Source organism: Macaca mulatta, chromosome 16 (assembly GCF_049350105.2).
Source record: "Macaca mulatta isolate MMU2019108-1 chromosome 16, T2T-MMU8v2.0, whole genome shotgun sequence".
Lineage (NCBI taxonomy): Eukaryota > Metazoa > Chordata > Mammalia > Primates > Cercopithecidae > Macaca > Macaca mulatta.
In genome coordinates this window covers 59,849,260-59,987,618 of record NC_133421.1, presented here as the reverse complement: position 1 = coordinate 59,987,618, position 138,359 = coordinate 59,849,260, and the positions used below count along the sequence as shown (strand labels likewise).

The 138,359-nt window shown below is 53.7% G+C and overlaps 4 protein-coding genes and 3 long non-coding RNA genes across 24 annotated transcripts; 4 read left to right on the top strand and 3 right to left on the bottom strand.

The window, feature by feature from the left end:
- The first annotated feature begins 11,400 nt into the window (after positions 1-11,400).
- LOC114672997 (uncharacterized) lies at positions 11,401-13,811 on the top strand. The gene is made up of 3 exons (XR_013406547.1): positions 11,401-11,565; positions 12,256-12,494; positions 13,265-13,811. It is a non-coding gene; the product is annotated as an uncharacterized LOC114672997 (long non-coding RNA).
- A 16,647-nt stretch (positions 13,812-30,458) lies between these two features.
- ITGA3 (integrin subunit alpha 3) lies at positions 30,459-65,835 on the top strand. Of its 6 annotated transcripts, XM_077971220.1 has the most exons (27): positions 30,459-31,930; positions 32,716-32,871; positions 39,273-39,400; positions 39,721-39,800; positions 43,242-43,491; positions 45,766-45,852; positions 46,249-46,456; positions 46,929-47,125; positions 48,836-48,924; positions 49,064-49,200; positions 49,368-49,454; positions 50,380-50,447; positions 50,520-50,656; positions 51,241-51,390; positions 51,495-51,592; positions 51,886-52,033; positions 52,291-52,359; positions 52,955-53,034; positions 53,116-53,193; positions 53,738-53,840; positions 53,990-54,172; positions 54,360-54,482; positions 55,189-55,302; positions 56,229-56,327; positions 63,137-63,262; positions 63,618-63,759; positions 64,497-65,835. In XM_077971220.1, exons 2-26 carry the CDS (start codon positions 32,864-32,866, stop codon positions 63,726-63,728), a joined length of 2,958 nt encoding a protein of 985 aa, XP_077827346.1. In that variant the 5' UTR covers positions 30,459-31,930; positions 32,716-32,863; the 3' UTR covers positions 63,729-63,759; positions 64,497-65,835. The 6 variants fall into 6 exon arrangements, 4 of the variants coding, with proteins under 4 accessions (XP_077827346.1, XP_077827345.1, XP_014974812.1 ...); XM_077971219.1 differs by lacking the exon at positions 63,618-63,759; XR_013406546.1 differs by lacking the exon at positions 32,716-32,871 and having other exon boundaries at positions 30,460-31,930; positions 63,137-63,315; positions 63,572-63,759.
- LOC144335602 (uncharacterized) lies at positions 32,881-37,015 on the top strand. The gene is made up of 2 exons (XR_013406549.1): positions 32,881-34,562; positions 36,458-37,015. It is a non-coding gene; the product is annotated as an uncharacterized LOC144335602 (long non-coding RNA).
- A 1,412-nt stretch (positions 65,836-67,247) lies between the features above and the next one.
- Positions 67,248-71,397, bottom strand: LOC144335601 (uncharacterized). Its single transcript, XR_013406548.1, has 2 exons — positions 71,026-71,397; positions 67,248-69,883 (listed from the first exon to the last, which is right to left on the bottom strand). It is a non-coding gene; the product is annotated as an uncharacterized LOC144335601 (long non-coding RNA).
- PDK2 (pyruvate dehydrogenase kinase 2) lies at positions 69,998-85,983 on the top strand. 9 transcript variants are annotated; one of them, XM_028836382.2, is made up of 12 exons: positions 69,998-70,159; positions 71,373-71,527; positions 72,664-72,805; positions 80,293-80,364; positions 80,807-80,991; positions 81,721-81,810; positions 82,003-82,080; positions 83,090-83,166; positions 83,253-83,351; positions 83,545-83,652; positions 84,217-84,330; positions 84,890-85,983. In XM_028836382.2, the coding sequence occupies exons 3-12, from the start codon at positions 72,738-72,740 to the stop codon at positions 85,028-85,030; spliced, it is 1,032 nt and encodes a 343-aa protein (XP_028692215.1). In that variant the 5' UTR covers positions 69,998-70,159; positions 71,373-71,527; positions 72,664-72,737; the 3' UTR covers positions 85,031-85,983. The 9 variants fall into 9 exon arrangements, with proteins under 9 accessions (XP_028692215.1, XP_014974811.1, XP_077827353.1 ...); XM_015119325.3 differs by lacking the exons at positions 69,998-70,159; positions 71,373-71,527 and adding an exon at positions 70,616-70,815; XM_077971227.1 differs by lacking the exons at positions 69,998-70,159; positions 71,373-71,527 and adding an exon at positions 70,616-70,815 and having other exon boundaries at positions 72,664-72,849; positions 80,266-80,364.
- A 249-nt stretch (positions 85,984-86,232) lies between these two features.
- Positions 86,233-104,420, bottom strand: SAMD14 (sterile alpha motif domain containing 14). 4 transcript variants are annotated; one of them, XM_028836378.2, is made up of 10 exons: positions 103,769-104,420; positions 99,818-99,872; positions 93,065-93,231; positions 92,125-92,611; positions 90,916-91,003; positions 90,743-90,817; positions 90,478-90,637; positions 89,096-89,215; positions 88,833-88,988; positions 86,233-87,952 (listed from the first exon to the last, which is right to left on the bottom strand). In XM_028836378.2, the coding sequence occupies exons 2-10, from the start codon at positions 99,858-99,860 to the stop codon at positions 87,797-87,799; spliced, it is 1,452 nt and encodes a 483-aa protein (XP_028692211.2). In that variant the 5' UTR covers positions 99,861-99,872; positions 103,769-104,420; the 3' UTR covers positions 86,233-87,796. The 4 variants fall into 4 exon arrangements, with proteins under 4 accessions (XP_028692211.2, XP_014974809.2, XP_077827348.1 ...); XM_015119323.3 differs by having other exon boundaries at positions 92,323-92,611; XM_077971222.1 differs by lacking the exon at positions 99,818-99,872 and having other exon boundaries at positions 103,769-104,405.
- A 3,526-nt stretch (positions 104,421-107,946) lies between these two features.
- PPP1R9B (protein phosphatase 1 regulatory subunit 9B) lies at positions 107,947-126,080 on the bottom strand. Of its 2 annotated transcripts, XM_077971221.1 has the most exons (11): positions 125,850-126,080; positions 123,916-124,890; positions 119,883-120,015; positions 118,385-118,505; positions 116,032-116,136; positions 114,868-115,003; positions 114,203-114,355; positions 114,037-114,090; positions 110,198-110,427; positions 109,778-109,874; positions 107,947-109,608 (listed from the first exon to the last, which is right to left on the bottom strand). In XM_077971221.1, exons 1-11 carry the CDS (start codon positions 126,063-126,065, stop codon positions 109,555-109,557), a joined length of 2,274 nt encoding a protein of 757 aa, XP_077827347.1. In that variant the 5' UTR covers positions 126,066-126,080; the 3' UTR covers positions 107,947-109,554. The 2 variants fall into 2 exon arrangements, with proteins under 2 accessions (XP_077827347.1, XP_014974807.1); XM_015119321.3 differs by having other exon boundaries at positions 123,916-125,862.
- Positions 126,081-138,359: the final 12,279 nt, after the last annotated feature.

Sequence of the window (138,359 nt, the reverse complement as noted above, 5' to 3'; positions counted from 1 at the left end):
AAGCCAGATAGAAATTATTTTAGACTTTGCAGGCCCTGTGATCTCTGTCTGAATAAGAAAGCAGCCATAAACAGTACATAAATACAATTTTGTTTACAAAAACTGGATTTAACTCATGGTTTGTAGTTTGCTGACCTTTGAGCTACAGGAATGAACTTCCTGCAGCACTTGGGAATAGCTTCTGCCCCCCACCTTCCTCCCCAGTGAGACCTGCTCCTGCTTTCTGTCCCCTTCTCAGCCTAGCCCCCATGGCCCTTCCTCCCACTCTCCAATCTTACTTTCTGCCCATCCTCCACCCCCCATTCCCAGAGCACTGTCTTTGTCGTGTCTCCCTTTTCAGACTCAGAGCTCCTTGTGGACAAGAATTTAGCTGCTTTTCCCTGACCTCCTCCAGCCCAGCCACCTGGATTCTCCATCACTCCCACACTCACATGATGACCAGCCCTATGGACAAGGCAATGACAGGCAGATATTTACTATGAATAGCACTTCCTCAGCTGAACAGTTGGAAAGCACATTTTTCTGCATGTTTTCATTCTTTTGTCAGCCCCTGTCTCTTCTGCCTTTCTCTGGGTTCCCTGAGGCCTTTCCCCTTGAGATTCAGCCCTTCTGGTTCCTTCCCTGGCTAATGCATGGGGAATCTATGTACAGCCTTGGTTCCCAGGAAGATGGCGGGCTTGTCAGACTTAGTTGCTGTGATGAACTCTCTCTCTCTATATCTATATCTATATCTATATCTATATCTATCTCTCTCTCTATATATATATATATATATAGAGAGAGAGAGAGAGCCTAGCCCCCATGGCCCTTCCTCCCACCCTCCAATCTTACTTCCTGCCCACCCTCCATATATATATATACACATATATATACACACACACACACACACATATATATATATATATATATATATATATATATATAGAGAGAGAGAGAGAGAGAGAGAATATATACATATATATAGGCAAATAAGGCAGCATGGCTGGGAGGCAGGAGGAGGAACAAGGTGACCCCGGGATCCACCTTGGTGGTGGCAGCCCAGGCTTCTGCTGTATGGGGACCCGTGATGCTGGCCCTGACCATGGCTGCAGTTAGCGCAGCTGCCACCAGGTGGCAGGCATGCCCATTTCTAAAGGACGGGCTGCTGGAACTCGGATAACTCGTTGGTTGATGGATTTGTTTATCCATCCATCATTTATTTATTAAATCGTTTTTGATTCCCCCAAGCATTTTTGACTCGTATGTGCCAGCAGGCATTGTGCTAAGTGTGAGGAGGAACCAAAATTGGCCCAGAAGAGGTGGCTGTTGTGGGCACTTCACAGGGCCCTCTCCCTGCTCAGCAGCACCGCGGGAGTGCCCTGACCAGAGTGGACCATGGCGACCAGGTGCCTGAGGGTCAGGCCTGCAGCTGGCGGGGCCTACTGCCTGGATCGGACCCCACGGCAGCCACTCGGGCTGGCACCCCCTGCCCTCCGTTCTGCGGCGGAGCCAGCGGGCAGTGGGCCCTGAGAGAGGTTTGGCTGGCCTCCCGTGCTGGGCTCAGGCCGCCCGCAGTGGGGCTCAGGTGCAGCCGCACAGTGGTCCCTGGGGCTGAGGTTTTCTCCATCTCTGTTCTTCCTCCAACCAGGCTCAACCTCAAACCACGAGTCCACCCCTCTGCCCCCCTTTCTCCCTTCCCTCTGCTCTGTTCTTTTTTTTTTTTTTTTTTTTTTGAGACAGAGTCTCGCTCTGTCGCCCAGGCTGGAGTGCAGTGGCGCGATCTCGGCTCACTGCAAGCTCCGCCTCCTGGGTTTACGCCATTCTCCTGCCTCAGCCTCCTGAGTAGCTGGGACTACAGGCGCCCGCCACCGCGCCCGGCTAATTTTTTTTGTATTTTTAGTAGAGACGGGGTTTCACCGTGGTCTCGATTTCCTGACCTTGTGATCCGCCCGTCTCGGCCTCCCAAAGTGCTGGGATTACAGGCGTGAGCCACCGCGCCCGGCCCCCTCTGCTCTGTTCTGCAGCGTTTCTCAGACGTGTACATCTCCAGGGCAGAAAGTGAATCCTTGGAACAGGACTGGGTCCCGGGGCCTCAGGGTCACCTTCTGCTTTCCTTAAGCCTTGCTGCTGCCCCTCCCCTGCTTCCGGCTGTGGGGCCAGCGTTCAGCCAGAAGCATCCAGTCTTGGCTGTTGGCTCTGTCCCCACATGACGCATAGCCCCACGAGGGCAGGGACCTCAGCTGATTCACTGTTGAAGCCCCAGGACCTTGCACAGTGCCTGCCACAGAGCAAGCCTCAACAAAGGTGGGCTGCATCACTCAAGGAACGGGAGCGAATGCAGCTGGGCAAAGAGGAGGGCCATAAGCGTCTATGGGAGGGCGGGCAGGCGTGGATGCTGCAGGACACATCAGAGCGTGCCCACGCGCCCTGAGACTGCCCTGCATTGAATTGGAGGAGCTCCTGGACCCACTGCAGTGAGGACCATAGGAGCCCCAGTTTGCTACATGGGACTCTACATCCAGCAGGGGTGGAGTCATTTTTGGGGGCCCCCAGAGGACTTCCTTGGCCAGCAGCTGCAGTGCCCAGTCCTCCAGGAGAATGCCAACTGCCACTCTGTATTGCTTCCCTCCTCCCCTTTCCTGCTGCCCCAGCTTCCCTGGCAACTGGGAACACTGCCCCCCACCCCAACTACCAACCCAGGCCCCGTGCCTTCTGACTCACAGCAGCTCAGCAGGAAAGCATCTGGTCATGCCCACAACCCTGGCATCTGGCCCACATGAGTGGCACCCCTCCCCAGGACCTTCCACACAGTTTCTATATTAGGGTAATGTCATTGAAATCTCTCCCACCCCGCCCCCAAGAAACCCCCTGTGATGCGTGGGGATGGCATAGCGCCCCGCCGCACGCCGCGCCAGGTGGAGTGGGAGTTCTGATCCTACCGGCTCATCACATTCCGCACATTCCCAGTGGGCAGGGTGGGGGAGGGGCTGGCCAGGCAGGAAGAATGCCGCTTGCCTCTGACATCCTGTGTCTGCGTTTGCTTCATCCCCACCCTCCCCGCCTGGGCTCAGCTCCCCTTCATGTGCCTCCTGGGCCCTCACACCTTGGACCCCCTGTCTAGCTCCCGCCTCTCTGGACTGTCTTCCCTTTTCTGACCTGTCCTTCTTCTCCATTTTCTCCTCCCTCGCTCAGCCCTCTCCTCTCTGTCATCCTGGAGTCTGTGGTGAGAAGTGGGGAGACCAGGCCAGCTTCTACACACAAGGCCACTCTCCCTGTCCTAGACAGCCAAGCACTCTGGGTTTGGTATGGCCGCAGCTCTGCGCCATCTCCTTATGCATCCAGGACTTGCCCTCTCTGGCCATGGGCTCCCAGGGTCCCAGTCCTGATCTCTAAGCTCCGCCCAAGGACCTTAGTGGGGATGGAGCAAACCCCGATGGTCTAGGTCCCCATGCTGCCCTGGGGAGATTTCTCCCTAAATCCCCCTGCCAAACGGCGCAGGACTAGATTTGAGGGTCATCTGCTCACCTGCCTCCCACCCACCTGGACCCTGCTCTTGCTGGAGGAGGGGCTGCCTACCTACCTTCTTTACACACTTCTGTGGGCATTGGGTCCAGTACCTGGACAAAGTTGTCCCATTCCTGAAATACCCACATGCCCCTCCCTCTGCCCTCCAGTCACCTCCCGGCTTCTGACCACAGTGCAGTGGCCGAAGTGGAGCTGGGCTCCAGGAACCTTGAGTTCCAGTTCTGGCTCTGCCACTTACTTGCTGTGGGACCTAAACTAGTCACCACCCTGCTGTGAGCCTCAACGCTTGGGGGAATGACAGGAATATACCGGTAGCCTCATGCTCCAGAGCCAAAGGGGACACCCAGCAGCCCCAGACCAGACAGATGTTCTGACCAGGTTTTGATGGAGGACATAGAGGGAGTCGCCAGAGAAGTGGTCCCCTTTTGGAGACAACTCTGTTTTGTTTATTTCTTTTCTTTGTCTTTCTTTTTTTTTTAGACTGAGTCTCACTCTGTCACCCAGGCTGGAGGTAGTGGCGCAATCTTGGCTCACTGCAACCTCTGCCTCCCAGATTCAAGCGATTCTCCTGCCTCAGCCTCCCGAGTAGCTGGGATTACAGGCACCTGCCACCATGCCCAGCTAGATTTTTGCATTTTTAGTAGAGGCAGGGTTTCACTATGTTGGCCAGGCTGGTCTAGAACTCCTGACCTCATGATCTGCCCGCCTTGGCCTCCCAAAGTGCTGGGATTACAGGCGTGAGCCACCACCCCTGGCCTGTTTATTTCTATACTTATTTTTAAGAGATGGAGTCCCGCTCTGTCACCCAGGCTGGAATGCAGTGGTGCCATCATAGCTGACTGTAGCCCTGAACTACTGGGCTCAAGTGATCCTCCCACCTCGGCCTCCCAAAGTGTGCTGGGATAACAGGCAGGGTCCAGCTTCTGCTTTGCTTTTTTTTTTTGAGATGGAGTGTCGCTCTGTTGCCCAGGTTGGAGTGCAGTGATGCAATCTCGGCTCACTGCAACCTCTGCCTCCCGGGCTTAAGTGATTCTTGTGCCTCAGACTCTGGAGTAGCTGGGACTACAAGTGTACCACGATGCCCGGCTAATTTTTGTATTTTTAGTAGAAACGGGTATTTGCAATGTTGGCCAGGATGGTCTCGAACTCCTGGCCTCAAGTGATTTGCTGTTCTTGGCCTCACAAAGTGTTGGGATTACAGGAGTGAGCCACCATGCCTGGCCCTATTTTGCTTTTTAATTGAGCAAGGAGCAGGCCACTCCCAGGGGTTCCCCAACCTCAAACCAGTGCTCCCTACCCCAGCCCCTCAGACTCTTCTCTTATCAGCAAGGTATATCTGAAAAAGTAGTACTATGAAGAGTATCTGAAATACACACACACACTCCATCAGGTTGAGTGGTGAAATACTCAAAGCTTTCTACTATGATGAGGAGGCAGCTGAGGAGCCCACTCTTACCACTCCATCCAGCACTGCACTACAAGGGAGGCCTCAGGCAGGGGAATAAGGCATTGTAAGAATTGTAAAGGGAGAAAGAGAACTGCCAATATTTAGATGACATAATGGTCCATAGACAAAATCCCTCAAAATATACAGACAAGCTATTAGAATAAATAAGTAAATTGAGTAAGCTCACTAGATACAAAAATCAGTATAAAAAATCGAATGTTGCTGGGGTAGGCAAAGATTTCTTTTCTTTTCTTTTTTTTTCCTTTAAATAGAGATGAGGTCTCACTATGTTGCCTGGGCTGGCCTCGGACTCCTGGGCTTAGGCAATCCTCCTGCCTCAGCCTCCTGAATAACAAGATTTCCTAAACAGGACACGGAAAATACTAACCATAAAGGAAAAAACTTGATAAATTTTTCTCCATTGAAATTAGAATTACTAAGCCGGATGTGGTAGCCCACTTCTGTGGTCCCAGTTAGTAGAGAGGCTGAGGCAGGAGGATCCCTTGAGCCTAAGAGTTTGAGTACAGCCTGGGCAACATAGTGAGATCCTATCTCTAAAAGTGAAAAAAAAAAAAAAAAAGGAACCAATCAAATGTTTTTCTACCAATGTACAATTAGGGAAAGGAATTAAAAGGACAACATCGTTTATACACCATAAAAATATCAAATACCTAAAAATAAATCTAACCCAAACAGTGAAAGCTCCCTCACTACACAGAAAACTTCAAAACATCTTTGATAAATACTTTAAAATATCTAGGCCAGGCGTGGTGGCTCATGCCTGTAATCCTAACACTTTGGGAGGCGGAGGCAGGCAGATCACTTGAGCCCAGGAGTTCAAGACCAGCCTGTGCAACAGAGCGAAACCCCATCTCTACAAAAAATACAAAAATTCATCTGGTGTGGTGGCGTGTACCTGTAAGAGGCTGAGGTGGGAGGATCACTTGAGCTCGGGAGGTAGAGGCTGCAGTGAGCCATGATTGTGCCACTACAGTCCAGCCTGGGTGACAGAGTAAGAACTTGCCTCAAAAAATAAAAAAAAATTAAAGATAATCTAAATTAATGTTCACGGATTGGAAGCCTCCACCTTGTAAATCCTCCCCAAATCAATCTATAGATTCAATGCAATTCCAATCAAAATCCTAGCAGGAGTGTGTGTGTGTGTGTGTATGCACGCATGTAGAAATTGATACGCTGATTCTAAAATTTGTATGGAAATGGAAAGGACCAAGAATAGCCAAGACATTCTTCAAGAAGAGCACAGCTTTGAGACTTCCAGTACTAGATATTAAGACAACGTGGTATTAGTGCAAGGACAGAATAGAGAGCCTTGAAGTGAATCCACTCAGATGTGGTGATTTGATTTCTGACAAAGGTGATACTGCTCAGCTATACTGGGGAAAGGGCAGTCTTTTCAATAAATGGTGCTGGGCAATTGGATATTCATGTGGAAAAAAAGGTATACTGATCCCTATGTCACATCATACACAAACATAAAATTCTAGATGGAATATAGATCTAAATATAAAAGGTAAAGCCACTAGAAAAAAACAGAATATCTTCATGACCTTGGGTAGGCAAAGTTTTTTTGTTGTTGTTGTTTGTTTGTTTGTTTTTTGAGACAGGGTCTTGCTCTCTCACCCAGGCTGGAGTGCAGTAGTATGATCCTAGCTCGCTGCAGCATCAACCTCCCGGGCTCAAGCAATCCTTCCACCTCCACCTCAGCCTCCTGAGTAGCTGAGACTATAGGCACATGCCACCACATCCGGCTAATTTTTGTATTTTTTTGTAGAGACTGGATTTCACCACATTGCTCAGGCTGTCTCGAACTCCTGGGCTCAAGCGATCCTCCTGCCTCAGCCTCCTGGGTAACTAAATTTCCTAAACAGGGCACAAAAAGTTCTAGCCATAAAGAAAAAAAAAAACTTGATAAATTATATTCCATGAAATTAAGAACTTCTAAGCCAGGCACTGTGGTGTGTGCCTATAGTCCCAGCGACTCGGGAGATTGAGGCAGGAGGATTACCCGAGGCCAGGAGTTCAAGCTGCAGTGAGCTACGATTGTGCCACAGCACTTCAGCCTGGGTGAGAGAACAAGATCCTATCTTTATAATCAAAATAAAATAAAATTAGAACTTCTGTTGATTAAAAGTCACCATTAAGAAAGTGAAAAGGGGCTGGGCATGGTGGCTGACTCGTGTAATCCCAGCACTTTGGGAGGCCAAGGCAGGTAGATCACCTGAGGTCAGGAGTTCGAGACCAGCCTGACCAACATGGTGAAACCCCGTCTCTACTAAAAATACAAAATTAGCCGGGCGTGGTGGCGCGTGCCTGTAATCCCAGCTACTTGGGAGGCTGAGGCAGGACCTCCCTGAACCTGGGAGGTTGCAGTTGACTGAGATCAAGCCATTGCACTCCAGCCTGGGCAACAAGAGCGAAACTCTGTCTCAAAAAATAAATAAAAAGAAAGTGAAAAGGAAAGCTGCAGAGTTGCAGAAGAAATTTGCACCACAAAAGGCTTGTATCCAGAGCATATAAAGGACATTAACAGACCAATAGGAAAGAGAGAGATAACTCAATAGAAATGGGCAGGCAACATGAACAAGCCTGCCACAATAAGGCTTTCCAAATGCCCTGTAATCATATGGAAAGATGCTCAATATCGTAAGTCACTAGGGCAATGCAAAAGCTGCAACGAGCTAAAATGAAAAAGACTGACTTCTGAAGATTGGCAGGGGTGTGCAGCAAATAGGGCTCTTGTACCAGCCAGCAGGAGTGTGGGTTGGCACAACCGCTTTGGAAAACTTTATGATAGTATCAACTAAAGCTGAGCATACACAGCCTCTATGACCAGCAATTCCATATCTGGGCATGTATCCAACAGAAAAGTATTCATTGTGCCCCAAAAAACATGCACAAGAATGTTCACCACAGCACTACTGTCAACAGTCCTAAACTGAAAAAATCCAGATGTCCATCAGCAGTCGACTGAATAAATAAATGGCGGTGTATTCATACGAGGGTGTCCAGCAATGCAAAGAAACAAACTGTAACTACAAGAAACAAGATGGGCGAATGTCATAGGCTTAATGTTGAGCAAGAACCGCCAGACACAAAAGAACACATATTCTATGATTCTGCTGATCAAAAGTTCAAAAACCAGCAAAACGCACATATGGTGGTAGAAGTCAAGATGATTGCTACCTTCTAGGAAGGAAGAAATTGGGAGGAGATTCAAGAGGGCTTGGGGGATACTGGAAATATTAAATTTCCCAACCTGGATTCTGGTTACATAGGTGTGTCCATTTGGTGAAAATTCATCCACTTTTCTGTCTATGTGTTACACTTCAATAAAACATTTCCATTAAAATAAAATAAAATGGTGGCCCAGAGAGACTCATGAACTTACCCAGAGTCACGCAGTTCTTACACAGGAAGTTAAAAGTCTTAAGTTCTTATTCCTTCTTTGTTCTTCACTCTGTAAGGTCCTGGGCAAGTGACCTTCTCTTTCTGGGGTTCACTTTCCCCAACTGTGTGGAATAGAAAACACACATACACACACACACACACACACACGTTATTGCAAAAGCTGGCAGGAGAACTAGGAAATACCTTGCTGGGCTCTCTTGGGATGTGAAACAGAGAGAGAGAAAGAGAAAGGATCTAGCTAATAGCCTGGGAGAACTCTGGGTTTCAGAAGACCACTCAGGAGAGAATTCCTGAGGATAGATGTGGAGAGAGAGAGAGAGAGAGAGAGAGAGACAGACAGACAGACGGAGATAGAGACAGAGAGAGACTGAAAACCAAGAAAATAAGGTGGTTGGCAACCAGAGGGAGGTGGAAACATGGGCTTGGGAGCTGGATATTCAGTGATGGGTGGAAAAGTAGCCCCTTCCTCCTCCATCACCCCCATCCCTCAGGAATGATCCCCCACCCTTGCTGTCTTGGGTGAAGAGTATTTAGGGAGGAATTAAAGGGAAGGGGGGCTGCATTCCACACCTGGGCTGACACAGTTCAGAGTGAATAGCCCGCAGGTGAGAGGCAGAGGGCAGTGGGAGTACAGCAAGGACAGGTCAGGGAGGCCAGGGTGAGGGTGACACTCACACCACTCGAGCGCGTGTTCCTTTTTTTTGAGCCAGACTCTCACTCTGTCACCGAGGTTGGAGTGCAGTGGCGCGATCTCAGCTCACTGCAACCTCCACCTCCCTTGTTCAAGCGATTCTTCTGCCTCAGCCTCCCGAGTAGCTGGGACTACAGCCACCCGTCATCATGCCCGGCTAATTTTTGTGTTGTTAGTAGAGACGAGGTTTCGTCATGTTGGCCAGGCTAATCTCGAACTCCTGACCTCAAACTCCTGACCTCAAGTGATCCGCCTGCCTCGGCCTCCCAAAATGCTGGGATTCCCACTGCGCCTGGCACGAGTGTATCTTCTAAACATGGGAGTGGAAGGAGAGCCTGGAGGTTTGGAGGACTCAGGTGTCCAGGTGGCGGAGCCTTGGTTTTCACATAAAAGCAGCAGGGGAAATTAGATGTGGTTTAGGGCCAACCCAGCCTAGTGAACTTTCTCCAAGCCCCTGCCCACACTCACTCAGGGCTGCAGAAGGTCAGCCCCGCTGGCCAGACATGAACACAGACTCTTGGAGAATGTCGGAGGCCAAAGGCCAAAGTGGCTAGAAAAGGCGATGGCGATTCTCCTCACTGACATCTGGAGGCTTGAAGGAGAGCTCTCCCCACCCCACCCATTCCCCACCCAGACCTGTCCTTGGAGGGAAGGATTCTGACCCCCAAAGAGGCAAGGGATTCCACGCAGGTCCCAGTCCCCAAGGAAGAATAATCTGGCCCTGAGCAGCCAGGAACTAGTGGCCTGCTGATTGCAACACATCAAGGAGCAACTGATACTGAAGGCCAGGGAGGTGACGGGGGAGAAAGAGGTTTACCCATAATATCATCTGCCTCTCACCGTTTGGAGGCTGCAAAGATTCTAAAGGCTTTGATTGGGCTGGGCCTCACCTGTGACTGAGCTGTCGCCAGCATGACCACAGTCCACTAGCAGGAAAACCACTTTAGTGCCTGTACAGCATAGATGAGGCCTGGAGAGGCTTCACCACATACCCAAAGCTGCACAGTTGGAAGGTCATGGACTGCAGGGAGAAGAGGCCAGCACCCTGGGGGAGCTGGCAGGAATGCCAGGAGCTGCTTTGCTCCTGGTGTTGAAGGAGGCTCCAGGCTGGGGGATGAACAGTGGTGAACATAGCCCCCAAGAGAGATGGGAGACTGCTTTGATGAAACCCTCCTCATCAAGGCTTATCTCCAAATGCCACCTCCTCCAGCCAGCCTTCTCAGATGTCCTCATCAAAGAGGCTGTCTCCTTCCTCATCCTCATCCCCACCCCCCCAGCACACAGACCATACCAAGTCCTGTCTCCCAGCCTGAGTGGGGCCCTGCCCTGCCTGTCTCCCCCGAGCACTGACTGGCATCTGAGTAGCAGGGGTGGATGGGCTCCACTGACTGTCCTCCTCAGGGAGCCTCACATGGACTTTGAGCAGGGTAGCTGCTCACCAGCACTTAGCCCAACCAGAGAAGAGCTCCAGGCACCTCTGCCCAGCCCCAAGCTCTCCTTGGGAAAGCTGAATGACAGGTGAGGTCCAGCCCAACCCAAGGCTTCAGAATCTCTGCAGCCTCTAAACGGTGAGAGGCAAATGAGATCGTGTGGGTAAACTTTTCTCCCCGCTCATCTCCCTGGCCCGCAGTATTGGCTCCCCAGCCTGCTGCCTCCTAGAAGACTTCCTGAGGGAGGGAAAGAGGGTGGCAGAGACCAGGAGCCAGCGAGAGACAGAGGATCTTCCGGAAGCTGGGAGGGGAAAAGGAAAACTTGGGGCTGGGCAGGGGTGTTTGGCTCTCCCATGATGGCCACACTGCCCTCCAAAGCCCTGATGCCAGGGTGGACCTGCCCTCGCTGCCCCGGCTCAAGACTTGCAAAAGGTGTGGAGGGACCAGCCAGTTGCCCCATCCTGGATGGGTAGGAATAGGGGACCCCCCTCTGCCTCGCAGTTCCCACCCTCCCCTGTGGTCCAGTCCCAGCCTGGAAAGTCCTGTCCAGGGGAGGAGAGGTGGTGAGTGAGTAGGGGTCCTGTCCTTTACAACAGCCTTTTGCCCCCAAGGGGCCTAGAGTCTCTCAGGCTGACAGCCCCTTCTGGGCTGGCCGGGAGGCAGAATGAGGGCTCCCCAGGGGGCAGATGAGACAGCGTCCCTCATTGTCCTCAGGGGCTGTATGGGGCAAGGGAGCAGGTGTTTACTGACTTAGGAGAGGCTTGGTTGAAATCCAGGTTTATCTGCTTAAACCACGTCGAGGGGGAGAGGGAGGCTGTTTGTTCCTATGTTTCCACCCCAAACCTCCCAGGGCAGGGCAGGGCAGGGCAGGCAAGGGAGGGCCTGGGCTCTTGACACTCCAAGGACGTCAGTCGCTGCTTCACCCGGCCGGGTTTCCTTCCTCCCACCAAACCTCTTTTGAGTGAGTGGCACCTGGATTCCTGTCCCAGCCTGTCTGTGCAGACATGAGAGATGAAGAGAGAAGGGGACAGAGAGACAGAGGGAGACAGGAACAGGAGGAGGAGGTGGGTCATGGAGGCAGCTCCGGTGAAGCAGGGGAGAAGACTCCAAGAGGGACTTGGGCAGGGTCCTGGGAGCGGGGCCCGGCTGCCCAGCTTGGGAGGGGCAACACAGGGCTGATTGTCCGGGGCCGCCGCAGCCTCCCCAAACCCTCCAGTAGTTTGGGTGTGGGATGTGGCTGTGTGCCCTGGGAGGTGGCCGGTGGGCCCAGGGCAGTGTCCCCACTCCTGTCAAGCTCCTTGAGTATTTTTTCCTGTCAGCTCTGCCTCTAGGGACCGCTTCCCGCCCAGGATGTAAGGCAGGCAGCAGCTTGTCTGACCCAGCCTGGGCCTGGGGGAGCCCCCATTCTTGGTGGCCGGATAATCTGAACCAGGGAGACAAGAGAGACTGCTCCCCGCCCCTCACTTCTCTACCTCTCCTTGGAGAGCCATAAGCATCTGGGGTGCAGCCAGATTCCTGCCAGGCGGGTGGGCTGGGGGAGGGATTGCGGCAGGCAGCGGGCTACTGTTCTCCTGCACCCCCTCCCAGGCTCTGGCCTCCTCTGGCCGCCCCTCCCTGTGTCCAAGGCCTGCTCGCCTGACTGAGACGTGAGTAATGGACACAGCACAGGGCCTGACCCAAGGGCTTTGGCTGCAGGCCCAGCACTAGGAACACTATAAATATTTGGGGGAATTAATGATGCTCCTTCTCCCCAGCCAACTCTCTCCTGCAACCCAGAAGGCTTATGGGAGGAGGCCACAGTGTCCATCCCTCTGCCTCCAAGCTGAGACAGCATCAAGGATATAGGGGTCCAGACTGCTGGGTCCTTGACTGGGTTTGGCCACAGACAGGAGAACCATCTTTGTAATGCAGCTGCACCATCTCAGCCATCCCCCTGGCCTCCAGGCCGGCCAGCATCTCCTCCAGCCTGGAGACCCCAAGCCTTCTCTCTCAGGTACAGAATCCCCTGTTAATGGATGTTCTTTCTGAAATCCAGTCTCTGCCCTTCCAGGATCCCCTTCCATGGCTCTGGGATGGCAATCAATGGGTCTGCCCTTTGGGTAGTTAACAGTGCTCCTCACCTGCTCTGCTGCACTCCCTCCTGGACAGCTTCTGCCTGCTGTCACCCTGTCCAAGGGCCCAACCCCGGTGGATACCCCTAAACTCCTTGGGGTCCCCTTCCCTGCCTTAGTAGAAGCCTGGAGCGGGCATGGCCTCTCTACCTTTCCTGACATTTCCCCCTCTTCTGTGGCCTCAGATCGAGACAAGGATGTCATTTGAAAGCAATCTCTGAACACTTACCATACCAGGCAGCTAGGAGTTTTGAGGTCATCTCAGGGCGCTCCCTGTCCCCACTCCTAGGGCCCTGAGAGAGGCTGTGGGTGCGGGGCTGTACCAGGCTGGGCTGTGGAGCAGGAAAGCTGGAAGAAGGCAGCTGTATGTGCTTTTCCAATCTTACTCCCTTGTCCAGAACTCAATTTCTAATCTCATTTCATGAGACTCCTTTGACCTACTTCCTTGGATAATATTGAGCAAATTATTGAACTCCTCTAAGGCTCAGTTTCCTCATCTGTCTAATGGGGAAATGAGGGTTTTTTTGAGCATCAGATAAGATATGCATGCAAAGCACTTAGCACAAGGTAGAATATGTAGTAAGTACTCAACAAATGGTGACCAGTATGACTAAGACTTTTAAGACTTAAAGGCCAATTTTCCTTCTCTGAGTTCCCTCAGCTCCAACCTCCAGGTGTGTTTCTCATGGCCTGGGAGAAAGAGAGCTGTTCTGGAAGAAGACACCTTGAAACGGGACAAGACACTCTGCTCCAGCCTGACTAGCCCTGATCGGGCCAACCTGCTTCACCCACTGTTGCCCCCACTGCCAGGATTATCATAGGCCCCCAGATCCGGCGCCCTCCTCCCACACCTACCAGCCTGATAAGGCTGGTGCCTATCCCACTTCCAGGAAGAGGGACATAAACACAGCTGGGGTGGACGAGGGCCCCCAGCATCCTCTCCGGAAGCAATGGCCACCAGGGGCTCCAGGATGCATCAGGGAGAATCTGGGAATTCCTAGGACTCAGGTCAGGGAGTGCAGGGAGAGGAGAAGCTCCCCTTCCTAGAGCTGAAGAGAGAAGTGGCAGGGTCGTCTCCTCTGAACACTGTGTTTGGATCCCTACCACCCCCGCCTCCACACCTGGTGGATGTGATGTGGTGTCTCATTATGGTTTGAATTGCGTTTCCTTGATGACTAATGATATTGAGCATCTTTTTGTATGTCTATTGGCCATTTGTATATCTTCTTCTTCTTTAGATAAATGTCTATTCAGATCCTTTTTAACCACCTCACTGGCACGAAGCCACTAGGCTGTCCTCCCACTTTCATGTCCCCACCACAGCCTGGCTTCCCTCTAGGTGCTTCCCTCTATCAGGGCCTTTTCCTGCTTGAACCTTCAATGGCTCACCACTGCTTGCAGCCAAAAAGTGTGAAAAGTGACCGGGTGCAGTGGCTCAAGCCTGTAATCCCAGCACTTTGGGAGGCTAAGGTGGGCGGATCACAAGGTCAGGAGATGGAGACCATCCTGGCTCACATGGTGAAACCCCGTCTCTGCTAAAAATACAAAAAAATTAGCCAGGCGTGGTGGCGGGCGCCTGTAGTCCCAGCTACTCAGGAGGCTGAAGTAGGAGAATAGCGTGAACCTAGGAGGCGGAGCTTGTGGTGAGCCGAGATTGCGCCACTGCACTCCAGCCTGGACGACAGAGCAAGACTCTGTCTCAAAAACAAAACAAAACAAAGAAGTGTGAAAAGCGTTTTGTGAGAGGTTAAAAGAGGTTCTTCTGAAGATGATTCCATGGTTAAACCATGGTCAGAGTTTTGGAAAACGATACACACTCTAACCCACTCCAGGACTTTGCCGATGCATATTAGCATATAAAAGGCTCAGAGAAGTCCCAAAGCAAACAATCCTCTCTTTTTTTCTTGTTTAGAGACAGGGTCTCGCTATGTTGCTAAGATGACGCTGGATTCAAACTCCTGGTCTCAAGGGATCCTCCTGCCTCAGCCTCCTGAGCAGCTGGGACTACAGGCACGGGTCACCACACCTAGCAACAATCTTCTCCTTAACCCAGCATTTCCCAGACTGGTCTGATGATAGATTCACACCCCCTACTTGTATTTATTTTTTACAGTTTTATGGAAATATAATTCACATGTCATACAACTCATTCATTTAAAGTGTACAGTTTGGCCAGCCATGGTGGCCCACACCTGTAAGCCTAGCATTTTGAGAGGCCAAGGCAGGAGGATCGCTTGAGACCAGGAGTTGGAGACCAGCTTGGGCAAAATAATCAGATGCCATCTCTACCAAAAACAGGTATTTAATTTTATTTTAAGTACATGTGCAAGTTTGTTACACAGGTAAACACGTGCCATGGTGGTTTGCTGCACCCGTCACCTAAGTATTAAGCCCTGCATTAGCTATTTTTCCTGATGCTCTCCCTCCCCTCACCCTGTCTCCTGCCAAGCCCCAGTGTTTTCTCCCTCCATGTGTCCATGTGTTCTCATTGTTCATCTCCCGCTTATGAGCAAGAACATGTTTGGTTTCCTGTTCCTGCATTAGTTTGCTGAGGATAATGACTTCCAGCTCCATTCATGTCCCTGCAAAGGACATGATCTCATTCCTTTTCATGGCTGCATAGTATTCCATGGTGTATATGCACCACATTTTCTTTATCCAGTCTATCACTGATGGGCATCTGGGTTGGTTCCATGTCTGCTATTGTGAATAGTGCTGCAGTGAACATACGTGTGCATGTATCTTTATAATATAATGATTTATATTCCTTTGGGTATATACCCAGTAATGGGATTACTAGGTCAAATGGTATTTCTGGTTCTAGGTCTTTGAGGAATCGCCATACTGTCTTCCACAATGGTTGAAGTAATTTACATTCCCACCAACAGTGTAAAAGCATTCCTATCTCTCTGGGGCCTCACCAGCATCTGTTGTTCCTGACTTAATAATTGCCATTCTGACTGGCATGAGATAGTATCTTGCTGTGGTTTTGCTTTGTATCTCTCTAATGCCAGTGGTAAGGTTTTTTTTGTTTTTTGTTTTTTGTTTTTTTTTTTTTCTTGAGACGGAGTTTCGTTCTTGTTGCCCAGGCTGGAGTGCAATGGTGTGATCTCGGCTCACCTCAACCTCTGCCTCCCCGCAACCTCCGCCTCCCAGGTTCAAGCGATTCTCCTGACTCAGCCTCTGGAGTAGCTGGGATTACAGGCATGCACCACCATGCCCAGCTAATTTTGTATTTTTAGTAGAGACGGGGTTTCTCCATGTTGGTCAGGCTGGTCTCGAACTCCCTACCTCAGGTGATCCACCTGCCTCGGCCTCCCGAAGTGCTGGGATTACAGGCATGAACCATGGCGCCCAGCCAATTTAATGGTTTTTAGAATATTCACAGATATGTGCAACTATCATTACAATCAATTTTAGAACATTTTCATTACCCTGAAAAGAAACCCTACATACTTTAGTTATCACCCTCAAATCACCACCCTTCTTTCTCTGCTCTCAACCCTAGGCAACTACTAACCTGCTTTCTGTCTCTGTATTTGCCTGTTCTGAATAGTTTATGTAAATGAGGCCATACTATATGTGGCCTTTTGGACCTGGCTTCTCAAACCCAGGATCATGTTTTCAAGATTCATTCATATTGTAGCACGTGTCAATACGCTACAATATGTGTCAGCACTTCATTCCTTACAGCCAAATAATAGTCCATTGTGTGACTGTGCCACATGCTGTTTACCCATGCACCAGTGGATGGGTACTTAGATTGTTTCCACTTGGGGGCTATTATAAATAATGTTGCTGTGGACATTCATGTACAGGATTTTTGTTTGTTTGTTTTTTGAGATGCAGTCTCACTCTATGACCCAGGCTGGAGTGCAGTGGCACAATCTCAGTTCACGGTAATTTTCGCCTCCTGGGTTCCGGGTTCAAGTCATTCTCCTGCCTCAGCCTCCTGAATAGCTGGAATTACAGGTGTGTGCCCAGCTAATTTTTGTATTTTTAGTAGAGATGGGACAGGGCCAGGCTGGTCTCGAACTCCTGATCTCAGGTGATCCGCCTGCCTTGGCCTCCCAAAATGCTGGGATTATAGGTGTGAGCCACCACACCTGGCCCTCAGGTACAGGTTTTTCTGTGAACACATGTTTTCATTTTTCATGTGTATATACCTATGAGTGAAATTGCTGGGTCACATGGCAACTCTATGTTTAACCATTTCAGGAAATGCCAGACTATGTTTTGAATCAATTGCACCATTCTACCTTTCCCCCAGCACCGCTGAGGGCTCCAATTTCTCCACATCTTCACTAACACTTTTTTTTCTTTTTCTTTTTCTTTTTTTTTTTTTTTCTGAGATGGAGTCTCGTTCTGTCACCCAGGCTGGAGTGCAGTGGCACGATATTGGCTCACTGCAACCTCCGCTTCCTGGTGTAAGTAATTCTTCTACCTCAGCCTTCCGAGTAGCTGGGACTACAGGCATGAGCCACCACATCTGGCTAATTTTTGTATTTTTAGTGGAGACGAGGTTTTGCCATGTTGGCCAGGCTGGTCTCGAACTACTGGCCCCAGGTGATTCGCCCACCTCAGCCTCCCTAATTGCTGGGATTACAGGCATGAGCCACTGCACCTGGCCATTGCTAACACCTTTTATCTAACTTTTTGCTTCTAGTCGTCCTTGTGAGTATGAGGTTGTATCTTATCATGGTTTTGTCTTGCATTTCCCTGATGGCTAATGGTATTGAGCATTTTTTTAGTGTGCTTATCGGCCATTTCTATATCTTCTCTGGAGAAAGGTCAGTCTATTCAGATCCTTTACCCATTTTTAAATTGGGTCGTCTTTTTACTACTGAGTTATAGGAGTTCTTTATTTTGATAGAGGTCAGTTTATCTATTTTTTTCCTTTGTTGCTTTTACTTTTGGTGTTATATTTAAGAAACCATTGCCAAATCCAAGATCACAAAGATTTACTCCAGTGTTTTCTTCTAAGAATTTTATAGGTTTAGGGCCCAGGGCAGTGGCTCATGCCTGTAATCTCAGCACTTTGGGAGGCCAAGGTGGGCAGATCACTTGAGGTCAGTAGTTCAAGACCTGCCTGGCCAACTTGGGGAAACCCCGTCTCTACTAAAAATACAAAAATTAGCTGAGTATGTTGGTACACGCCTGTAATCCAAGCTATTCAGGAGGCTGAGGCACGAGAATCGCATGAACCTGGGAGATGGAGGTTGTGGTGAGCCGAGATGGTGCCACTGCACTCCAGACTGGGCAACAGAGAGAGATTGCATCTCAAAAAGAAAAAAAAAACTTTATAGATTTAGCACTTATATTTAGGCTATATTAAAACATAGGCTTCCGTTTTGAGTTAATTTTTGTATATGGCCTGAGGTAAGGTAACTTCATTCTTTTGCTTGTTGATATCCTCCTAGTATCGTTACAAAACATCCCATAGCATCTTATGGGACTCTGGTGCTCCAGGAAACACTAACTGGAAAATGTTGATGAGGTCCAAGTTTCTTAGTCTGGCACAAGGCATCTCCCCATCTGCCCCCAACTTGTCTTTTCCCAATTTCTCCAGGCTGGTCTCTTGCTATTCTCCAGATTTGCACTGGGCTTTCCTGTCTCTGTGCCTTGGTGTGTGCTGTTCTGTAGGTCACCCCCACCCCATGCACACATCTTTGCCTGCAGAAATTCATTCATCCTCCAAGGAAAAATAATAGCTAACATTTATTGAGTGTTTGACATGTACCTGACATTTTTTCTAAGAACATTATTTGTGTTACCTCATTTAATTCTTGCAGTGACTCTATGAAGCATATACTCCTATTGTACCCGTTTTACAGATGAGGAAATCAGTGCTCAAGGTGGTCAGGTAACTTGCCCATGGTTATGCAGTTATCAAGTGATGGGGGAAGAATTTGAACCCAAGCAATCTGACTTGAGAGTCCCTGCTTTTAACAAATCATTACTCTCCTATCAGTCTTTGCTTATCCCTGCAACTCTGTCCACCACTTTATTTGTACTAAAGTATGTTTACTGAGCTTCACCCTGTATTTCACTGAAATAACAAGTTAGTGAGTGAGTAAAAGAATGAATAGAACTGGATTCTCAGAGTTGGAAGGGACCCAAGTAGTGGTATGCATTCCAGCATAACCACCCGACTTGATGGATGGGGAGGTCTCTGCAACTCTCCAGGGTCACAAGGTAGGGACAGAGGCCACATCAGGACCCAAGTCTCTGCCCCTCCTGCCAGGCAGTGTTGACACCATGCTGGCTGCGCCTCCATGCCGCACATTACTTGAGTATCTCCTTGAGACTCCAATCTGAACTCAGTCCGAAGCAAACAGGACAAGACCCCTGGGACTCTGCCCTGTCTCCCTCCTCCAGGGAAGGGGGGTTAGGCCTGGCAGAGCTGCTCCTGGGCTTCAAGACCCTCCTGGTTCCTCCCCCATGCAGGGCCATCCCTGGGGTCTCAACCTAGCTTTCTCTGTTTCCTTGGAGGGAGCATCGGGAATGAAAGGTGGCAGGCAGCCAGGGGCACAGGGTGGGGCGGGAGGAAGGGCCCCAGGTCCGGTTCATTTCCTGGCACCGTTGTTTGCTGCATGCCCCTGGCTTCTGGTGGCTGTTTCCACCACGCCCACAGCGTTCCTCCCTGGCTGAGTGGGCAGCTGGCCTGGGCTGGAATCTCCCACATCCTCGGCCTCCGTTGTCTCTCCGCTGGGACCGCTCTCGGAGCCCAGCAGATCTAGGGGAGAATTCTGCTCCTCACGCTGCACATGACCTTGGGCATGCCACTTTGCCCGTCTGGGCCTTTGTTTCCTCTTCTGGAAAAGGGGAAAATGTGACTGATCTCACAGGCTTGTCATGAAGAATCAAGGATAATATACATGAAGGGCTGGCACAGTGAGATTCTTAATAAAAACGACTATCCCTTTTTCTCTGCCTACCTCTCCCCATTTCCCCCAGTCTTCCAGGATGCCCACTTCCGGCTGCCTCCCCATCCCTGTGTTGGAGTCTCAGTCTGAGCCCTAGGTAGAGCCTTTTCTGGAGTCCTCTGTGATGGGAACACCTTCCCCAGGTGCTGGGCCCTCTGCTTGCTCTTGGGTACCCATAGAAACACCCACGCCTCACAGCGATGGGACCTGAGGGGACCGACGGGGACATCGTGAGTGTTTCAATGGACCAGAGGAGGTTCAATTTGACATCATTCATCTCCATCCAAGCAGAACACTGTAGTAGCAGCCATTGGCAGGGTGGAGAAAGAGGGTCTGAGCTGGCTTTCCTAGAGGTCAGAGTTCTTGGTGGAGAGACAGCCACTGCCATGCCATGCCACCATGACCGCCATCATCCCAGTAGGAAACAGGCAAACAGGACAAGATCCCTGGGACCCTGCCCTGTCTCCCTCCTCCAGGGAAGGGGCTTGTTTTCTATTTATTTTACTATGTGCTGGGCACTGTGTGAGATTCATTGACTCGCCACAAGGGTTCTATGACTAGGGTGCAATTATTAACTCCATTTTACAGATAGAGAAACTGAGGCATGGAGCGCTGAAGCAACTTCACCCAAGCTAACAGGTGACCTAATGTGGCGCATGCTCCATCAGAGGGAGAAACAGAGCTATGCTGAACTGGAAAGCATCTGCTGAAACTTGGGAAGCCTGGAAGGTGGTGGATTTCAGTTGGCCTTGAAGGAAGGGGAGCCGTCAACAAGCCAGAGGAAGCTAGAGTGTTGCAGGGAGAGGACAGGGAGAGGGCAAAAAGCTAGAGTGCTCCAGGGCCTGGAGAAAGCGGCAAGCAGATGTTTGGGGCACGAAGACCTGCCTCACAGGCCGGGGTTGTGTGGAGAGTGGAGGACAAGGGCTGAAGGTGAGCAGGGTGGTTTGCCAAGGACCTCAAACTCCAGGCTGGGGAGCTGGGCTTTGGGTTTTGTTCTGTAAGGTATCCAGGGTTGGGTTTTGAGTGGAGTCAGATCAGGGAATAAGATGGCCTCCTGGAGCCAGGTGACAGTTGACTTGAAGGGAAGGGAAGGGCGCCGTGTGCTGGGCCCAACGCCAGGTGCTTCCCATCGATGGCTCAGTTAACCCTCACCACGGCCCTGAGAGTTGGGCATGGCTATTACTACCTCTTTGCAAATAAAGAAACTATGGCTTAGAGATGACCAGAGGCCAGTTAGAGGCTAATGTGCATTGGGGTGGGAGGGACCCCACGGCCTGGGAGTGGGGCCAGGATGCAGGCCATGATTGCACACTGGCAGGGACAGTGGGTGTGCAGTGCCATGAGGGCTTCTCAGGGCATCTGCAGGTGCAGAAAGGAGGGAGGGATGCTCAGAGAATGAATGAAGTATGGACCCCTGGAGCTACAGCCAGGGTCACCAAGAAGCTAGAGTGAGAAGAGGGCTGGAAGGAAGAGCAGAGCTGAGGAGCTAGAGCCCACGGTGCAGGTGGTGAGAGGACTATAGAAACAGGGGATTAAGGCCAGGCGTGGTGGCTCATGCCTGTTATCCCAGCACTTTGGGAGGCTGTCTCTCCACCAAGAGCAATGGATCAATTGAGGTCAGCAGTTTGAGACCAGCCTGGCCAACATGGTGAAACCTCATTTCTACTAAAAAAATACAAAAATTAGCTGGGTGTAGTGGTGGGCGCCTGTAATCCCAGCTACTTGGGAGGCTGAGGCAGGAGAATCACTTCAACTCAGGATATGGAGGTTGCAGTGAGCCGAGATCACGCCACTGCACTGCAGCCTGGGTGACAGAGTGTCAGTCTCAAAAAAAGAAGAAAGAGAGAGAGAGGAGAGATGGAGGGAGGCAGGGAGGGAGGAAGGCAGAAAGAAAGAAGGAAGGAAGGAAGGAAAAAGAAAGAAAGAAAGGGAGAAAGAAAGAATTGGGGATTAGGAGGGTTATCTTGGGTGAGCCTCCTGTGGTCTCAGCCTGACCACACAAAGCCAGGCTGGCACAGCCTGGTCAACATCAAAGCCAAGGCCTCAGGGAAAGGCCTCTAAGAATTTTCCTGTGTTCACGGGTTTGGCATGGACCACCTTGTGGTCCCTCTGGGCTTCGGTCCCTCGTCTAGCTCCAACCCTAGTCCAGGGCCTTTGGCAAATTGCCAGCTCCACCTAGCAGGCCCTAGAGGTGCTAGAGATTTCCTGGCTGTCCTTGCTGCTGCCCTCTTCCCATGTCCCCTGCATCCCCCCTGCCACCAGCTCCTCCTCAGCCCCTCCCCTAAATGTCCCTCAAGCCTATCTACATCTCCACAGCCCCTTGCCCTGCAGTAGGATGGCCCCTTGCCCTTCCCATTTTCACCTCCACATTAGCCCCCAGATGGATCTCCTTAACTCCCGATCAGAGGGAGCACTGGACCCACAAAGGCTGTCGGCTCATTCTCTTGTGTGAATCCATCAGCTCCCCTCAGTTCCAAGGCCAGCAAGCCAAAGCCTAAACTCGGGCAGGCACCAGTGTTTCCCTGAGCATGTCCCTATGTCCCTCATGTTGCTGTGCTGTGGTTTCTGCCCCATTACCCTGCTCGTGTTGCATCTGGCTCCCCTCCCTTCTCTCTGCCATGTGGTGGGCTGGGCTCTCACTCTGCCTCTGGGTCACACCTGCCAGAGACGCTGCCCAGGGCAGTTCTGCCATTGAGGGTGTGGCCCTGACACCCCCCAAACCCCATCTGACTCCTCCACTCAGAGGGGTCCCTGACATCCATGACAAGGTGGGGAAGGGGTCCTCCACAGGAAGAAGGCCAAGGCCCTGGGGGATTGTTTTCCAAGGATGCGAAAGCCTCTTCATCATTGCCCTCATCCTGCTAACAGCCAGAGAAGCAGGTGCCACGGGCCTGGCTGGAACCCCTGCCCACCCCACCTGCCCCCACTAAATAATTATTTACCCCAGCTCTTCCCCATGCTCTGGCCCTCCTGACCCCTGACCACCTTAATAGTTGCCTGACTCATTTGTACCTCAGGGCCAGAGTCTCTGTGGGCGATGCTGTCACATCCTGCCCCTCCCTGCCTGGGAGCACTAGGGGTACTCTGCCAGGCAGGGCTCCTGCATTTAAACAGGAGCCTTCAGGAGGTAAGGCTCAAACCCATAGGAGGGCTGCCTAATAGTGAGCATGTCTGTGATCCTGGCAGGAAAGGAGAGAGCCATTGTGGGGATGGGGAACTTTTGCTGCCTCCCAGATCAAGCTCCCTAAGGGCGCCTTGCCCTGGACATCAGTCCTGGGGTCCCAAGAACAGGGCGTGTGCCTTCCCTCAGTCTGCCCTAGGAGAGCTAACTCCTTAGCTTGGCTGACACTTGCAAGCAGGTTTCAAACCAGCAGTAATTAGTCCCACAGGGGTGAGGTCAGCAGTGAGGGGCTTGTGGGAGCTGTGATGAGGGATGAGGGCTGGGAGGAGGCTTCAGCCTGACTTACTGAGGACCTCGGTCCATTCAGAGCAGGCAGGGAGGAGGAAGTGAGTCAGTGGGCACAGCGATTCATGCCTCAGAACTCTGACTTTCTTTTTCAACCCACTGAGCCAAGACGTTTGTCCCAACAGGATCCAAGGGTGAGGGAGGGGATGGGAACCAAGGGATATTAAAGAGACAGGGCCAGCCTCTTATTCGCCTGCACTGGGCTCCTGTTTTAGTGCCATAGAGTATGTGGTGATCGATCTCAGCTGGACACACCGTGGTTGAAGACCTGCCACATGATGGAGAAGCTGCCATGGGGGCTGGAAAACACAGTTGTCAACAACTGAGCATAACCACCACCACTTAGGGGAAGAGTGGCTGACTTCTGGGCCCCAGTTCTTTTTCAACAAACCCATGAATTTGGCATCTTTATGTGGAATTTATAGATGAGGAAGCAGGTGAAGGGACTTGTCCAAGGTCACAGTCCCACTGGTCTAATCGTACTGCAAGGCCGAGTGAGAAGTCAGTGCGAGTCCTGGACAACTCAAGAGTGACTAGGGATGGTGGTTGGCGTGGGGGTGGGAAAAGGCTTTACTGAGAAAGTAGAAACTCATGAAAGATTTCGAAGAACAAGTGGAGATTTTCCAACTGAACAAGTGAGGAAAGGGCATTCCAACCAGAGGCACCGGCGTGTGCAGAGGTTGGGTGGCATGGCTGGCCTGGTGCTGTCATGCCGGACCTCTGCTGAATTTCAGTGGGGATGGCACCAGGTTCAAGAGGCCGAAGAAGAGACCCAGAGTCAGTGAACGAGATATAGCTTTATGGGGAGCTTACATGCAGGGACAGTCCAGTAGCAGTGGGCCAGACAGCACCACAACCGCTTGCAAAATGCATGGCATTTATATAGCTTTTTCACTTAGTACCCTGCCCCGGCAACCTCTAGCTGGCAACCCACATTTAACCCAAAACAAAAGACCTCAATCCCCAATCCCCTCCATGGCTCGAATTCCATAAGAGATGGGCCGGGGGCTTAGATGTTCCTCATAGATAAGAAATCAGTCTCTGGGTTGGCCACTCTGATTCCTTAGCTCCAAATTATGAATGCAGATTTTTCTTAAGTTATTGTTGTCAGATGCATCTGCCATGCAGGTGTGTTCATGGAATCCTTCTGGGATTGGGGACCAGGCACCGAGACAGAGGCTGTGACAGGAGGAGCCCCTTGTTGAGGAAGAAAGGAAGATGCTAAGTACTTCTGGATACATGGAGTCCAAGGAGCCTGCGGCCAGCCGGAGGTGACTGGCAAGAGTTAAACATCAATGCTGGAGCCTGGCGGGTATCATCAGCATGGAGGAGAATGTTAACAAACAAGGGGTCAACTGTGGAGACATGAGAGATGAGAATCACAAACAGACGCTCAAAGTGGACTGAGGAATCTTGCAAGGGGGAGAGAATTCTAGGAAGGAGAGGGTAGAGAGGAGTTTAAATAAAATACAGATGGAGAGGTCAACAGGTCGCTGCTGCCACCCTAGAAAGGTCAGAGGGAAAGGGGCCAAAGTTGTCCATAGCATTTGCCCATCAGAAGAGACTGGTGCCCAAGGAGAGAAGGAGGCTCCAGTGAGATGGAGGGGGACGAAGGCAGACTGGGGAGGTGGAAAGGGTCACGGTAAACCTAAGGGCAGGATCCCTACTCCAGGAGAGGGTGGACAGGTGACTCCACTCAAAGGATGTGACTTCTAGGCTGTGACCTCCTGGGAGAATAGAGGGTAGCCCAGATGACTGGGGGTGGAGAAACAGCAAAAGTCTGGAGGTAAGAGGAAGACTGGCTCCATCAAGGAACTGCAAGGTGCTCTGTGGCCTGGGTGAAGAATTAGAACAGGTGAAGGGCAGCGGTGGGGAGGGGTGGAAAGATGAGCAGGGCCATCTCAGGGATGGTGTTGTATCCTGAGGGCAGCAGGGAACCATCAGACGTACCAAGTAGGAAAGAGACTCTGGTAGATTTGTAGGAACCCCACTCTGGCTTCCACGCAGGTGGTAGGGAGAGTTGGAGGCAGGGAGGGCAACAGGAAGCACTGGCAGTCATCCAGGGAGAAAGGACAGAAAGGAGCGGACACACTGGCAAGACAGCAAGAAGGCAGAATCAGGGGGACACAGTGATTGGCTGAGCTGGGTGAAGAGAAGGAGGAGCAGACATTCAAGCTTCCAGTGGGGATGAGCCCCTGGAGCAGAGCACTTGGGTGCCCCACGTGATGGTGCTTGAGGAACTTCCAATCAGGAACTTGGATTCAGAAACTGAATCCACGGGGCCAGAACTTGGGAGGGTGCTGATTTGGGAGTTATCACCATATGGTCTGAGTGATTCAGAGCCAATAAGATGGGCTGGGCATGGTGGCTCACACCTGTAATCCCAGTACTTTGGGAGGCTGAGGAGGAAGTTCAAGACCAGCCTGGCCAACATGCTAAAAATACAAAACTGTCTCTACTAAAAATACAAAAACTAGCCGGGCGTTGTTGTCCATGCCTGTAACCGCAGCTACTCGGGAGGCTGAAGCAGAAGAATTGCTTGAAACCGGGCGGCAGAGTTCGCAGTAAGCCAAGACTGTGCCACTGCACTTCAGCTGGGGCAACAGAGTGAGACTCCCACTCAAAAAAAAAAAAAAGCCAATAAGATCATTTTTACCTAAATATCAGTAAGGCACAATGGAGAGGATTTCCCACTTTGGTATTTTAGTCTTCATTCCTACCTGAGCAAATAACCATGTTTCATCTAGTGTACGGCAGCAGATATATTCCTGCATCCATTAGTATTGCATTACGAAGAAGGCAATGAAACTCGGCATTGATGAGCCATGAGGATGATGGCCCCGAATAGAGCAGGTCCAGGTTGGCCAGCCACATGGATTGACCCAGCCAGAAGTATGTGCCGTGTCCAAGATGGACACTACCATCATCCATTCACCCAGCTACTCCCAAGGGCCTTACTGACCCTGTTTCCAACCACAGGACCAATCACAGCCGCTGGCGGAAGGATAAATACAGATACACTTCTCACTCCTGCCCCTGAGGAGCTGACTCTGGAGGAAAGTCCATCATTGTGGAGTCGGAGAACCCTAGGGGTGTTACCAGCCACACTGGGGAGGTGTTCATATCTCCTGCACCTTGGGCATGTCAGTATTTTCAACCATAGCCAGGGAGGCATCTATACCTCCTAGGGTTATTAGAAAGTAACATACATAAAAGGCTGCACACATAGTATGTGCTTAATACATATTTGTTCCCTATCTATATTCAAATATACATAAAACATTCAGACATGTAGTCACACAGGCAAACACCTGTGAATTCATAAGGGCATGTTTTGATCATCATACATGTAGGAACCCTCTACCCCCAGTGGAGTGTCTAGGGAGTTAGTGGGTGAAAGTAGATGAAGCCCTGCCCCCGATCTCCCCAGATTTCCCACCTGAGCACAGAACCCTGCCAGTAAAGAGGCTTCTCCACAGGAAATGGCAAAGCCCTTGGGGTCTGGTGACTCAGCCCTGACTCAGCCATGTGGCCTCCTGGGCACCAAAGGGCCACCTTGACTTGAGGTTGAGAATGCTGTAGGCACAGCAGAGTCCTAATCTCCCAGCCAGAAGAGAAGGGGACTCTGGGGGCCAGGGCAGGGCATGTGCAGCAGGGCCAGGCCTTGGGCAGTAGGAAAGGAAGAGAGAGACAGAGAGGGCTGGCAGGCAGGAAGTCCCCGGATGTTTGGGTCCTACTCACCACACCCTCATAGAGATCACTGCCTATTAATCCCCAAAAAGCCTCTGCGCTTTCCCTCCTTCACTCCCAGCATCCCTCTCGCCCCACACCTGTCCCTGAAGCCCCAGTCAAATCTTACCCCAGTCAAATCTTACCCAAGAAACCCCTGGGCCTTTCTTACCCATTCCCTCTCTCCCTCCCTCAGCCCCTGCTCCTGCTCAACCCACCCCTTGGCCAAATTATTACACCAGCTGCCTTCTCCCACAGCCCAGTATCTCCTGGCAAAGTCAACTTCATGCAGCAGCCAGAATGTTCTGACAGCCCCCTTTCTCCCACAAGCACCACCCCTAACATACAATGCAAAATGGGTTTAGCCTGTTTAAATGTGAGAGCATCCAGAACAGGAGGCCACATCCTGGCCTGTCAATGAATGCTTGAGCCTGGCAGATTCTGAGCCAGGGGAATCGCCTGGACTAGGCCTGCGTCTGGGCCACAGGAGAAGGAAATCTGATAAGCCCATTCAAGCTTCAGCACTCCTCCCTCCCTCCCTCTTCAGTAATTTGCATTTTCAATTCAAGTCAGATAGACACCTGAGTCTCAGTCCAATAGCTGAGATTTGGTACACTTTGTTGCACAGATATAAGAAGGCTTGGGACACAATGAATGTAGATTGGGGAATAGTAAGAGATTTCTCTCCAGCCCTTTCATTTCACACATGGGGAAACTGAGGCCTGGAACAGGAAGGTAACTTGCCCAAGGTGAGAAGGCAGAAGAGAGCTTGCACTCAATTGAGGGGCACAGCATTGTAATTCCTCATTATTTTTCCAGCAGCTGCCCGTGTGCTTCACGTCTCTGTGCTGATCTGCCCCAGAGAGGTGAGGGTGTCCATTGGTGTGCTCTGGGGCTCTGGGAGAGTGAGATGAGGGCTGGGAGAGGGCAGGTAGAGGAAGACTTGTGGGAACACAGCAAGTGCTAAATAACCAGAAGCTGCCTTTGTGGAATATTGACACTGTCATTGTTCCAGCTGGGAAAACTTCACCTGAACCAGGACCCAATTCTTCTGCCTTTCTTCTGCAGCTCCTTTCTTTCCCTGTTGTCCAGATACTCCTCCTCCAGGGAGCTTCCTCGACCCTCCAGCAGAACCCACCGTTTGCACGTTGTTTCGGTCACCTACAGAGGCAGATGGATCCCATCCAAGGTTTGGTTTGAATGAAGACTGATGACACCACCCAAACACCAAGAGACTATGAAAAGGTTTATTATTTACATAATGGAGGTCTCCAGGGGGAGCAGGGCCGGCCTTTCAAGCAGGTCCCAAATGCCTTGGGAGAGCCAGGAAGGAGACTGGCCTGGGTTTTTATTGTGGTTAAGGAGTAAGGGTTCCCTCAGGAAGGGGCTTGTGAATATTCCCCCCTCAAACACCAAAGGAGGGTGCACCCAGACTTTCTTATCAGCTTGTCCAGGTGTAGGGCACAAAGAGGGAAGGGTGAGGCTTAAAAGCTGTCCGCAAACATCAACAAATGAACTTAGACTCATTACACATATGATTCTGGTGCCCTTGTTTCTCTGTCTATGTTTCTAGGTGGGTCTCTTCACCATGGGGAAGGGTTGACAGATAAAGAGTTGACATGATAAAGTCAACTGAATGATGAGATGATCCTACAGATGACAGTACCACTGAAACCAAAGGACCTTGAGATTTCTCTTTCTCCATCTCTCCAGCTGAGGTCCTTCTAGTCTCCAAGTCTCCCTCCACCCCCACTCCATCTCCCCACACTAGTCTGACACTCCCCCACATTCTTTGGCTCAGGCCCTCCCCCTACCAGTCGCCCCTGCTCTGCTTCACATTCCCTCTGGACACTCCCCTGGAGTGGAAAAACCATCCCTCATCCCTTTCCGGCTCCCAGTCCCAGGATCGGACATGCTGGTCATTCCTGTTTGGGATGTCCAAAGAGATAAGGCCTGGCATGGGGCCGATCTGTCATCGCAGGACTCTCAAAGCTGTTTCAGGCAGGATCCTCACCCACATGGCGTTTCCACCCTAAGCCCCTGCCCTTCTTGCCCTGGCTGGCTCCCCTTCTCCAGGAACATGGTAGAGGACTCAGGAGCCAGACAGAAAGCAAAGATCACTGTTCAACTTCCATCCAGGTCAGCTTCCTGTTCCTTGACCCCACATGTCTTCTAATCCCTGGAGGCCCTGGGCTACAAAGCAGACCATGAGAGAGGCTGGGTGGCTCTGGAAGTCACAGGTCAGGAACAAATCCTATTCTAAGGAACGTCAGAGACAAGTGTCTTCTTCCCAAACACCACAGAGAAAGCTGTTATCGCAGCTGCTTTTGTTTAGGCATGTCTAGCTGTCTGACATCCATCTGCCTGGAGTGTGTCTCTTAAAGATACAGCTGTGGTCAGCGGCTTCCAGTCCTAGCTCTGCCTCCCATAAAATTCAGATCTTGGACAGGCAGGTAACCTCCTGAGGCTCTGTTTTCTCCTAAGTCAAATGAATATGATAATCCCCACCTCACAGGGAGGCCGGGAAGATAAAATGAGCCTGCCTGTGAAATGATTTGCAAACTGTAAAGCTAGGCCGGGACCCTTTCCCAGACTCTGAATCTAATTTTGTACTCATAAGAATTATGAGTACAGAATAATTTTATTCTTAAAGAGAGCCCCAAATTGCACAAGCTTCAGACTTCACCAAACTTGGATGTGCCCAAAGTAGTGTATAAATATTAATTATTAGCATAAGTAGTTAAGGGCTCCAGGATCAGATAACACAGGATGAAAATCCTAGTTGTGTGACCTCTGCCAAATTGCCTAACCTCCCTGAGCCTCATTTTTCTCGTTTTAAAACAGAGATAACACTCCAAAGATTGTTGTGAGGATTTAACATTTGTGAAGCATTTAGCATAGTTCCTGCTGCATATGTGCTTAATACATGGTGTTTTTTCTTATTAAGAATAGATGGAGAAAATAATGCTTGGGGAGGCCAGGCGGGGTGGCTCACCCCTGTAATCTCAGCATTTTGGGAGGCCGGGGGTGGGAGGGGGGTGGATCACAAGGTCAGGAGTTCGAGACCAGCCTGACCAACATGGTGAAACCCCGTCTCTACTAAAAATACAAAAATCTAGCTGGGCATGGTGGCAGGCGCCTGTAATCCCAGCTACTCAGGAGGCTGAGGCAGGAGAATCGCTTGAATCCGGGAGGCAGAGGTTGCAGTGAGTGGAGATAGCGCCACTGCACTCCAGCCTGGGAGACAGAGTGAGACTCCATCGTCTCAAAAACAAAAACAAAACAAAAAACAAAAACAAAACAAAACAAAATGCTCTGGGGAAAATGGGTCTCTGAGCTGCAGCAAGAGAAATGTGAGTTAGATCTAAGAAAGTACATAATTACCTCTTTTTTTTTTTAGACGAAGTCTTACTCTGTCGCCCAGGCTGGAGTGCAGTGGCGCGATCTCGGCTTACTGCAACCTGCGCCTCCCGGGTTCAAGCGATTCTCCTGCCCCAGGTAGCTGGGACTACAGGCATCCGCTACCACGCCCGGCTAATTTTTGTAATTTTTTAGTAGAGACAGTGTTTCACCATATTGGCCAGGCTGGTCTCGAACTCCTGATCTCGTGATCCGCCCGCCCCGGCTTCCCTAAGTGCTGGGATTACAGGCGTGAACCATCGCGCCTGGCCAGCGTAACCTCTTGAAGTTCCCTTTCAATTTGATTCCTTGGTGGAGGAGACCTTTAGGCTCCGCCCACCTACCGCCACCTGGCGCTACCCACCAAACACCTGATGGGGGCTGACGTCCAAGCCCAGTCTCCAAACACTCTGTTCAAGCTTGGGTAGGAAGAGGGAGCCTCTGGGATTCTCTGGGCTGGGCCCTGAAGGCAGGAGTGGACGAGAAATGGGTACGGTCTAGGCTCAGCTTCCTGGCGACGCAGTGCTTTCTGTGAAGGAGGGACTCATTTCTACATTGACAGTCTTATCCCTTGATACCAGAAGTCGCAGGGAAAAAAAATGCTTTTTGGTAATTACAATTAGCGACATTTGGTTGTTACCACTGCTAAATATGTCTGTCTTTGCTGAGGGGCCAATCTCAGCTCGGATCCGGATGAGTGGACAGGAGAAATAAATCTCTGCAAACACAGCGAGGAGCCTGGGTGAGAGGAAGAACTCCCAGGGACCGACAGCCACCTCTTGGGGACTCACAGCGCTGCGGAGGCGAGTCCAGCATTCCAGCCAGCCGCGCGCGGAAGTCTGTTCCCAGATGCGCCAACGCCAGGTCTCTCCAGCGGGCTGGCCTTTTCAGCAGCAGCAGCAGAGGCAGGAAAGCGGCCGGACAAATCCCACCCCCGGCTCCGCCCGTCACATCCATCTTGCTCCCGAGACGACCCTTTCCCAGAGAAGCGAGGGGCGGGGAGGGGAAATCTAAGCCTTTGGGTGTTGCCGACAGGTGTTTGGGGGAGAAGGCGGAGCTGGGGTAGGGAGGATGAGGAGGGAGGGGCGGTGCTGCCCCTTTAAGAGGCGGTGGCCGAGCCGGGACCTTTTTCTCTTTCCCCGGAAGGAAAGCGCAGCCCGGGCTGGGCTCGCAAGGTGGTGAGGTGCGGGACTGGGCGTGGAGAGGCGGGGCGCGCCCCGCAGGACCCCACCCTCCTGTCCTCCTTGCGGTCGACCGGTGCGCTTGCCAGATCCGCCGCGAAGCCGGGATCGAAGGCAACAGCGCGGCCAAGGGGGCGCGGCCGGGACAAGCTGGGGGCCGGTTGCCCGGGGCAGGGACGGCGGCGACCCGGCCGCTGGGGAGGCGGGAAGATAGACCCACGGATCTTAAGAGGGGATCCGAGAGCGCAGCTGTGAAATTGGCCGAGGCTGGGGGCACGAAACCGATCAGCACTACGGAGCGCAGCGGCCGGCGGGTTTCAGTGTCCTCCGGCGGCGCGGGGAGCAGGTGAACAGGTCCTCACGCCCAGCTCCGCGCTCTCACGCGCTCTCGCCCGGACCCCGCTCCCGCTCGCAGCCATGGGCCCTGGCCCCAGCCGCGCGCCCCGCGCCCCACGCCTGATGCTTTGCGCGTTGATGGTGGCGGCCGGCGGCTGCGTCGTCTCCGCCTTCAACCTGGATACCCGATTCCTGGTAGTGAAAGAGGCCGGGAACCCGGGCAGCCTCTTCGGCTACTCGGTCGCCCTCCATCGGCAGACAGAGCGGCAGCAGCGCTACCTGTAAGTGAAGCTGGAGGCTGTGGGGTGGGAGCGAGAGTGTGCGTGCGGGGGATGCGGGTCCGGAGCGGAGTCGGAGTCCGGGGCAGCTGGCCCTTGGGAGCCAGGATTAAGGGGCGGGTACCCAGGCGGCCCACTGGCTGCTGGGGGTTGGCGGGAAGTGGAGGATTGGGTGTGAGGTCGGGCAGTAATCATTGGCAAGTGCTGACGGGGCCAGAACCTGTCTGGACGCCACCCCTCCGCCCTTTAGATCTCTCCTGAGAGCGGAAGTGGGGTCCCGGTGACTGAGTCCTCTCCCATTATGTGAACCGAGTACCCAGCACTAGCCTCTTCTCTCCAGGGCTGGGAGCTGGGGTAAACTGCAAGATAAACACCCAGCGGACCCCCCTTCCCCTACGCTTGGGAGAAAAATGAGCATATGCATTTAAGCACCTCGCTGGTAGTCTGCGGCCACGCCAGCCACACCCTCTGCAGAGCCAGACTGGATGGCCTTCTCAACCGCTGGCTTGGCGGATGGAGGGTGAGGTGATGGGTGAGTCTGGGCGTTTGGAGCTGTCCATACGCTCCCTCTGACGCCTTGAGGATAGCGGCAGTGGAAGAGAGAGGAGGACTTGTCCGAGCTCTGGCTGCGTCTCCTCCTGCCCACCCCCAAGCAGTGGCACTCTCCCCACAGACATCCTCCCTGCATTCCACGGATTCGTGTTGGATCTTCAACCCTGAGTGTGTTTGTTTTGGTTTGAAGAGGGAAACAGTGTTTTTCTCTTTCTTCTGTTCTCCTTCCCCAACAGCTGCAAGGAGGAGGGGAAGAGCTATGCATAGGGGAGGAAGGAGGAGGAGGTTGCACCCAGCCGCCTGGGTCCCCCTCACTCCACCAGACACACTCATGCCCAGTAGCATGTCCAGGATTCAGAGGTCTCTCTGCTGTGGCCTCAGAGCATGCCGAGGTTGGTGGCTGGGGAGGTGAAGCTGTCCAAAGAGGGATGGTGGTTAGGACAGGTTAAGCAGGTACCATCCACCTCTTTGGGCTGGGTGATCTGCCCCCTCCTAGCCTCTGCCCCCACCTGGCCTCTGACCCCACTGAACAAGAAGATGTAGTCACATTCAGGGTACACTGAAATCTCTCCCTGCTCCGGTTGGGGCCTGCAGAGATTGAGGAAGTTTAGAATGTCCAAAGTCCAAACTCTGACCCTGCCTTGGTTCTGCCCTCCCGACCTAGCCTGCCTACCTGGACTTAACCTCAACTCCATCTTGCTCTTGCAAAAGCTAGGGCTACCACACCCTTCCCTGCCTGGCCCCAGCAGCTGCCACCTGGCCTTAGCCAACCCTCTATCTTTTGGAGATCCTGAGCCACCAGGAGCACACGTTTCTACATCAGCACTCTTTCTGCCCTAACCAAGAAAAAGATTTTCAGACTTTCAATGCCAAATCTGCATGATATAAGATAACATAGGTAAAGAGATCAGACTGGAAAGAAAGAGTCAATAATGATTCCTCAACCCCTCCCCCTTTTGCCTGGTGACCTTGAGCAAGGTCCCCTCCCTGGGCCAGGTTTCCCCCAAAAGGGGTTGGACCTGGATCTAGTGCTCTTTCCCACTGCTGCTGGCCTGTGAGAGTCAACTTGATATGGTAGAGGGAGAAGAGGCTTGGAGGTCCCATGGCCAGTGTCCTGTCTCAGATCTGTTACCAATACCTGAACCTGAATTTCCTTACGTGTTGGAGGGAGGGGAATAGCATGCCTTCTTTTGGGATGTTAGTGGGGCTGTAACTAGATAAAGTGTGTAAAATCCTCTGCACATGTGCCTTTCTCCAAGGAGCACCTGAAGGCTCTTGCGCTGAGGCCAGAACCTGGATGCATCCTCATTACCCATGAGCCCCCTCCAAGGTGGCAGAGCAAAGGGGTTCTACTTTTCTCTCTGGGAAACTGGAGCTGGCATTCAGCCTGCCAGGAGCCCAGAAGGTTCTAAAGCTAATGAACCTCTGAGGGGCAGGAGTTCTCTCCCTTGAGTATCCTCAGTCTTTCCTAAGGGTGGTTCTGTATCTTGGCCTTTCTTGTCATCTCACTGAATTCAACCCCTTGGCCATTCAACCCCTCGGCCATTTGGGAGAGCCAGCTGGGCTTAGCTGCAGCCAGCTGTGTAGCCAGATGCAAACAGCTGCCTGAGTGCACAACTCAGAGGAACTAACTAGTAAGACGAGCTGCAGCCTCATATTCTGTTAGCCTGAAAGTCTCTTTGGAAAAGCGGGATTGTTCATGGTCTTGGATAGGCTCTTAAACTGGGGTTCACAGAAGGTTTTCAAGAGATGCAGGGACTCCCTGAAAGTATACCCCAAATCGTAGTATTTGTCCACTGCCCTGTGGGTGGGAGGAGGGGAGAGCACCGCTTTCTTGTTCTCCATTCAGAAGGCCTCAGAAATGGTTAGAAACCCAGGGTGGGACCTTCTTTGCTGCCCCATCACCTTCATCTCTGGACTGGGGTTCCTGGCCCACAACATAGGGGGCTCGCCCTAACCCAGGGCCCAATCTCCTACTCTGTGGAAATGAGGGGTAAGGAGCAGGCAGAGGACCAAGTGCTCTGGGCTTCTTGGCAAAATGCATGAGGGGTTCCTTGGAGGGACAGGGACTGTTCTCTGGGAGGTGGTTACTGACACCATCTCTTCTCCAGCACCTGCTCTGACATTCCTTCCTGGGAATCCAGGCATTCTGGTCTGGTCTGACCCTGTGGGCCTATGGAGATACCGCCGGTCCTTCTCTTTCTTTCACTTTTGCTTGGAAATGAGGGTATCTGGGAAGCCCAGGGCAGGGTGGCTCCTAGAAATGAGGTCCAGGCTCACCTGCCATGCTGTCCTAACCTCATGTTTCCCTGGGCAGGGTGGGTGCCTGGCAGCCTCCAAGGCTCGTGCCAGCAGAAATGGGCACAGCAGCTGTGGCTGGAGGCAGAAGGCCTGCACTTGTAGTAGGTTTTACCCAGTGACCAGTCTAGGCCAAGAGGCTTTCAACTGGGCAGGAGTGGGAGAAGCCGGATCTTGTCGAAAAAGAAGCAGCGAAGGGGGCTTGGTCAGAACTAAACAAAGAAGGAAGAGGATCCCCTTTGCCGTAAGAGGGATTGAGGTTAGATGACACTTAGAATGCCCTCGGGAGTCAAATATAGGAAAAGTACTGAAGAGCCAAGGAAAGGGAGAAGAACTGAGAAAAATGGCCTTGTTCTTTTTTTATCTGAGGCTTAGCCAAGGCTCTTTTTCCTGCCCTTTCTTGTTCTCTCTCTCCCTCCAGCTTGTTGCTCTGGTTCTAGGGCTGAGTCACCAGTGGGGAGGGGGGCTGGGTGGGCAGCAAAGGAAGAGTAGGGAAGGATGGGGAGGGCTGCAGTTTCAGCTCCACGGAGCGGCCTCTGGGGAGATGGCTAATTCGGGCAGCAAGGTTGGCATAGAGCTGGGATCCAGGCATCCCAGAGCCGCCCCCGCCCCTTCTCTGGGGCTCAGAGGTGGAGCAGGCACGCTCCCCACCTGCCTCCTGGCCTGGGGTGGGAGGGGAACACAGGAGGCTAGGTACCCAAGGAGTGAGGCCTTGCTGTGTTGGCCTGAGTGCTAGATCCTTTGGCCCCCTCTGGAATCCTCCCATGGAGCCACCAAGTGCCTTCCTGAGGTGACAGAATCTGGGAAGGTGAATCTTACAGGCTGCTTCTCTGAGCATTACCCCACCCCAGTGGGGGCCTTCTCCTCTTTGGGGTGAGCCAACCTGGTACCTTGAATTCTCCTGGGTACTGTGCCCCGCCCTTCTCTGATTCTTCTGCTTTCTCCTTGGCTGTTCCATTAGCTTTGAACTGCCCCAAGGGGAGTGATAGGGCAGGGGTGAGGAAGGGCTTTTTCGGAACTTGGAGCTCAAGGCTCCACAGAGGCCAAGAGGGGCTGTTTGGCTGGAGCCAACGGGAGGGTGAGGAGGCAGCTGTTGGAAAGCCCTTGAGTAGTCACTTCACCCATCCCACTCCATCTGGGGGGCTGGTGGTCTCTGCTCCCCCCAGTCCAGCCTGACTCCTGGAGAGGGGCAGTCCTATCTCGTGTCTTCCTTGCTCTAAGAGCTCCATCTAGGCATCTCTCTACCTAGTCTCCCTCCTTCTGGCTGCAGCTGAGGGGATGGGCTCAGTACCGCTCTGGAAGGGGTCAGCTTTTGGATTTTGTGATCTGGACCAGACCCAAAAGTAGATGGCCAGCAGAACTGCTCATTTGCATAATTATTTGCATTTCATTTGCATGTCAGTAAGGTCCCTCTCACCTTCAGGATTCTCCAACCCTCACCACACACACCTGGGTATGTGTGGCTGCAGGAAGCTGGAACCACCCTCCGCATACCACCTTCCCCCATCCATGCGCAGGCCTCTGGCTGTAGACCCATTGGATCCTGGGCTGGGAGCCAGAGGGCCTTAAAGGGCCTCTGAGTGGGCCAAGTGGAAGCTAAAAATACTCTGGGGGGGTGAAGGGGGGCTCCCTCTGGAATCTCTGAGGAGGGAGGGGCCTGGGATGTGGGGCTGGGATTAGGGCACTAGCCCTGCCCCACCCTCTATCAGTAGGCATAAGACTGGTTCCAGGCAACAGGCAAGAGGGTATAGGTGGTAAGGGGAAGTATTTCAATCTCATTGACATGCGTGCCCAGCTCTGCCTGCTCAGTACCTCGGGAAGTTCAGAGGAGGGGGTCCCTTAGCCCCTTACTGGCTGAGTTGAGGGGGCTGGGAGGGCATGGAGACCCTCCTGCTCAGCTGCCTCCTGTATGATAACATGCTCAGGGCCATAGAGTGGCTCTAGCTGCCAGCACTCCTGTCCCCACCCCAGTGATCACCTGGTATCCTCAAGCCATGGAAGTCTTCTTACGTCTGTCCCCTGCTCTCTCTAAACCACCAAAGGAGTCTCTTCTTTTCCCTCTGATCCAGGTTCCCTAACATGCCAGGGCAGAAATTCCTGGGTCCAGCCAGGCACAGTGGTTCATGCTTGTAATCCCAGTACTTTGGGAGGCCGAGGCGGGTGGATTACCTGAGGTCAGGAGTTCGACATCAGCCTGGCCAATATGGCGAAACCCTGTCTCTAGTAAAAATACAAAAATTAGCTGGGTGTGGTGGTGCGTGCCTGTAATCCCAGCTCCTTGGGAGGCTGAATCAGGAGAATCACTTGAACCCGGGAGGCGGAGGTTGCAGTGAGTGGAGATTGTGCCACTGCACTCCAGCCTGGGTGACAGAGCAATACCCTGTCTCAAAAAGGAAAAGAAAAAAAGAAATTCCTGGGTCCCTGGAGGGAGGGCTGGGGTCATGCTAGGGCCAGTCCTGATGCCACAACAAATCAGACCAACAATGCTCATACTAACTATGGCTTCATATCAGAACACCCTTTTGCAGAATAGACCTCTCTGTTCCTCTAGCAACCCTGGAGGTCAGCGGGAGAGGGGCTGCCCGCATTTTACAGATGAGGCACTCAGGGCTCAGAGGAGGAAAGGAAATTGCCCCTTCAGGCAGAACAAACCCTACACCCAGGTCCGTGGGTTCTCAGGCTGAGCTGCTCCTTTCCCGCAGGCTGTGGCTCCCTTCTCTCATCTGTCAGGCACGCCAGAGAGCGGACGTCCATGGGTGGTCAGGCAGAGGATTCATCAAGACCTTCCCAGCCCAGACAGAAGTGACTCTCCAGGCCTGGCTGCCACCCTGGCCTCCTGCCAGCTTCCCTGGCCAGGAAGCTTCACCCCTTCTCCCAGGAACACTTCCCCAGGGTGAGGTCTGAGCTGTAGTCTTAAAGTACAGGCAAGGTCCCACCCCCTTCCCAGCAGCCTCAGGCAGTACATTCCTAACTCCCAGTGGGTGGAGACACCCCAGGCCCCAGCATGCCCAGGCCCTGCCCCGCCTACTCCCTGCAGCCCACACTCACAGGTCCCAGGCAGGAGCTACAGGCGTGGCTGTTGCTTGGCACTTCCAGACTGGCAGAAGGCCCAGAGCCCAAGTTCTTAGCTGGGAGCTGTAGAGTGATAGAGTTGCTGGGGCCAAATGGTGGGGCACCTGGGAGGTGTCTCCCACCTGAGAAGGCCAGGGCCATCAGGATTTAGCAGGGAGGGGCTCCTGGCAGAACATTTAGAGGCTGCAGGGAGGTGATGTGGGGAGAAGAAAGTCTGGTAAAACTGAGTTCTCAAACTGGGGTGCACTAGATTCCACCAGATGGTATGTTGTGGGCAGAGGAATCTACCTTTTTAACAAAGATCCCTGGGGTTTCTGATGACCCAAGGCTTGTCCTCTAAGATGGTATTTCAGGGCCAACCCCTGGAGGAATCTACCTTTTTAACAAAGATCCCTGGGGTTTCTGATGACCCAAGGCTTGTCCTCTAAGATGGCATTTCAGGGCCAACCCCTGCCTCTCTCTGCTCCAGCCACCCCTCTGGTATGGGACAGGTTGCCAGGGTCCTAAGCATCCTTGTAGGAACTTGCTGTCGGCATCCCCAAAGATGGAATCTGGGCAGGCTGGGGGCAAGGCAAGAGCCCTTGCCCACCCCACCTGCTGCCCGCCCACTGGGAACTCTGCTCTGGGGCCACATTGTCCAAGGTGTCAGGTACTCATCCCAACCCCTACCTGTGTGTCTGTCTTAAGGTCACTGGAGAAGGATATTGGACATCACCCAGGTCACTTAGGGGCCCAGGTCTCCAAGATCTGAGTCCCCAGATGGCTTCAGGAGGAAAAACCCAGGGCTCTGACAACCCAGCCCCCTAAGTTCTCCCCTCTGACCCCACAGAATTTGAACTCTCTGCCAGGATTCCCCATCTTGCTGTCTTCTGGTCAACCTTCATCTCAAAAGCCAAAGCGTTGCTTCCAAAACTGAGATCTGGCCATGTCATGCCCCTGCCTAAAATCCCTCTGCGGTTTCCCCTAAGGCTGTTCCCAGCCTGCCTTTGTGTGCCTCCCCAGAGGCTCCTGGACTCCAGCTATGCTGAGGGCCTTGCAGGTCTCTGAATCACCCTGCTGGCTCTTGCTTCCTGGCCCTGCACATGTGTGCCTTTGCCCACGTGGCCTTCTCCCCTTCTTCACCTGGAGAACCCAGGTCATCGTTCCCAGACTCAGATTAGGTCACCTCTTCTGCTGGCCTCCGTGACTGCCCCCTCAGCCCTGAGCCTGAGCTGCTGTGCTCCCTGCTTCCCCCTCCCGGGGCACTTCCTTCCAGTGTCTTTTTTCCTTGCCTGCCTTCCCTTATGCTGGGCACTTCTGGAGGGCAGGAGCTGGGGGTCTCCTGGCACCAACAATCTGCAAATGTATGTTGAATAAATAGCAAGTTGTTTGAAGTGGGGCTTGGGGAGTCTGAACCCAGACCCACCTCCCTCCCTATCCCCAGGCTCCTGGCTGGTGCCCCCCGGGAGCTCGCTGTGCCTGATGGCTACACCAACCGGACTGGTGCTGTGTACCTGTGCCCACTCACTGCCCACAAGGATGACTGTGAGCGGATGAACATCACAGTGAAAAGTGAGGGGAAGAGGCTGGGGAGGGGTGCCGGGTCAGAGGTCTGGCAGAGGGGTACCGCAGAGAGAATGGCCTAGAGGAGATAGAAGGCCTTACCCAGCTTCTAGTCGCTTCTTGTCCAGCTGGGAAGAGGGTGCCCTAGAGGAGAGTGGGGCTGGATGGGGTTGGTGGAGCTTAGAATAATGACGAGCTGGAGAAGGGGAATTGGGAGGGCTGTCCTGTGGGTGGAGGGCCCAAGCAGGACCCACCCCTGCCCTCTGGAGGCTTTGGGCACTGAAGTATGGGTGAGGTTCTCTGGTTCATGATCCCTCTGGTGCCCACAGGTGACCCTGGCCATCACATTATTGAGGACATGTGGCTTGGAGTGACTGTGGCCAGCCAGGGCCCTGCAGGCAGAGTCCTGGTAAGTGGATGCTCAGTGTCGGCTCCCCTACCTCTCCCTGGCTCTCTCCTCATCTCCTAGAGCTGGGAGGAAAGAAGAGGGCAGCAGGCGGGTCCACGGCGTGTGTGTGCTGGGGCCTGCACACAAGTCCCTTCCTGTGGCTGTGCATCCCTCGCTCCCTGCACTCCTGGGGAGGGAGTGAGTATCCTGTGCTCTCCCAAAGCCAGGCACGGCCTGAGTTCTCTGACTCATCCACTTCCTCCCCATGCCCACACTGGGTGCTCAGCCTTCGTGGGAACAAGCCGAGGGAGCTGAGGGAACTGCGAGGAGGAGAAAGGGCAGAGAGGGCCCCGGGCGGCTCAGCACTGGCTGGCGCTCCTTCCTGGGAGGCTGACTGCCGGAAGAGGCGCAGCCCTGCTGACCCTGGCTCACCCAGCTCTGGTCTGGGGGCTAATCAAATGTGTCACCTCCTGCCCACATTCTACAGTGCCAGCCCCTGAGTTCTCCATTTCTGAGTCCCAGATAGACATTCCCCCCACCACCCCATTTTTTTCTCTCTCTGTCTGTTTTTGTTGTTGTTATATTCAGAAAGGATTTTATTAGTTCACACACAGAAGAGTTCTGGTTAAGGCTTGCCTTGCTCCTGGTGCTAATATGATGCCACCAGGATGTGAGGTATCTCAGGCACTTAACTCTGTGTTCTTCGTGTTGCCTCCATTCTTTGATAGGCAGTCTTTTCGTGGTGCATGAATGCAACAGCTTCAGCTTTATCTTCTTTGACCTTCAAGTTCTGTAGTCCTGGTAGATATCTGATTACAACTCATTAGCTCTGACTATTTCAGGTGCTCTTCTCTGAAACAATTACTGTGGCCAAGAGAATGCAATACTTATGCTTTCTTCAGACATGAATTATCAGTTATCCAGATAGGCACATAAACTCAGTCTTAGAATGTGCTTCTTTGATGTCAGGTTTTTCTCTTGCCTTGATAGTTTCACATGGCTGGGGAAGCCTATCACGGTGGAAGGCAAGGAGGAACAAGTCCCATCTTATGCTGATGGCAGCAGGCAAAGAGAATGAGACGCGCTCTCTCTCTTTCTCTCTCTTTTCTTTCTTCTTTCTTTCAAGATAGAAGACTCCTAGCTGTGTGCGGTGGTTCACGCCTATAATCCCAGCACTTTGGGAGGCTGAGGCTGGTGGATCACGAGGTCAGGAGTTCGAGACCAGCCTGGCCAATATGGCGAAACCCTGTCTCTACTAAAAATATAAAAAATAAACCAGGTGCAGTGGTGCCCACCTGTTGTCCCAGTTACTCGGGAGGCTGAGGCAGGAGAATTGCTTGAACCTGGGAGGTGGAGGTTGCAGTGAGCCAAGATCATATCACTGCACTCCAACCTGGGTGACAGAGCAAGACTCCATCTAAAAAAAAAAAAGAAGAAGACTTCATCTCTCAACCAGGCTGGAGTGTAGTGGTGCCATCTCAGCTCACTGCAGCCTTGACTTCCCAGACTCAAGTGACCCTCCAGCCTTAGCCTCCCAGGCTAATTTTTTAAGTTTTTATAGGGACAGGGTCTGACTGTGTTGCCCAGGCTGGTCTCAAACTCCTGGGCTCAAGTGATCCTCCCACTTTGGCCTCCCAAAGTGCTAGTGCTAGGATTTCAGGCATGAGCTACCATACCTGGCCCTATTTTTCTTTTTCTTTCTTTCTTTCTTTTTTTTTCTTTTATAGATGAGGTCTGGCTCTGTCACCCAGGCTGAAGTGCAGTGGCACGATCATAGCTCACTGTAGCCTTGAACTCCTGAGCTCAAGTGATCCTCCTGCCTCGGCCTCCCAAGTAGCTGGGATTATAGGCAAGAGCAACAATGCCTGGCTTTTTTCTCATTTTAAAAATTGATGTGGCCAGGCTAGGTGGCTCATTCCTTTAGAATGAGGCAGGAGGATCGTTTGAGCCTAGGAGTTTGAGACCAACCTGGGCAACATGGCAAAATTCCATCTCTACAAAAAATATATAAATTAGCCCGGCATGGTGGTGTGTGCCTGTAGTCCCAGCTAGCTGAGAGGCTGAGGTGGGAGGATCACTTGAACCCTGGAGAGAGAGGTTGGAGCGAGCTGAGACCATGCCACTGCACTCCAGCCTGGGTGACAAAGTCGGACCCTGTCTGAAAAAAAAAACAAAACAAACAACGGAAAAAATTGATGTAATGTTTACATACAGTGAAATGTACAGATTTTAAACTTCAATGAATTTTTACAAATGTATATACCTGTATAACCAAAAATATATCTTAAAATCACTCCAGAAGGTGCCCTTGTAACCCCTTCTAATCATTTGCCACCCCATAAGCCATCGCTGCTGTGATTTCTGTCACCTTTGAACACTGTTAAAGCTCCAGGTTGGCATCAGTTCACTGAAATGCTTTTTTGAGACCCCTGTTATGGATGGCTGTGGTCTAGGAGCCCATTTAAAGTGATTCTGCACCCTGGATCCTTTAGCAGTTATTTACACCGTTCATTCAACAAATATTTGGTGAGCCCCTACTGTGTTACCAAACACTGTGCTATTCCTAGAAGCTTAGCAGTGACTAAGGCAGGCTCAGGCATCGTGCTGGTGGAGCTCACAGCTAGAAGGGACCACAGAAAGCAAGTAAACAAGAACCAGGGCCTATTTTTGGACTTTGCCTGCCTCCAGGCTGTTTTAAGTCACCCTATTCTGGCCCATCAGTTTGCCCAATAAATATGTACTGAGCAGCTAAAGTACACTCAGAGAAGCTGTGCATAGATTCTCCCCTCTGTGAAGCAGCACAGCATGTGCTTAAGAGCTCCGATTTTGGAAGCAGACAGGCTTGGTTTGAATATTCTCTGCTTCTCTCTAGATATGAGATCTTAGGCAGGTTAACTGAGCTCTCTGTGCCTCAGTTTATCTAAAATGGGGAAAATAATCATTCCTACATCATAGGGTCACTAGCAGGCTTAACACTTAATATGTGAGGAGCTTAGAATTGTGCCTGGCATATAGGAAGCACTCAGGAAGTGTTAGCTGCTGCTATTACTATTACCGTCATTGTAATTATCATTTTAATAACGGTCCTTTCATTAAGAGGACAGGGTCATCTGGAAACGGCAGAGCAGTAAGTTCCTTAATCTCTCTGTTACTAACCCCTTCTAGACCAAGAGCCTGAACCCCACAGTCTCTCATCCTTCCCTGCTTTCCCTTTGCTGAGATCTGCAAGCCACTCTCAAATCCACACTTTACAGCTTTCCAAAAAGTGTTCCTGACCCCCAGAGCAGATTTCTAAATTCTGGAAAGGAGATGCAGGTTTAAGTATCACCGGGAGAAGAAGGAGAAGCCAGGAGATCTCCTTTGACTCCTGTTCAGCAAAGCCAGAGGCTTACAGGGTAAAAGAGACAGCTGACCCGGGTCCCTGTGCCTGACTGAGGCTGCCTGTGTTTGGGGGGTCCCCAGGTCTGTGCCCACCGCTACACCCAGGTGCTGTGGTCGGGGTCAGAAGACCAGCGGCGCATGGTGGGCAAGTGCTACGTGCGAGGCAATGACCTAGAGTTGGACCCCAGTGACGACTGGCAGACCTACCACAACGAGATGTGCAACAGCAACACTGACTACCTGGAGACGGGCATGTGCCAGCTGGGCACCAGCGGTGGCTTCACCCAGAACACTGTGTACTTTGGCGCCCCCGGTGCCTACAACTGGAAAGGTGGGGACCATGGGGCCATGGGGGAAGAAAGGAAGAGCAGAGACCACCCACCCCCAGTTAGCCACTGGGACAGCTGGCCTAGACCATCCACACTAGAAACATGACCTCGTGCCAATATCAGCAACCACCATGACTTCTACTGTTTTAAAGCACTTACTATGTGCCAGAGGCCTTATACATATGATGTCAATCAATCTTTTTCTTTTCTTTTTTGACATAGGGTCTCACTGTGTCACCCAGGCTGGAGTGCAGTGGCACACTCATGGCTCACTGCAGCCTCGACCTCCCCAGGCTCAGGTGATCCTCCCATCTCAGCTTCTTGAGTAGCTATGACCACAGGCATGTGCCACTACTAGGCTAATTTCTGTATTTTTTGTAGAGTTGGGGTTTCACCATGTTGCTCAGGCTAGTCTCGAACTCCTGGGCTTAAGCAATCCACCCTCCTCGGCCTCCCAAAGTGCTGGGGTTATGGGCATGAGCCACCACGCCCAGCCGCAATCATTTTTAAAATACTCTTATGCGGCAAGTATTATTATATCCATTTTACAAAAACAAAAACGAAGACTTAGAGAAGTAAATTGCCCAAGGCCAACAAAGTTATGAAACCTGGATTGGAATACAGGTCCACCTGATTTCAGTTTAACCATTTACAAACTAATTCTAAAAATAAAACATGGTCCTGGTAGAACCACTACATAGTACAGTAGGATTTGGTAAAAATAAAGTGTAAAAGTGTTCTTCTTCCCCCACCCTTCTTTCTATTTCCTAATGTTAACAGTATATTGCGGGTCCTTCTAGATTTATTTTAGAATAATAGGTATTGACAGGTGCAGTGGCTCACGCCTGTAATCTCACCACTTTAGAAAACTGAGGTGGGGATCACTTGAGCCCAGGAGTTCAAGACTAACCTGGGCAACATAGGGAGACCCCATCTCTACAAAAAATTAAAAAATTAGCCAGGCGTGGTGGCACACGCCTATCGTCCCAGCTACTCAGGAGGCTGAGGTGGGAGGATTGCTTGGGCCTAGGAGGTTGAGGCTGCAGTGAGCTGCGATTGTGCCATTCTCCTCCAGCCTGAGCAGCAGAGCAAGACTTTATCTCAAAAAACTAAATAAATAAATATCACTACTTTCTCTCTTTCACTTATCAAAAGTCATGGGCACTTTTTCATGTTGATATATGTAGGACCATCATTTTAGAGGGTGCAGAGTATTTTCTTGTAAAAGACGAAGCTTGTAAAAGACTACACTACACATGGTCTCACAGGGGGTGTCTGACTGCTTACACTCCCTCCATCTCTTTGCCTCCCTCCATCACACAGGTTAGCAATAGTGACCCCTTTTCCCTTACTGAACCTTTGTTGTTGCAGAATCAGCAGGCAGAGGAGCCTTGAATCTCCTCTTGACCAACAGGTAGCCCCAGGCATAGTCACAGCTCTGGGCTCACTGAAGGCTGAGGCCTCTGCCCCCTCTTCTGCTCCTGCCTTCCACCCCCTGGTCATGTCACACCTTGGCAGGGTCACAGATACTCTCCAGCAGCAGCCCTGGGTGCAGGGTCCAGCTAGGCAGCCCAAGTTTGGGGTCAGGACCAGAAAGAGGTAATGGTGTGGAGTCTGACCTCAGTGTCTAGAGAGTGGGGAAAGCCATCTAGCTTCTAATATCCAGGCGCCTGAATGATTAAGTTCTAGCCATGGCTGTAACAACCAGCTCCCCATGGGATTATGAGCAGGTCAACTTCCCTCCCGAGTCTCACTTTTCTCATCTGCAAAACGGGGGTCATAATTTCACCTCGAAGAATTGTTAAAATAGGCCAGGTGCAGTGGCTCACACCTGTAATCCCAGCACTTTGGGAGGCTGAGGCAGACGGATTACTTGAGGCCAGGAGTTCGAGACCAGCCTGACCACTGTCTCTACTAAAAATACAAAAATTAGCCGGGCATGGTGGCACACACCTGTAATCCCAGCTACTCAGAAGGCTGAGGTAGGAGAATCACTTGAATCTGGGAAGCTGAGGTTGCAGTGAGCCAAGATCACACCACTGCACTCCAGCCTGGGCAACAAGAGCGAGACTCTGTCTCAAAAAAAAAAAAAAAAAAAAAAAAAAAGAGGAAAAAGTAATTGTTAAAGAGGATGTGATTAATAAATGGCAAAGTGCTCACCAATAAAAGGGGTTATTATTATCCTTGTTGGGTGGGGATGGGGGTGGGCTGGACATGGTAGAGGAAACCAGTGGTGACTTATACTCCCTACTCTCCCTCCCTCAATCCCTGTGAAGGAAACAGCTACATGATTCAGCGTAAGGAGTGGGACTTATCTGAGTATAGTTACAAGGACCCAGAGGACCAAGGAAACCTCTATATTGGTGAGTACAGTAGTGGTAGCCCATCGAGTGATAGAGGGGAAGGGGGCTTAGTCCGTGGTGGAAATGTGAGGCCAGAGTGCAGTTGTGACTAATGGCATTTAGTTAAACTAGCACATGCAGATTGACCAGCACCTGTATGCCAGGCCCTGTTCCAAGCTCTCAAGATGCAAAGTTCTTGCCTTTAGGATACTCACAGTCCAGTGTCCAGGCAGAACCAGGGCTGGGATGGGGCATGGCTGCTGGCCATCTGGAGTCTACTTACTTGCCCTACTTGGAATAGTGGGATAGAACATCATGGTGGGGGGCAAACCAAAGGAGGGGATAGGGAGATGGGTCCAGAGTAGAAAGAGACAAAGTTGACTGGGACCTTGGTTGAACATCTTCCCTCTATCCCAGGGTACACGGTGCAGGTAGGCAGCGCCATCTTGCACCCCAAAAACATCACCATTGTGACAGGTGCCCCACGGCACCGACATATGGGCGCGGTCTTCTTGCTGAGCCAGGAGGCAGGCGGAGACCTGCGGAGGAGGCAGGTGCTGGAGGGCTCGCAGGTGGGCGCCTATTTTGGCAGCGCCATTGCCCTGGCAGACCTGAACAACGATGGGTGAGAATCTAGGGACATCCTCTGGGGCCAGGGAGAGCGATGGGTGGGGGAAGGCTTACCTAAGCCAGGTCAGGGGAGTGGAGGATTTGCAGTTGTACAGCTGTCTGCATGTTGTTTGCAGGGGTTTGCAATCAGGCTTTATGGGAGTCTGGGCATTTGCACATGGCATTTGTGGGACCCCTGCATATGCTTGTTTCTGCTTGGGATTTGTATGCTTCAGTGGATGTGGGTTGTTTGGGTTTGATCTGTGCCTGCATGGCATCGCCATGACATATGTCTTCTATTTGGGGAGTCATATTGGCATCTCCATGTCCTTCCCATGCACATGTCCTTCCCACCCATGACCTGTGGCCAAAAGAGCCATTTACAGAGCCCTGTGCCCTGGCACAGTCACGCCTGTCAAACAAGAGCTATGCTGCGTATTGGAGGCTGACCTCACACTCCCATTTCCCTCTCCTTCTCTCCTGTGCAGGTGGCAGGACCTCCTGGTGGGCGCCCCCTACTACTTTGAGAGGAAAGAGGAGGTAGGGGGTGCCGTCTATGTCTTCATGAACCAGGCGGGAACCTCCTTCCCTGCTCACCCCTCGCTTCTTCTTCATGGCCCCAGTGGCTCCGCCTTCGGCTTATCCGTGGCCAGCATTGGTGACATCAACCAGGATGGATTTCAGGGTATAAGCCAACACCCCTCCCCCAGCACCCCTGCTGACTGAGCGCCAGCTGCACACCAGGCTTGACAGGGCCCACAGATGAGACAGGATTGGGCCGGACCTGGAGAGCTCGCAGCAGTACTAGAGAGAGGATGTGCAGGTGTGCAGAGGGAGCAACAGAGGCAAGCTCAGTGGCCTCCTGGAGGAGCTTGCATGCTGCTGTGCAGCCAAGGCTGGGCTGAGAGTGCACAGTAGAGAACTGATGGGACACAACACGGGCATGGAAACTGGCCTGGTGTGCCCAAACCTGCAGGTGTGGAGTGTTCACATCAGAGAGGAGGCTGAAGAGGGAGTGGAGTAGGGTGGGGTGAGAGTGGATGATTTGAAAGCCAGGCAGAGTATCTTAGGGGTTTATATTTGGGTAATGGTGATGGTGGGGTGGTGGGGCATCCAGAGAGAGTTTTAGGGCACGGATGTGATATAATAACTTTGTACCCTGAAGGATGATTCTGGAAGGGGTATGGGATGAGTGAGTGCAGGGGTGGAGCAAGGCTAGGGGAGTGAAGATCAAGAATGTAATATCCAGGTAGGGGATGATAAGGAATGGGACAAGGTGGGAGCCCTGGATATAGGGGTCCTCATAAGTGTTCTGCAGGACTTGGGAACCAATCGGACCTGGGGTATCAGGGACAGGGGCAGACCCAGGGCTGGAGTCAGTGCCATAGGGGCACCTGGCTTTTCTGAAAGTCACTTTGCTGATAACCTCAGTTTCCCAGGACATAGCTGAGAATGAAGAGGAAGGCAAAGGAGCCTCTGAAGACCCAAACTAGGTGCCAGAAAGTTCAGTCAACAGAGGCCAAGCGTGCACTGTGGAAGTCATTTGGTTTCTGCCTGGGACCTGCTTCCGCTCTCTTTACAGGGCTTACTAACAAGCTTGGCTTGCTGATTCCCTAGGCCTTATCTGATCCAAAGCTGCAAACTGGGAAGAGTTCAGTTTAAGAAGATAACCCAACACTTGGGGTTTATTTGTGGAGATAATGATTAGAATGTTAAAAGCCTTGACACTTTCAGTGATGTTCGCTGTAGTGTTATGGTTAAAATCCCAGCCACTGCTGTGAGACGGACCTGGGCTCAAATTTCCTCTTCTCTACACTCACTGGTTGTGCAACTCTGGGTTTTTGGAGTGTCTCCTCATCTATAAAGTGGGGGGACAATAGTACCCACCGCACAGCACTCTCGTGAAAATTAAATGAATAGCTGGGTGTGGTGGTGTGTGCCTGTCCTAGCTACTCAGGAGGCTGAGGTGGGAGGATCACTTGAGTCCAGGAGGTTGAGGCTGCAGTGAGCTATGACTGTGCCACTGCACTCCAACCTGGGTTACAGAGAGAGACACTGTCTTTAAACACACACATGCAAACACACACACACACACACACACACACACACACACACACACACACACACACTGAATGCTTGACAACTATCTGGTAGTCACCTCCCATCTCCTGAACCTACTTTCCCACCCATGATAGGAGGAAGCTGGGCTTCAGATGGTCCCAGTGTTCATCCTGAGCTGCAGAGCTCTGCTCTGTCCCTGATGCTCTGAGCATTGCCCATCCATCAATCAGGCCAAAATCAATTCTGTGCTGGGCTCCATGGCCTGGAGCACAGAGTTAGGGGGACGTGGGGCCCAGAGTACCTGGGTGACCCTGTCTTGCCTTTTCTTCTGCAGATATTGCTGTGGGAGCTCCATTTGAAGGCTTGGGCAAAGTGTACATCTATCACAGTAGCTCTAAGGGGCTCCCCAGACAGCCCCAGCAGGTACAGAGAGACGGGGATGGGTCTGCTGCCCCCACCAGCTGAGGTGGGCCTTCCTTGCTTTCCTTCACCGACCCCTTCCCTGTAGCCCCCTGGGCCCTGCTTCCCAGAGCCTGCCCCCACCACTTTCCCCTGCCCCCAGGTAATCCACGGAGAGAAGCTGGGACTGCCTGGCTTGGCCACCTTCGGCTATTCCCTCAGTGGGCAGATGGATGTGGATGAGAACTTCTACCCAGACCTTCTAGTGGGAAGCCTGTCAGACCACATTGTGCTGCTGCGGTGAGCCAGGAGGCCAGTGAATAAGGGTCTTTCTCTTCCTCATCTTTGTCTGCACGAATTCCCATCTCTGTCCATGTTTGCGCCAGCTCCTTGGAAGCCTGGGCCCCAACTCTGGCCTGGGGCAGGCAGGAGGCACTGATATCTGTCTGGCTCTGTTGTCTCTGCAGGGCCCGGCCCGTCATCAACATCGTCCACAAGACCTTGGTGGCCAGGCCCGCTGTGCTGGACCCTGCACTTTGCACGGCCACCTCCTGGTGAGATTGCTCTGCCCACCCATTCCTCATTTATTTATAGGCAGGCCAGGAGGGGCGCCAGCTCCCAAACCCCTCCCCTGGCCTCCTGACATCCCACCTTTAGAAATTTGATTCTTAGGGCCAGCATTTGCCCTCTCTACCCAACCTCATTAAAAAGCAAAATTCCTTGCAAGAGGTAATGAATGAATTAGGGGGCAGTAGAGTATAGTGGTTCAAGGTGGGAGCTCTGGACGGCCTGGTTCAAACACCAGTTATGCCAGTGCAGGGGTGGGGATAGACTCTGGGAAGGGGGATGCATTTAAGTGCATGGATATGAAGGAGAGTCTCCTCAGGCGAATTATTAATCCCTCTTAGGCTCCGATTTCTTGCTTGTAGAAAAGAATTGATAATAACTGATTCACAGGGTTGTTGTGATAATTAAATGAGACAATATACAAAAAGTCCTTAGCACAGCACTGTGTATACCCTAAGTGCTGAAAAAAACGTTAGTTGCTAAGAAAATGACAGTAATGATGGCAATGACCCCAAGGTCTTTATGTGAATGAGGATTTTGGATCAGAAGGCAAAGGCAGACAGAGCAGGGAAATGGGGTGGGTGGTACAAGGAGACCTGGACTGGGGATTGGTAGACCTGGGTTCAAGACTGGGATGGGCCACCTGCTGACTGAGGACTTTCGACAAGTCCTTCTGGGCCCTGGGCCTCAGTTTCCCCATTAGTGACCTCTAACCCTGTTTTCTTTGGCTCTAAGGGGAGTGGAAGGGAAGGGGCCAGGGATACCACAGACCTGCTTTGTGGACTCCCCAGTTTTGTCCCTGCCTCTCTCCAGAAGGGCCTCGGTTTCCTTTTGCCCAGTACAGAGGCGAGAGCTAGGGCCTGGACGTGTGTGTCCCACTGTGACCCGCCCTCCTGTACATCCCTCCAACAGTGTGCAAGTGGAGCTGTGCTTTGCTTACAACCAGAGTGCCGGGAACCCCAACTACAGGCGAAACATCAGTGAGTGTTGGGGTACAGCATAAAAGGGGTACACTCCCCTGGCCCCTTGCTGACCACCCTGTCTACCTGTAGCCCTGGCCTACACTCTGGAGGCTGACAGGGACCGCCGCCCGCCCCGGCTCCGCTTTGCTGGCAGTGAGTCTGCTGTCTTCCACGGCTTCTTCTCCATGCCCGAGATGCGCTGCCAGAAGCTGGAGCTGCTCCTGATGGTGAGGGAGGAGCAAGGGGCAGGATGAGGGCTCCCAGGTCCCTGGAGGAGGTGGCCAGTGTCCCCCTAGATCAAGGATGAGGGACAGGGGTCTCCCCAGAGACAGAGATTGGGGATGTCGGTTTGGAAGGCTATCAGTCTGTAGGAGTACAGTGTACAGCACCCACACATGAGGAGAGATGGATACCCTTGGGGTGGGGATGGGGCCAAAGGGCTTATTACCTCCAAGAAAAGTGAGGGGTGTGGGAGCTCTTGGCTCAACCCACCTCTGGGAAAAGGGGTCCCTGAGTAGGGAGCAAGCTCAGTCCGTCTCTGGGACATCAGGGTGGAAGGGGACAGCTCAATCTGGGGACCCTGTGAATGGGGAGGTGAAGGGACCTTTGAGGAGGAGAAGCCCTGTCTCTCGGAGGGTCAGGATGGTAGGAAGTCGCAATTTGGCGACCGGACTAGAGGGAATTCAGCCTAACTGTCAGGTTTTCAGGGTGGAGGGGGGTCCAGCTCTTCTCTGGGGTTCAGGGTGGTGTGAGGATTCAGCTGAGGCAGGGAGCAGTGCAGGGCCGGGTTCAGCTCACCCTCTCTCCCCAGGACAACCTCCGTGACAAACTCCGGCCCATCATCATCTCCATGAACTACTCTTTACCTTTGCGGATGCCCGATCGCCCCCGGCTGGGGCTGAGGTCCCTGGACGCCTACCCGATCCTCAACCAGGCACAGGCTCTGGAGAACCACACTGAGGTGGGTGGGACTGGGGCCTGGACTGGAAGACCAGGGGCCAGGAGGGCAGCGGGGCGAGAGGGCACTGGGGGTGGTACAACCCTCACACCTCTGGCCACCCCCAGGTCCAGTTCCAGAAGGAGTGCGGGCCTGACAACAAGTGTGAGAGCAACTTGCAGATGCGGGCAGCCTTCGTGTCTGAGCAGCAGCAGAAGCTGAGCAGGTAGCTGTGGGCCGCGGGCCGCGCTAATTGGCCAAGGGTGGGGCGGGGCCTCATTGACTGGCAGGGAGGGGGCGGGGCCTCATGGCACGACGAGCCTGAGGGACAGGGCTTTAGCGGGAACAGGTGGAATGGTCAGAAACGGGGCTTTCTCCTCTAGGTGCGACTAGAGGGCGGGGCCTGGCTATCCCAAGATGGGCTTTTCTCACCTAGGAGACCCCAGGAGTGGGGCCTAGTTGATCCACGAGGGCCCTGGGGGCGGAGCTCTTGGCTGAGTCCTGGGCTCCTACTCTTAGGCTCCAGTACAGCAGAGACGTCCGGAAACTGCTCCTGAGCATCAACGTGACGAACACCCGGACCTCGGAGCACACCGGAGAGGACGCCCACGAGGCACTGCTTACCCTGGTGGTGCCTCCCGCCCTGCTGCTGTCCTCAGTGCGCCCCGTGAGTGCCCGCCGGCCGGCCCAGAGCCCAAGCAAGGCTCCCTGCGTCTTTGCATCCCCATATGCGTGTCCTGTGCAGGTGTCGTCGTCTGCCACGTGTCCCCCTCCTCTGGTCTGGGCCTTCTTGGGGAACTTAGCGTCTCTGCTGCTTGGAGAACCCGGCTCTAAAGCTCTAGGGCTTCTGACCCTGCACCACGGAGAAGGGAGGACAAGCCCTACTTTGACCTGACCCTGACGTTATTCGCCTTCTTTCCTCAGCCTGGGGCCTGCCAAGCTAATGAGACCATCTTTTGCGAGCTGGGGAACCCCTTCAAACGGAACCAGAGGGTGAGCACTGGCCACATCCTCCCAGTTCTCCTGGGTCCCAGGCTGCTCCTCTGATGAGCTCCTTGTCCTTCTAGCCTCTGCCTGCCTGCTTTCTGGGCGCCCTCGAAGCAGAGAGCCACAGTGCAGGAGGGGAGACCCAGTAGAGGGTGAGAAGAGGCCCAGAAACTAAGACAAACGGGGCTGCTAGGGAGCTGTGCACAAAGCTAGAGCAGGTGGAGGGGAGGAAACCAGTCTGACCAAGCACCAACTGTGTGCCAGCCCCTGAGCCCAACACTGTGCTTCTTTGATATGATATAATTCTCACAGCCTTCTGAGGAGCAGATGCTCTTTTACAGAAGAGGAAACACACACTTAGAAAGTTTCAGTTACCTGCTCAAGGTTATGTAGCTCAAAAGTAGCAGAGATGTGACCCGCCGGACAAAAAGGGAAAGGGAGACAGAGGCGAGGTGGAGAGGTGGAGGCCCCTCGCCCAGAACAGGAGGAGGAGGAGAAGGCCAGAAAGCCAACTAGAATAGTGTGCAGCCCCTCCTTCCCCATGACGTCACCCCCGCTAGGCCTCAAATGCCACTCTCTGCCTCCCTGACCCTTGTGGTAGATGGAGCTGCTCATCGCCTTTGAGGTCATCGGGGTGACCCTGCACACAAGGGACCTTCAGGTGCAGCTGCAGCTCTCCACGTGAGTGACCTCGAGAAGCCAGTCTGGGTTGGGGCTGTGGTATCCTGGATCACCTTCCTACCCCCTGCATTTCTTCTGAAGGTCAAGTCACCAGGACAACCTGTGGCCCATGACCCTCACTCTGCTGGTGGACTATACACTCCAGACCTCGCTTAGCATGTGGGTACCGCTCTCCACCACCCCCACCCCAGCCTGCTGTGCCTGAGCTAGGGTTCCCTATCCCCAAGGTATCTCCCAAGCTCCTCTGACCCCTCCCTTGGCCCAGTGTCCTCAGGCCTCCACTTCGCCTAGGTCATCCTTTCCTTAACAACAACAATCACTGTCATTATTATTACTATTACTGTTCCAGCTATAAAGCAGGCAGAGGTGGAGGAATCAGCAACCCCAGGGCTAAGGTGTTGTCCCTGCCATTTCATAAGAGCTCATTGTGCTAAGGATTTTATATACATCATCTCAATGACTTCTCACAGCAGCCCTGTGATACAACAGCTGTGATTAAGGCCATTTTACAGATGAAGAGACTGAGGCTCAGAGAGGATAAATAGCTTGCTTGAGTCCATAAAGCTGGTAAATGCAGAGCTGGGGTTTCTATTGAGGTGCCTGATGTTGGAGGGGCTACAGTTAACCAGCTTTGTTGCCCACCACCTCTGCTGGGGCCCTGGTCTCCTGTCCCCTGTGACTCCAGCCTCCTTCCTACCCCTAGGGTAAATCACCGGCTACAAAGCTTCTTTGGGGGGACAGTGATGGGCGAGTCTGGCATGAAAACTGTGGAGGATGTAGGAAGCCCCCTCAAGTACGAATTCCAGGTAAGGGGCTCGCCGGGGTCCTGGGCTGGGGACTTCTAGGAAGGATGATTTTTATTTTTTCTGGGGTCTGAAGGTGGGAGGGTTGGGGGTTGGTAAGATGGAGGTGGTTTTCCAGGAGATAATGACTATGACACATCTTTTGCCCACAGGTGGGCCCAATGGGGGAGGGGCTGGTGGGCCTGGGGACCCTGGTCCTAGGTCTGGAATGGCCCTATGAAGTCAGCAATGGCAAGTGGCTGCTGTATCCCACGGAGATCACCATCCATGGCAATGGGTCCTGGCCCTGCCAACCACCTGGAGACCTTGTCAACCCTCTCAACCTCACTCTTTCTGTAAGGACACTATCAGGGGTCTTTCATTTGCATCTCATTTGCTTGCTACCGGGCAGAAGGGCCAGTGTCTTCCCCTCCCTCCCCTCATACCTTTTTGGTAAGCTGTCTCTCCCGCCCTTTGCCCTCTGGCAACCCTGCTCCCAATTCTCCCTCTGCCCTGCCAGCAGATCTCCTATCTCCTCTCCAGGACCCTGGGGACAGGCTGTCATCCCCACAGCGCAGGCGGCGACAGCTGGATCCAGGGGGAGGCCAGGGTCCCCCACCTGTCACTCTGGCTGCTGCCAAAAAAGCCAAGTCTGAGACTGTGCTGGTGAGTGGCCAGGGCGAGGTTGGAGGGGATTGCACCCACCCCATCACAGGGTGCCTGGGCACCAGGGTCACACAAAGCAAGGGAGACCTCAGTGTGATGAGGTGATGAGGCCCCTGCTCTTAGGAGCTTCCAGACAGAGCAGGGAGCCTCATCTGCCCTCAGAGGGTTCCCCACTCTGATGGGGGAGCATCGAAGACAAGGGACCAAAGGAGGAGACACTGGCTCTGCTCCAAGGAGCCCCAGCCTGTTGGGGGCGATAGAGCTGCTCAGAGCCTTGGTTGGCAGGAGGCAGTGTCGGGCAGGGCATGGTGGGTGGTGCGTGTGCCCTCTGCAGGAAGGGAGAGGAGAGCCGGCCTGGCAAGCCGGTTGAAGCCTAGCTGGGTGGAGAGTGGGAGGGAGGTGGTGTCCCAGAGGCAGGGAGCTGGCTGGGAAGCAGGTGTAGGAGGTTAGGCCCTGTTTACACAAGCAGGGGCCAGATTCCATGTTATCCATGTGCCTGGCATTATATGAGCTTGGCCCAAACAGTGTGTCTGAAATGCATAACTGTGAGGTGGCGGCGGGGGTGTGCATGAGTGAAAGGATGTCAGACCCCTTTGGGTCACCCAGGGGTGAGACAAAGCCTGGGAGGGGCAGGAGGTAAGAAGTAAGGCACGAAGAATCTGGAGACCTGGACTATGTCACATTTCGTGTTCCCTGCCCGCCTCAGACCTGTGCCACAGGGCGTGCCCGCTGTGTGTGGCTGGAGTGCCCCATCCCTGATGCCCCCGTTGTCACCAACGTGACTGTGAAGGCACGAGTGTGGAACAGCACCTTCATTGAGGTCAGTGCCTGGGTCTGAAGGTCTCTCCTACCATCCACCCTGGTGGGGAGAACCACAGGGAGAGGGCAAGGCCAGGGTCATAGCAGGGCTGTGTGTGTGCGCGCGTGTGTGTGTGTGTGTTATTTGCGTGTCTCTGCATGGATGTGTACGTGTTTGTCCCCAGCCAAAATTGACCTCTCTCATGTCCATTATTCTGTTGTGTATCCATTGCTTTCCCACCTCCATGCCTTTCCCCAGGGTGTTCCTTAACCCTGGAATGCTCGTTTCTCCCTCTTTTATCTCTGTGTGTAAACCCATATTTAGTTTTCAGGGTCCCTGTCAGATGCTTCACCATCAGCGAGGTCTTTTCTGGCTTTTCCAGTTGCAAATGACCTCTCTTCAAACGGCCACCCACCTAACTTTCTCAGAAGCCACACACACCATTTACCACGCTCGACTCTGGGTTGCAGTGCCTCATGTGCCCACTTTCTCATGCCATCTAGACCAAACTTTTTCTGTACATGACTAGATTAGAAATCTTTTCAACTTGGCGGGCCACAGAGTTTCTGTTGCAACTACTCAGTATTGCCAGTGCACCACACAAACAGACATAGACAAATGAATGGGCGTGGCTGTGCGCCAGAAATACTTCATTTACAACAGCAGGTGCCAGGCCAGATTTAGCCCACGGGCCTGACCTAGACTGTGACCTTCATTGTTTCGGTTGTCCCCAGCATCCAGCACAGGACCTGACGCACAAATGAATGAACAAATAAATTAATGATGTGCGTTTGTGTGTGGAGGGGAGGCCTGGCTGACAGATCCTTTGGGGTTCTGTTTAAGGATGCTACCTGGTGGGAGGGTGATGGGGTGGGGATGCTTAGGGTTGGAGGGAGGCTCAGAGGAGTGTCAAATGTTCCTCTTGACCCACCCTACTCCCCATCCAGGATTACAGAGACTTTGACCGAGTCCGGGTAAATGGCTGGGCTACCCTGTTCCTCCGAACCAGTATCCCCACCATCAACATGGAGAACAAGACCACGTGGGTGAGTGCGCGTGTTCACTAGGACAGCAGGCTCCAGCCAGAGCTTGGGAGTACAGGGCATCTCTTAAGAGCACATTGACGCACTTCAGCCATGTGGTTCTCAATCTTGGCAGCACGATAAGAGTCATCTGGAGGAGTTCTGGTGTCTGGACTGCACCCAGAGCAATTAAACCTGAGTCCCTGGGAGTGGATTCCGGTATTGCTGTGTTTAAAGATCCCCCAAGTGATGCTAATGTGCAGCCAGGGCTGAGAACCACTGCATTAGCTTCTTTGATCTGCACACGTCTCCATGAAGAGTAGGGCTGGGATCGCTTCTCTATTTTATGGCTGAGAGACTGAGGCCTAGAGAGACTTGAGTGGCCTCCCCAAAGTGGCACAGCTTGTTGGGGGCTGGAACGTGGGCCTCCTGATTATCTCACCCATTGTCACATCCACTATGGACCTGTGAGCTTCTGGCCATAGGCAATATGTATATATAGAGAGAAAGGCAGGACATCTAGGCAGAACGGAGGGAAGTTCGACCGTGAGAACCTGGTCAGTATTGACAGATGATATCATCATCTACATGGCAGAAAAGATAATCAATGAAAAAGCTATTATTTTATTTTATTTTGCTTCAGAGACAGGGTGTCACTCTGTTGCCCCAGCTGGAATGCAGTGGTGTAGCCCCAAACTCCTGGGCTCAAGAAATCCTCCCACTTCAGCTTACTGAGTAGCTGAGACTACAGCCATGTGCCACGATGCCCAGCTAATTTTATTTATTTATTTAGAGACAGAGTCTCGCCCTGTGGCCAGGATGGAATGCAGTGTTGCAATCACTGCAAGCTCCACCTCCCTGGTTCATGCCATTCTCCTGCCTTAGCCTCCTGAGTAGTTGGGACTACAGGCGCCACCACCATGCCCGGCTAATTTTTGTATTTTTAGTAGAGACGGGGTTTCACCGTGTTAGCCAGGATGGTCTCGATCTCCTGACCTCATGATCCACTTGCCTCGGCCTCCCAAAGTGCTGGGATTACAGGCATGAACCACCGCGCCCGGTCTAATTTTTTATTTTTGGTAGAGATGAGGTCTCACTGTGTTGCCCAGGCTGGTCTTGAACTCCTGGTCTCAAGTAGTCCTCCCACCTCAGCCTCCCAAAACACTGGAATTACACCGGCCCAAAAAGCTATTAGACCCAATAAGAGAATTCAGGAAGTCCAAGAAGTCAAAAACAAGATCAAAATACCCAAACCCCTTAGGTTTCCTACATGCTATAGCAATAACCAATCAAAAGTATAGTTGAAAAGATCCCATTCAAATTCATCAGAAAAGTGATAGAGCATCTAGGAATAAATACAACAAGAAATGTGCAACAAAAACTTGAGTAATGGTTAGAAAAAAGTTAGTATTGTATTATCAAGTTGTCAGATCTTCCCACTCAAATTATTCCAGTCTCAGTAAGATTCAGGAAACTTAAAAAAGAAGTTCCCAAACTTGAATCTGAGTTGCATCTAGAAGAATAAATATAAAATTGCTTATAATTTGTTGTTAAAGGATGTAAGTGAAGATATGTGGGAGATACTTACAGGGAGATGAATACAGGGTTGGCTATGTACATTATTGTACATTTCCTAAGATAAATTATTGTAGTATAGAAGAGGTAGAAGAAGGGCCAGAAAGATCAGTGGAACAAAATAGAACTTTATGATACAGATGGCATTTTTAATCCATGGAGAAAGGTAGATTATTAAGTAGTGTTGGGAGAACCCATTTGGAAAATAAAGACAAACCTCTACCTCACACCATAAACAAAAATACAGAGTTAGATTAAATTTTTTTTTTTTTTTTTTTTTTTTTTTTGAGACGGAGTCTCGCTCTGTCGCCCAGGCTGGAGTGCAGTGGCCGGATCTCAGCTCACTGCAAGCTCCACCTCCCGGGTTCACGCCATTCTCCTGCCTCAGCCTCCGGAGTAGCTGGGACTACAGGCGCCCGCCTCCTCGCCCGGCTAGTTTTTTGTATTTTTTTAGTAGAGACGGGGTTTCACCGGGTTAGCCAGGATGGTCTCGATCTCCTGACCTCGTGATCCACCTGTCTCGGCCTCCCAAAGTGCTGGGATTACAGGCTTGAGCCACCGCGCCCGGCCTTAGATTAAATATTTACATGTAGCAATTAAAACCTAATATGCGAGGATACAATATAGAGAACACTTTAATATAACTTTTAATTACGGAAAGAGTGAGCTATAAACCCAGAAGTCACAGGAAAATTTTGATAAATTAGATTCTGTGAAAATTTAAATCTGTATATAGCAAAAAGATAGTAAAGAACTAAAAGGGGCTGGGCACGGTGGCTCATGCTTGTAATACCAGCACTTTGGAGACTGAGGCAGGCAGATTGCTTGAGCCCAGGAGTTCCACACCAGCCTGGGCAACATGGTGAGACCTTATCTCTATAAATAAAAACAAAAATTAGCTGGGTATGGTGGTGCGCACCTGTAGTCCCAGCTACTTGGGAGGTTGAGGCAGGAGAATCGCTTGAGCTCAGGAGGTTGAGGCTGCAGTGAGCCATGATCATGCCACTGTACTCCAGCCTGGGTGACAGAGTGAGACCTTGCCTCAAAAAAAAGTAAAAAAGAAACTAAATGGGCAAATGATATACTGCTTTTTAAAAATGTTTACAGCATATGTGACAAAAAATTGATATGTATTTTTTAATATATAAAGGATATCAATAGGCGGCATACATGGGGTGAAATACAAATGTTCATCTTGCTCATAAAGAAATACAAATCATAGCAACAAGATTTTTCTTGCCTATCAGATTGGGAAATATTTTTAAAATTAATGCTGGCCAGGCGCTGTGGCTCACACCTGTAATGCCAGCACTTTGGGAGGCCAAGGCGGGTGGATCATTTGAGGTCAGTTCGAGACTAGCCTGGGCAACATGGTGAAACCCCATCTCTATTAAAAATACAAAAATTAGCTGGGCGTGGTGGTGCATGCCTGTAATCCTAGCTACTCAGCAGGCTGAGGCAGAAGAGTCGCTTGAACCTAGGAGATAAATGTAGTGAGCCAAGATCGCTCCACTGCACTCCAGCCTGGGTGACAGAGTGAGACTCTGTCTCAACAACAACAACAAAAGAATAATGCTGTCTGATGCTGATGAGGTGGAGGGAAATGCTATTGACTTGGATGATGAATTGGTAGATCCTTTTAGGAGATGAAGTTTTCAATGTCTATTAAAATTTAAAGTGCCCATTTCCTTAGATCCAGCACATGAGAATATATTGTAAGGAGCTAATAGGACGAGTATACAAAGATAAATATATGGGGATATTTTCGAGAATTATTTATAATGGCAGAAAACTGGAAACAATCTAAATGTCTTTCAGTAGGAGATTGGTTCAATAAATTATGGTACATTTCCTTCAATGACTATGCAGTCCTCAGAAGAGATTAGGCTGATCATTATCAATTGACCTGAAAAGATGATGCTATTAAGTGAAAAAAACAGGTCGCTGGCTAGGCATGGTGGCTCGTGCCTGTAATCCTAATACTTTGGGAGGCCAAAGTAGGAAGATCACTTGAGCCTAGGAGTTTGAGGCTATCCTGGGTAACAAAGTGAGACCCATCTCTACAAAAAAAAAAAAAATCTAGAAATGATCTGGAAGTGGTGGCACGTGATCCCAGCTACACTGGAGGCTGAGGCAGGAGAATCACTTGAGCCCAGGAGGTGGAGTCTCCAGTGAGTCATGTTTGTATTACTGCACTCCAGCCTGAGCAACACAGTGAGACTGTGTCTTAAAAAGAAAAGAAAGAGGCTGGATGCGGTGGCTCATGCCTGTAATCCCAGCACTTTGGGAGGCTGAGGCAGGTGGGTCACCTGAGATCATGAGTTTGAGACCAGCCTGGCCAATGTGGTGAAACCCTGGCTCTACTAAAAATGCTGGGGTGGCGAGCGCCTGTAATTCCAGCTACTCGGGAGGCTGAGGTAGGAGAATTGCTTGAACCCAGGAGATGGAGGTTGCAGTGAGCCAATATCGTGCCACTGCACTCCAGCCTGGGCAACAGAGCAAGACTCTATCTAAAAAAAAAAAAAGAAGAAGAAGAAGAAAGGAAGGAAGGAAGGAAGGAAAGAAGGAAGGAAGAGAGGGAGGGAAGGAGGGAGGTTGCTGAAGAGTGTATGTGGCATGATCCCATTTTTGTAGATCATATTATTCCATATTTAAAACTATGCAAAGAGATTCACCAGAGATTACAGAGACAGTAATTTCTAGAGATTAAAATTACTGGGAACCAGCTGGGCATAGTGGCTCATGCCTGTAATCCCAGCACTTTGGGAGGTCGAGGTGGGTGGGTCACTTGAGGTCGGGAGTTCAAGACCAGCCTGGCCAACATGGTGAAACCTGTCTCTAGTAAAAATACAAAAATTAGCCAGTTGTGGTGGTGGGCACCTATAATCCCAGTTACTCAGGAGGCTGAGGCAGGAGACTTGCTTGAGCCCAGGAGGCAGAGGTTGCAGTGAGCCGAGATTGTGCCACTGCCTGGGCAACAGAATGGAACTCTGTCTCAAAAAAATATATATGGCCGGGCGCGGTGGCTCAAGCCTGTAATCCCAGCACTTTGGGAGGCCGAGAGGGGCGGATCACTAGGTCAGGAGATCAAGACCATCCTGGCTAACACGGTGAAACCCCGTCTCTACTAAAAAATACAAAAAACTAGCCGGGCGAGGTGGCGGGCGCCTGTAGTCCCAGCTACTCCGGAGGCTGAGACAGGAGAATGGCATAAACCCGGGAGGCGGAACTTGCAGTGAGCTGAGATCCGGCCACTGCACTCCAGCCTGGGCGACAGAGCGAGACTCTGTCTCAAAAAAAAAAAAAAAATATATATATATATATATATATATTTATAATATATATCAGATATATATTATATATTTATAATATAAAAATATATACTATATAATATATATTAATGTTTAATATATATTTAATATATATTATTTAATAATATATTAAACATATTTATATTTAATAATATATTAAATATATTTACAATATATCATATATGGATATATATATATATATATATATATATATTTTTTTTTTTTTTTTTTTTTTTGAGACGGAGTCTCGCTCTGTCACCCAGGCTGGAGTGCAGTGGCCGGATCTTAGCTCACTGCAAGCTCCGCCTCCCGGGTTCACACCATTCTCCTGCCTCAGCCTCCCGAGTAGCTGGGACTACAGGCGCCTGCCACCTCGCCCGGCTAAGTTTTTGTATTTTTAGTAGAGACGGGGTTTCACTGTGTTACCCAGGATGGTCTCGATCTCCTGACCTCGTGATCCGCCCGTCTCGGCCTCCCAAAGTGCTGGGATTACAGGCTTGAGCCACCGCGCCCGGCCATGGATATATATTATATATCTAACTGGGAACCTTTAGTTTTCTTTATATCATCTGTATTTTTAAAAAAATCATCAAAATAATTTTAAAAGAAGTGAAAATCATGTATAGTCAGAACAAACACGGCTGGGTGCAGTGACTCACACCTGTAATCCCAGCACTTTGAGAGGCCAAGGCAGGTGGATCACCTGAGGTCAGGAGTTTGAGACCAGCCTGGTCAACATGGTGAAACCCCATCTTTACTGAAAATACAAAAATTAAATGGGCATGGTGGTGCATGCCTGTAATTCCAGCTACTTGGGAGGCTGCGGCAGGAGAATTGCTTGAAGCTGGGAGGAGGTGGTTGCAGTGAGCCGAGGTTGCGCCACTGCACTCCAGCCTGGGCAACAGAGCAAAACTCCATCTCAAAAACAAACAAAAACAACTCATATATACACACATCCATATTTATCTCCATTGTAGGGGAAGAAAAAGAATGGGACTATCGGCCAGGCACGGTGGCTCACGCCTGTAATCCCAGCACTTTGGGAGGCCGAGGTGGGCGGATCGCCTGAGGTCGGGTGTTCGAGACCAGCCTGACCAACATGGTGAAACCCCGTCTCTACTAAAAGTACAAAATTAGCCGGGCATGGTGGTGCATGCATGTAATCCCAGCTCTTCTGGAGGCTGAGGCAGGAGAATCACTTGAACTTGGGAGGCGGAGCTCGTGGTGAGCCGAGATTGCGCCTGGGCAACAGAGCGAGACTCTATCAAAAAAAAAAAAAAAAAAAAAAGAATGGGACTATATGCTATGAATTCTTTGTGGGGTTTTTTTGGTGAATATTTATGGAGTGCTTGCTGTGTAGCAGGTGTTGCTGTAAGCAGTTTTCTTATATCAAACACACTTAATTCTCCCCAGCAACCTATGAGATAGGTATTATTCCCATTTTACAGATGAACAACAGAGAGGTTAAGTAACTTGCCAAGGTCACACAGCTCATGAATAGCAAAGCTGGGCTAGAACCCAGGTAGTCTGGCTCCAGCACCCCTGCATTTGGCCGTTCTGCTGTTCTATGAGGTAGGCATTATGATCCCCCTCATCAGATAGCAGAAAGCATGAGATTCAGAGGGGTGCAATTACTTGTCCAAGGTCACACAGCTCGTCAGGGAAGGAGCTGGTACCCAGGCCTAGAGGTGTAGGTCACACATTCAGACTCCAGGCCACCTCCGAGATCTGAGGCTGCTCCTCTGGGGTCAAGTCTGTGCCTGGGAGAAGCAGGAAGGACCACTGGACCTACCGTTAGTGAGGCAGGCAGAGACTTTTTCCAGTCCCAGGCTGCCCCCTACTGGCAGCAGGACAAACAGCGGGTGCCTGGGCCCAGCTGGGATAGGAAGGGGGAGGATGGGCCTAAGCGGGCCTAAGGAGGGCTGAGTCCTCCTCTCCCCTCTGCAGTTCTCCGTGGACATTGACTCGGAGCTGGTGGAGGAGCTGCCGGCTGAGATCGAGCTGTGGCTGGTGCTGGTGGCCGTGGGTGCGGGGCTGCTGCTTCTGGGGCTGATCATTCTCCTGCTGTGGAAGGTTAGTAGCCCAGCCCCACTCCTGCTCCGGGACCTTCACCAGCACACTCACCAGCCCTTCCTCCAACCCACCTCTCACCATCCCGGTCCTCCCTTCCATCTCACCGCCGCCCTTCCTCCCTGTCCTCTCCACCTTCTCCCACCAGCTTACAGGCTCACCCCCGGCCTGGGTTAGTGGGGGAAGCTGCAAGCTGGAAAGGGGGACCCAGGAGCTCTGGCTTCTGACCACACCACCAAGCTGGGACTGAGCCCCAGCCCCCAGGCTCCCCAGCCCTAAGCCCCAGTCCACGAGTGCTGCTGGTGAGGACAGCCCAGCGCCCCCCTGATGGCCCATCCCCACCTCCTCCCCTCCGCAGTGCGGCTTCTTCAAGCGAGCCCGCACTCGCGCCCTGTATGAAGCTAAGAGGCAGAAGGCGGAGATGAAGAGCCAGCCGTCAGAGACAGAGAGGCTGACCGACGACTACTGAGGGGGCAGCCCCCCATCCCCGGCCCACCTGGGTAACATGGCCTCCGGGCCCCCTTCCCCGAGCCCCACAGCTGGGCGGGCCTCTGACTCTGTCCTGTCCGCTCCTCTTCCCTTATGGGCCTGTTCTGACCTCATTCTGTCCCCACCACCACCTCAAAGATCAGGCCACTCTGACTCTCCCTCCAGCCCCCTGGTCTGGCTTTCATCAGCCTTCCCCTGAGCCCCTTGGTGACTTGGAACCCCTTCAGGGAGCCATAAAACCCTCTCTGTGATGACCTTGCTTTCTGGGGATTGGAACAAGGTCAAGGGCAAGGCCAGGCCCCATCTCTAAACCACAGGCATGTGCAGAATAATTCTACGCTCGCATTTCCACCCCTAGGGAAGGAGGGGAGCAGTAGAGACCCTCCTCCTGGGAACTAGCCTGTTTCCTCCTGAGCAGCCCTTCCAGGATAACAAGTGGACCCACTCCCAACATTGTGATTAGCATAGACTGCCAGTCTTCCTGGCCATTCCATCCACTGTCTCTGCGGCTGCCCTCCATCTCCATCTGCCTCTTCCTCTCCTCTCTGCCTTCCTCAACTCCTCCTTCCTCTGGGGCCTGGGGTGGAGAAACTCATTCTCCATATCTCAGTGCAGGGAGATGGGATGTGTTCCGTCAAAAGTTCTGGCTTTGAGGAGTTCTGGGTGGGAGGGGGAGAGGCCTGGCACTCCTTCCTGGCGGCTCAAACTCTGGACGCTAATGTTCTTTCTCTTCTCCCTCCAACTCCAGTGTGACTTCTTTAAGAGGACCCGCTATTACCAGATCATGCCCAAGTACCACGCGGTGCGGATCCGGGAGGAGGAGCGCTACCCACCTCCAGGGAGCACCCTACCCACCAAGAAGCACTGGGTGACCAGCTGGCAGACTCGGGACCGATACTACTGACATCCTCCCTGATCCCGCCCCCTCCTCCCCCAGTATCCCCTTTTTTCCTATTTATCATAAGTTATGCCTCTGACAGTCCACAGGGGCCATCGCCTTTGGCTGGCAGCGGCAGGCTTAGGCACATACACCTCGTCAAGTGCACGCACATACTGTCTGGCCCTGGGGATCTCCCTGCAGGAGGGCCAGCGCTGTGGACCTTACAAGGCCGAGCACACTGCGGTCCTGTGCCCTAGACACACGTGGGGCCCACTGCTTGTGGACTGTGCTGGCACGTCATGGATGGTGCATGGGCTCGCCGTGTCTCAGCCTCTGCCTGCACCAAAACAAGCCAAAGAGCTTCCGGCCCGAGCCGGGAGGAAAAGGCCCCTGCAATGTGGTGACACTTCCCCCTTTCACACTGGATCCATCTTGAGCCACAGTCACTGGATTGACTTTGCTGTCAAAACTACTGACAGGGAGCAGCCCCCCGAGCCCCGGCTGGTGAGCCCCCACTGCCACCCATGCCAGAGAGCCGGGGTCCTGCCTAAGGTTGTCCATGGGGGCACTTGCAGGACCTGACATGCTCTACCCAACAGCAAAGGAACTAGAAAGAAGGTCCCAGAACGGCTTTCGTTCCTGCATCTCTGTGAAGCCTCTCTCCTTGGCCACAGACCGAACTCGCAGGGAGTGCAGTCGGAACGAACAAAGACAGGCAAATGGCGAGGTAGCCTGGGCTCGCTGTGCTGGGACTGCCCTGGGGGCACGGCGGATCCGCCACAGAGAGGAGGGGACCAATTCTGGGCCAGACAGATGTTGGGAGGATACAGAGGAGATGCCACTTCTGACTCACCACTACCAGCCAGCCTCAGAAGGCCCCAGAGAGACCCTACAAGACCACGGAGGGAGCGACGCTTGAATGTAGAACAGGCAGCTGGCCATGCACTGGGGTCCTAGAGGTGGAGTTCTTAGCTATCCTTGGCTTTCAGAGCCAGCCTGGCTCTGTCCCCTCCCCCATGGGCTGTGTCCCAAGGCCCATTTGAGAAGCTAAGGCTAGTTCCAGAAAACCTTTCCTGACCCCTGCCTGTTGGCAGGCCCACCCCCAGCCCCTTCCATGGTACTGTAGCAGGGGAGTGCTCTCCCCCTCCTCGTGCCTTCTTTGTACATAGGCTTCTCACGGCAACCAATAAACAGCTCCCAGTTTGTATGCAGCTGCATCTGCTTCCACCCACTCCCCAGCCTTTACCAACCCCGGGTCAATGGATGATGATACCATCCAGCCAACACCTAGGTAGATGAAGCCAGGTCTGGGGACTTGCGGGTTTGAGGGTAAAGATTGATGGAGGTGACCGGGTGCAGTGGCTCACGCCTGTAATCCCAGCACTTTGGGAGGCCAAGGCATGTGGGTCACGTGAGGCCAGGAGTTCGAGACCAGCCTGGCCAACATGGCGAAACCCTGTCTCTACTAAAAATACAAAAGTTAGCTGGGTGCAGTGGCACATGCCTATAATCCCAGCTACTTGGGAGGCTGAAGTAGGAGAATCACTTGAACCCAGGAGGCAGAGGTTGCAGTGAGCCAAGATCGTGCCACTGCACTCCAGCTTGGACGACAGAGCAAGACTCCATCTCAAAGAAAGAAAAAAAAGATTGATGGAGGTGACGCCGGCCCCTGCTCTCAGAAATCCTCCCATCTAAGAGTCTGTCATGAGGGGTGAGCCCTGGGGGACCTGGATGGAACCCAGAACGCCTTCTTGGAGGACAGTGCGCTGACCCTGGGGAGGAACAGGCAGGCAGAGGTGGCAACATGCAGGGTCAGGAAGAGGCAAAAGCTACTCAGCTATAGGAAGAGGCAGTCCTGGCAGGCTGTGGGGGGAGGAGAGCCCTCAGTCAGGCTGAATTCAAATAAGGGACTGCTTTTCTGCCTTGGTTTCCCCACAACCACCACCAGGCGCCAAGAAGAGATCAGAAGGTAAACCACTGATCCAAGCCTGCAGAGACTGAACTGTCACAATGTTCAGCCTCCAGGAGCTGAGAGCTCTGGTCTTTTGGAAGCTCCTTGGGAGTGTCTGAGCGCCTGGCTTACACGGCCACAGCATGTGGATCAAGCCTTCACTTTGCTTCCTGCCATGTCCGGGGTTCCCAAAGCAGCTTCCTCCTCTGCCCTTGGTTTGTCCCCTCCACACAGGCCTGGGGAATGGAGTAAGGCCGTTCCCCCTGTGACCTCTGTGAGCTGGAGCGTGGCCTAGGTCCTTCTGTTAGTTTTCCTCAAGGCTGTGAACTTTGGTAAGACTTCACTGGAGGCTGGAAATTGCTACCCAGAGAAGCCCAGAGGTAGAAGCCAGGTCAGATATGCTCAGAGCTCACAGACCCAGGCTGTTCTGGGAGGCCCACCTGATGCCTGGGTGCCTCCCAGCCTCCTCGTGGTGGCAGCTGTCTGCCCCACCTCCCTCCACCAGTGCTCAGCTCACAACAGGGTTCGGGGCCCAATGTGTGCCCCTTTCCCCCTCCTCATTTTCTGTGCCTGGATTTGCCCCTTCCCAGGGTGACTGACAATGGAATGTCCACTTTCCCCAGGAAAACCGTAGCCCCTGCCCGGAGCTGCCAGGCTCTCAGAACCCAGTGAGTGGAGACGACACTTTATTTTCTAGAATCTGGAATCCACTTCTTTGGGCATAACACGTGTGCGTTGTCAAAGCTTGGCCCAGTCTTGTGCTTACAGCCACTTACTGCTTAAGACAGGGGTGTTTACACATTCCTCTGGCCAGTTTCACAGACCCCCCAGTCTCCTGTCAGCCACTGCTTGAGGAAGACCCCCCCCCACACACACACTCTTGAGGATAAGTCATTTTCAGAACTAGCATAAGCTACATATTATGAAAGAAACATAACTGGCAGAGATGTAGCAATGCCCGCTGTAAAAGAACCCTCTGCAATGCCAAGTTTTTTGAGCTCCTTGGAGAGTCCCCCACCAACCCATGTTACACATACAGTGGGAGATTTGGGAATCGGGGGGCAGGGTGCGGTTTACCTCGGCATTACCTAACTAAACTTGACTATGATGTACCACATCACACCACTGTTGTTAGCACCCTGCAGCAGGCTCTGCAGAAGGAATTCTTATCCAAGCACAGAGCCCACATTGTGGAAGTCCAGCCTAAGGTGAGGGTCATGGGAAATCTCTTTCCCTCTCCTACACCTAGCCTTAGAGGCCATGGTCTTTTCCTTGTTACTTTAATTTTGACAATAACAGCAATAGCTACCATTTATTGCTAGGCACAGAAATAGGCCTCTTTTTTTTGAGATAGGGTCTCATTCTGTCACCCAGATTGGAGTGCCATGGCACGATCATGGCTCTGGTTCACTGCAGCCTCGACCTCCTGGGCTCAAGCAATCTTCCTACTTCAGCCTCCCAAGTAGCTGGTACTATAGGTACCTGCCACCACACTCAGTTAATTTTATATTTTTTGTAGAGACAAGATCTTGCTATGCTGCCCAGACTGGTCTCAAACTCCTGGACTCAAGCAATCCTCGTACCTCAGCCGCCCAAAGTGAGGGCCAGGTTTTTTGTACGTAATATTCTATATATTCTTCTGTGTACTTGAAAACTGCACTCACCAGCATCATCAATCACGTCCTAATTGCTAGCCCACTGGATGTTTGGTGGTTCTCTGGAATATCTCTGCGGTATGCTCCCCTGCTCACCGTGTCTTCTTTTTCACCCTGTCCTCCCTACTACATGCTGAGCACTGCCTGATGCTGGAGATAGAGCAGTGAACAAGACAGATACAACACCTGCCCTGCCCTCATGGAGCTTAAAGTCTAGCAGGAAAACAGATCAGTCAGCAAACAATTTTCACTCAATTGATAAGAGCTACCATCAGCTCCTTTTAACCCCTCCTTCCTGGATTTGTCCAGGTAGCTTTCAGCCAATCCCTTTCCTCAAAAAGGTACCTGTTTCACGTGTCCTGATCTTTCCTTGTCCTCCCTTAAGGGGCCTTGTGGGTTCCCAGTCTGGATGACAGTGACCCAGACTACAAATATTTGCTAAGATCAGGAGATCTAAGGAGCCCTTGAAGGGAGCCTATGACCCAGCTTGGTAAGATCAGGGAAGGCTTCCAGGAGGAAGGGATGCCTAAGCAGCTGAGACCTGAAGAATGGGCAGGTGAAGCTGGGAAGAAAGAATGATCCAGACAGAAGAGATGCATTTGCAGTGGCTTAGAGATTAGAGGCTGGTTCAAGGCAGCAGACAGGCATGGCTGGGAGCTGCGTGGGGGAATGGAGAGAGAGGAGTCTGGAGAATTAAGCAAAAGCCAATTGTGTGACAACCGGAAAGGCTCCGGTAAGAAGATGAGAGCCATTGGTGGCCAGGCACAGTGCCTCATACCTGTAATCCCTGCACTTTGGGAGGTTGAGGTGGGCAGATCACTTGAGTTCAGGAGTTCAAGACCAGCCTGGCCAACATGGTGAAACCCTGTCTCTACTAATATTACAAAAATTAGCCAAGTGTGGTAGTACACGCCTGTTATCCTAGCTACTTGGAAGGCTAAGACAGGAGAATCGCTTGAACCTGGGAGGAGGAGTTTGCAATGAGCCAAGGTTGTGCCACTGCACTCCAGCTTGGACGACAGAGTGAGACTCCATCCGAAAAAAAAAAAAAATAGCCCATTGAAAGGCTGTGAGCAAGGAAGTAATAAGGTCAGATTTGCAGTTGACAATGATCCGAGTCTTGGCTTTCTTATCTATGAAATGAGGCTAAGAATAATAAAATAGAGAATTAAATGAGATAATGTCTGCAGACAGTGCCTGGCATATAGCTTATTATTCTTCCAGCTAAGAGGCCCTTCCATTTGCGAAGTTTGTGAGGTCTATATTACAATCATATTCAGTTATAGCTAATTATTTACTTATGTAGCTATCTCTGAAACGTAGAAATGAAATCATTGAGGAAAAAGGCCATTTCTTGATCCTGTCTGTGTTCTCTGTTCCCAGCAGAAAGCCTAACACATTTTAGGCTAATGTCACCGAGCAAAGAAAGCATCAAAGTGGCGGGTCGGGCCCTAAGCCCACGATCGGCCACAAGAGGGCGCATCACGTTTTCTCCAAGGGAAGCGGGGCTGCTGATGAAGGACGGGTTCCCGGCCACCCAGAGACACTTCACCTCCTGGGATCTTGCTCTAAGGAAGCCCGGTGCGAAGGAGGTGGCTTTCTCAGGTGGTCGCGCTAGATGTCCAAGGCTTTATGTTCGGTCAGATGAGCTATATAATAAAATGAAAGTGTTAACTGGCATGGACGATAACTGCCGCCTCCACCGCCACTAGTCGTGACGGTTTTTACTCTGGATGTTTTTCAATTGGAAAAGCAAACTCCACCTTTTCCTGAGCCGCTCGGATCTTTGTGGAAGTGGGTGGGCTGCACATATACGGGACGGATTCGTATAGGCTTGCACCCTGGTTCCGAATTTTGCAAATATTCGCAGTCTGGGTCACTGTCATCTGGACTGGGAATCCCCAAGACCCGTTAAGGGAGGGCAGGTAAAGATGATGACAGGTGAAACAGGTACCTTTGAGTTGGAGGAAAGGGATTGGTTGAAAGCTACCTAGACAATTCTGGAAAGGAAGGGTTAAAAGGAGCCGGCGGGTGAAGGAGATGCAAGGAGATAGCGAGGAAAAGGCAGGCGTGGAAGAGGAAACGAAAGGGCTGGCGGGGCTCTGGGAAGGAAGGGGTTAACCCCGGCTTCGCCCCCGGGAGGAAAGGGACGCGTGAACACAGGGGAGGTGGGATCTCGGCGCAGCCTCCCCAAAACAACAGGCCGCTCAGGCAAAGCGTGGGTTAAGGGGGCGGGCCTGGAGGGAAGCCACGTGCCGGGGCGGAAAGCTATTGGTTCTCCCGGAGTTGTTTGTGAGTGGCCATTGGCGACGTCGAGGCGCCACGACGAGCCGATTGGCTGGGCCTTGGAGTGCTCGCCAGGGCAAGGGTAGGGAGGAGGCGGCCGAATCGCGTCGCTGGGCCGAACGGTGCGCGAGCGCTGCCAGCGCAGGGACCACAACCCGAGTCGCGGCCGCCGCAGCCATGCGCTGGGTCTGGGCGCTGCTCAAGAATGCGTCCCTGGCTGGGGCGCCCAAGTACATAGAGCACTTCAGCAAGTTCTCCCCGTCCCCGCTGTCCATGAAGCAGTTTCTGGACTTCGGTACGGAGTGGGCGGGAGGCGGCTGGCAGCGGAGGCCCGCGGGGCGCTGGGAGGGGCAGCCGGGGGCCAGGGGGGACAGAGGAGAAGAAAGGCCCCGAGTGACAGAGAAGGGTTGTTTGGAAAGGTACAGACAGGAAAGAGTTAATGGGGAAGGAGGGACCGGCCGGGGCCTCTCGACTGGGCTGTTGATGGGAATGGGGGGGCACTTACAAGGACGGTCCCGAGGTTTCTTCCTTGGCTTCATGGGGGGTCTTGAAGAGTTAGGGGCAGTGAAGCTGCGATATTACTACAGGAAGGGAGTAGGGTGGTATCCAGACGCTAAAAGGTTAATGGGAGTTGTCCTCATGACTGGAGGAGTAGGAGCCCCTCCTCCCACCAGAGGAAACCGGGGGTCTGTTGGTGGGAGTGAGGAGGCAAGGTTGAGAGGTGCAGCCGTCTGGAGAGAGACCTGGACTGGGCACGAAGGGTTTCAGACACCCCTGGGCAGTGGGGAAGGGGGCTCTTTCAGAAGATGCCAGCGGGAGAGAGTGCCCTGACTGGTAGGCATCCACCCACAGAAGAAGCTGGACCCTAGCTGCCCCAGTAGGCAAGGACACTTGAAGATCAAATCTGTTCCGGCCTGGCAGCCTCTCCCGAGCTGGGCAGGGGCCCCAGGCACCGTGATGTGGAGTCAAGCCGCCTATACCTCCCTTGGCTGCCCCAGGGTTGCTAGGTCAGGATCGCCCACTACCAGTATTCTGGGGGTGGCCCTGGGGCAGGAGGGAGGCTGTGCCAATGTGGCGGGTGAAACGGGCATTGTGTGGGCCCTGTCTGTCTACGTGTTATTTCCATGGTGCCAGCTGGGAACTGCGGGTGGGGGGCAGTTTCTCAAGAGTTGAGTTGATAGTGCCTGGCTTGGGGTGCAGCTGCATCAATGGTGCGACGGGAGCAGGGAGGTGGCAGCCGAGACACAGGGCACCTGTTCCTCAGGACTCATCTGCCTGCACCCCTGCCCTGTCTGAGTCTTGAGCCTCCCCCATGTAGGAAAGCCTCCTGGGCCCACTCCTAGCCCCCAGCCGCTGTCCCCACAAACTGCACCCTCATTACAGAAACACCACAGCTGTTGGGGGCTCACAGTACAGTTTGGTCAACTTGTAGTTTTATGGGAGAAACTGAGACCTTCAAAAGGATGATGGCATGGCCTGGGTGACAGAGTTGCAAGCAGAGCCTGATGAACTGGAACCCAGGGCCTCTGACCCTGGGCCAAGGCCTTATTCGGGCCCCCACCCTCTCCATCTTGATGCCAGACAAGGACCGTGGCATTTGGACTCCTGTTCTTGGGCCCATTTGCCTCATGGATGGGCATTAAGACACAGCAGCCCCACATGGGCATTCAGGCCAGGCTGGGTGAGGTGGGCTGGCCAGAGACAATATTGGGACACCGCAGTGGTGGTCTGGCCATAGTCCCCCTCAGCCAGAGCCCAGTCCTAGGCAGGGATGGGTTCCCCAGGCTCCTTTGCCTCCGGGATCAGCCCCTCAAAGTGAGTGTGCTGGGAGGGGAGGAAAGAGAAGTGAGATGACTGAGGCCAGAGGCATTTCCAAATGGGCCCAGTAGTGGTCCTGTCCACTGTGGTTAAAGGCAAGCAGGGTTCAGCTGGGGGTGAGGAGAGGATGCCACCCCCTGGAGTGTTAGGCACAGGGTGTAGGTGTTTGTGCCCTGCAGGGGATGGGGAGCCTTGCTGTGTGCCCCTGGGCAGGTCAGTTGCTCTCTGAACCCCCAGTTAATGAAGGGTTTAGCTGACCTGGCCGAGACATCCTTTGGCTTTCATAGTTTGTGGCTCTGTGGCTCACGTCTCTTTCTCCTGTCAGGATCCAGCAATGCCTGTGAGAAAACCTCCTTCACCTTCCTCAGGCAGGAGCTGCCTGTGCGCCTGGCCAACATCATGAAGGAGATCAACCTGCTTCCCGACCGGGTGCTGAGCACACCCTCTGTGCAGCTGGTGCAGAGCTGGTGAGACCCCTGGCTCCGTCCCTGCACCTCCCACTCCATCGCCAGTGTGCCTAGGCTCAGGGATGGAGTCTCCAAGCTTTTAGCAGCCTTGAGGGTGGGGTGGGGACAGACAGGAGACACCAAAGCCCCAAGAGCTTGGAGTTGCCTAGGGTCACATGGGAATGTGAGGCCAAAGCAGGACTGAGGTCAGGCTCCTAGTCTCCATGTGTAGCCCTCTTACCACCCACCTTTCTTTGGAAACCCAGGATCCACCCAGGAAAACATGGTTTTCACAGCCAAAACCCCAAGTTAGGCTGATGTCAGCGTTAGCTACCAGCCTAGTGCTGGAACTCGAGTGGCTGTTAGGCAGTATTTATTTGGGGGTAACTTTTTGGGAAACAGAAACAAGAAGCAAGTTTTCAAATAAACTATACAACCCAAGCTGCAAGATAGACTGTTTTGGATGTTGGAAAATACTCAGATACACACAGGGATGGCACAGTGCCTTCCCGCAGAGCTTTGGAGGGGCAAAGACCAAAAGTGTATTGCGCACTGCAGCAGGAACAGAGGGAAAGGCTCAGCAGGCTTCACGCAAGAGCTCAAGTAACTGGATGAAATTAGCCAAAGGCCAGTCACATGAAGAATAAACAAGGGTGTCCCTTGTCACTGGGCATGTAAAATAGCTAATCCTCATTGACTTTGGTGGCACCCGTGCGGAAATCTTCTGTTGGTTCTTCTGGACTTGCAGTATGATATGGCTGTGATTTCCTTGTAGACTCAGGAGCACGTACCCACATGTACTCTGAGCCTAAAGCCATGCGAAGTCACAGCAGCTGCCCTCAGGGGCCTGTGATCTGGAAGGAAAAATAATACGCAGGCAGGGTGAACTGAGTCCAGCATAGTGCTAGGAGCAGGGAGCTGCCGAAGAGTGCGTTTTATTTAAATTAGGAATCCAAACATTATTTTAAAAGAATATTGATACTTTTCCTTTATTGTGGAAGTATAACAGGGTCACTTGACACTTGGAAAACGCAAAATAGTAGATAGAAGAAATTGCCAGCCACTCCCCTCCACCCCCTAACGGAACACAGCTCAGTTTCATCAGATGTAGTGGTGCCTTTCTGCACTGTTTTCTATGCACGGACCTGTGGATATGGGGCTTATTGTAATTAAATGAGATATGGTGAGGGGTAGTGTTGTACACACAAGGCCAGGAGTGTAGTGGATACACCATGAATGTTTGTTGAATGACACGTTGTGGGGCAGTTGCCATGGACATGCAGAGGAGGTGGCTTGTCACTGGACCTTACAGGGTACCTAGGCAAGCTTAGAGCTACAAGGAAGGGAAGGGCATTCCAGGCTAAAGGAATAGGCTGGGCAAAGGTGTGGAGACAGGAAGGGGCCTGGCTAATGTAGCTGGGAACTGACTTTCTGGAGATTGTGCTGTTAGTGTGGGCTGTGAAGAAGGGGCGGAGGCATGAGGCACAGAGCCTGATTTTCATGGAACCCAACCAGGTCACCCCTTGCTGTGCCCTGCCTCTCGGAGGTCCAGGACCTCTGAGCCAACCAACACTTCCCACCGTGGGTGGTGTGGAGTGGTGGGAAGGAGACAGAAGGTGCCATCTGTTCTCCCTGGCCCTCCTCTGGCTCTATCCGGCTGCCTGACCTGGCTGCCTCTCCACCTGGTCCCTGACTTCAGGGCAGAACTTCTCAGGCCCCTCCCTGGACACCGTGTTCCTGGGAGAGCTGAGGGATGCAGGAGGAGGGCACTGGGCTGCTGAGCTTCCCATGACTCCCCCAGGGGCCCCTGCAGAGTCCCTTCCTGAAAAATCAGTGACGCAGATAAGGGGTTGGCCTGACATTCTTCCACAAAGCTTGCAAGTAATGTCAAGTAACAGTGGGAGGGAATGAAGTTAGACAAGAGAGAACACTTCCTCAATGAAAGATTCAGCTTAGAGGAGAGCAGGCCGAGGGATTGCTAAAGCATCCCAACATGCTGAAGAGACAGCCTGCCAAGAATGTTTCCAGAGAGAGTGAGCATTGGCTGCAGCAAGAGAGACTGCAGTGTGAGGACAAGAAGGACTTCCCGACAGGGTTGAGGTGGCTGCCTGTGAGAGAGTGGAGACCTCTTTCTCCAGGAGGAACAGCCTGCCAGCTGGAACGATGGAGGTGGGCAGGTTCTAGGTGCCTGAGAGGAGGAAGGGAGACTTTACCAGGGAGCTTGGCAAGAGGGCCTCTAGCCTGAGTCTGATGAGTAAGGAGCAAACCCTCTTTTCTGGAAAACACAAGAACCCTCAGCAGATGCAGTTATTAGTGGTCATGGTTCATCTGTGGTCACAGAAATGGAGTTTCTACTCTGCTGGGGAGAGGTTCTAGGCAGAGTCACTGTGGGCAAGCTGAGAATTCCTGGTTCTAAATAACCCTGATACGTTATTTCAACTGGACAGACTTGCGATAGTGGGCCCTGTTTTGGTGGAGACTGGACTGGGAGGGAAAGTCCCAGGTTTGGCCTCGGCATGCGTGACTTTGAAGCTTCATCCTGGGCAAGCCATATGGCATCTCTGAGCCTCAGCTTCCTCATCTGTAAAATGGGGACCCATTGTGTTTGTAAGGGCCAAGGGCCAGTGCTAAATGTGAAAAGTGTGCAGAACTCTACCAACACAAGCCACGTCCCCAGGCTGCCAGGCAGCAACACCTCCAGCCCACAGATGATGTAACTGTGGTGTGGTTTCTTGGGCAAGGTAGTAATAAATTATGATAATGACAAAAGCAAACACCTCCAAAGGCTGGCTGTGTCCCAGGAGCTGTCCTAAGTGTCTACACATATTAACTCATTGCATCTTCACAACCTTATGAGGTAGTCCTTGCTATCATCCCATTTTCTAGATGAGAAACTGAGGTTCAGAGAGGTGAAGAAAACTTATCTGAGATCACTCAGTGAGTAGATGGTAGAGTTGGGATTTGAACCCAGCTGTTATATGGAGACTGGATTCTTGAAGGGAAAGAAGGGAGCCTGCGTTCTGGGCGGTGATGTGGAGTCAGAGATTTCCAAGTTCATGTTGCAAGTCTGTGGGAGAGCAGAACTCACTTTACAGAATTGTTGACAGCTGGTGTTGTTAGAGACCGAAAGGAACAACCCCGTCTCCTCTCCAGGCATGGAGTCGTGGGGATGTGCTTCCAGAAAATGCAGGGTTAAGCAGGAGCCGCCGAGTAGAATCAAATGACAATGACTCACTGCTATCACTAACAGGATATTTGTGGGGGCTGTAGGTGGGAGGTGATATGGCCGGCACCTTCGCACAAACCTCCCTTGCTTGTCAGCAAGGTGTGTGGACCCCACACAGAGGGTGTGGCTTGGGTGCCCAGGACCTGCTAAAGCCAGATGAGCTCTCCAAATCCGTCAGCTGCTCCTTGCATGGCCGGAGCAGAACCGACCACTTACTACGCATGTACTCGAGGCATCATCTCCTTTTCTGTACACCCAGGCCCACGAGGTGCTTATTCCTGTGAACCCCATTTTGCAGATGGGGACCTGAGGGACTCGGTGGCCTCTTTAGGGCGCAATCAGCAGCGGAACCCAAACCTGCCTGGCTCAGAGGCTCCGGAGGCAGGACACCGCCACCTCTCCCCCAGGTGCAGCGAGCACCCCCTCCCCAGCCTTTCCCTTGTTCACACCCTGCTCGCCAGCAGCTGTGGATATGAGTGCACAGGGCACACCCTCACACACACCCACAGGCACGCACATGCCACATGCACACAATTACACACACTCGCCCGCTGGCTCAGCACCCCCTCTGCTCCCACACGGGGCTGCAGGGCCCTCCTCCCATACTCGCTCACCCTCTGCTCCCGCCCCCACCGCCCATTCTCAGCCCCACACTCTCACCAAGGCCCCTCGCTTCTGCATGCATCCCACACCTCCTCCTTCCCAATCCTGGGGCTCTAGACTGGTTCCGGAGCCCTGGAAAGCAGGGTTTGGGTGGACCTCCACATTACCTTGGGCTGGGCTTGGGAGCTCCGAATCTCACCAAGGGACTCCTGGGGGCCTTGATTACTGTAGAGGTCAGCAGGCCCAAAGACCCCAGCCTCCCTGCAGGCCCGGGGAGGGGTGGGGGCAGTGCCTCTCCCGTCTGTTGGTGCCTCTCTGTCACTGCACCACTGCTTTCAGGTCTCCCTTATATATTCTGTCTGGCCTGCAAGGGGTGGGCAGCCCAGAGGCCAACACCACTCATCCCCAATCTCTCTTCTTAGGACCGAGAACCGGCCCAAGGGTGACATTTGGTGTACCAGGCCCCTAAGGGGCTTCAGGGCAAGGCCAGGGACCTCTGGGAAAATCCTCATCCTCTCCCCTCCATTTTAAGAGTAGCCTGGGCCCCCTGCCCTGGAGGAGCCCTGGCCCTGTGAGAGAGGCTGGCAGGCGCTGCCCGCTGTCACTCCATGCCAGTGCCCTTTGCTCCACTTCAGTGGCCACATGACCAGGTCCCATTTCTGCCCTCTAGGGTTGTTGAGCAGCCACAAAAGGGGTGGTGCCAGCAGCTGGGGCACTCTCCCTAAGTGAGACTGGGACTTTGACCGTGCCCACCCCCACCCACCGACCAGCACAGTCAGGAAGTGGCTTAGCCTCCCAGCTCCCACCTGCTTCATCCCCACCTGCCCCCTGGGAAGGGGTCCCAGGCCCCACACTGCAGTGGGTCTCCTCTCCCTCCTCTCCCCACCTGCCCCTAGCACTGCCTGCATGCAGGCCCTCTCTCCCCTAAGAATTATATGAGCATGAAGGTCTATCCTGGGTGCATTTAGGGAGCAAGGGATTCGGAGCCATGTGGGCCTGGGAGAGAGAATCTCAGCTCTGCGTGTTAACTTCCTCATCTGTAAAATGGGTCCAGCAGTAGTGCCTACCTCCGGGGTTCTTGCGGAGGTGAAAGTGGGGCAGGAGGGAAGCACAGGGTGGACCTGGCCATTGGTACCCAGTAAATGCCACCATCACCATCAGCAGCAGCATCACCGTCAGGGCCAGTGTCGGCTGTTGGCCACGTGGTGTAGACTTGGAGTCTGCGAGAGCTGGGTTTGAATCCCAGCCTGCTGCTTACTGTGTGGCCTGGGGCATATCACCTAACCTCTCAGTGCTGGTCTCATCTGCAAAAAAAGGGAAATACCTTGTGTTCATCAGGGCTGTTGGCAGAGGAGAGACCCTGTGTGGGACTCGGCACAGGTGGGCGTTAGTGGTCGCTATGTTATTCTCCAGGGAGACAGGTCTTAGGAGTGCCAGCCTGATCATCTGCTGGGTGGGGTGGCAGGGATGGTGTTGGGGGCTGAGATGAAGGCTGATCTTTTCTGCTGTCAGGGCCCCCAGCGCCCTCAGCAGCCACAGCTCCTCCTCTCCGGCTCTGTGCAGAGCTCTGGGTAGGGAGGGGTGGGCGGTTAGCTCTGGGCCTGAGACAGCCCCCTTCCTGTGGCAGTGGGGCAGGTCTCCAGGGCATAGGGGCTCAAACATGCTGTGGTTCAGAGCCTACAAGCAGTGGGAGAGTATCAGATGCCGCCTGGGGGCTCAGAGGATGCACGCAGCTGTCCACGATGTTTGAGCCACCAACCATAATAAGAGCAAGCATTTAGAGAGTGCTCACTATGTGCTAGGCACTGTGCTAATCATCACATGGAATTCTCACCGCAAAGCAGTAAATACGTATCACAATCCCCATTTTCCTAACGAGCAAACTCAGGCCCACAGAGGCTCCTTGACCTACCCAGGGCCACACAGCTCCTGGTGCTTAAAGAGCCAGTTCTGGGTCCAGAGCTCGTTCTTTCACTCTCTTCTCTGCCAGGCAAGAGTGAGAGCAGCAGACGCTAGGTTTAAGGGGAAAGGCATTCCTAGCAAGGCATTCACAGTGCAGAGGGCACTGTGTGAACAGAAGCGTGGAGGTGAGAGTCGAGCAGAATCAGCACCCTGGGGTGGCAAGAGCGCTGGAGACTCGGGGCTTCCTCATCCCACTTACTAGCCATGGGGCCTCTTCACGCCTCCCTGGGGGAGGCTGTGCGTGGGACTGATTCCTGCCTGACGTACCTGTTCAGGTTACAGTGAAGGTCAGAGCACTGTGGACGTGGGAATGAGTCCTCGTGTGGTAGGGCCTTTTCTAGAAACACTGTTGGGCCCCTGGGGCCCTCGCCGCTGCAGGGCTCTAGGCAGCCCCCCCTTCCTCCTGGTTATAAGTGTTTCTGCCAGAGAGAGGCTCTTCCTGCCCTCCCCAAAGGAACAAGCCACAGACTGGGCATGTTAGCAGGGAAACAGGTCATGGCTCCCCAGGGCATGGGGCACAGTGGCTCCAGCTCGGTACCATCTGCCACCACAGGTGGGCCTGACTCCCTTGCAGAAGGAGGCCTGCTGCTGTCCCTGAGTTCAGGGCTTCTTTTTTGGGGGGGACAGAGTCTTGCTCTGTTGCCCAGGCTGGAGTGCAGTGGTGCGATCTCGGCTCACTGCAGCCTTTGCCTCCCCAGTTCAAGCAATTCTCCTACCTCAGCCTCCTGAGTAGCTGGGATTACAGGCATGCGCCACCATGACCGGCTAATTTTTGCATTTTTAGTAGAAACAGGTTTTCGCCATGCTGGCCAGGCTAGTCTCCAACTCCTGACCTCAGGTGATTTACCCGCCTCCGCCTCCCAGAGTGCTGGGATTACAGGTGTGAGTCACCACACCTGGCTGAGTTCAGGGGTTCTTGATGCTTCTTTTAGAGCATCAAGCTCTTCTCGCAGCCAAGGGAAAACTGGCCTCCCCATCAGGCCTGTAGATGGGAGGGGCGGCAGGGCATCACCTACTCCTACCCGGCCTTTTGCAGGAGAGTGAGCTTCTCTGGACTCTCTATGGGCCCCAGCCCCACCTGGGGACAGAGCCAGGCACACCTATCCCAACTTTGGGTCCTTCCCACCTGCCATTTTAGAATCCAATTGCCTAGGCAGGTGCCTGGCCCAGAGCACCCCAGCTCAGGGGTCATTCTGGGAGGCCCTGTGCTGGCCACTCTGTCAGGGGTGACTCTGGGAGGCCCTGTGCCGGCCCCTCTGCCATTGTGTCCCACTGGATGCAACAGTACCCCGGGGGGAGAAACATTAGGAGCCGTTTCCACGCTGGGGTTCAGAGAAGTTGATGCACCTGCCTGCCTTCCCCCACTGCAGGCGCTAGGTCCAGTCTCCCCACCCCATCTCAGCCTCAGTCTCCTGATCTGTGAGGCCTCTTGGATGGGATCATCTCCAAGCCCCTTCTGAGAGGACTATTCTAGGATTCCAAAGCAAAGGTGCTAAACGGGGGACCAGCACATTTGAAGTTTTCTTGCATAACTGACTGGGTTGTCAGGGAGACTCACATACAAATGAAATGGATGAAGAAAAATAGTGAGGCAGCTTGTGGGCAGCTCTGTGTGGGGCCCGCATGGGAGCAGGACAAGAGCGAGGCCCAGCTGAAATGGGTGAGGAGGGGCTAGCCACCTGAAGCTGAGGCTGTGTCCCCTCCCGCCCCCACACAGGTATGTCCAGAGCCTCCTGGACATAATGGAGTTCCTGGACAAGGACCCCGAGGACCATCGTACCCTGAGCCAGTGAGTGGGGGCCCTGGGTGGGGAAGGAAGGCAGGTGTTGGCCAGGGGCATCTGGGGTTGCAGCCCCTGGGGCAGAAGTACAGCAGGATGGAAGAAAAGACGCCTGCCCTCAGGAACATCCAGTCTGAGACGGCAGACAGACTCTGCTTCAGGGAGCCCCAAGTTTGATGGGAGAGACATGGACTCCATTCTCACTGTTCCCTGAGCCTGGTGGGCAAGACCCAGGCCCTGCCCTGGGGAAGATGAGAACTCTGGGCTTTCAAATGGGAAGCCTGCCGGCAGGCGGCTAAAAAATCAGAGTGGGCTTTGGGAGGAGCAGGGAGGGCATTGGGAGTCCATCAGATGGGGAAGGGTGGAGCAGGTGAAGACACTGTGGAGAGGGGAGTCAGAAACGGAGGGGAGTCTGGGGGTGTACCATGTGAACACCTGCCCTGCCCCACAGGTTCACTGATGCCCTGGTCACCATCCGGAACCGGCACAACGACGTGGTGCCCACCATGGCACAAGGCGTGCTTGAGTACAAGGACACCTATGGTGATGACCCCGTCTCCAACCAGAACATCCAGTACTTCCTGGACCGCTTCTACCTCAGCCGCATCTCCATCCGCATGCTCATCAACCAGCACAGTGGGTGCCAGCCACGGTGGCAGGGTGTGGGGGGCGGTGCTGGAACCCAGGGCCGGGCTGCTGAGGGGACCTAGGCCACTCTTCAGAACCCCACAGAAGGAGTCTTTGAGTAGTTATTCCAGTAACTTTGGAGTTAATAGCTCCGACATGGAAAAATAAAATTTTTCTTTCTCATTCATTTTCCATTTCAAAAACGTTTTGTTTTCAATGTTTGCAAAATGTAAAATTATGTCACATCTTTAAAAGAATGTTTAATTTAGTATTCATAAAAACTCTCATTATGTTCAAAAACAATTTGTTGTTTAGAGTTTCTTATTCCAGGAAGATTCACTATGATTTTTGAGAAGTTGTAGCCAGTCATAAGTGAAACAAGTTCCTCATGCTCAAATAATTTCCAAAGCAAGGTGGTAAGAGTTCTCTTAGAATGTTATAGTCAAAGAAAAGAATAAATGCAATGTGGAGATGTGATGTGGGGAGAGACCTCTGAAAAGATATCTGTTTCAGGTTTGCAAAGGTCCAACGCAAAGGTTTAAAAACGGCCTGAGCCAGGGCTGGAGGTGTCAGGGGTCAGGGAAGGGAGGACAGAAGCAGGGGAGCGGGGCAGCTTTAGGACTGAAGCCTACAAAGGCATTGGAGGTGAAAGTAGAGAGAAGGGGAGAGCCCAGGGGAAGAGGGAGCGCTGGGACAGACTGCAGCCCAGCCAACAGCACCCTCCCTTCCTGCCTGCAGCCCTCATCTTTGACGGCAGCACCAACCCAGCCCATCCCAAACACATTGGCAGCATTGACCCCAACTGCAACGTCTCTGAGGTGGTCAAAGGTGAGCCATTCCCACAGTGCCTGGCCCGCAGAGGAGTCCCAGGGACCCCTCCAAGCTTACCTGGCCAGAGGGTGACTTGTTCCTCAGTGAGGGGTGCTATGGGTTTAATGCTGGTGGTCCCCAGTGTCAATGTCAAGAGGACTGCCTGCTGGGTGGGCCACCCATGCCCTGAATGACCCCATCTTCTCTCAGACGCCTACGACATGGCTAAGCTCCTGTGTGACAAGTATTACATGGCCTCGCCTGACCTGGAGATCCAGGAGATCAATGGTGAGTGAGCGTGGCTATGTGTGTGTCTGTCTTGGGGCTGGGGACACAGCAGGGCAAGGTGAGATGGGGAGTGAGGAGATGGACTGTTTTCTAGACAGGGGAGAAGCAGAGTTATTATTGTATTATTAATTCATTTGATAAATATTTGGACGGGGCACAGTGGCTCACATCTGTAATCTCAGCACTTTGGGAGGCCAAGGCAGGCCAGTCACTTGAGGTCAGGGGTTTGAGACCAGCCTGGGCAATATGGTGAAACCCTGTCTCTACTAAAAATACAAAAATTAGCCGGGCATGATGGCACATGCTTATAATCCCAGCTACTTGGGAGGCTGAGACAGGAGAATTACTTGAACCCGGGAGGCTGAGACTGCAGTGAGCTGAGATCATACCAATGCACTCCAGCTTGGGTGACAGAGCGAGACTTCATCTCAAGCAAATAAGAAATTGAGTGAATGAATGAATGAAAGAGTAAGCAAGACAGAAATGGTCACCGTTCTCATGCAGCTTACATTTTTTGGTGCTGTGAAGACTGGGAAATGGGGCCTTCAGCCAATTAACAAGTAAATAAACAAGACCATCTCAGATCATGACGAGTGACAGGAAGGAAATAAAATGGGGTAACTCAACAGGGATGGGGAGGAGGGGCATGTTAGATGGTGTATCAGCTTGGCTGCTTTCCTAGAACCCCAATACCAGTGGCTTACTTAAGAGGGAGGTTTCCCTCTCGCCAGCCTCTAGCTGGGGAGGTCAGGGCTGGCTCCCCACCCCTGATTCAATTCTAGCCTGGAGGAAGAGAACAAGGGTGTGGAAAGCAGGGCCCAAGAATTGAATGCATCACTTCCATGAGTCACCGGCTACCGCAGCTCAAGGGAGGCTGGGGATTTAGTCTCTCGCTGGGTAGCCATGTACTCAGTTAGAACCTTGTGGGAGGGGTGCCTCCTTTGGGTAAGGTGGTTGAGCGGTGACCTCCTGACAGTTTCCTGACCCTTGTTCTTGACTTGCCCTGCAGCAGCCAACTCCAAACAGCCGATTCACATGGTCTACGTCCCCTCCCACCTCTACCACATGCTCTTTGAGCTCTTCAAGGTGAGGAGGCTGGGAGCTGGTGCTTTGCGGGGAGCGTGGGTAGGGCTGGCTTCTCCCATGCTTCTCTTACCTCTGCCCCTCCACAGAATGCCATGCGGGCGACTGTGGAAAGCCATGAGTCCAGCCTCATTCTCCCACCCATCAAGGTCATGGTGGCCTTGGGTGAGGAAGATCTGTCCATCAAGGTATGTGACCCTTTGACCTTGGGGACCAGCGAGCAGTAGTGGGGGCTTCTCTCCTGCCAGGCGACGGGCTCTCCTTTTCTCCTACATGGTGGGCAGATCTTGGGGGTGGGGAAGACCATGAGAAGGTCAGGGTACCGGGCAGGGTGGGGAAACTGAGCTATAGAGAATCCCTGACACGTCCCCTCTCTCCCAGATGAGTGACCGAGGTGGGGGTGTTCCCCTGAGGAAGATTGAGCGACTCTTCAGCTACATGTACTCCACAGCACCCACCCCCCAGCCTGGCACCGGGGGGACGCCGTTGGTGAGATGGCTTCACCCCAGCCCCTCCCACCTCCTGAGGGAGGCTTCTCTCCTCCTCACTCCCCCTGCTCACTCAGCTCCTGTGTGGCCGTCTATGACAGTCACCTGTCTTGAATCTGGGCCCCGCGCCTCCCGCATCTCCCAGTCTGCACACATCTCACCTGTGTCAGATGTCTCTCTGTCACCTTTCCCCCATCTTCCCTCTTCTCTGTGGCTCCCAAACCCCCAATTTCTACCTTTCTCAAGTGTTGTCCAACTTGTCAGCACCTCCCTGTTAGAGAACTTGAGACTCAAAGGAGCCATGGGGCCCGCTCTGACCTCCTGGCCCTTAAGCGGAGCTTCTCTCCCTGCCCAAGCCTCCCTCCCACATTCATGATTCCCTCATTCACCCCACACCCACTTCTTGCCTCAGTGTCCCCTCCCGCATGTCCCCTCCCCACTCCAGCTCTGGGACCCCCGCCGTGTGACTCCAGTTCCATACCCCTCCCTCCCTGCGTCAGTCCCTGCAGCTCCAGGAGGCCCCTGCCAGCCTCCTCATCCTCACTGCCTTCCTGCCCCGCTGCAGGCTGGTTTTGGTTACGGGCTCCCCATTTCCCGCCTCTACGCCAAGTACTTCCAGGGAGACCTGCAGCTCTTCTCCATGGAAGGCTTTGGGACCGACGCTGTCATCTATCTCAAGGTGAGGGCCCTTCCTGCAGAGCCCGGCTGGCAAAGAGGTTTGCTGATGGGACCTGGGCAGGCTTGGCCAGCTGCGAGCCTTCCTTTCCACCCCCCCAATCCTTCCCTGGCCCCAGACTCTGAGAATCCAAGCAACGCTACAGTTCCTCAACCTGAAGAACCCTCAACCCCCAGACATGCACAGCTTGTCAGGGAATTTAGGGGAGTCTGTGGTCTATGATTAAGACAATGGTGCTGGGAACCCTTGACTTGTTAGACCCAGAAGGAAGGGGACACCCTAGATCTTGCCATTCAGCTCAGAGGAGAGAAGACTGAGGCCCGGAGTCGGTCACTTGCTCAGGGTCACACAGCCCAGCCTCCTCCCTCTCCTTCTCCCTCCCTTAGAGGGAGCTGCTTTCTTGAATGGGCAGGAGGGGGACACAGGAGAGACCACCCTTTCGTGGGTCTTTGCAGGCCCCCGTGTCTGGCAGCTGGGCTGCCGCTGAGCTGGGGTGGGGTGGTCTGCTGAGGAGTGGACAAGGCACAGGGAGGTAGGAGGGGCTGACCCTGGCACTCCCCAGGCCCTGTCCACGGACTCGGTGGAGCGCCTGCCTGTCTACAACAAGTCAGCCTGGCGCCACTACCAGACCATCCAGGAGGCCGGCGACTGGTGTGTGCCCAGCACGGAGCCCAAGAACACGTCCACGTACCGCGTCAGCTAAGGGCCGCCACTCATCTGCACCTGAGAGGACGGACTGCCGCCTCTGGGCCCCACCACCGCGGTGCCCCTCACCGTCCTCCTCGGGGAGCAGGGGGTGGGTTCTCCCTGATGACCAGGCTCTGTCTCTATAGAAGTCACTGCGGTGATAGGTCTGTGATGGTCCCTAAGTGCCAGTCCATCTCCGTGGAGAGCCCTCGGTGGCCTCCCCATCTCTGTGGGCGATGCCTGAGGGTTGGGGATGTCTCCACCCTGATGGGGTGTCCCAGAGACATTTCCCCATGGCAGTCCTCCTCTCTGAGACCAGGGCTGTCACTTTTCTGCCAGGGGTACTGGGTCCCCCTCAGCACCCTCCACAGCCCAGGCCTTCCAAGTGGATGCTCCGCTTGCCTTATTCTCCCAGCCCACAGAGGCACCCTGGGCTTTGGCCTGTTGAAGAGGCTGGGTGCCCTCCAGACCTGAGGACTGAGTGAAGAAAGGGGTTACACCCGTGAGTGGGGAATGAGGCTGGTCCTGCAGCCTCTCTCTCCACTCGGGACTTTAAGGTCGGTGGCAGAGGGGGTGGCTCTCACAGGGCCCAACCCTAAAGTGGAGGAACCTTGTTAGACCCAGAGCTTGCCACCCAGCCAAGCTGCTCGAGGCCCTGCAGCAGCCTTGGCAATGTCTGTGCCACCTCCCGAGCCCTCCCAGCATGTCCTCACGTGCTCATGCCCATCCGCCCCTCCACAAGCCCAGTCCGTCCTGCCTGAGTTCCAGCCCCCAGCCCCCACTGTGCCCAGACACGTGTGCTCAGGGTGGCTTTCTCCCAGGACCCTCTGTGTATATAGTTAGTTTTATAACCCTGAATGCCCCCACCCTTCCCCTAAGCACACGGGGGTTAAAGCTGTGTGTCCCTCCCAGTGGCTGTGGCAGTGACAGTGACACCCACACCCACAGTAAAGAGGAGACTGAATGAGACTGGCCTGGCTGCATCCCTGGGGGAGGGGATCCACACGTGCGCACGTACACACGCACACTGCAGCGCCCTGTGACCACCACATGACGCACTCGGGACGTCCGGCCCAGCTCAGGACCGTGAGTAAAATACTGGGCAAAGCCATCTGTGCAGAACGCCGGATGGCCCAGCACCTGGTGACAGACCTGTTGTCCCACCACACTCAGGGCCCAGCAGAATCTGGCCAACCCAACAGCTGGAGCAGACAGAAATTCTGGTCACTGGCACATCATAAGTGTTTATTGAAATAAATTGAGAACTGCCTCCCCTTCGCATGCAGGTGGGCACCCACTGTAGCTACTGATGGCTTTAAGGACGTGGGTGCATTCCAACCTCCCATGGCCCTGCCACCAGGCCCAGATGGTGCCAGTGTCCTCATATCTGTTTCCCTCCGAAGCCCCTCTCCCAGCACAGATAGCAGAGGGGGGATAAGGACTGAGTCCCAGGTACAGGGTGCTGGCTGTAAGCCACAGCCCCTGGGCAGGAATGAGGGAGCCAGCATGCATTGGTGCCATCCGTCGCTCTGGGCAGATGGGAGGAACTGGAGGGGTTTCCAAGCAGGAGCCCCCCGGCCCCATCGGTAACTCTGACTAGTGTCCTGGAAGCGGGGCTAGCTGCTGACCAGCGCCACACATGGACACTTCCTCCAAGGACATTTCCTAAAAAGGACACATGCTGTCCCGAGGCTGCTGGTAGACTCCACCCCCATCCAGGGAGCTCGCCCCAGCCCTCAGTGTGGCCTAGCGAAGCAGAGCTTGCACCGCCTGCCAGTTCTGAGCCCACTGATTCCCTGACAATGCCTGGGGCAGATGGAGTGCTGAGGAACCTTTCCAATCTCGCAGCTGCCAGGGACCCCCAGGTTTTGCCCCTCTGCCTGGCTGGGGTGACAGCTGACCAGGTCAGCAGCTCCTAGGCTTTGGCTGGTGGAAGTGGTGTCCTCTGTCCCTATCAGCTCCTGTTTGCTCAGCTCCCAAAGAGGGCTCAGGTGCCCTCTGAGGAAGCAGCAGAAAGTGAAGGGAGTCCTGGCTTGGAGAATGGGTCAAAGACCAGGTTTTGAATGGGCCCTGAGAGGCAGACCTGTGTGGATGTCATCTCGCCCCCTGGAACCCACAGGACAGAGGAGGGGAGTGGGAGAAGGGGGTGTTCATCTTCCCCTCTTGAGTCCTGGCAAAGACCGCACTCGCCCCAGGCTGCTTTCTCTGCTCTCCTGTTGAGGAGTTTGGCTGGGAGTCTACCCTGAGTGCAACTTGGTGCAGCGGCCACTGGCCTCTCAGGGGAGCAGGACAGAGCTCTACCACCACACAGCCCCCTGGGAGAGTGGAGAGGAGCAGCTCCCACACCTACTTCTGCTGAAATGCCCAGCCCAGCTCTGAGCCCTGGGGCCCAGCCTCAGGGCCTCTGGCAGGCAAGCAGGCAGGCAGGCCTCCTAGCTCCCCTCTACCCCAGCAGCACGGTGGCCTGAGGGCAGTGGGACAGCCTGACCCAGGCTCCCAGACTTGCCTCGGCCCTGGCCTCTCTGCCCTCTCCCCTTCATCTGCTCCTCCCCCAGGAATTCTGTGCCAAACAAGTCCTCAAAATAGGATTTATTACTAGGCCCTCTCCCTAGGGTCTCCCTTTCTGGGGGCTCTGGGTCTAGACCAAGTGACAGGGTAAGAGAGGGCATGTCCGCCCTTGATCGTGGGACCAGGCTAGCCCAAGCGCGGCGCCCAGGCCCAGCCTCCCTGGTGAGGCCTGTGCCCGCTGAGCCAGCGGCCGCCAGCGCCTGTGCACCCTCCCCTAGCTCTTCTTGGCCTCCTGCTCTCGGCGCCGGAGCTTCTCCCGCTGCCGTGCAGCCTTCTCCTGGGCCTTGCGCTCCTTCTCGGCCGCCGCTGCCAGCTCCTTCAACTTGCGCTTCACCAGTGCCCGGTCATGCGAGTTGCTGAGCCCCAGGCTCTGGGGAGGAGTCCAGGGTGAGGGAGAGAGTCCCAGAACCTTCCCAGTCCTGGCCCCCCACGCCCAGGCTCCTTTTGCCCCAAGTGTACTCTGGAGCTCCGAATCCTCCCTGGAATGGAGCCTCCGCCTCCTACACCGTGACCTGCCCGTGGATCAGAACCCCCAGAGCAAGAATTTGGAATGAGTGTGGTTGGGAGAGATGAGGGTTGAGGGTATTAGGCGCTTCCTCCTCCTCCCCTACCATACCTCCACTCAGGATTTCAGCCTTGGCCTGGCCCTGCCCAACCTCCTGAGGCCCAGAGATGGGGAGTCACTTGCCAAAGGTCACACAGTTAGTCAGTGCCCAAGGACCCTCCTCACTTCCAGAGACTTCCTGGGGGCTCTTTTCACCATCCCTGCCCCCAAGCAATTCAGCAGAGAGCAGGAGACAGGCTGGGAACCTCCCAGCTTAGAGGTCAGAGACCACCCACCCCCTCCCTACATCCTCCCTCTGCCCACCATTACCACCAGCCTCTGAGACAGAATCAGACCAAGCTGACCAGGGGGAGACATATGGCTTCCCATGACACCAGGAAACTCATATGCATCAAGGGTCATCCTAGAGGGCAAGGTCAGCCTGGAGACCAGGACTGGAGCTTGAAGGTCACACTGAAGTCATGGACTAGAGTTTCAAGTCAAACTAGGGATTCATGCTACAACACAAAATATTAGACCAAGGACCTTGCCTAGAGGTCAGAGGTCAGGGTAGTGGCCACAGATGGAGTGAAAAGGTCAGCCCAGGAGACTGGGCTGAGGGTCAAAGGTCAGGACAAGGACTTCCAATCCTTGAAAGTCACCTCAAGTAACTGGGCTGGGTCATGGCCCTTCCGCTCTGACCCACCTTTAGTTTGCTTCCATCCAACTGCAGCAGCTGTGGCCCGTCTACCTGCCGTGCAGCAAACTCGGCAGCATACTGTTCCAGGTTGAGGCTCTGCAGCCACTGGCCCACCTGCTGGCTGGTCCAATGGTGGACAGGGGGGAGGGGTTCATCCAGGAACTGGGCAGAGACCAAGGACAGTGAGGGGGAGGCTTGGCTTGTGACCTGAGCACCTTGCAGAGTCAGAGGTCAGGACTCTGTGGGTACCCTGGGCCAGCCTTGCTCACCTCATCTGAAGACTGAGACAGCGTGTGGTAGGGGTAAGAACATTTGACCTCCTGCCGGGGCCCACTGGGAATCTTGGGGCTGCTGCTGGGGGGCGTGGAGTCATCACTCAGGGTGGATTCCTAGACAGAAGAGGGTGCATGCCACTGAGGAGAGTTCACCCCCAACCCACCATCCCTATCTGGGTGGAGCCGAAGTCCTGGACTAGGCACCAGGAGTTGCTCAGTGCCCCTGTGCATGAGCCAGGAGCTGGGCCCGCACACAGGACATGATAACTCATGTCGGGCATCAGGACCTAAAGCTTCCAGGAGAGCAGGCAGCCATCTGGAGCACATGAGGTTAGAACCAAGCCAGGTTAGTAGGAATGGAGGCGGTCTCAGGCAAGGTGTCACTTCCTACAGGCAGCCCACCGGGATTCCCCCAGGCTGGGTCAGGCATCTCTGCTCTGTGCCTCCCGCTTAGGCTCTAGTACCCCAGCTAATAAGTGCCTGATTAGAGGTCTTTATCCTCACTGGACTGTGAGCTCTAGGAGGGCCTGGGTTTTATCTTGTTCATCATGGTGTCCCAGTGCCCAGCATAAGGGAAGGAAGAAAGAAAAGGAGGAAGGAAGGAAGTTCCAGGTTCGAAGGGATTCTTTCTCCCCCGAAATTCCCAGCTTCTGATTTTCTCCTCTGCCCAGCTGAACATAAGAAACAGAACCATAGAACAAATACTGGGCTGGGGGTCTTAGAGCTTGGCACCTACATCTGTGCCAGTCTGTGGGCAAGCCCCTTCTCTCTGGGCCTTCCTTTGCTCATCATCTGTACAATGGAGATGAGCGTGCCTTCCCTTCCCACTTCACTGAGCCTTTGTGAGAGTAAAGCAGAAACACGTTTGGGGCTTTGTAAACTGTAGAGGGCGCTCTGAACATAAGCAGATGCTCATCATTGCTTCTTTTACTCGGTCTCACATCACATAGGGTTGTAAATTTTCAGACCACTAGGCTGGGGTCCTGTTCTTCTCTATATCCCCCAGGCCTCACGCTACCAAGCAGGTGGCCCAGCTCCTCACACAGGAGTGGGGTTAGAACTGAGCCGGGCAGAAGAGTTAGCAGGAATGAAGGAAGTCTCCAGCTGGGGGAACAGTAGGGAATCAGTGTTCAGTGATTTGCTGAATGCATGAACCAGTGACTGAATCAAGGAATGAACTCCTCAGGATATGAAAGAGTGGATGAGTGAATGAATGAATTCAGAGAATGCATGAAGTAACGGATCACTGCATGGCTCCATGGATGGACACATCGATTCCAGGAATGTCTGAATCCCAGCCTGAGCCAGGGTGAAGTATGCCCTCATGTCACCTGAGACTGGGGGCCAGTTTGGGGACAAGTAAGCTATGGACTTACCTGGGAAGCTGACTTCTTAGGGCTGAAGCCCTCGTGTTTAGGGGAGCAGGCAGGGGAGGTGGTGCTACCCGAGGATGCTGAGCCCTTGCCGCTGTCTGTGAACCAGGAAAAAGGCAGGAACGGGGAGACCCCTGACCTGCCGGACCCCTCCACTGACTCCCTGCAGAGAGAGTGTCCAGCATGGGTGTGGGTACAGAGGGGAGGACCAGGGCACACAGGGGGCCGGGGTAGGAGCTGTGGGTGGGCCGCCATGGGCACTTCTCACCTGCTGCCCATGGACAGGCGGTTGCTGCCTTTCTCCTTCCGGCTCTTGCCTGTGGATGCTCGGCGCAGGGTGACCCTGTGGGGAGGAAGCAGGAAGTGGAGCAGCGCTGCCCACTGTGCTACCCCTTACCCCAGCAGCTCCAAACCGTGTGATCTAGCCCTGCCTCCACTCACCCCAGGTCCAGGAACTTTCGGCGGGTCTTCTTATCCAGGCCGATGGTGGGGCTGGCGGGCTCGGGAGGACTGGCGTCATGGCTGTCATCTTTCCAGGGAGAGAAGGAAGGAAATTGCCTGTCTGCTGCCCTGCCTGCCTCCTTCGGCTGCCAGTGTGTGCTGATAGAAATTCTCTTGACTTGGAATTAGGCAGCCTGGCTCTGGTGACCTTCACTAGCTGGGTGTCCTAGGACAAGCCACTTTATCTCTCTGAGTTTCCTCCATTTTAAATATGGGGATAATAACATCCACCTACTTCATGGGACCTAACAGGATGCTTATGACAGCCTTTTACAAGCTATAAAATGTTCCAAAAAGGTAGGAACCACTACTACTCAATTTTATCCTGGCCAACTTTTTTTTTTTTTTTTTTTTTTTTTGAGACGGAGTTTTGCTCTTGTTGCCCAGGCTGGAGTGCAATGGTGTGATCTTGGCTCACTGTAATCTCCACCTCCTGGATCAAGCAATTCTCCTGCCTCAGCCTCCTGAGTAGCTGGGATTACAGGTGCTCGCCACCACGCCCAGTTAATTTTTTGTATTTTTAGTTGAGACAGGGTTTCATCATGTTGTCCAGGCTGGTCTCAATCTCAAACTCCTGACCTCAGGTGATCCACCAGCCTCGGCCTCCCAAAGTGCTGGGATTACAAGCGTGAGCCACCACACCCGGCCTGTCCTGGCCATCTAAACAGCCTTCCGATCTTGGCTCAAATGTCATTTCCAGGATGTTTCCAGACAGGCCAGGCATCCTGGTGTATGCTCTCCTGCCATGCTGCCACACACATTTCCCAAATAGCACTTGTTATAGTTTGTAGCTAGACATTTAGTTAGGGGATGATTTGATTGGGTTTTTGTTTTGTTTTGTTTTTGAGGCAAGGAGTGATCATAGCTCACTGCAGCTCAGAACTCCCGGGTTCAAGCTATCCTCCCACCTCAGCCTCCCAAGTAGCTGGTTCTACAGGTGCACACCACGCGGGGCTAATTTTGTAATTTTTTTCTGGAGACGGTCTCGCTGTGTTGCCCAGGCTGGTCTCGAACTCCTGGGCTCAAGCGATCCTCCCATCTCAGCCTCCCAAGGTGCTGGGATTACAGGCGTGAGCCACCAGCCAGGCCTGACTCGATTGTTTCTCCACTAAACTACTATGATGATAAAGGCTGCATGTGTTTGCTCACCTGGCTGTCCCAGAGCCCACAGGGTCTGGCACTTAGTATGCGTTCGGTAAAGAATGGGCGAGCCGCAGCGTTCACTCTCCACCTCCCTCAGCCACTCTGCCCAGTTGCCCCTTCCGCGGCTGCGGTGCGCGCCGGGACCGGAAGGGCTGCTGCGCCCCGGAGCAACCAGCAGGCGGTGCAGCGCTGGCCGCCTCTCACCTTCGCTGTGCGGCTCTGCGCGCGGGTGGCGGCGCACGAAGCTGGGGGAGCTGTCGGAGGAGGGCGCGGAGCGCGGCGGAGAGCAGGAGGCGGCGGCCAGGCCCTCGTGCGAGGTAGCGTTGTGCAGGGGCCGGTAGCGCGTGAGCGGCGAAGGCGGCGGCTCGTCCTCGTCCAGGCTGCGCCGCAACCCCGGAGGATCCAGGCAGAAAGAGCCCCCGGCCGGGGACCCCGGGCCTGAGTGCAAAGGCGAGCGCAGCCGGTGCAGGGGGCTCCCGCAGCCGTCGGTCACCTGGTCGAGGAGGCAGGCGCTAACCGAGAACCCTCCGCCTCCCTTCCCGAAGGAGCTGGGAGACTTTCACCCTGTAAACTGCGGGCCCTGAGGGTCCTTCTGGGGCCTAGAGGGAGGGTTTCCTCATGGGGGGTGGCTGGAGAGTGAGAGGTGGGAAACAGGAGCTTTGAGTCACATAGGCTGGGGCTGAATTCCCCCTCCTTCACTTACAGTGACACTGCTACTGGACCTCGCAGGGCCTCAGTTTCCTCAGCTGTAAGATGGGGCTAATAATATCTTCTTTACAAATGATTAAGTGAGCCAGAAGTGAACTGCAGCTAACACTTGTTAGCATTACTAGGTCAGAAGTCTGGGGATGTGGTTTCCCTGGAAAAGCACTTTGGAGAGTATCCAGGGGTGGGAGGAGTGGGAGGGGTGGGAGGGTGTATGTGTGTTTTCCTAACTCGCCCCAACCTTGCCTCCGGGCCCGTCGGAGCCTTCACCATCCTCTGCGGAGCTGGCACTGTCTCGAAGCCTGGAGCGGGACGGCCGGTGTCTCCGGCCCTTGGCCAATAGTTGGGCCCGGGCCTTGTGTAAACTGCTGTCCAGTCTGGCCGTCTCTGGCACAGCCAAGTCCAGGTCTGCGAACCGGGGGAAGGGAGCAGAGACCAGACACATGAGAGGTGATGGCAAGCCCAGAGGCCCACCTCAGGGGCCACCTGCACCCACACCCCAGGCATTCAACCCGTGTTCTTGAGTGCTGGGAGTACAGACAGATGAAAAACAGGGTGTCTCCCCGTTTCAGGTGGGAGTGGGTGAGTGTTCAGGGGAAGCAGACATGCCAGCACTAAAATACAGCACGGTGTGATGAACCCTCACGTAGACACGGAGGAATGGCAGCCCTGTTTGGATACATCAGAGGAGGAAACACCAAAGCTGGGTTTTAAGGTCTGGGTAGGAGTTTGTAAGAGATGAGGTGGGAAAAACAGGTATATGCAATGCTAGGAAGTAGGGAAACAAGGGTGGTACCTCCAGGGACAGCTGGAGGGTAGCTTTGTGGAGAGAAAGGTTGGGTGATGAGGCTGGAGAGACGATGGAAATAATGGCTACCATTTAAGAAGCACTTACTACACATCAGACAGTGTACATACATCATCTCTCACTCAACCTGGTGGGGTTGGGACAGTTACTGTGCACACTTTACAGCTGAACAAACTAAAACTTAAGTCACTTGACTAAAGCCACCAGCTAGCAATGGTCCAGGATTTGAGCCTGCCTAGTCTGGTTCTAGAGACTGGCCCTACTGGGGACACTGACTTGCTGTGCCATGACAGGGTCTCACTCAGAGATAGCACTGCTGAGCATCTAGAGGGCTTGCAGTTGGAGTGGAGCAAAGAGACACCCCCAGAATCCAGTGGCAGTGGCAGGAAGGAAAAAGTCCCATCGTCCCCTGAAATTTCTCTCCTGCCCTGGGTCTGTGACCCAGTGCTAGGTCTTGCACAAGGACACGGAGGAAGAGTAGGCAGACCCAATGGGTCCAGCATAAAAGTCCTTATTGCTCATAGCTCCGCTTGTCATGTGCTGTACCTCGGAATGAAGCACTCATGCTGTACGAGTCCTGAGCTTGGCACTGGGGTCTCCAAACAGAAAGAGTCTTCCCAGGCTTCAAGATGGGTCAAGACCTTTCCTCCCTACTCCACCCACCATGATCTCAGGGGCTCTATTCCGTCACCCATACCCACCTGGCCTTGTCTGATCCTCTTTCCTGTCTGTAGACAACCCCTAAGCCACCCCAGTTGCTCTCCTGACTTAACTACCACCTATTTCTATTTCCAGCCTTGACCCCCTCCCCTGAATTCCAAGCATGGGCACTCAGGCACCTGCCAGGGAAGTTACCATGTCAAAAGGCCCAAGGCATCTCAAGCTCAACTCATCAAAATGAACCGATCATGTAACCTCAAACCAGCTTCTCCTCTCTTCCTTGACTCAGTAAAAAGCCCCCTTGTCCACCCAAGTCGCCCAAGTCAGACAGCCCTAAGCTACCCTTCTCTCTCAGCCCCAGACCCAGTTGGTAATTCATGTGTCTAACTGTCTAGTTGACACCTCCACTTTGATGTCCACCAGGGGTCTTCAGCCTACATGTGCTGCAACCTCCTGATCTCTACGCCCCAGAGCTGCTCCTCCCAGTCTTGGTGAACAGTAGCTCCATGCTTCTAGTTGCTCAGCTGAACCCCTGGAGTCATTCTTCACTGCTTTCCCTACCATCCTACAAACTGATTCATCCACAATTCCTGTTAGCTCTACTTTCAAAAGATAGCTAGACATATTGAAATATTTATGGTGAAGGGATATGATGTTTTGGACTAGGTTCCATATAATCCAGGGCAATAGGGGGAGGGTGTGGATGGAATAGATATGAAACGAGACTGGCTGTGACTAGGTATTGTTGAGGCTGGGTGGTGAGTTCTTGAGTGCTTGATAGAGTACACTCTGCTGTAATCTCTAATTTTGAATCTGTGTGAGATTTTCCATAATAAATTATTGTTTGTGCAAATGTATACACATACTCCTATATATGTGTATATATGAAGAGAAAGGGAGAAGAGCAGAGGAAGGGAGAGGAGAGGAAAAAAAAGGAGGGAAGAGGATAGGAGGAAAGGGAGGGAAGTGAGAGGGAGAACTCACAGTCTCTTAGACCAGAGGGTCTAAACTGCCATCATCTTTTAGCCTGGATTATTACAAACAGCCTCCTAGCTGGTCTTCCTTCCACCTCCCTTTCCCATCTACAGTCTATTTTCAACACAGCAGCCAGAGTGATCCTGATCAAACATGTCAGTTTATATCACTCCCCTGCTCAGAACCCTCCAGTGACTTCTATCTCATGCAGATTAAGAGCCAAAGTTCTCCCAGTGGCCTTCCAGAGTCAGCCTATGCTCCCTTGCCTCTCTGAGCACTACTCCTGTCCCTCCACTCCAGCCACCCTGGCCACCTGGCTCGTCCTCACACAAGCCAGCCTGCACTGCAGGGCCTTTGCACCTCCTCTGCCCTTTTTCTGCAAGGCTCTTTCCACAGATTTGTGCACGGTTCTCTCCCTCACTTCCTTCAAGTCTTTACTTAAATGCTTTCTCTCACTGAGGCCTTCCGTGACCACCCAACTTATAATAGCCCCCCTACTCCAAAACCCCACTCCTTTTTTTCCTATATCATTTCTCATTCTCTGGCATGCTATATATTTTGCTTGTATCATTTAATGTCTCTCTCCACCCATTAGAATGTCAGCTCCATGAGGACAGGTTTCTGTTTTGTTCACTGCTCTACCACAGGCAGAGAACAGTGCCTGGCACACAGTAGGTGCTTAGCACACCCTTTTAATGAAAGAAAAAAGTTCTGTTGATTGGCCTCCTCACACCCATGGAACCTGGGCTCTCCTCTCCCTCTGGACTGAACTGCCTTAGCTCAGGCCTTCACCTGAGTAGAGGGGAAATTGCCCCCACCTGCCACCCCCTGCCACCCCAAAACATACGACTCTCCCTCCTTCGCTCCCTGCCTCCGGTCTGGCTCCTCCTTGTACCTTCCATGTGACTAGAAGAAACTTTCTGAAGCACATTTCTTTTTCCCTCCCCTCCCCTCCCCTCCCCTTCCCTTCTTCCTTTGACAGAATCTCACTCTGTCACCCAGGCTGGACTGCAGTGTCATGATCTTAGTTCACTGCAACCTCTACCTCCCAGGCTCAAGCGATTTTCCTGACTCAGCCTCCCGAGTAGCTGGGACTACAGGTGTGTGCCACCACGCCTGGCTAACTTTTGTATTTTAAGTAGAGGTGGGATTTCGCCACATTGGCCAGGCTGGTCCTGAACTCCTGGCCTCAAGTGATCTGCCCACCTTGGCCCCCCAAAGTGCTGAGATTACAGGTGTGAGCCACCACGCCAGGCCTGAAGCATATTTCTGACCATGTCCCATACTCTCCTGCTTTTGAAACTCTCGCAGAAGGGGTCCCAAAGCTAACTATATAAAGTCCATGCTACTCAGCCATCTATTCAAGGCCTGAGGGGCCCAGCTCACCCTTTCTGTGTTCCCCACAGATTCCTCCTCTTATATGACTATGGCTAAGAGCACTGGCCTTGGAGCCAGATGGCCAGGCTGAAGCCAGTTCTATCACTTGCCAGTTGGGTGACTCTGGGCAAGTTACTTCCTTTTAGGTGTTAGCTTTCTCATGTGTAAAATGGGATTATACTAGCACTATCTTCCTTATAGGGTGGTTGTGAGCATCAGATAAAATAATCCACATACAGTGCTTCGCCATAATGCTATGCTTAGTACGAGCTCAACAGGTGCTCGCTGGTGATGGCGTCTGTGGAATCAACTGAATTGCTTATACTGATACCTATATGTGTACCTGCCCCTGCTTCGCTTCCCACCTCCATCCCTGTGCTCCATCTCTCTCCAGCCCTTCTCTGTCTGGCTAATCAACTCTGACACAGCACCGTCTGGCAGCCGCACCACACTACCATATGGTCACGATATGGTCGGGATATGGTCGCCAATGACTGTCTCCTCATGCTGGCCTGCAACCTGCAGAGGGTGAAACCCTTCCCTGTCCACTGTGTATCGTGAGAGCCTGGTGCGGCTCCTGACAAGGAGCAGGTGCTCAGGAAGTGTTGAAGCAAAGTCACACTTCCATGGACCAGTGCATGCTTTGGCAAAGATGGACTCCAGACACACACGGGTGCTGATGAAGGTCACCTCCACGCCCATGCCCACATCCCATCACGTCCACATTTCAATCCTCTGCCCAGCACTCCCCACCATCTAGTATGATCCTTGTTTATTTATGTGTGCTTTGATCATCTGTCCCCCTACTTGCCCCTGCAGGAAAATTTGAGCTCCATGAGGACAGCGATTTTGTCTGGCTTGTTTGTTGCTGTCTCCCCAGAGCCAAGGACAGGGCCTGATGCATATTAGGAGCTCTATAAATATTTGTCGAATGAAAAGACAGGGGGAGACTGGGAGGCTACTACCTTAAATGTGGCAGCCAGACTGAGGTCTGCTATAAAGAGCTGAGGTTGTAGAAGGAATAAAAAGAGCTTTCTAAGGAGAGGGAATGGTGCAGCCTTGGGCTTGGAGCATCTGGGGAGCAGCGAGGGGGCCAGCACAGCCTGCAAGGGGACAGGAAGGGTCTGGGGGAGGGTGGACACCTCCAAGAGGAGATTGCAGTTGTCCAGGGGGCAACCTGCTGGTGTTTCCAGTCCCTGGGGCTGTACTGGCGGAGGGAGCCCTCTGTTCCCAGCCCCTGACAGAATCTCCAGGCACTGCCTGGAAGCAGCAGCAAGGATTGAAGGCTGAACCACAGAAAAATAAGAGCTAATCCTTATTGAGCTCTTACTGTGCTAGGCACTGTTCTAAGTGCTTTACAATTACTCAATTACTAGCTCATTGGAGCCTCCCCACAGCCCTACAAGGAAGGGACTCCAGGAATTCCCAGGGCAACCTTAATTTGCCCGAGGGCAGAAAGCTGGTGAGGAGCCCACCAGGGTTACAGACAGGCGGTCTAGCTCTGTTAGTAAGCATTAACACCCTCTCTGAAGCAGAGATGGGAAGGAATTTTGAGTCTAACCTCTCGTTGTATGGATGGGAAAACTGAGGCTCACGTAGGATAGGAGGACATGTTTGGCCGAGGGGACAGAGGGAGTTAAGGAGAGTGGCTCCCAGGCCAGTGGTCTGGCATCCTCTACCCTTCTGGCACCTAGCTGGTGCCTAACCAACTCAAAACAGGGAGAGGGGCCCCTTGCTCCTGACTCTGGGCCATATCAGCACCATGGCCATCTTACCTTGGAGGGGCTGGGGAGCCAGGGGACTCCTAAGGGGCTTGGTGGTTTTGAGGCAAGGTGGGGCCAGCCTGTCCTGGGTCCTCTGCTCTACGAGGCTCTCCCTCCAGCTTCTATCTCTTCCCTCTTCTCTGCTCCTACCCTCCTTCCCTATCCTTCTCCCCCATCTCTCTCCCTCTTCCTCCTCCTCCCAGCCCTGGGCAGTGGGAATTCATAAATATTTAATGGCCTTTCAGGTCAGGAAGCAGTGAGGACCCAGCTACCTCAGCAGTGAGGAAAACAGGCAGGGGTTGCATGTTAGAGGGTAGGGAGGTGGGGGAATAGGGGCAGAAAAGCCCAGGGAAGGGAGAGCTCATTTCTGTCAGGCCTGGGCTTAAGTCTGGCCTGAGTAGGAAGGCAGTTCAAGGCTAGGGGAGCTGGAGGAGACTGGGATGGGAAGCAGCAGTTCCTGGCATGGCCAGGGGAGAGAGGGAAGAAGGGAGAGATGGGGAGAAGGAAAGCAGGGGAGGAGCTGGGGACCCTCTGGCATAAGAGCCCCTCGAGGAGCAGGCCACTCTCCCCATCTCCCTTATTCCTCCAAGTTCCTTTGCTCAACGACTCCTCCTGACTCCTCCACCCGAATCCCGCTGGGAAACCGGCTTTCCGCCCCAGTGCATGCTGGGAACTCTGCCCAGCTGGGGTGGTCTCTTTCTCCAGTCCACACAAGAGAAGACTGCAGGGGGTAAATGATGGTACCGTGGTGTGTGCATGCACCCCAGTGTGTACTGAGGACGTGGGCGTGCAGGCCAGCATGAGGGGGCCAGCCTGGGGGTATTGAGGCTGTGTGTGTTATACATTTGATTTCAGCACACATACAAGCAGGGTGAGGTCCCTTGCACTTATTTATGTGACTTGGAAAACGTGTGTCATTTGGGCTGGAGTTTACAGGTGTATAAGATAGTCACTAAGAGCAGGAAGTCTGGCAGTTTGGGGTTCTATTCCCAGCCCTGCCACTAACTAGATATGTGATCTTGAAAGCAAGTGACTTCAGCCCTCTGTACCCTACACTCCTGGTCTGTAAACTGGGCTTACTTCTAAGCATTATTGTAAGGGTTAACGAATACATTGCATGTGAGATGGGGGTGCTTAACCTAGTATCTGGCATAAGATAAGCACTTAATAAATGGGGACACTTATTATACCTGGTGTGTCCACTAAGATAGCGGTGACAAAGGGTCAGGCCACAATACACACACACACACACACACACACACACACACACACACACACACACACACACACACACACACACTCTCTGAAGTTAAAAAAGAAGCGCCCTATCCCCCTCAATGCCTGGTGGCCCAGGAAGGAAGTACTCTATGGCTGTGTCTATTGACTAGAGATAGAGCCACACAGAACTTACCAAAAACCTCATCCACGGGTTCTCGGAGCTTTGAAGAAGCCATGACTCAAGACAGCTGGGGAGGACAAGAGGGGAGAGAAAGAAAAAGAGAGCCTGGGTAAGAGATTCAGGCTGGCCGAGGCAGGAGAGATGTCGAAGGCTACCTGCTCCAGGCCTGTTGGCTCCTCCCCTTACCTTAGAACCCTTCTTTTAGCCCCTGGAAGAGAAGTCATTGGAATCATAACCCACATCATGGGCGCTGGGGCAGGAGGTATAGTAGGAGGGTGGGGGCAGATGTAAATCCAAGGCACAGACACAAGCTGAGCCCTGTGTTCCTGGTGTCCTGGTCCACTGATTTGCTGTGTGCCTTCACGTGGGTCACTGAACTTCTCCCCTTCACTGTCTTGGGCCTTCGCATCATTAGCATCCCCTAAAAGCTTTCAGTCATCAACTGTCCAATCAAATCTGGGAGAAGTCATGGAGATTATTAAATCCAATCCTCTCATGTTACAAATGAAGAAACAGAAGGGGGAGTGACTGGCCCAAGATCACATAGCAAGTTAATGGCAAAATCAGGACCAGGACCCAGGTTCTCCCATCCGTCTACCCACCTATGCACTCATCCACCTACTTGCTTACTCATCATCCATTCACTCACCCATCTATCTACCCATCCAACCATCCAACATCTGCTCCCATGCACCCAACATCTGCTGCCATCTGTCCATCCACCTATCTTTGCATCCATAAATTCTCCATCTCTTTTCCAATCCTGCCTCCCTCTTCCCTACACCCCCATCACTGGTGCCCTCACCACCTGCCTTTCTGAACATGAGCTGTTCAGGAAGCTGGCACCATCAGCAGGGCCACTGTTCCAGACATAGTTCTCACAGTTCTTGACAGACTCACAGATGTAGGAGGGTATGAGGAGTACACACAGCACACAATGGACAGCCAAACCTCTATGATGCAACTATGTTCTGGGAAGAAGTGTGAATGGGTAGGGTTTTCTTTTTTTTTTTCTTTTTTTTTTTTTTTTTTTGGTTCAAGGTTTTTTGGTGGGAAGCAAGAAGGGAGGGCAGATAGGGAAGGATATATGTAGCTGAAACCATTTGAATAGACTTTCAAGCAGATGTAGGATTCCAGTAGCCCTAGGGAGCCCACTGGTCAGGGAATACTGAATCGGGGGAGAGTGAGGAAGCTCAGGGGCCACTGATGGTTTAAGGCAAGGGGACGCTGCATGGCTGAGACTTGACCTCCAATTACGTCTAACACTCAGGTCCCCAGGAGAATGGCAAGACACTGAGCTAGATCATACATGTGTCAGATGTAGGAAGGCTAGGCCACACGCCTGCTGGGGTCTTTTCCAACTCTTCTTTTCCATTATTACATAGACATCATCTACCTTTACTGTGGCCAGCCTTGGGAATTTTTTTTTTCTTTTTTTTTAAGACATTGTCTTGCTCTGTCGCCCAGGCTGGGGTGTAGTGGTGCTATCTTGGCTTACTGCAAGCTCTGCCTCACGGGTTCATGCCATTCTCCTGCCTCAGCCTCCCGAGTAGCTGGGACTACAGGCGCCCACCACCATGCCTGGCTAATTTTTTTGTATTTTAGTAGAGACAGGGTTTCACCATGTTAGCCAGGATAGTCTCGATCTCCTGACCTCATGATCCGCCCGCCTTGGCCTCCCAAAGTGCTGGGATTACAGGTTTGAGCCACCGCGCCAGGCCCAGGAATTTTCATATCCCCACTTTACAGATACATATCCCCACTTTACAGATGTGAAAACTGAGAAACAGGAGATGAGAGGAAGAACTAAAGCCAGGCAAAGCTGATGCATGCTTATAATCCTAGCTACTCAGGAGGCTGAAGTGGGAGGATCACTTGAGCCCAGGAATTCTAGACCAGCCTGGGCAACATTGTGAAACCCTCATCCCAAAAATAAGTAAGTAGCCGGGTGTGGTGGCACATGCCTGTAATCCCAGCTACTAGGGAGACTGAGGCTGGAGAATGGCATGAAGCCAGGAGGCGGAGGTTGCAGTGAGCCAAGATGGTGCCATTGCACTCCAGCCTGGGCAACAAGAGCGAAGCTCCATCTCAAAAAAAACAAAAAAAACAAAACCACCTCCAGATTCCATAAATGCCTGGGGCTGAAAGCAGAAAATGAGCTGTAGGAAGGGGTCATCAGGGAAGTAGACCCTCCAAGAACGCTCCTGCCATTCTTGAACTCCAGGGGCTACTAGCAAAGATCTAGAACATTTCTTCCTGTCCTGACAGGCCAGATGGGAAGGGAGGCTGACCCTAAGAATTAACCACATTTCCTCATTCAACCCACAAAGCCTTATCTGGCTAGGACCCAGCTGCCACCTCCTGCAGGAAGCTGTCCTAGGTAGCCTTCCCTCTCATTTGTCTGCATAATTTCTAAATCCACCCTTCTCCAACTACTGGGAAATGGGGAATTCTTCATACTTCATTGATTCCTTAAATAGGTCTTATCTCCCCCCCACCAATCAGATGGGTGCTCAGAGAAGAGAGGGTCAGACTAGTCCCGTCAGACTAGGGACTCTGAAGACAGGAACAGCCTCTCCCATCAGAATGGAGGCTCTCTGAGGGCAGTAGTGTTGTCTCCTCTCAGCCTCTGAGAATGAAGATCCTGTGTTCTTTATTCAAGAGCCCAGTCCAGGGTCGAGATCCTCTACTGGCTGGAGGCCTCCTCTTTCAGGCACCCTCTGGGCTGGATTGGGGTTTCCTGCTCAAAGTCACTCTCGGTCCAGCCTGATTCAGCACAACTGCTCTCTTTTCTTCCCTTCAACAACTAACTTCCTGGGGTGTGTGCGGGGACTCTCCCTACATTGTCTCCCGGGGGTCACCAGACCCCTCCCACCCAACCTTCTCCTTCCAAAACTGAGCCTAGAAAAATTAGACACCAAACCCCGCCCCCACTCTCATGCTCACACACACCCCGCACACTCACACACACATTCAACCAGGTAACTGCACAGGGGTGGGAATGAACCGGTTCCTCTGGATACCCTTCCCCCCAAGGCTTCCAATCCCGGAGAAGGAGCACCAATGACCTTTGACCCTTTTCTGAGAGAAAGGGAGGCAGGTGAGCTCACAGCCTCTTGGGACTCAGGGGAAGGAGAAAGAAAGAAAGGGCGCACAATTCCTGGGGAGGGAGCGGGAGCGGAAGGAAGTGAGGAGTAGGAAGAAGCAGAGACAGACACACAGACTGGCGGAGAGTCCACAGGGCTGCTGAGAAGAAAGAGATCACACCAAGAGTGGGGCCAGGGGGAGCGGCACTGGGGATAAGGGATTCCGCCGCCCTGAGTGACGCCCGAGGGTGGGAGAGAAGGGAGAAGCCCTTCGGGCAGGCGAGAGGAGAGGGCCCCTAAAGAGGAGAAAGCCACAGAGAGAAGTGCAACTGGGAGAGGCCGGGAAGAGGTGGATGGGAAAGGAGACTGGTGGTCGGGGAGGCAGTTGTGGAGCCGGAGAGGTGGTCCCGCCTTCCCATATCGCCGGCCGTCCACCGGCTTCAGGCTTGGGGTAGTCCTCAGGAGTCGGGGACCCCCTCAAAGCACTGTTGGAGATGGGGTGAGGTTGGGGATAGGGCATCTACTCCACTCCCAGAGCCCTTCTCCCCCGTCAGAGCCCGGTGGCTAGTTTCTCTCCAATCCATCAGCACAACTCCCCGCCGGGCAAGAAAGAGTTAAACCCTCTCCCCCTCCCCCCACACCAGCTTTTTATTAATTTCTCCGGGCGTCGGGCGGGAGGGAGGGGATTAGGGCCATAAATCCTATCTCCGCCCCCTCCCCTGACAGCCCGGCACCCCAGCCCCGTGCGGTCCCCCTAGGGATGGGGAAGAAAGGCCCTTGTCCCTTGGCCCTGCCCAACCCCACTCAGGGTCCCACCGCGGGCCCAAGTGGCCCCAGCCCCAGTTCCCGGTCCACCCTAGGGCGCCCGGCCCCTCACCTCCGGCATCGGTCATCTTCAGCGTCTGGCGCCCCTGGAACCCCTCAGGCCCATGGTGCTCGAGGCGGGGGCCGGGCAGGAGAGGGGTGGGGGGACCGTCACCCCGGCCGCGGGGGGCTCCGGGCGGGCTCGAGCCGCTCCATCCCGGGGGTGGGGGTGAGGTCGGCAGGAAGGGTCCCGAAGCCGGGGGTGAATGGAGGGCGGGGGATGTGGGGAGAGGGAGCAGTTTCGCTGGAAGCAGGAGGCGCGGGCGGGGCCGGACTAGGAGACCTGACGGGAGGATGCTCCGTGTGTGTGTGCGTGCGTGTGCGCGTGTGTGTGTGTGTGACAGAGAGAGAGAGAAGAGCGAAGAGCGAGCGCCACCTCTCTCCCCGCCCCCGCCGCCCGCCAGGCCTGGCCGGACGCGGGGCCCTCGCCTGGCAGGGCCGATTCGCGCCGCGTCGCGTCGGCCGGGGTCCGCGGGGGTCCCCGGGGAAGGGGCGTCGGGGGGCGGGGGGGCGTGTGGCGGGGAAGCCGGGAGCCCAGGAGACAAAGAGCGGGAGGGAGCGAGGGGGCGGGGGCGGGGGAGGGCGGCGGGGAGGAGGCGGCCGGGCCGGGGGAGCGGAGTTGCCGCTACTTCTCTGCCCGCGGGAGACGCGGCGCACCGGAGTCTGCGCGGGTGGGAGCGGCTGCGGGGCCGCCCCGCCACGGGACCCATTCCGCCTCCTCTGCTGGGTCTGTCAGGGCTCCCGATTCGTTCATTCATTCAACAAACGTCCGCCGAGCAGCCGGGGCGCCGAGGCTGGAGCGGACAGAGGTGAAGGGAACCCCTCGCCCTGCAACCCGGCTCAAGGCCGGTGGGCCAGTCGGGGGCGCAGACGAGTGGGGAGGCCCTCACGAGCTCGGGCGCCATGGGCCCGGCTCACAGAGGGCACTTCTCACCGTAAGGGAGAGCGCACCCTTGGCCCCGCCTGGGTCCCGGCGGCCGCGGCGGGGGCTGGGCGGGGGGATTCCCAGAGGAGGTGATGTGTTGGCTACAACTGCGGGTCGGGATAGGGAAGTGCCAGCGGGTGTTGGGGGTGGGAGGGCAAGAGGGGAAGATAACTTGAATCTGGGGAGGTGCAGGGGGCTTGCACTTTATTCTACCAGCCGCCCCTCGCCCCACCCCCCACACACACATGCACACACACAAATAACAGAGGAGGGAGGGGCTCAGGTGTGCATTTAGGAAGCACCCTTGGCTCCTCTGGAGACAGGATTGCAGAGGGCACCCTGAAGGCAGGGAGACGCTCTGGAGGCTATTGAGGGCCGGTGGCAGTGGGCATAAAGATTACAGATTAAGCTGAGAGCCCTTCAGGATGCAGGCCTGAAGAAGCTGACACTGAAGAAGCTGACAGGATTTGGGGACCTGCTGGACTAGGAGGTGAGGGAGGAGGGGTCTAGGATGACTGTGGACCTCGGCTTGAGGCAGGGAGCCCTGGAGCAGGTGGGGGTGGGTACGGATGAGATCAGACTTGGACCCGGTGAGCTGGCAGCAGTGGCAGGCCAGCCATGGGAGGCAATGTAGGGATCCACAACCAGCTACCGCACGTCACAGCTTGGCAGGTGCCAGGCACTCTCAGATCATCTATTGTCACCCTCACAATAAACCCACAAGGTGGGTGTTTCCATTACCCACTGCCTCAGAGAAGACAGAGACTTAGAAGAAGGAAGGTGCTTTGCTCAAAAGCAAGTGGTGAAAGGCCAGGCACAGTGGCTCACGACTGTAATCCCAGCACTTTGGGAGGCCAAGGTGGGTGGATCACCTGAGGTCAGAAGTTCAAGACCAGCCTGGCCAACATGGTGAAATCCTTGTCTCTACTACAAATACAAAAATTAGTCAGGCATGGTGGCATGCCTGTATTCCCAGCTACTCTGGAGGCTGAGGCATGAGAATTGCTTGAACCCAGGAGGTGGAAGTTGCAGTGAGCTGAGATTGTGCCACTGCCTTTCAGCCTGGCCAACAGAGTGAGACTCAATCTCAAAAACAACAACAACAACAACAACAAAAACAAAAAGGCAAGTAAGTGGTGAAGCTGGATTAGGGGTCTAGAGTCAAGGGAGAGGTGTGGAGTCTATAGGACAGAGTTTCCTGATGGCCCAGAGGACTCTGCAGTCTGAGGCCTCTGGGAAGTGGCCTGTTGAACCCCGACAATCTTGTGACTCTGAGGACGGAATTAACAGCCTTTAGGGTCTGAGGGTATCCTAGGGATTTTATGGGAGTTTGGGGGTCTCTGGGTGTCTTCAGAATCTTCTGGCAGCCAGGAGGCTAGATTGTAGAAATCTGGGGAAAGGGTGACGTCTCTATTGACAGCTGTGGGGGCTGCATCTGGGGGTCTTAAAGGGGGATGTGCTTTGTAGGCATCTGGTGAGCTCTGGGTGGTGGGCTGGAGTGGGACTGATTATATAGCCCCTGTACATCCCAAGGGGGTGGGGAGATGAAGGGTATGTTTGCTAGGCCATAGGACCCAGGAGGAACCCCTGTTCCCCCTATTCCTAGTGAGGCCTAAGCTTCTGGGAGTTGGGAAAATACCCCTTATTGGCAAGTGTTGGCAAACCTACTCAAGCTTCCAAAATTGGGCGAGTGGGGGGATAAGGGAGGTTTAAGGTGACAGGCCCACTTACAGTCACTCGATGAAGTCCCAAACATGGACATACTGTGTATCATGGGCAAGTCATAGCTCAGGCTTGAGAAACTCACAGCAAAGCCACACACGCCTCCAGCCACACAACACACTTGGGCTTAAATGTGAGGGGCTACATGGCCCACCATTTGAAACAAACAATGTATAGGCCCCTCACCTAACACACAGGACAGATGGGGAGTGGGGGAGGGACAGAGGGACCCCACCCTGGATGCTTAGCCCCAGTCAGCCCAGCAGAAACCCTGAAAACATTCATGCCTGCCTCCCCACCCAGGAAGGTCACGCCACTTCACTTCTTGGCTGGGTTTCCTGAGCAGAGCCTTGGTGGCCCCAGGGTTCAGTGACTTCTAACTCTGGAGCTATGACCTGTGACCCTGTGGTTTGGTGGTCTCTGATTTTGGGGACCAGACACCTTGATCTGTCTTTAGCATCCTCAGGGCTCCCAGAGTGTTCCAACAATCGTCCACATAGCCAAGATGCCTTGGGAAGAGCATTCATCATCCCCAGGTTTCCAGACAACCCTCATGTGGGGGGCAGGTTTGGACTGGCCTGAGGTGTAGACTTAGGGTTTTTGAGGGATAGCTGTGGGAAGCCAGAATTCAGCTAAGCATGAATGGGACCTGTGTGACACAGCCATCTACAGGGGATGCTTCTGGAGCAGACTGTCCCTAAGGGTGCTGGCCACCCATCTGGATGTTGTCAAGGACCCACCAAGGTGACCTTGAAAGGCCCTGAAGTTGGGACTTCACTCCTTATGGCAAAGGTGAGAATCCCCTAGTGCCACACCACTGAGTGCCAGTGCCTCCATGCTTCAGGTCTCTCACATCTGCACACCAGCACCCCGGCAAGGAAAGACTGGCCCTGGGGCCTGCCAGAAGCTCCTGCCCCATTCCCTGCTGGCTCTCACCCCTCTGGGACTTCACCAAAGCTTGTCCCTGGAACCCTGGCACCTAGACTCCCAGACCCATTAGCATTCGAGCTGGTGAGTCAGCACACAGGCTTGCTGGCCCAGCACAGGGGCTGGGGCTATTTCAGGCCACTTGGCCCGCCTGAAAAGGCAAACAGATTTTCTAGGACCCGGGGGACAAAACTGCCAGGCGGTCACCTCCCACTCCCAGCTATCTTTTGATCCTTCACCTGCCTCACATGGTGTGCTTCTTGAAAGTGTCCCCACAGTTTAGAGGCCTTCTGGGGGAGGGACTTGGGGTTCACCTTGCTGTATTTAGCCCATCCTTGGAACTTCATGGAGGCCCTGAAAAAGGAATACAGACTGAACGAACTCGCTAGAAACCCTCAGCCCTGCCCAGGAGGACTGGACAAAAAGCATAGGTGCTGCTGGGTGGAATGGGGGCAGAGAAGCAGTTTGCTGGAACCGGGAACGGGGCGGGGGGACACTGTAGGAAGTTCCTCAGGGTTAGAGGCAGCACTGGTGGGAGGGGACCACTGGGGCAGCCTGGCATCCTTGATCCCTGCCCACTCCCCACCCCAGTGAATCAAGAAATCAGGCAGCAAGGCTCTGGGGGCTGCTTTTATGGGGACGACCTGACAGAGGGCATGGTCCGTACAAAACCGGGAACAATACATACATATATATATTATATACAGAGACGCAGTCCTCCGGACGGCTGGGCAGGGGTGGCCGCTGGCCCAAGCAGCTGGAAGTGGCCCCGCCCACCCAGTTCCGCCCCCTCCATCTGCCGGGGTGAAGTGCGTGGGCCCAGGACTGAGACGGCCAGCTCCTTCAGGGGATGGGGGCACATCTGGGGATAGGAAGGGGTGGGGTGGGGACAAGAAATACTGATCGAAGTCATGGTCTATTTACAGGGGACAAGAAGCCAAAATGGATGGGATAGGTGCTCTGGTTTTAAAAAATGAACAAAAACCCAGTTAGGGCAAGGGCATGAAGTGGCAAAATGAGATGGATTTTGAAAGGGGAGGGGACCTGGGGGGGGTCTCACCTCCCTTGGTCCAAGCCCCAATTTGGGGTTAAAGTGGGGAAACAGAGTCGATTTCACTTAGAAGGCAGGCTGCCAGCAGGGCAGCCCTGGTCTCCAAAAACATGAGTAGTAGTAAAATTTTGCCCTCCAGTCAAAACATTGGAAAAACAGTAGGGGGTGGGGGGTGAGGCTGACTCCCTGCAATGTCAGTAGGCTTCCAGGCATTGCCCTGGGCTGGGCAGGCAGGGCGGCACAGGATAGGACCTGGCTCTCCAGGGAGAAATGTTCCCCTTGCCTAAGACCAGGGTCTCTGTAGCCAGACCCCCTAAGCTGACAGCCTTTCCTCCTGGGCATTCCCAGCCTTGACCAGGAAACCTGGACCCCAGAGAGGCCACATAACAGTTCCAAGAGGAGGTTATGGCTATTTGGCACCTGGGAGAGGGGAGGCACAAGGAGAAATTGAGGGCTGCTGCCCCAGGAAATGGGGACCTGGGGATCAGGTGTCCTGAACTCTCCCTTTTTCCTACTCTCACTCCCCTTTTCCCGAAGGACACATGAGAAATCAGTGCAGGGCCAGGGCCAGGCCCAGCCTCCGGGCTCTGGGGTGGACTCTATCCCTCCCAGGACAGGGAACAGGGATCGGGGAGGTGTTGAGGCAATGCCCCCACCCCCCAAGCAGGAGGGTCGGAATGCAACAGAGACAGCACAATGATGGGGGAGAGGGAAGGGCCGAGAAGGTAGAATCTCAAGTCAAGAGGCCCAGGGGCCACCCAGGTGCCCCATGGGCAGGGAGCAGCCTCCAGTTGGCAGATGCTGGGAGAGCCCCAGCCCCGTTCCAGTCCAGAGACAAAAGCTGGAGTGTGTAAAGTCTGGCAGCTTGATGTGCAGGTGCTTGTGTCCATCGACCACCAGGCCAGCCCTTGGCAGCCCTCGGCCTCTGTGCCTCAGCCCCATGGGGCAGGAAAGAGGCCGCCCTTCCAGCCACCTCTGTCTGCCCAGGCCATCTTAAGGGGGCCTGTGATATGAGCCCTCTGGTCCCTGAAGCTGGGGGAGGTGGGGTGGAGGGGTGGGGGGGAGTCGGGGCACCTGTCCCCAGGCTGGTAGGGGGAGGGGTGGGGTGTTGAGGACAGGGGAGGGAGGACAATGGGAGGGGGTTAATTATTGTCCTGTCAAGGAATGATTCCTGTTAAGTAGAATTGGAATTCCTCAGTGTTTGCAAGTTTCCTTCCAGTTCTGAGATCTGGAAAACAAAGGAGGGTAGGGGGTCAGGTCTGGACACCAGGCATGATCCCAGCCCCTTCCACCCCCCTGGTGAGGACATGGCATCCCCTCCCTCCAGGACCCATAGGGTAGGGGCTTCAGTGCTGCTCCCTCCATTGGGCCCTGCCCACAGGGCGCCCCGAGCCCACCTTGTCCAGGAGCTTGTCCATCTCCTCCTTTCTGGCCAACTCTGACTCCTCCAGAACCCGACGCTGTGCAGTCTCCTTTTTCAGGAACTCTATCTCCCTGGGCATAGGCAAGGGACAGATGGCAGGTAAGGGTGTGTGGTCTGGCTTCCATCCAGGATGACCCAGGTCCTCAGCTCTACCTGGGCAGCTCTGTCCTCCCCTGTTCTCAGGTTGGGAGGCCCCAGGTTTTCCCAAAGCCTCTGGGGGTCTGGCTCTGTGCTGGCTCTGATGCATGTCATTCCAGGCTGGGTGTCCCACCATGGGGCCCTCCAACTTCTGTGCTCCTTGCCTCCCTACTCAGCTGGAGGGGTGGGGAGGGACTGCCCCCAAAAGCCTCTCAATGCTCCCTGGGCCCAGGCCGCCCAGCCCCCAGCCACGTACTTCTGCTGGTAGTCCTTGATGAGGCGCTTGGCTTTGCTATACTTGCGCTCCAGGGCCTGGTACTGCGCCTGAGTCTCCCGCAGGTGCTCGTCCACAGCCTGGCACAGGCTCTGGGCCTCGCCCCAGTAGCCTTCCAGTTTCTCCATGCGCTCCTTGTTCTCCTCCACACTCTGCTCCAACTGCGCCTTCTCCACCCGCCAGCGCCCCTTCTCCTGCTCCAGGCTTTGCAGCTGAGGGAGGAAGGCACGGCCCTGGGTTGGTGGGGGCCAGCAGGAGCCAAAGGGTACCCCCATCCTAGCACTGGTGCCAGAGTCGCCAGGGGATTCCTACAGTTGTGGAGTCCATTGCACCCCAACTACTAACCCTCTTTGACTGAGCCTGAGAACTGAAACCCAGAGAGGAAAGTAGAGCTCGGCCTCAGAGCTCCCACCAGACTCCCTGTCACTGCACCCCTCTCACAGGGAGGCTGGAGGCTTCGGTTTGTCGCTGATACTCTGACTTGGGGCAATGCAACTAATGTTCCAAGCCTCAGTAATCCCATCTGTCAAATGGGAGTGATATGTGCCTCCCAAGCTCACAAAAGCTCTAGTGAGACAGTACATGTGAAGTAAAAGGGCAGATGAGGGTCACCATCACTCTCTGTCCCCTCTCTGCAGCCCCAGCCCTGCTTGCCAGTCTCTGCTCCTCCATCGCTCTCTGTCCCCTCTCTGCAGCCCCAGCCCTGCTCGCCAGTCTCTGCTCCTCCATCGCTCTCTGTCCCCTCTCTGCAGCCCCAGCCCTGCTCGCCAGTCTCTGCTCCTCCATCGCTCTCTGTCCCCTCTCTGCAGCCCCAGCCCTGCTCGCCAGTCTCTGCTCCTCCATCGCTCTCTGTCCCCTCTCTGCAGCCCCAGCCCTGCTCGCCAGTCTGCTCCTGTGGCTTCCTGAACAATCCTGGTTCCTCTCCCAGCTTCCAGGTGACCCCAGCGCAGACCTCCAGTCCCCCACAGCTCAGTTCTGGATCCTCTGTTCTCTCTATACTCACTGCCCTGGGGCACTGGCCCATCTCCCACACCACCTGTGTGCACTCTGAGCCACAAATCTCAAGTCCCAGCCCAACCTTGCTCCCAACTCCCAGCTTTAGCTCCCAGCTCCTCCCAGGTACCATGCCCCAGACCAGACCCCCGCAGCTGCACAAACCTATGCCTTCTTTCCTGATTTGCTCTTTTAAAAGGCCCCACAACCTCACAGACATGTTGGCACTCAGTCTCAGGCCCCTTCCAGTATTTGCTGCAAACATCCCTTGCTCTCTGTCCCCCAGCCACACAGGCCTTCCTGCAGATCCTCAGACTTGCCACAGGGCCTCTGCATGTGCTGTCCCCTCTGCCTGGAACGTCCCCCATCTACCCTCCTGCTTGCCTAATTATTTCCCTCTATCTCACCCTTTGGCTCTCTACTCAGTGTGTCACTTCTCCAGAGAAGCCCCCACAACTCCCTGCAACAGCATAGCCCTATCCCCACCTCTACCCAAATCAGGTTCCTCCTGCTTTAGCAGCTCAGGAAGCCTGTTCTCTCCTACAGAGCCCCATGCCAGTGTGTGACAACACAGTCACTGGTTTGCAGATGCACAAGAACAATGGTCAGCTCTGGCTTTGCCCATCATGGTGATGGGAACAGTACCGGACATCTATAAGGTACCCAGAGGAGGTCTGTAAGTGGAACGCACAAACAGACCTTTGGCGTGTCCCTCCCCTTCATACTCTGCATACACCCCAGGAACACAGCCTGTCACTCTGACCCCGGAAATGCAGTGCTCACCCACCCTTCCTTTCCAGACCCTCTGCCAATACTCTGAGCAGTCCTGGCCTACCCCTACCAGAACACTGTCTGGGCCCCTAACCAGTTCGCCTGCCTCCCAGCACTGCCCACTTTCATGCCCTCCCACTTTGTAGGCAGTGGCTTTCCAAAAAATCCCAATGGCCACATACTCCATGCTATCTATAGGACCAAGGCCAGAGTCCTTAGAGGGGAGGCAGGACACTGCAAGCCAGAGCCTACCCTGGCAGTCCAGCCCTGCCTCCACCTCTCCCCGACAGGCATGCTGCCACCTCCTGGCTGGCCTCCCCCAAAGCCAGCCTCCATGCTCCACAGAGCTCCTCTCCCTGCCAGGAATGCCCCTGCTTCTGCCCCAGCCATCCAAACCCCGCCCTCCTCTCCTGCATACCTCCATGTGGGAGGGTACGCACCCTCCCATGTCGGCAAGACCCCTATAGATCTGTCTCTCCCCACCACAGCAGAAGCCCCATAGGTACTGGGACTCCTATAGTCTAGGTCCCAGCAGGGACCCCATACAGACTTTTAATATGAAATCTGTATATCCACATGCCTGTGAGGGTGCTGGCACCTGACATGCTTGTGTAAGCATCTGTGCAAGCTACACGTGTGTGTGTGTCATGTGTCTCCATGTGGTGTCAGCGTCGGCACCTCTGTGTTGCTTGCCCAGGTGAGAATGTGCATGTCCTGTCACACTCTTCCTAGACCAGGTGGTCTGAGCGATGGCCATGCCTGTGTGTTTCAAAGCAGATGGGTGCAGAGTGGGTTTGCGTATCCAGGCTGATAGCCCCGAGTGTAATGTCACATGAAGTACAGGTCCACTGTCTCTGTGACCGTGTCTGTGTGGAGTGGGTGTCTCTATGTGTCTGGGTGTCTGGGTGAGGGGGTCTGTGGGTACTATGTGCCTGGGGCCAGGCTGCTGTGTGTCAGTGTGTGTATTTCTGGGTGGTATTTATCAATGGGCTTATATATAGCAGACATACATGGGACAGCACGAACACAGAGACACCTAGAGTGGAACTTAGCACGCTTCGGTATCACAGCTAATATACTGACTTTTTTTTCTTTTGAGACAGGGTCTCATTCTGTTACCCAGGCTGGAGTGGAGTGCAGTGGCACAATCACGGCTCACAGTAGCCTCCACCTACCCTGGCCCAAGTGATCGTCCCACCTCAGCCACCCGAGTAGCTGGGATCACCGGTGTGCGCTACCACACCTGGCTAATTTTTGTATTGTTTGTAGAGATAGGTTTTTGCCACGTCGCCCAGGCTGGTCTCTAACTCCTGGCTCAAGCAGTCTGCCTTGGCTTCCCAAAGTGCTGAGATTACAGGCATGAGCCACTGCACCCAGCCTACTTTGACTTTTTATTGAGCACCTATTATGTCAGACATTGTGCGAAAGACTTGACATATATATACACACAAATATATATATATATATATATATTTTTTTTTTTTTTTTTTTTGACATGGAGTCTCACTCTGTGGCCCAGGCTGGAGTGCAGTGGCACAATCTCGGCTCACTGCAAGCTCCGCCTCCCAGGTTCACGCCATTCTCCTGCCTCAGCCTCCCTAGCAGCTGGGACTACAGGCGCCCGCCACAACGCCTGGCTAATTTTTTTGTATTTTTAGTAGAGACGGGGTTTCACTGTGTTAGCCAGGATGGTCTCGATCTCCTGACCTCATGATCCACCCGCCTCGGCCTCCCAAAGTGCTGGGATTACAGGTGTGAGCCACCGTACCCGGCCAACTTGACATATATTATCTCTTTTAATCCTACAACGACCCGGTGGTGTTGGTGCTATTATGACTCCATTTTATGGATGAGGAGGCTGAGGCACAGAGAAGCAAGTGATACTGGAGCAGATGGATCCAGAGCTTGAGCTCTTAATATATCCTCTTGCCTTAGAGCAGCCTGTTCTGTGGGTGCCTGTGCCTAAGTGTCAGCATGTGCAGGTGTGAGGGTAGAGGGACCCTGCTCCTCAACACACGCATGCGCGCACACAAACGCACACGCATACACACCCTCACCTTTCTTTTCAGCTGCTGTATCTCTGCCTCAGTGACTGCGTGCTTGATCTGGAGCTGTTGGGAAGAGGGGTAGGCACTCAGCTCCGGCGGGGTGGGGTAGGCAGTGCTGAGGGCAGGAGACCTGCCTGCCTTTCCCTCCACCACTCCAGGGAGCCCCTCCTCCCACCTCCTTGAACTTGTGCACCAGCTTCTCGGGCTCCATGTCCACAGGGGACAGTGCATCCTCGTTCTCTGCTAGCTCAAACACCTCGATGGCCATCTCACCACCCGGGAACGTGGGGCTCAGCTCCTCATCCTCGTCAGTGGCGTACTCTCCCGTCTGCAAAGGGAGACCGGAGACTGTGGGCCCTCCCCACCCAGCTGCCCTCAGCCCTGATGACCAGGGCTGGGACCAGTCTGCCCATGCCAGACAGACAGCTACCCAGGAATGTGGTTCGTGCCTCCCGCTTCAGCCTGAGGCTGGACCAGAGACACAGTTTATGTCTTACCCCAACAGCCTAGTATTCCCCTGATGACAGAGGGAGTCAGTTCCCCATCAGCCTGGGTCTCTGAAGAAACAGCCTGTACTGTCTTTCCCCTTCTGGATCTATCTCCCTTTCAGATTAGGTCCCCCAAGGCCAGGGGCTATACTCTCCCCTCAGACTTGGGGCTCTTTGAGAGGACTGTGTATTCCTTGTCTGACCTCTGAAGACAAAGAGTGTGACTGGAGGACAGGGAATGGCACTGTGGGCTTTTTACCAGGGCAGGGGAAGCAGTAGAGGCAGATGACTGTAACGCTTCATCTAGCCACCAGGGGGCGACCACGCGGCCAGTCAGGCAGGGACTCCCTACCTCCTCGTCATCCTCCCCATACTGGGCGTATCTCTGCTCCATCATCTCCCGCTGCCATCGCTCCTGTTCCAAAGTCTGCTGAATTAGCTGGGCCACTTCGCTCTGCTCTCCCGGCCGCTCCCGGCCAATCATAAACCTGCAGGGGCACCAGCATCATCCGCTGCCTCTGTCCTCAGCCAGGTAATGCCACCATCCTCCCTGCTGATGCTCCCCTCTCCAAGCTCAGGCCCTCCCAGGGGAGGAGAGATGAGAGGGCTGAGTCCGAAGGCTGCAGTGTTAATAATGAATGGGGGAATGGGGGCCCTTATCAGGTTTCCTTCCCAAGGGAGGCAGGAAGGCCCATTCACCCCTCTGGCCAGTAGAGAGACTGCAGCCAACCTCTAGGCTGGGCTGCAGGGTACATGCACTCAGGAGGCTCTTCCCCTGCCACAGGGGAGAAAATGAGGCAGGGAAAGGTGAAGATGACCCTCCCAGCAGGGATGGGCTGCGGAGGTGTTTCTTGGGTATGCTCCAAGCCCCTGAGCTTCAGGAAGGGGCGGGATGATGGCAACTGGAGATTAGGATGGAGAGGAAATAGTGGAACTTCCAGGCACCAGCCCCTCCTCCCGGTGGCCACCCACATCCTGTTTCTCTCCACCACCCTTTCCTGGGGGTAGTGCCCCTCTTGCAGGGGGGCAGGGAGTGATCCCTGAATGTTAAGCCAGAGGTAGAGTGGACAAAGGGGGCTTCTGATCCAGTCCCCTTGGTTATAGGCCTGGGGAGGAGTCTTCCCAGGATGACACGGGGCTGGTCGGGGGGAAAGATGAGGTCCTAATGAGGGGATCCCAGTGTGGTTAGCATTCACCCTGGACGTCCTAGTTCTTCAATCAGTGAGTCGGGGACAGGCAGGGGGAAGGAAAATAAGCCCTAGAGGACAGTTTGGAGGGGTAGTGGACAGTGGGCCAGGAAGGCTGAGTACTGGTGGCCAGCAGTGGCCAGGGAGCTGGGATGAGAAGGCAGGTGTGAGGCAAGGGACTCCAGGCACAGCAACTCCTGCAGCCAAGGAGTCAGCAGAACCTCTGTGAGCTGGAACACCAGAACCTTAACTGGCTGTAGACAGGTGAGCGGAGTGCCTGGACGAGGACCTCCTGCCCACTCCCATGCCCCACCCCTCTAGGCTCTCACCGCACTCGGCCCTTGGTGTTCCGGAGCACAGACGCCGCAAAGCTCTGGGTCACTCCCACCAGACTTGTTCCATCCACCTCCACCAGGAGATCATTCACCTGGATCCTAGGGGAGTGACATTGGTTAAGGGGTCACAGGGGAATCATGGAGCGAGGGTAGAGGTAGCCTCCTCCCATCAGAAACTCCAGGCTCCCCAGCCCGAGTACATAGTGAGAACTCATCTCTACAAACAATAAAAAAAAAAATTAGCTGGGTGTAGTGGCATGTGCCTGTAGTCCCAGTTACTTGGGAGGATGGGGGGGGAGGATCACTTGAGCCAGGGAGGTCAAGGCTGCAGTGAGCTGTGCTCACGCCACTGCACTCCAGCCTGGGCAACAGAGTAAGACCCTGCCTCAAAAACAAAACAAAACAAAACAAAAAAACAAGAAAACAAAACAACAACAAAAAACCTCACAGGGACTTTGTCCCCACAGGGACCTGGTACTTTGTCTACTTGCATAACATTCACGAGGCCAGAGGATTCAGTGTCAGCCAGGCCCACCTGTGTGGGCAGTGAGAGCCAGGCAAGCAAAGCAGACACAGGCGTCCAGGACCAGGAGAGGCGGCAGGCACACTTCCTGTGACAATCACACTCTTGTCCCCTCCTCCATCATACTTGACTAAGCGGTATGACATTCTCAGAGTTCATCTCTGCCATGCACACTGGCCAGGGGCCCCACGGCACACAAGTGACAGCCACCCTCTTACGTGTACATTTCTGCACAGAATTGAGTGCACAGATGTCCTCCCAAGTCCCCAAGACTGAATGGCACTTTCTCAAGTCCCACACACACCTGATACAGGTGCACCTCCTGACACACTCCAGTTGTGTCCCCTGAAGCCCGTGTTCTCCACACAAGGGAAGGTTCAGTCCGGCCTGCCGAGGGAGATGGAGGGTGGGGGGCCTCTCAGGCACCTCCCTCCTCCACTCCACCTCCCTGGCAGCTCCAGGCCTTCTCTCAGACTCCCACACGGAAATGGAGGAAATGGCCTATTGTCAAGAGCTCACCCCAACACACGCCACTCCCAGGTGGGCATGAGTGAGTGGCCACGGCCACCATGCACACTCACTCCTTAGACAACCCACAGGCAGCAATGGGAAAAGGCTATGGAAGTTCACACTGGGAGGGGGAAGGGGTAAATGAAAGGGCATCCTGTTCCCTGCCCCTCTCCCTGCCACCCGGGCTGCAGCAGGTAGAAGCCCCTTGACAGGGCAGCCCCATCTCTAGCAACAAGATCCCAAAGTCACCCAGCTGCACAAGGATACCTGCTCACCTTTGTCACATGGAGGGGGTCTGGGTTTGAGGTATCACCACAAGAGATCCCCCATGTCAACCTCTAACTTACAGCCACCTAGGGGATGCTCTACAGCCCTTCCTACTGCCACTCCCCACACCCCTGCAATACAAAGCTAACACAGGGGTCCCTGGCTGGCACACAGCTCCAGGATGCCCTCCCTGAACCTTCTGTCCCACAGAACTCACCCCCTGCAACCACGGATGCTCGACAAAGGCATGCACACTCACAAGCGCAAAGAGAGCCAGTCTCCAGAGCCACCGCCACCAATGTGTCTAGTCACAGCCTCCTGGCCCCTGCTCTCTATGCCCCAGCCACACCTGCCTGCTCGTGGCTCCACGGCCTGGAACCTCTGCACTCACTCCCTCAGCACAGCTAACTCCTGCTCAGCCTTAGCTCTCAGCTCCAGCACTGCTTCCTCCAGGAAGCCTTCCCTGATACCCAGAGAGGTTAAGCTCCCCTATTGTATGCCTTCACAGCACCCTGCATTTCCCTCTATTTCACCACTTTTTGTGTGTCTACTTGTTCAATGTCTACCTCACACTACACTGCACACTTCTCAAGGGCCAGGCCCTCACCACTGACTCCCCAGGGCCCAGGACCAGCCCAACATTGTCAGAGAGTCAATGTTTGTTAAGCGGGGGGGAAAAAAAAAAAAAAAAAAAGCTCAAATATACTCCAGGCACACAGGTTCCATGCCTGTCTTCTCCCTACCAGGGCCCAAACCATACTCCAGACCAGGATGCATAACATACGCCTACAGCCCCCATGGTCACCAGTCCCTCCTGGAGAACGCACGCTCCCTGAGGGCATGGGGGCTGACTGTGCTCGCTGTTGTATTTCTGGGGCCTGGAACGGCACCTGGCAGGGCAGTGCTCCCCGAACATCTCAGCTGCACACACAGCACAGAAGTCTCCCAGAGAAGGCCCACCCCACCCCCAGCTCAGTGGCTCACCCCACCGAGGATGGCCAGTCGGGGAGTGAAAAAGGGTTGGGCAAGACTGGGGAGGATTGGTACCTGCCGTCCCGATGGGCCGCACCACCCTCCGTCACGGTCTTGACGAAGATACCCAGCTTCTCCAGGCCCATGTCCGCCCCAGCACCCATGCCAATGATGCTGATGCCCAGGCCCTCGGAGTCTGTGGAACAGAGAGTGGTGAGATGACAGGGCTTGTAGGGGACATACAAGACTCTCCACCCCGAATTCCAGGGCACAGACCCCCATCAGGAAGCAGTCCCCATTAGGGGATGTCCCACAACTGAAGAAGGCGTATGGCTCTGTCCACCTTCTTCGCCAAGGCAACTAGGAGGGCTCCTGAGCCACTCCCTGCTCTTTGTCCCTTCCAAAGAACCAATGGGTAGAAGTGTGTGCCAAAGGTGGCACAGGCAGGTTAGACTGTTGTATATGCAGACCAGGGCGTGTGGCCGGGATGGGGGTGGCCAGGATGGGACTCAGCCCTAAGCCTTTGGTCTTCTCCCTCTTAACCAGTCTCATCTGTACTCACAGCTTCAAGGACCAAAGACCTCCAGATTCTCTCTCCCCTGAGGTCCATTCCCCTATCCACACCTGCCCCCGCCTGACTCATGGGCCTCTGACGTCCAAACTAATGACCTTCCCCCACAAACACTCCCTCATGGGGGATGCCACCACCACCTGCCACCTGCCAGACCTGGGAGACACCTGGATTCCTCCCTCCCACTCACAGCCTCCACCTGAGCCAAATGACCCCCAGATCCTGTGGATTCTATCCCTGGAGATCTTTCCAGTCCACCCACACCCGTTCTGCCATCTTCCTGTCCACGCCACAGTGGCCTTTCTCCATTCACTTGTGATCCCCTCCCTACACCACAGCCTGGCGTGGTCTTTCTAGACCTTTCCTGTGCCTCGAAATGGCTCCCAGTCCATCTTAGCAACAAGACCACGTGGTCTGCAAGGCCTCATTTGCATGCCCTTCTTGCCCTCCCTGTGAAAATGCAGCCAAGCCCCTTTCCTGCCTACTCCCCTAATTCCTCCTCACCAGAGTGCAACTCAAGCCTCACTTCCCCGGGGAATGCTCCCAAGCACAGTCTGGTTAGGTCACCTGGTTAAACGCTTTTACAGCAGCCCCTCCTTACCTTCCCCAGCCCCTATTCCAGCACCTAAGGGTGCAATTAGATGTGACTGTGCCTTCCATGTCTGCCTTCCCCATCCATCTCCCCAAGAGCCCATCACTGTGTCCCCAACACAGAGCCTAGGACCTAGCACACAATACCCTACAGAGACCTGTTAACTGAATGTGCAAATGTGGTTCCATGACTGGGGTGGTGGGGGTGTGGCTTGGCCTGGGTCCGAGTCCCTGTTGGCTCTGGGTGCCGACAAGGGAGAAGCAGGGAAGGTCACCAAGGGCCCGAGTCAGAGGGAGAGGCCCAGCAAGTCTGTGGGAGCCCCTGAGGGCACAGGGCAGGAGCTGGCGCCAGAGATGAGACCCGGGTCAACCCCAGCTGTGCCCAAGTGGCCTGGCCTCCTGGCCTCTCACCCTTTTCCAGCTCCACAGGGAACAGCTCCAACCTTTCCACCCGCTTCTCCAGCTCGTACTCAGCAGAGGCCGCCATGGGATCCACATCCTCGTTGCGACGATCGTAGTCCTCGTTGGAGTAGGTGCTGAACACCTGGGGAGGGAGGCAGCTGGTCAGAAAGGCCGGCAGGAGGACAAGGGCAGAACTGGCATGAGGAGGCTGAGGAGGCAGGCCGAGTTACCCACCCCATGCCTCCCCATGACAGCCCTGAGATAAGGCCTCGCCCAGCCCCAAGAGACCCCAGCTCTGAGCAAAACAAAGGCCCTTATAGTTCTGGAGCCCAGGTTCAAGACAGAAAGGGACCCAGCCTTGGTTGACCCGCACTGCTCTTCTCTCTGCAGCTCCAACCAGCGTGAGCATGATCTGCCATAGGCACAGAAGGGGAATCCTGGAGAAACGTCCAACTCAGGAACCCAGACACCCAGATAGAGAGAAAGTGAGATAGGACCTAGAGAGCCAGATAGGCGAGAGGGGACACAAAGACAGACACAGAGAGGAAGGAACAGGCTGAGCAGAAGAGGGGAAGAGGAGGAGGGGAGAGAGGATAGAGAAGATGCTGGAGGATGCCAGATGGGGAGAGAGGGGGGAGCGGGTGTGAGACAGCAGAGGGTGAGGGGAGCAGGAGGGGTGGAAGGGGAGAGGTACCCAGGACTGGCTCTGAGTTGCCACTCAGGTGGATGTTGGAGCAGGGGAGGGAAGCAGGAAAGACCACCTCTATCCCTGTGGAGAAAAGGCAGGCCCTCCACCCCCAGGAGCCCCTCAGGTGGCAGGAGCAGGGGAAAAAGCTGGGCCCTGCGGCCTGGCCTGCACACCCAGGCTGCTCTCCCTCCACAACTGCAGCTCTGAGTTACACCCCCTGTCCCCCATGTGCTAGGGGGCCCAGGAGACTGAGGAGGGGACGGCCTCTGACACTACCCACAGTGAACCCAGGTGCCATGGGGCTCCAAGGGCAGCCCTGCCTTGGCATCTCCTGTACCCCTCTGTTGTCTCTCTCCCGTGTCTCAGCAAAAAAGGGAATTCCTCAGCTCTGACCCTCTCGGAAGGACAGAGAAGGTGGGGCTGGGCTCTATGGGAATGTCTAATTCTGGGCCCAGGCAGGGGTGCCCCCAGTGGGAGGTTAATGAGCACCATTTGGGGTACCATGACATGCTCAAGCTTCATTGCCTGCAGTGACAGGTTGGCACCACTTGGAGCCAGGCGGGGGCGGGGAGGGATGAGGAGCAGTACTATCAGATGGCTGAGTCTCAGCCCCAAGGAGTCAGACTAGGACCCCATCTCCCCCAAGGGCCCTTGGCAGGGCCCTGTCTCCTCCAGGAGCAGACCTTGTGGGCACCCTGGCAGGCAGCAGCACTCTTGTGTCCCAGCCTTTGTCTGGGCTTGCTCTGTGTCATCCCCACCCCCTACCAGAGAGGCTCACTGCCACAGTGGGAGAGGGAGGGGGTGCTCATAGGACTAGAAGGCTTAGGTGAGAGGGACCCCTCTGGTCCCTTAGCTCAATTTCACAGCATCAGAGAAACTCCGGCTCCAGCCCTTAAAACTCATCTTCCATTGCACCCTTTGAACAAACAGGCTGCCCACCTTACACATAGTACAGGGCACCAGGCCCACTGCCCAAGGTCACATGGGTTAAACTGTGGCCAGGCAGGATGAGACTGCACCCAGCTGGGCCAGGTGGGTGGGTCACCGGTGACTTTGTTTCCACCGCACACATGCCCCAGGCTCTGGGACAGGGCTGGTGTGAGCTTGGACTCAGCAGTGGGATTTGGCCCACTTTGCATTGGAGTCCCCTGACTCTCACCCCCTGCTCTGGGAGACAGGGTCCCTTCATCCTTCAGTCTCTACAGTCTCCTGGGTCAACCAACCCCTCCCTGACAAACAGGGTCACACATACCCACTGTGACCTCCAAAACACACCCTCACAGCCTGTCCTGGGCTGCACCCTGCCCTCTTCTCTCAGCCTATCAAATCCTGTTCCCTTTCTGGTTCTGCCCCCTGCAGGAATCCCAGGCCTGGGCTCAGAAGCCCCAGACCACCTCCTACCCCTCCTCGGGTTGCCCACCATGATATGCCGGTCTAACAGAGGGCCCTACGTGAAGTCCCACCTCCCCCAGGCCAATCTGGAATTAGGTTCTCTGCCCTCAGCAGAGGCCTCCACCTCCAGAAGGGGAACAACTGGGTCATCCATGGGGCCCGGGACCCTGGACTTGGCATCAAGGCAGGGGCAGGAAGAAGAAAAAGTGGGGCCCCTGTGCCAGGGTGGGGAGGAGGAAATCCCCAGTGAGGCTGAAAGCCAGCCACACCGGGCCCGCCACACACCCTGGCTCTCACACAGGGCGGGCCAGCTCCAGAGTCACCAGGGAGCCGGGAAGCACTGCTCCAAATCATGTGCTATTTTTTACCAAAAAATCAGGGTAAGGCGTCAAATATAGACAGTCAGAGGCCCAGACCACACTCCATCTCCGAGGGCATCCGGCTGCTCGCAGAATTAGTGGGGGTGGGGTGGGGGGATCCAGACTCTGCTTCAGAGTCCCAAGAAACAGTACAGTCCCCCATTCCCTTCAGAACCCCACTGCCTTCAGGAGGGGAAAGCGGTTGGGAGAGGACCCCCCAGGACCCAGCCTAGGGGAGGGACTGGCCTGGGAGGGGAAGAGCAGCCACTCACTTTTAACCTTTCAGGCCTCCTGCTGGGGTGGGAGGTGGGAGAGAGGCAGAGAGAGGCTAATATTCCGGTCGAGTGAGAGGAAAGTTGGGCAGCTTCAATGTCCAGGAGTAGTTATGGAAACGGCAAGCAAACAGATGGTGGTTTGGCTAGGGAAGGGTAAAGGCCGGGCAGGGTCCAGGCCAAGGAGAGTCCAGGGACCTGGACACTTCCATGGGGCGGACCTGGGGCCGGGTGCAGCTGAGCCTGGGGTGGTGAGAAAGAACCCTGCAGGCTGAATGTGCCAGCCAAGAGTGGAGGGTGGTGGGAAGTGGGGGGAGGGGTGGCCTGGGGTTTTTGATTCCCCCCAGGGGATGTCCCCTCCCCATCGGCGCTGTTCTGAGGGCCTCCAAGCTCTGGCATAACCCACAAACCAACCACCAATAGTGGCAGTGGGGATGAGACTCCCAAAGGGGCAGCTCCCATCCCTCTTTCAGGGCTCCTAGAGAATGTGGGAAGAACACTTGGGGCCTGCCAAGGCCCTGGGAGTCTGTCCTATTGAGCAGCCAAGAGCAAAGGCATGCCCATTACTGCCAGGCACCCAGGGGGATCCTAGCCCCACCTCCTCCCCTCCATGCCTGCAGAAGGCCTCTCCCCATCAAGGACCACACAAAGTGCCCCTCCCTGTGCAACCAGGATGGGGCAGCTGGCCTGCAGGGACCCCCAGGGAACACGGCGCCAGTCAGTCACATGGCCACAGACCAGCTCACCCTCACGATCTGCTTCCCTCTTTCACTTCTGCAAACTTGGGGTGGGGTGCAAACAGAATGGAGGAAGGGCTGCCGTCCCCTGCAGCTTCGTTTTGAGAAGTTCCTGGCTTTCCCCTTTCTCACCCCATCCAGCTCCCATACAGGAGGAGAGCACCCCTAGCCCCCCTCTACCCAGTGAAGGGCAAATATCTCTCCTGAGGACACACACACCCCTTTCACGCTACCCAAGCCCCAGCCTCTGGCAGCCTCTGGAGTAAGGAATGTCTGGGCGAGGAAGGCAAAGCAGGTGTCCCAGAACCTGCGTGGGGCAGGACGGGTTCTGCGAAGTGGCGGGGCGGGGCGGGGCAGCAGGCGGAGGAACCTGAGGGCAGGTCGGGGCAGGCCACCCCCCTCGCACACCTGAAAATCCCTCTCTGACAAACAGCTGGAACTCCCCCACGCCCCCCTGAGGGTGGGAACTTCTGGGAAGGGGGCTGGGTGGCAGGGGCTGACTCAGCCTGCCAAACCCGGCTGGCTGGCGAGCCGGGGGCGGCCGCGTGCACGTGGCAGGGGCGGCGCGGGGGCGGGGAGGGGGGGCTCACTTACTTGGATGGGCGCCGTGCTGAAATGGATCTTCCGGCTCGGGGCTGGGTCCTCCTCCTCCGACAGCCCCGGGATCTCCACGCACCCCGACTCGGGCTCGTAGGGGGGCTCCCCATCCTCCTCGTCTTCTTCGTCGTCCTCCTCTAGGGCACTGCCCCCAGAGTCCTCCCCGAGCCCACTGTAGGCGCTCACGTCCACCAAGTCCGCCTCCGAGAAGTCCTCCTTCTTGGATTCATCTACTTCCTCAGGGGCCACGTCCGGGGCCCGGCCATTGCCCACCCCCCTCTCTGGCGGCGCTACCGCCGCCGCCTCCTTCTCCGGGGCCACTTGGGCCTTTGGCTGCTCGGGCGCGGGGCTGGCTGCGGTTGCCGCGGTGCTGCCATTCTCCAGGGCCGCGTGGACCGTAACCTCGGCCTGGATCACCTCCCCGGGCGCCGACTCGGCCTCCGACTCCCCGCTCTCCTCCACCTCCACCGGCTTAATCTTGCGCACCTCCCGGGGCTTGGGGGGCGGCCGGGCAGGGGCCACTCGGTGCTGCGGGGGCTGCTGCCCTCCGGGGCAGCGCTCTTTCTCCGCCGGAGCATCCCCCGACGGGGCGGGCGGCGGCGGCGGCGGCGGGGGCTGGAACACCCGGGACCGCTTGCTGACCAGCTTCGAGTTGACCTGGGGAGCCCCTGCGGCCCTGGGGAGCCCGGGCCCGCGGTGGAGGCCGGTCCTCGAGTCGGCCTTCTCGAAGACGGCGCTGAGCTGGCTGACCGTCGGGGACACGGCGTCAGCGTCCAGCTTGTCCAGCGCCTCAGTGCTGCCGTTGAAGCGCACCACGACGTCCAGCTTCCGGTCCTGCAGGCCGGCGCGCTCCTGCCTCAGCAGCCGCCGCGCCGCGGCCTCCTTGTCGCCGCCTGCGGCCGCCGGGGCGCTCCGTTCGAACAGCTTCCGCGTCTCCTGCAGCCGGGACGGCGGGTGCGGCGGCGGCGCAGGCTGCGCGGAGGGCGCGGGCTTGGAGTCGAAGCGGCTCACGCGCTCCGACACGCTGGTGCCCAGCTTCAGCAGGGCGCTGTGGTCCACGTTCTCGTTCAGGCTGCTGGCCCGCGGCAGCGACAGGCGCACGCCGCGATCGGACGCCCGCGGGGCCTCGGCCAGGCCCGCGCCGCCGCCCGCCTCGCCCGAGGGCCCCGCCGTCGTGCCCATCTGCAGGAACATACTTTTGATGCGGTGGACGTTGGAGCCATATTTCTTGTGGTGGGCCCCCTTGGGTGCCTCGTCGGGCCCGGGCGCGTCGGGCGGCTTCAGCGCCTGGATGCCCGCCTCGTAGGCGCTGCGGTGCGGGGAGGCGCTCCGGAGGGGACCCCCGGGCCCCCGTGGCTCCGTCTTCATCATGGTGGGGGGAGCCGGGTTCGCATCCCCTTGCTCCCCGCTCCCCCCCTTCAACAGGCGGCTGGCCAAGTCGGGACCACCGCCCCCTCCCCCCGATAAAAGAAACCCCAGAAGGCCTTTTTTAGGGTCCCCCCAAAACCGCTGCCAAAAACAGTTAATCCCGCTTTTTTAAAAAAATGAAAAAAAAAAAATCTCCAAGCGCCCTGTGTGTGGGTCGCCTCCCCCAGTCAAGCTGCCGAAGACAGCCAGCCCCGCTTCAAAAGCCCAAGCGGCCTGGTACGGTCGCCCCCACCCAAATTAGCAAAGCGGCGTCTGGGGCCGGTGGGAGCGCGCGCCCTGCCCGCGAAGCAGCCGCGGCGTCGCCGGCTCACATCGTCCGAGGCGGTGTCAGTGGGGCTGGCAGCCCGGGCGTCCCCCAGTCCGGCCGGAGGCCTCGGCTCTCGGGGGGCCCGGCACCCCAGCGCCCATGGCTGCTCCGCCGGCCCGGGCCGCTCCGCCGCCGCGCCTCCCTCCCTCCCTCCCTCCCCCCCGTGCCCCGAGCCTCGGTCTTTCTCTGGCTCTGCCCGAGCGGCGGCTGCCGGAGACCGAGCGGCTGCCCTTCTCGCCGCCGCCGCTGGGGGACTGGCACCTCTGGGTCCTAAAGGGATCGGATTTCCGGGGCCGGAGCCTGTGAGCCCTCCCCTTCCCCTCCACCCGAACGGATCCCCTCCCCTCCCCAGCCTTCGCTGAGAGCCTTCCTCTGCCCCCGGACATTGGCCAGCCGTCTTCAACCCTTCCATCACAACCTCTGACTGCGGCTTATCACAACCCACAGAACCGCACCCCCATGAAATATTGGGCGGAGGCAGTACATCCACGATGGTCTCAATGTGAGGGGAGGGGGGTCTGTGGGGAGGGGCAGAGGTTCATTCTTCAGGGTCCTCGGAGCTAGCTCTTCGGTGTGCTTCAAGGCTTTAGCATCAGAATCGCTGGGCGCTTGGTAAAAATACAGATTTCTGAGCTCTCCCTCGAACCTTGTGTAGGAGAATCTCAGAGGCTGAACCCAGGAATCTGCATTTTAACACTTCACTACAGGGACTCTTTGGCACCCTTGGAGGTGTGAAACCTTGGCCCAGTGCTGGTGACCTTTCGATGGTGGGGGAGGGGTCGTGAAGAAAGGAGGTGGACCCCGTCATCCAAGTAGCAGGGGATCATCAAAACTGCCCCTTTAGACGTCTGGAGAGGATGTCCTGTCGCCTGTCTGCTGTGCACCCGTCTTCAGGCCCCTACCCTGGCACTCCTGCGTCTCAAACCGGAAGGAAGGGTTTGGGAGCAGGAATTCTAGAGGCCTGGGGCCAAAGTTTTCCCAGTGAGAGCTCTAACTTGGGTCTCTGATTTAAAGGATCCTGGCGACTGTGTTCCGGTGGGGGTGGGGGGTGGGGAGGGTGACAGTGACCTACACATCCCCTGTCCTGGCAACCCAGAAAGCTGTTTGATGCTCTCTGCACCCCCCGCATACACACCTAAGGTGCTGGTGCTTCCTGGGCCCTGGGTGTGAGGGTCCACCCTCTGGACAGGTCCAGGTGAGCGGGTTCAGTCCACACATCCCAGAAACTGGTGAACACAATGGGCCCTAGGACCCAGAGAACAACTCAGGCACAAAGCCTCCCCCCACTCCCAGCTGCTTCCTGCATCTCAGGCCTTTCTGCGGCCTCTGCCTCCTCCCCCGCCCTCTTCCCCTCCATCCTCTTCCTCCTTTTCCTAATCTCCCACTCTCTCCCCCCTGGCCTGGAAGGGCTGGCAAAGGGAGCCCTCTTACCGCTCCACTGCAGGGGTGTGTGTGGGTTTTGTGGGATATTAACGCGTTACCATGTGCAAAAGAGCTTAGAGTACAGCGTGGGGGATGGGGTGTGGGGAAGCCGCCTGGGAACCCTGGATATTGGGATCGGGAGGGGCCAGGAACGGCAGGACTGATCCTGAGGCTGGTGCTAAGGAGGAGGGAAGAGCTAGGTTGTGAGCTGGAGCTGGAAATGAACCCAGACCTCAGACTTTCCAAATGCCACCTGCATCTTTGCCCAGCTGTCCAGGAAAATTCCCCCTCCGCAGTTGTGCACTTTGGGATGGGCAGGGTGAAGAAGCCTCTCTCCTAACCCTTCTTAGAAGGCCTTGTCAGGAGCAAGCTTTGGGACTTGGATTTCCAAACTCAAGATGGGGTCTTGAAAACCCCTCCCCACAGGCCCCCCAACCCCAATATAGAAGTCCAGAGAAGACAGAAACCTCTCCCAGCTGGGGTTTGGAAGTTTGGACAATGTCCTCAGAAGCTCTTGTGTGGATTGGAGGAGGGCGCAGGCCCCTGTGTTCTGCCCAGAATCTCCCACACCCTTGGTGGTGAGTCATCTTAACTGGTCCCAGCACAAGGGGTCTGTGCCCACGCTTCTGGCCAGGTGGGGAAGCCCCCAGTTTCTGAGGGTGGGAGGAGGAGCTGAGGCCCAGCTGCTAGGCCCAGAGACCCTCGGACCTCCAGCATTTCCGGTAGCAGCTTAGAGCAAACTGGAATTACGGGGATTCTCTTGGGTCTCCCTTGTCCAAAGGTTTATGAGTCTCTGGACAAACCCCTTTAACAAATCCCTCTAGGGGGTTTGGCTTCAAGAGGGTGGAGCTAGCCAGAGCTTGGGGGACTGAGGCTAATCAGTGGGATTATTATTTCATGGGCTCCTGGTTAGCAGAGCAACACCCTGGCCAGAATTCCCAAAGATGCTTTTATGGAGCAATAAGTGCTTCACCGTCACTTGTTCTCTGGTGTCAGGCACCAAGCTGGCTGGCCTGTGAGATGGGTGAAGAATGGGGTATCATTCCCTCCATCCCTTCTCTGCCTGTCTGGAGCAGTAATGGCACCTGATAGGAACAAGAAGGGTTTGAGAGGGTTACCATCCAAACTGAAGGCTTTAAATCGAATTTTCATTTACTGGGCTGTCATCTTCACCTGCTTCCTCCGGTGAGGAAGCACTCCAGGATAATTTCACCATCCTTTCTCTTTCCTTTGTCTTCATGGAAGAGACTTTGATGGCCAAGTTGCCTGGTGGTCTTTGGATGGAAGTTCCTTCCTTACGTTTGCCTTGGCATAGCGTGGTTGACCTAGGAGCCAGGCTGCCAGCGTTCAAATCTTGGTTCCACTGCTTACTGGCTGTGTGACCTTGGACAAGTCACTTATCCTCCTCTGTGCTCTGGGAGGATAAAAGAAGGCCCAGAAAGAGACAAGAGTGGCTCAGACACGGAAGAGAGGGTGTGGGGGAGGAGATGCCTTTCCCAGCCCGTGCTAAAAAGGCCAGAGGCTGCAATAGGCAGAGATAATTCACCCCCAACTCTCCTCCTGGTAACGGCCCCCGCCATGGCTTTCCCACACACCCCCAAATCTGATGAGGGCCCTTGGGAAGATGCTCTGTTAGGATTCTTCCCCAAGGCTTGCTAGTTTTAAACACTAGGTGTAACTGCAAAGATGGTGATGAAGGCAGGGAGAGGCCTGATGAGTGATAAGTCCCGAGCCCTCAGCGCCCTGGGCACAGGCCCAGGCTGGGTGCCAAGGCTGGCTTCTCTTTCCAGCCCTGGGGCCTTGAGACTCAGCTTCTAAAAGCGGTTTTTCCTTGGCCACGGTCATCTAAGCAGAGGCTGGCCTAGACCCTGCACTTGGATCCTTGTGTGGTGAGCCAGTGGTCCCCACCCAGTTGCTCTCCCTCATGGGTTGTCCTCTGCCAGGGATTTGGGCTGCTTCTAGGATGCTGGAAAGGTATGCTTGTGTGTGTACACCTCAAATCCAGGATGTCAGTGTTGGAGGGGCCTTTAGTGACCCTTGGCTGACTTCTTCACAGGGAGAATGACGAAAGCTGAGGAGTGACATACCTAGTTTTAGAGGAAACAGACCAGGCTAGGGTTCATGAGGTCTGAATTGAGTCCTAGCTGCCCTCATTTGCTGAATGACTGTGGACTGGTCATGTCCCCTCCCAAAGCCTAAGTTTCCTCAAAAAACTCAACTTGACTGTCTCCTGAGCATAGATAACCGTAGGTGTCCCCTCACTTTTGTGCATGAAGCACAGCAGAACACAGGCCTTGAAGTCGGGCCATCTTTGTTAGAATCTCCAACTTGCCATTCCCCGGCTAAGGGACTTCAACAAATTCCTTCTATAAGATGGAGATAATATACCAACTTCATAGAGTTGTCGTGAAGAATAAATGGGTCCTCAATGCATAAGGCACTAAAAGGGGGCTCAGAGTGTTGGCTGTTACTGATTGCAGGGTATGCAGGCACATGTAGGGGTGTGCGCCTGCATGCATGTGCGGGCAGGTGTGGCTTAGGATGTGTATTTCTATGTGTGTCTTCACAGGACTTTGGGGCTCTCTTTTTTTAAGGTTCATTATGTGAAATTCTGAAATATAAACACCCCTTGCCTACAGCTTCTCCAAATCTTTGGGGGTCACTCTTGGGTTGACCTCTCTTCTCTACTTCCCAAAGGGTTTTTCACTCCTGCCTGTGGGTGCCTCAAGCCCCTCATTGTCCCTGCAGGGAGAGGGGTCGGTCCCTTATGGTCCTCTCACAGCCAGGAGACTGCCTTGCTGCTGGTTCCCTGTGCTGTACCCGGTTTCTTTCTATCACTCTCCACACTTGCTCCAGTGGCTCTTGGAAAGTTCAGATACATCTTGGAGACTGGGGAGGAAGACTCGGTAGGAGGAGTCAGGGTGTGTGTGTTGGGGGGCGGGGGAAGGGGTGGGACAGAGGAAAGATTTCTCCAAATCATCAGTTGCTTTAAAAGAAAGCCTATATTTAGCTGGGCTTAGAGGGCCTGTAAATATGTATTTTGCAAGGCAGACAGCCCGTAGCCGTGGGAGCTCCAGAGATATGCAGGGAGGTCAAAGAAAAAAAAATAATCAGAAAGATTAGGCAATATATTTTGTCATCAGCAAATTCAAAGAACTCTTTCTACTGCCTGCTCTCACTGCTAATAATACACATTTCTGTGTTTGGATGGTTCCTGTGTTTCATCTGCTCTCCAGATCTTGTGCAGTGGGTGCCTGAGAAGGCGACTGGCTCTCGGAGACACCTTTTCCTGCCAGCCTTTGCCTCATCTGCCCTGGGTCAAGGGAAACAGCATCCCGCCATCTCCATCCCCACTAGCCCGCCAGGCTCTGCCTGGCGCAGGTGCAGCCTCCAGAACACCAGCTCTCAGGTCTCCCACACTCAGTGCCCAGTACGCAGGTGGCTTTGGGGTGAGGTGTGGGGTGAGAAATCCTGCACTTCAGGGCAGTTCTACTTCAGAGACCTCTTTTTTCTACAAAAATGTTCATTTATTATTCTTACTTTTTTACTTTTACTTTGAAAGTTTCTTTAACAGTAAGAAGCCTTCAAAGAACCATGTGACAGAATTTACAAATGCTAGCAATGTGTCATTTTTGCTTTGGGTTTTTACATATAAAATAGAATATTTGGCTGGGCCCGGTGGCTCACGCCTGTAATCCCAGCAGTTTGGGAGGCCGAGGGGGCCAGATCACAAGGTCAGGAGATCGAGACCATCCTGGCTAACACAGTGAAACCCAGTCTCTACTAAAAGTGCAAAAAAAATTTGCTGGACATGGTGGCAGGCGCCTGTAGTCCCAGCTACTCTGGAGGCTGAGGCAGGAGAATGGCGTGAACCTGGGAGGCGGAGCTTGCAGTGGGCCGAGATCGCACCACTACACTCCAGCCTGGGCAACAGAGCTAGACTCTGTCTCAAAAAAAAAAAAAATTGTCAAGCCCCCTCTTCTTTCTCCCCAGTTCCATCGTCCACCTCCCCCAACACTGGCACACTTGGAATACAGCTTTTCTAGACCATAATTTTTGCATTACTATATTTTAATTGTAGCAAACTAGAGATATAAAATTCACCATTTTATGTGTACAGGTCATTGGCATTAAGTATAACCACATTGTTGTGCAACCACCACCACCATCCATCTCTAGAACTTACTTTCATCTTCCGGAGCTGAAACTCCATACCCATATAAGTCCCCATTCCCCTCTTCTGCCTCTCGGGTTCAAGCAATTCTCCTGCCGGAGCCTCCTGAGTAGCTAGGATTACAGGCCTGTGCCACCATGCCCGGCTAATTTTTGTATTTTTAGTAGAGGCAGGGTTTCATCATGTTGGCCACACTGGTCTCGAACTCCTGACCTCAAGTAATCTGCCCACCTCAGCCTCCCAAAGTGCTGGGATTACAGGCATGAGCCACTGTGCCTGGCCTAGAATCATGTATTTTAAAACTTTATGTAACAAGGGCAGGTACAGGGTCTCATGCCTATAATCTCAGCACTTTGGGAGGCTGAGGTGGGAGGATCACTCGAGGCCAGGATTTCAAGCCCATCCTGGGCAACATGGCAAGACCCCGTCTCTACAAAAAAATAAAAAAGTAGCCAGGTGTGCACTTATAGTCCTGACTACTCAGGAGACTGAAGTGGGAGAATCACTTGAGCCCAGGAGTTCCAGGCTGCAGTGAGCTATGACTGTACTTCTGCACTCCAGCCTGGGTGACAGAGCAGGACCCTGAAAAAAAAAAAAAAAAAAATTTATGCAATGGCCATCGTACTATGTGTACCATTTTTCCAGTCAACATGATTTTTACAATGTAGCCACATTTGTTCATTTGATTTGTTCATTTTAACTTCTGTTGATTATTTTATCAGGAGAATAAGCCACAATGTATTTATCAATTGGGTGTTTAGGTTTCTATGTTTTGCTATTATAGCTATTTATTTATTTATTTATTTATTTTTGAGATGGAGTCTCGCTCTGTCTCTCAGGCTGGAGTACAATGGCGCAATCTTGGCTCACTGCAACCTCTGCCTCCCAGGTTCAAGCGATTCTCCTACCTCAGCCTCCCGAGTAGCAGGGATTACAGGCACATGCCACTGTGCCCAGCTAATTTTTGTATTTTTCGCAGAGACGGGGTTTCACCATGTTGACCAGGCTGGTCTCAAACTCCTGAGCTCAAGTGATCTGCCCGCCTTGGCCTCCCATAAAGTGCTGGGATTCCAGGCATGAGCCATTGTGCCTGGCCTGTTTTGCTATTATATAAACAGGGCTTCAATTAACATGCTTGGACTTTTCTCTGAACCCATTATTAGGGCATATACTTAGAATTAGAAAGCTAGGTTTGTCGGGCAGGCACACTTTGAAGTTGACTAGTACTGCCAAACTGCTCTCTACAGTGGCTGAACCAATTGATCCTTTCACCACCAGCGTTTGTATAAGACATCCTGTTTGACCACGTCCTTGCCAACTTTTGCTCTTGTTAGACTTATGTTTGCCAATCTGATGGGCATGAAGTGGCATCTCATTTGCAGCTGCATTCCCTGCCTATGAGGTTGAGCATCTTATTCTCATTGACCATGTGGGTTTCCTCCAGGCAAATCACTTATGTTCATATCCTTTGCTATCCTATTGTAGTTTTTGGTGCAAGTTACAACAGAAAGCCCAACTAGAAGGGGTTTAAGCAAAAAGGAATGTTTATTAGCTCACATAACAAGAAGTCCTGGGGGTGGTTAATTCAGAGGCCCCGCTGTGACATCAAGGACCAGGTTCTTTTTGTCTTTTTCCAACACCCTCTCATTGTGTTGATTTGTCTCTTAGACTGGCCCCCTCGTGGTCCCAAGATGGCTGCCTTTCTTGTGCAGACAACAACGTCAGAGACAGAAGAAACTGGATGCTTTCTTATTAGTCTCTTTTCCAGGGGTCCCCAGCAGGAGACCTTCCAGAATTGCATAAACGTTCACACCTAAACTAATCATTGACCTGAGGAACTAAATTATCATGCTATATTTAGACCAATCATCATTCACCTGATGGGGCTGAGGAAGGCCAAGCCTCCCACAAAGTCCAAACCCCTGAATCAGAATGCGGTTCTGATTATCAAGGAAGAAGGAAGGGATGCTATTTGGAGTGGCACAAAAAATGTCTGTCCTTACTACTTGATGAGTACCGTGAAGGAAAAAAGATAGGCCAGGTGTGGATGCTCACACCTGTAATCTTGGCATTTTGGGAGGCCAAGATGGGAAGATTGCTTGAGCCCAGGAGTTTGAGACAAGGCTGAGCAACATGAAAATACATATATATTTTATATATTACTTATTATATATATTAAATATATATGTTTTAGACACACACACACACATATATATATAAGCTGGGCATGGTGGCATGTGCCTGTAGTCACAGCTACTTGGGAGGCTGATGTGGAAGGATCACTTGAGCCTGGAGGGGCAGAGGTTGCAGTGAGCCGAGGTTGTGTCACTGCATTCCAGCCTGGGTGACAGTGCGAGACCCTGTTTCAAAAAAAAAGAAGAAGAAGAAATAAAAATAAAATAAAACTTCTGTCTTTTCCATATTGACTCCTAGGAAGTCTTTTTTTCTTTATTTCTTTCTTTTTAAGATAGAGTTTTGCTCTTGTTGCCCAGGCTAGAGTGCGATGGCGCAATCTTGGCTCACTATAACCTCTGCCTCCCAGGTTCAAGTGATTCTCCTGCCTCAGCCTCCCACATAGCTGGGATTACAGGTGCATACCACCATGCCCAGCTAATTTTGTAGATTCCTAGGAGGTCTTTATATTATGAATGCTAACCCTTTATTTGTTGTGTATGCTGTCACCATTGCCACCCAGGCTGCTCCTTGTCTCTTAACTTTATTCGTAATGTCATTTTCATAGCAGAGGGCTTTTGGGGGGTAATGTAATAAAAATCGGCTGATCTTTTTTGAGTGTGTCTCTTGTCTAAGAAATGCTTTCCTACCCTTAGGTCTCCTACATTTTCTCCTAATGATTTTAAAGTTTTGTTTTTCACTTTTAGGTCTTTAATCCATCTGGAATTCATATTTATGGATGGTGTGAAGATTTTTCATAGGAAAAGCCAATTGTCACAACACGTTTTATTGAAGCCTATTTTCTCTCACTGAGTTGCAGTGCTGCCACTATCATAAATCACATTCCCACATATACTTGGATCTGTTTCTGGGCGCTCTATTCTATTGATCCCTTTGTCTAGCCCGACACCAATACCACATTGTTTTAATTATTATGGCTTTCAAAAAAGTCTTGGTATTTGTTAGGGCCAGGTCTGTTTCCTTATTCTTTTTCAGAATTGTCTACTTTTTTCTTGGGTCTTTGCTCTTCTCTATGAATTTTAGAATCAGTTTGCCTAGCTCTGTGAAAAATCCTGTTGGGATATTTATTGGACCTGCAATGAATCAACAGATTAATGTGGAGAGAATCGGCTTCATAACATTGAGGCGTCTCATCCCTAACCTAATACTTCTCTACGGCTCTCCATTTATTACTATTGTAGCCTATGTTTTACTTCCTAAATATCTTGCGATGTATTTTGTAATTTTTTTCTGGGTTCTGTACAATTTTAATTTTATTATGAATGATTTATTTTTGAAAAGATACTATGATTTCTAATAAATTATTGCTAGTGCATAGAAACACTGCTGAATTTTATATGGTTTTTTGCATTTGGATGTTGACCTTTGTCCAGCATGACTTCACTTAATCACTCTAATAATATGCCTGTAGAATCTCTTGATTTTCTGCATAAATAATCATTCAGTCTACAGAAGATGTCAGAGACATTTGCCTCTTATTTTCCTAATCCTTCTTTTTTTAAACTTTTTTTTGAGATGGAGCCTCGCTCTGTCACCCAGGCTGGAGTGCAATGGCACGCTCTCAGCTCACTGCAACCTCTGCCTCCCGGGTTCAATAGACTTTCCTGCCTCAGCCTCCTGATTACCTGGGATTACAGGCGCCCACCACCACGTCGGGCTAATTATTTTTAGAAGAGATGGGGTTTCCACCGTGTTGGCCAGGCTGGTCTGGAACTCCTGATCTCGGGATCTGCCCACCTCGGCCTCCCAAAGTGCTGGGATTACAGGCGTGAGCCACCGTGCCTGGCCTTATTTTCCCAATCCTTCTATCAGTGAATGGTGACTTCTAAATCTGACTTTAGATTTGGGCTTGGGCTTTGCCTGTGGGCTGGCCCTGGGCAGCTATTACCTTGCACTGTCAGTTATAAATAAATAAAACACCCTTACTTTCTCCAGAGCTTTACAGTTAGCAAAGCCCTTTCGCTTCCATTATCTCATTGATCCTTCTTACCCCCGCTTGATGGAGTGGGAGCGTCTGGGTGGAAACGGCCCAGGGCTCGTGTGCAGAGATCCAGCTGTGCAGGCATAGTGCCGAGGCACCTCGGACAGTCCCTCCTCTTCTCTCTTTCTCCTGTAAGCTAACGTTTGGCCGGGAATGGTCCCTGGCATTCCAACTCATGTGATGGATTTGGGCAGTCAGAGGCTCACGGAACCCTTTGAGGGCTGAAATTCACCGATAAAAAGGCGGGAGATTCTGGGTACATTTAGGTCTCCAGGCTGGTATCCCAAAATGTCTGGGGGGGATATAGAAATGTCCTTGGAAGTCGGAGGCTTGATACAGATGGTGGGATGGGTGGAGGTGGGACCGGGAAGAGATCATTATGTCCAGCCCCCTGCCTCCGTGCGGGTTCTTGTCCCCCTATAGATTAGAGCGTCTTCTGGATCAGGAAGGGGAGGACGAGATGGAGCTCGTGGCCTTGGGTTCCCTCCTGCGTCGCCCCCTGTAACTGCGGCGCCCGGCACGCACTGCTGACGCGCATCCCCAGCCCCGGCGGTGCGCTCCGCAGGCATCCCGCCCCCGACTCCCGCTCCGCCCCAACATCGCGCAGGCGCAAGACCGGGCAGGCACCAGCGAATGCGCCCTCTCGTGGCTGACTGGCCGGGTCGCAGTCTTTGTTGCTGCGCTGGAGGCGGTGAACGGGACGGGGAAGAAAGATGTGGGTGGAGTCTGGAAGGCAGATGCGAGAATCAGATCACAATGACGAGAAGCCCTTTCCTTTGTCCCTCACGGCAACGTATAGATGCAGATAAAGAAAACACGGCCTCAGACCTCAAGAGATTTAGAGACAGGTGCACAGAGACTGAAGCTGAATGAGACACACTGGATAGCATTCATTCATTCGTTCGTTCATTCAGCAAATATTCACTGGGATGGGGAGATACAGGGACAAAGGACCAGAGGGCTTACATTTAGGCACTGGTGGGCAGAGACGGGGCAGAGAGCTGGAGAGACGGATGCGGATGTCAAAAAGGCGAGGACAGAGAAGAGACTAGCTCAGGGCAGGGCTGGGCCGCAGGAGTGAGGCAGAGGCCGGGGAAGTCCCGGTGGAGCCTGCAGCACGGCACAGGCACCAGCTGTGCAAGGCGGGGTGTGAGCCCCGACCCTTCCAGCTACCCCGACCGACGCCCCAACTGGGGAGGACAAAATGGAGAGCTAAAGATAGATAATATGAGCACCAGAAGGGACCCTAGTTTCAATGAACTGAAGCAATCAGATCAGTGTAAACCATGTATTCATCATTCTACTACTACCAAAATAGATCGGACTGGCCAGAGTTTGGAGGATGCTAGGGAGTCAGCTCTTTATTCTGAAACTGTTTAATACAGGTAGAGTCCAGCGTTTCTCTTGTCTTTCTTATACGAACTTTCCCACTCAGTAACCAAATCTCAAGGGGCAGTTTCTGTCTATAGTTATTCCAGCTAATAAAGGAAGTCGTGATCAGAGTGATCAAATTTGAATATCACTATTCTGCACACACACACAAAATAAAAAGCTAATGGCGGAGGCACTGACACTGCCAAGACCACAGAAACGCATGATGTGCCTTCAAATGGAAGAACACTATCACTACCTATGAAGTGGTCTCAACGAAGGAAATTGAACGTAAACCTTATGAGGCCTCTAGATCCAACTACGATTTACAGGAGATAACAATGTACAGGAAATGCAACGTACAGGAAGTATGGAGGTGGGAGGAACATGTTAAAGATCACCATAGAGGTGCAATCAGCAAAATCCAGAGGACAAAAAACTACAGAAGAAATTATCTGGCTCCTTCAAGGAAAGAGAGAGAAGAGGGAAGGAAGGAAGGAAGGAAGGAAGGAAGGAAGGAAGGAAGGAAGGAAGGAAGGAGGAGGAAGGAGGGAAGAAAGGAAGAAAGGAAGGAAGGAGGAGAGAGGCAGGGAAGGAAGAAAGCAGGGAGAAAGGGAAGGAAAGGAAGGAAGGAAGGAAGGAAGGAAGGAAGGAAGGAAGGAAGGAAGGAAGGAAGGAAGGAAAAAAGAGAGAGAAAGATGTATGGGAACCTACAGATTTGAAGAAATTTAAAAGAGCCGTGTCTGGGCACAGTGGCTCACACCCATAATCTCAGCACTTTGTGAGGCCCAGGTGGGTGGATCACTTGAGGTCAGGAGTTTGAGACCAGCTTGGCCAACATGGTGAAACTCCGTCTCTACTGAAAATACAAAAATTAGCTGGGTGTGGTGGCATGTGCCTGTAATCCCAGCTACTTGGGAGACCGAGGTAGAATTGCTTGAACCTGGGAGGCAGCGGTGGCAGTGAGCCGAGATCATGCCACTGCACCCCAGCCTGGGTGACAGAGCGAGACTCTGTCTCAAAAAAAAAAAAAAAAAAAAGAAAGAAAAAGAGCCCTATCAATCATCAATCAGTTGCAATGTGTGTACCTTCTTTGTATCCTGATTCAAACAAATACACTGTAAAAAATATATATATATTTATGAGAAATTGGAAATTTGAACACTAGAAGTTTGATATTAAGGAATTTTATTGATGATGTTAATAACTGAACATGTTATGTAATTATGTTAAAAAGACTCATTATCATTTAAAGATACACACTGAAATATTGATGGATGAAATTAATCAGGAGGGGTATAGATGAAACTAGATTGGCCCTGAGTTGATAATTGTTGAAGCATGGTGACAGATACATGGGGGCTTATGACAGTATGCTGTAAATTTTTCAAACTAAGAAGTTTAAAGGCCCTGTGACCTCCCTTCCCACCCCTAGACCCAACAGACAGAAGGTGCTGTGTGTGTTACAAGCAGCAGGCTGCAAACCAGACAGCTCTGAGTGGGAAGGTCCTCTGATGGCTGAGGGGTCTGAGGAGGGTTTCTGGGGACTTTCTGGCTTGTGGGAC

Bases quoted from the DNA above. Each gene is read 5' to 3' on its own strand.
- PPP1R9B (XM_015119321.3), bottom strand. From the start codon at position 125,289: ATGATGAAGACGGAGCCACGGGGGCCCGGGGGTCCCCTCCGGAGCGCC. The intron at 114,356-114,867 runs GTAGGGAGTCCC...CTCCCTTTGCAG, and splicing joins ATGGGGAGGATGACGAGGAG to ACGGGAGAGTACGCCACTGA. The intron at 109,875-110,197 runs GTACGTGGCTGG...GCCTATGCCCAG, and splicing joins ATCAAGGACTACCAGCAGAA to GGAGATAGAGTTCCTGAAAA.
- ITGA3 (XM_001095554.5), top strand. From the start codon at position 31,731: ATGGGCCCTGGCCCCAGCCGCGCGCCCCGCGCCCCACGCCTGATGCTT. The intron at 50,448-50,519 runs GTGAGTGTTGGG...GTCTACCTGTAG, and splicing joins CAACTACAGGCGAAACATCA to CCCTGGCCTACACTCTGGAG. The intron at 54,173-54,359 runs GTAAGGACACTA...TCTCCTCTCCAG, and splicing joins CTCTCAACCTCACTCTTTCT to GACCCTGGGGACAGGCTGTC.
- PDK2 (XM_015119325.3), top strand. From the start codon at position 70,698: ATGCGCTGGGTCTGGGCGCTGCTCAAGAATGCGTCCCTGGCTGGGGCG. The intron at 80,365-80,806 runs GTGAGTGGGGGC...CCTGCCCCACAG, and splicing joins GACCATCGTACCCTGAGCCA to GTTCACTGATGCCCTGGTCA. The intron at 83,352-83,544 runs GTATGTGACCCT...CCTCTCTCCCAG, and splicing joins AGGAAGATCTGTCCATCAAG to ATGAGTGACCGAGGTGGGGG.
- SAMD14 (XM_028836378.2), bottom strand. From the start codon at position 99,860: ATGGCTTCTTCAAAGCTCCGAGAACCCGTGGATGAGGTTTTTG. The intron at 91,004-92,124 runs GTGAGCAAACAC...CTCCCTGGAAAG, and splicing joins GTGGGCTCTGGGACAGCCAG to ATGACAGCCATGACGCCAGT. The intron at 90,638-90,742 runs GTGAGAAGTGCC...CTCTCTCTGCAG, and splicing joins CGCCTGTCCATGGGCAGCAG to GGAGTCAGTGGAGGGGTCCG.